Below are 121,896 nucleotides of genomic sequence, written 5' to 3' on the forward strand. Positions count from 1 at the left end.
TTTAGACAGAATAAAATATTTTTCCCCCTAAAGATTTTATTTGACAGAGATAGATCACAAGCAGGCAGAGAGGCAGGCAGAGAGACGGGGAAGCAGGCTCCCCGCTGAGGGGAGTCTGATGTGGGGCTCGATCCCAGGACCCTGAGATCATGACCTGAGCCAGAGGCAGAGGCTTTAACCCACTGAGCCCCCCAGGCGCCCCGACTGAGTAAAATCTTAATAGAAAGCCTGAGGTATACGGTGTTATTGCTAATTGAGGTTAATTGTGGTTAATTGAGGGCTAATGCAATTTTCCGTCTTCATTTTTGCTTGCTGACCTTTCTTCTTTTCTCCAGAAAAGAAATTCCCTGCTTTATTCCCCCTTGATAACCAGGGAACACAGGTGAACTACTCTGAGAGGCTTCGGGACGTCACTATCCCTCACGGCGATCAAATACATATTTTCAATGTAAAATAACACAGAGGAAAGCGGGATAAATCCGCGGTGGCCACTTTTAAAAGACTTTCGGTATCAATCGGACTTGCCGAGCAAAGCAGGTAACGGCCAGACCACACGACCGCACACTCCAGCCGCGGCGGGGTCGGGTAGTAGGACGCGCGCTCGCGTGTTCCTGCCCACGCGGCCGAGGGGCGAGGACGGCGGCGCCCGGCGCATCATTACGTCACGGGCAGCACCTGCTCGCTGTGTGGCGCGGGCCCCGGCCCGGGCTCCGCGGCGGGAGAGCTCCCCTCCGTCTCCTCGTGCTGCGGCCCTCGGCCGTGACTAGAACGGAGAACCGCTCATTCTCGCTGTAACCAGCGCTGTGCTCCCCGCTCCGCCCGAATCTCCCAGAAACGTCCCTGTTCCAGCGGGGAACCCAGGGCTAGCACACGCCGGTCCCTCCACACCCAGACCCCGCAGCGCGCGACGCCGCTCCGCCTGGTGACCTCGCAGGGGCCACCGCGGCCCCTCTCGTCCTTGTCAGGCTGCCGCGCACGGCCCGTGACACCTGCTCCGACGGGGCCTGTGGTTCCGAAAGCCACTGCCCGGCCCGACGCTCCCCCTTTCCTCGAAACACCCGGGAAGGCAAAGTGAAGAAACCCGCTTCGCTCCACGTCGGCCCGGGCCCCCGACCGGCACCCGGAGGGCTGTGTCCGCACGCGCCGCGCTCGGCCCGGCCGCGCGGAGCGGGAAACCGAGGCTCCTCCGTGCCTGCTCGCAAGCGGGCCCCGGGAGGCTGAGGGGCTCCCCGGCCGTCGTGCGGGCGGCAGAGGGCAGGCCGGCGTGAGGGGCCGCGCCCAGCCTCGGGCGCCCCGCATCTTCCCGAAGGCAGAACGCCGGAGCTCCGGGGCTCGGCTCTCGGCACCCACGTGCGCACCCCGCATGGGGGGGGCGGCCCTCTCCCGCCGCTCCTCGGGGTCCCGGGTCCCCTCAGGGCGCGACCGAGGCAACTGAGGGGGCCGCTCGAGTTCTCCCCTGCGCTCCCCACCGCAGACCTACGGCCGCCTCGGCTTACCGGCTCGGTCCCGGGGGTGGCGGGGACGCGACACAGCTAACCTGACCCCCGGCCGGAGGTTGCCTCACCTGCACCGTCCCGGGGCCTCCCAGAGGCCGCGCCCGGGGGAGGGGCCCGAGGACGCCCAGTCGCGCGAAGCGCTCCAGGTGAGCACGCCTGCGCAGTCGGGCCGTAAACAAGCCCGCCCCTGCCCCTCCGCCGGCCTCCGCGGGGCTGGCTCTCGAGTGGGAGGAGCCAGGAGGAAGAGGAGGGGGAGTGGGGGGGGGGGAGAGCGACAGCCTGCGACGGCGCCTGCGCGGTGGGCGTGATCCGGGCACTTAGGGCAGGATGAACGCTGCTTTCCAAGATGGCGACGGAGGGAGGAGGGAAGGAGATGAACGAGATTAAGACCCAATTCACCACTCGGGAAGGTCTGTACAAGCTGCTGCCGCACTCGGAGTACAGCCGGCCCAACCGGGTGCCCTTCAACTCGCAGGGATCCAACCCCGTCCGCGTCTCCTTCGTAAACCTCAACGACCAGTCTGGCAACGGCGACCGCCTCTGCTTCAATGTGGGCCGGGAGCTCTACTTCTATATCTACAAGGGGGTCCGCAAGGTACCGACCCGGGCGTCCCCGGGGCCCGCCAGCGGCGCGGGCAGAGGTCGGGAGCAGGGCGGTGACAGTGGGGGCCAGGGTGACCGATAGGGGTGGCGGTCGCTCTTACTTTTGAGTGGGCCGGTAACTCCACTGGGGTGCTCCTGAGGAAGGGGGATTCACGAGTAAGGAGGGTCGTGTTTCCAGGGGTGGGGGCGGTGGAGAGGGACCGCGGGGTGCGGGGTTCCGTCTGGGAGGCCCCAGAAGGGGCCGGCTGCCTTCGCTCTGGCAGGGTCCGTCAGGCTCTGACACCGCCAGGGAGCGGGCCTGCGAGTCCCCGGAAGAGGTGGGGTGGCCGTCTTGTCTGCTCAGACTGCCTCGCCTCCCGAGAGAGTTGGGAGTCTCGCTCCAGCTTAGAGAACAGGGGCGCGGGGCGGCTGGGGAAGGTCTGGAAGGCGGAATCCGGGCTGGTAGCGAAGGACTTGAGACTAGGTCAGAAAGGACCTGCCCGGAACCAAGGGCTGCTCCACCGCACTGACACTTCCTCGGAGCCACTCTCTCTGGTGTTAACACTTTCCCCAGAAACGTCAGGAGGACCGCTGGCGCTTTCCCCGCCGGGGAGCCTTCCCCCGAGAGATCGTAGAAGAGGCTCATCTTGGTCCTTACAGTAGGAGAAAGACTGAGGACTCCAGTTGGGAGGTCGGAAGGGTGTTTTCAGGGAACTAAGCTGCTCCTAGGGGTTCTGTGTGAGCGTGCCCAGATCATTCTTGTCCAACGAGTCAGACTGTGTCCCAAACAGGGAGGCATGAGCCTTAAAAGCTACTTTACAAGAATCATTTTTTTTTTTTTCTTGGCGGGCAACTTAATATTAATTCTGTGAAGCATGTAATCATCCTTTAAAAATATCTCTTCAAAAGAAGCAACTTATTAGAGCTTTTCCTTTATTGGCTATGTAGCTGTGTTCTCACTCAGAACCGCCTGGTTTTGAGGTATGTGGTCTTTGACTTGACTTTTGGAGGAGTGAGGAAATTGATGCCTCCCACAGCACCTGGGCCCGGAAAAAGGTGGTGACAGTTTATAAGTGTTTGGCTAGTGTGAAAGCTGATTGTACACACTCAGAGTGAAAGTTCTCTAGGAGGTCATATATCCAGAACCAGTAAGTTTTTGTTTGGTTTCAAGAGCTGGGGACAGGACAGTGGTATCCCCAAGTAGCAAGCTGTCTCATTTGTTCCAGGAGCATCTTTTTGGTTAGTGTTTGTGAGAAGCGCTTTACTGTGTTTGAGGTATGCTGTTATTACTGAAAGTAAATCACTTGATCTTGTTTTTTCTCTTGTGGAATTGGGAAGCTGTGAAGTAGTTAGTAGCCTAGGAGCTGAAGTTTTAGTCCTGCTCCCAACTTTTTCGCTGACTTGTTGGGTGACCTTGGATGAGTTCTTTAACTCCTATCTGCTTCTCTTTAAAGGGAGAACATTGCAGCACTCACATTGTAGTTTATAATATACTAACTGTAGTGAACTTTAAAGCTTGAAACCCTCGGTATGTGTAAAATATAGTTAAAATAAGCATTAAGAGTGTCAAACGGGAAGCTACTATCTTGCCATTGATCCTGAAAAGATCAAATTTTTCTCTGGAAATAAGTTTAGAATTTTAAGTTACTAAAATTTATATAAAATTTTAAACGTGCTCAACAGCTTAATTTACTAGCAATTACTGTTCTCAACATTACCTTTTTTAAAAAAAAACTTTTCTTTGACAGTGTATAACTTCTGAAGCATTCTCTAGTGTCAACCCCTATCTGGGTCTTGTGGCCTTGGTTTGTGTCATCAGACAGGTCTCTTGCTTGGAAGTATCAGAGTTGTGTTCTCTTAGCTGGGATGCTATTTGATGAAAGTGAAAAGTAGGAGAGCTTTTCAAGACCACACTCCAGAATTATTTTAAACAAGACAAATCTTAAACATGTAGATTTGGCTTTAGGTACATAAGTTATTGAGCTACATAATTTATTTTTTGTTAAATTTCATTTTCACACGGCAACATCTTACAGCATTGAGTTGTGGACATTTTAGTTCTCTTTTAGCCATTGTAATTAAAAAAAAATTGTTTTCCTTGAATGACTTTGCATGTATTTATTGTTATTCCTGAGTACAAGTGATAGTGTTTGAGACTGTCTTTTCTGATTTTGAAATTGAGCAGGTAATTTTCCTTACTCAAAAAACCAAAATTTACTTTTTGGGGTTAGGAGTTGTAACTGATCTTGACAGTTGGTCATTTTGACTTGTTTTTACTCATTTTTTTTATTGGGGCATACAAAGTTTTACGTCAATCATGTGGATCATTCAAAAGGTCTAATTTGAATGCATACATTCAAATTTGGATGCGTACATTCAGCTTACTAATTTGGATGCATACATTCAACTTAAATCTGCCTGGAAAATAGGTCTTTGAGAAACTTAAATCATGGACTGTGTGCTGCCATTCCTGAAAGGAAGCATGGAGTCATGGGGGAATGGAGTGGATGAGGAGGTGGCCTCAAATCGGAGGCAAGCAGTGTACTCCTGGCCCTTTAAAAAGACGTGCAGGTCAGTTTCTAGAGCTAGAGGGGACCTTTGAGTTTTGCAGTCTCACCCTCTTGGAGAAAACCGTGGTTAGAGGAGGAGTGCAAACCTGTGTTACAGTTTTTTTTTTTTTTTTTCTTTCTTCTTATGGTCAGGAAAATGAAGCACAGCTGAGTCTAAAGAACTGTCATAGCAAGCAGGGACCGATCAAGCTTTTTGATCGCGTGGATGCCATATCCTCCAACCATTTCAAGATCCGCCCCAGCATTTTGTCATATAGTGTCTCGTCGAATCTTGATAGCAATCCTGTGAAGTACAAGAAAGCATCTTCTTTTCACAGTTGAAGTTCGGAATGGAGTTTCTTGTGTAAGGAAATGTAGTTTTGTGAATTTATTTTGCTTAACTGAAGATAATATGAGCGTTGATTTAGCACTGATGCTAATCTTTTCAGCAAAGATTTTAGTGACTACAGTGATGAAAATGATACCAAGTGGGGTATCTACAGTAGAGTAAGACCCTATCCTTCTCTCCAAAGAAATATCAGTTCCTACCCTTTAAACCTTTTATTTATTTATTTATTTATTTATTTATTTATTTATTTGCAGAGAGAAATCACAAGTAGATGGAGAGGCAGGCAGAGAGAGAGAGAGAGAGGGAAGCAGGCTCCCTGCTGAGCAGAGAGCCCGATGCGGGACTCGATCCCAGGACCCTGAGATCATGACCCGAGCCGAAGGCAGCGGCTTAACCCACTGAGCCACCCAGGTGCCCCTAAACCTTTTTTTAAAAGAAAAGATTTTATTTATTTATTTGAGAAGGAACAAGAGAGCAGGGCAATGGCAGAGGGAGAGAGAGAAGCAGGCTTCCCACTGGGCAGGGAGCCGTATGTGAGGCTGGATCCCACGAGTCTGGGATCATGACCTGAGCCGAAGGCAGATGCTTAATGACTGAAGCACCCAGGCGCCCCTGGCCTTTAAACCTTTTTTCTTTTTTATTTATTTTATTTAATTTTTTAAAATATTTTTTTTATTTATTTGACAGAGACACTGTGAGAGAAGGAACACAAGCAGGGGGAGTGGGAGAGGGAGAAGCAGGCCTCCCGATGAGCAGGGAGCCTGATGTAGGGGTGGGTCCCAGGACCCTGAGATCATGACCTGAACTGAAGGCAGACGCTTAAAGACTGAGCCACCCAGACACCCCTAAACACTTTTTTTTTAAAGATTTTATTTACTTATTTGACAGAGAGACACAGTGAGAGAGGGAACACAGCAGAGGGAGTGGGAGAGGGAGATGCAGGCTTCCCACCAAGCAGGGAGCCTGATGCGGGACTTGATCCCAGGACTCTGGAATCATGGCCCAAGTCGAAGGCAGACACCCAACGACTGAGCCACCCAGGCCCCCCCCACAACCTTTTTATTTTTTATTTTTTTAAGATTTTATTTATTTATTTGACAGGCAGAGATCATGAGTAGGCAGAGAGGCAGGCAGAGAGAGAGGGGGAAGCAGGCTCCCTGCTGAGCAGAGAGCCCAATGAGGGGCTGGATCCCAGGACCCTAGGATCATGACCTGAGCCAAAGGCAGAGGCTTTAACCCACTGAGCCACCCAGGCGCCCCAACCCCAAACTTTTTTAAAGAGTACTTGGCTTTCCTTTTTTTTTTTTTTTTTTTTTTTAAAAAAGAGGTGGTTTTAGGATAAAGATACCAAAGGTAGCTGGGTTTATTGGACCAACCTTTCATTTTATGACATCTGTTTCTACATAAATGTGAATGGCCACCATTTAGATCGCAGCTTAAACATCACTTCCATAGCATATCGTGCTCTGAATTCCCAGGCTAGATCAGTTTTCCTTGTTACATGTTCTCATAGCATCCTGAACTTTGCCTTTCTAGCACTTTTCTGAATTTGTAATTCTCTGGGCGATAATCTCTCTTTTCTTTCTTTTTTTTTTTTTAAAGATTTTATTTATTTATTTGACAGAGATCACTAGCAGGCAGAGGCAGGCAGAGAGAGAGGAGAAAGTGGCTCCCCACAGAGCAGAGAGCCTGATATGGGGCTCAATCCCAGGACCCCGGGATCATGACGTGAGCTGGAGGCAGAGGCTTTATCCCACTGAGCCACCCAGGTGCCGCAATCTCTCTTTTCTATAAACAAAGCTCCTTTAGAAGAGAAACCATATGGTTTCTGCTTTCATGGTTTTCCTAGTGCCCAGCACAGTGTCTGGCATAAGGTAGGCCCTTAGTATTTATTTGTTGGGTGAATGACTGAGTACAGCACTGGTGTCCATCTATGCCATACTTAGAGTTAATTAATTAATTAACTAATTAATTAAAGTAGGTTCCATGCTGGCATGGAACCCAACAGAGGGCTTGAACTCATGACCTGGAGATCAAGACCTGAGCTGAGATTAAGACTGGATGTTTAAACAACTGAGCTATCCAGGCGTCCCATAAGTTGTACTTCTAAAAAGATCTTTACAAGCTAAAGAGCCTGTTCAATTTTGGGCTTCCAAATAATGGGTATTTTTAGTGACTCACGTCTTTGTAAAGACATTTAAAATTTTTTTTTTTTAAAGATTTTATTTATTTATTTGACAGCGAGAGATCACAAGTAGGCAGAGAGGCAGGCAGAGAGAGGAGGAAGCAGGCTCCCTGCTGAGCAGAGAGCCCGATGCGGGGCTCGATCCCAGGACCCTGAGATCATGACCTGAGCCGAAGGCAGCGGCTTAACCCACTGAGCCACCCAGGCGCCCTGTAAAGACATTTTAAAATTATTGTTAGGAGGTAGCAAATTTAGCTTTCTTTCTTTTTTTTTTTTTTTTTAAAGATTTTATTTATTTGAGGGAGAATGAGTGAGAGAGAGCATGAGAGAGAAGGTCAGAGGGAGAAGCAGACTCCCCAAGGAGCTGGGAGCCCAATGCGGGACTCGATCCTGGAAGTCCAGGATCATGGCCTGAGCCAAACGCAGTTGCTCAACCAACTGAGCCACCCAGGCGCCCCCAAATTTAGCTTTCTTACAACTGGGAAATTGTATAGCAAGAGACCACGAAGTAATGGAAAGTAACCAAATGATGCATATTACTTTTGAGCTGTTTCTGTCAAACCACGGTACCTCCCAAATCTATGTAGTAACAGACAACTTTTTTTTTTTTAAAAAGATTTTATTTATTTATTTGATAGAGACACAGCGAGAGAGAGAATACAAGCGGGGGAGGAGGGAGCGGGAGAAGCAGACTTCCCACAGGGAAGCCCGATGTGGGGCTCGATCCCAGGACCCTGAGACCATGACCTGAGCCAAAGGCAGAGGCTTAACCCACTGAGCCACCCAGGCGCCCCAGTAACAGACAACTTTTAGAAAAATTATACTAAGAACTACTTAACATTTAAATCAAACAGACTTTTATTCCGCTCCTATCTTAAGATTCTGGGACAAAAATGTGTTGCCCAGAGACGTTATTGAAGCAATTCCTACCTTAGAGGGGAGAGGAGTAGAATTAGATGGCTTCCAAGGCCTTTTCAATTCTTAAGGTTGTAGGAATCTGTGGTCAGTAGTTTTGTAATGAAAATAAACATCTTTCTATTGGGAAGATGTCTTCACATCTTGGATTCATTGCCTCCTCACTGAATGGGAATTGAGGAGTGGGGTGTGTTGTGAAAGCCAAGTGGAACATGTTGTGATACTAGGTCTTTATGCTAGAAAAGGCTTTGTATTCTTCGTGTTGCCATGAAACTGGGGCCAGAAGAGTCCTATAATGACAGCCCAAATATTTTCAGAGCTGGAGTTACCCAGGAGTGCAGTGGGTTGACTTGGGAGAGAATGAGCATTCTGTGTGGGACATAATCTGTCTCTCTCTCAGAGACTGCAGGACCACCTGTTGGTGACTGAGGAATTCATGTTTTGTGTGGGAGGGTGAGCTAGAAGCCCTCCAAAGGTTTTTCCCGTAGGCTGGTTTTAGATTCTGGCCTGCTCTGGAGAAGGTCATGTTCATACCCTTCACAACGTTTGTAATGATCACATCTCTCTGCTTTCCATTTCCGGTTTAGAAGGAGGCGTGGAAGATTAGAACTTTTTATATCAAATTTACTTTGAGAAATTTTGTACTTAATTTAGTAGGACACATGTGGAGTTGAATGGAAACCTGTAGTTTTTTTCTCATTAAGGGCTGCTTAGTGTTTTCTGAAATACTGATAATTATTTTATTATTAGACTGTCACATTTTTTTTTCAAGTTTTATTTTTTTTAAGGATTTTATTTCTTTATTTGACGGACAGGCAGGCAGAGAGAGAGAGAGGAGGAAGCAGGCTCCCCGCTGAGCACAGAGCCCAATCCGGGGCTTGATCCCAGGACCCTGGGATCATGACCCTAGCCGAAGGCAGAGGCTTAACCCACTGAGCCACCCAGGCGACCCGGACTATCACATTTTATATACTAAAGGGAAAGCATCTTCATTTATCACTTAGAGCAGGCTAGAGAAGCTTTCATATGATACTTTGGTTCTCTTGACCTTGAAGAGGATGATGATGATGAGATTTTGCAGGATAGAATGGGTGGATATGAGTAATGGTAAGAAGCTCTCAGAATATGTCTGTGAAATCCAGAAGATAGTCAGAAAATATCAGGGCATGCTTATCAGATGCAAGGTGCTTTTTCAGATGCTGGGTATAGACAAAGTCTCTGCCCTCAAGAAACTTGTCATTTGTGTTTGTTATCGTTGAGTTAATTTAGTGACTTCATTTATTTAAGTACTTATTGTGCTTTGGTAGAAGATTTGAGCAAGATTCAAAACAGTGTGGATTTTATCACTGACTAGTTTGGCTATATGCCTAAAGAACCTTGTTTTAAAAATAAATTTGAAGATTTTTGTAGTCTGGTGTTTCATGTCTTAGAGAACAATTTTATTTACTTTTCAATGAGGTTAGTTTGTGTGGAAATATGAAATGTCCTGTTTGGTTATTTAGGAGTAAACATCAAAAATAGAAATAACTAATTGGTGGACATCCTTAATCTTCATTTTCAGGACATTTTAAATTATCTGGGAATATCAGCGATAAGTTACCTTATTCTCCTAACGTTTGGCATATATTATTAATAATAGAGTACAAGGTATGTCTTGTTTTAAAAAAAAAAAATCCTCGGGGCGCCGGGGTGGCTCAGTTGGTTAAAGCCTCTGCCTTGGGCTCAGGTCATGATCCCAGGGTCCTGGGATCGAGCCCCACATCAGGCTCTCTGTTCGGCAGGAAGCCTGCTTCCCCTCCTCTCTCTCTGCCTGCCTCTCTGCCTACTTGTGATCTCTGTCTGTCAAATAAATAAATAAAATCTTAAAAAAAAAAAAATCCTCTGGGGCACCTGGGTGGCTCAGTCAGGTGAGCGTCTCTGCCTTCAGCTCAGGCCCTGATCTCAGGGACCTGGGATCCAGTCCCAAGTCAGGCTCCTTGCTTAGCAGGGAGTCTGCCTCTTCTTTTGCCCCTGCCCCAGCTCGTGCGTGCGTGCGTGCTCTCTCTCTCTTTCAAATAAATAAATAAAATTAAAAAAAAAAAATCCTCATTCACCAAATGTTTATTGCAGAGCTGTTGTTCATAAGGTCCTGCTGTCTACTGTGGGTGATGAGAAGGTGAAGTGAGGTACTGCCGCCTGGAAAGGGCTTGTATTTCTGTGCCGATGATTGGAATGCGAAGTAGAGAGCGTGTGCTGTGCGCGCGGTGTGCGCAGTGCCAGTAGCGAGTGGAGTTAAGGAGTAAGGTGAGGTGGAGAAGTAGTTCTCTGCCCGGAAGGAGAAGGCTGTCGGTTTGGATTTCACACAGATGATTTGTCCTGAAAGGTTGTGTACGATCACATTTTTTATAAATCTCAAAACTCAAATCTTTGCATTTCTAATTTCAGAAATGGTTTATCTTTGTTTCTGATTGAGGTTGAGGTGGTGATTGCTCTTATTTTGTAGCATTTTTCTCAACTTCACAACTTCTCTGCCAGTTGGTAATTTGTAAATTGAGCCATGTTTTGCATTCTCGATTCTACTTTGTAATATGGATTTTTTATTTTTTATTTTATTTTATTTTATTTTTAAAGATTTTATTTATTTATTTGACAGACAGAGATCACAAGGAGGCAGAGAGACAGGCAGAGAGAGAGGAGGAAGCAGGCTCCCAGCTGAGCAGAGAGTCCGATGCGGAGCTCGATCCCAGGACCCTGGGATCATGACCTGAGCTGAAGGCAGAGGCTTTAACCCACTGAGCCACCCAGGCGCCCCAATATGGATTTTTTAAAAAGTAGGGTATATTGTACTAAAAAAATTCCAAATCAATCTTTGCTACACTTTTTTCTTTTAATTTTTTTTTCTTTTAATTTTTTTTAAGATTTTATTTATTTATTTGACAGAGATCACAAGTAGGCAGAAAGATGGGCAGAGAGGGAGGGAGAAGCAGGCTCCCCACTGAACAGAGAGCCCGATGCGGGGCTCGATCCCAGGACCCTGGAATCATGACCTGAGCCAAAGGCAGAGGCTTAACCCACTGAGCCACCCGGACGCCCCTTTGCTATACTTTTAACTAATTTTGTAGCACTAGGAAAATGTAGACTTTATAAGAAAGAAGAATCACACATGAGGAACAAATTTATAAAGTTTTTACATTTTAAAAGCAAGAATAGGAATACTTTAGCATATCCTCAAGTAACCACATTACAGATGATTCCGTTGGTCGGTTCCCATCCAGCCTCACTCTGGACTGCACTTGTCCTGCTACAGCAGAACGGGTACATGGGCTCATTCTCTTTACTTACTTTGATCTTCATTTCAGAGGCTCTATCCTGTCTTAATGTCTTATTTAATAAATATTTGAGTAGTTTTATGTGAAAAGCAGTATACTAGACTATGGGAAATCAAAGATGTACGAGACATGATCCCTGACCTTGAGAGGATTATCATCCAACAAGGGAGAATAAGATACTCACTCATTCAATCTATCAAGATGTATTGAGTGGCTGGTTTGTACTGTTGAGACAGTCTCTGCCATCAAGGAGTTTGCAGTCCAGTGGTTAATAAATGACTTGTTCAGCTGACATTTATTGGACGTGTGGACCCAAAGACAACTAAGAGAGAGTCCCTGGTCTAAAGTACCTATAATCTGATGGCGAGAAGGACAAGTAAATAGTGGCAAACGTGCAGATGGTGTCTGTTATTTTAGACAGTATTTACTTATTAGTGCGTTTTAAAAAAAAGATTATTTATTTGACAGAAAGAGACAGCTAGAGAGGGGACACAGGCGGGGGAGTGGGAGAGGGAGAAGGAGGCTTTCTACGGAGCAGGGAGCCTGACATGGGGCTCTATCCCGGGACTCTGGGATCTTGACTTGAGCCAAGGACAGACGCCCAGTGAGTAAGCCACCTAGGCACCCGTTATTAGTGCTTCTCAATCTGAATAGAGTTTAGGGAATGTATCAGCCTAGATGGGAAAAAAACTCTTTTTTTTTTTTTTTTTAAAGATTTTATTTATTTATTTGACAGAGAGAAATCACAAGTAGATGGAGAGGCAGGCAGAGAGAGAGAGGGAAGCAGGCTCTCCGCCGAGCAGAGAGCCCGATGCGGGACTCGATCCCAGGACCCTGAGATCATGACCTGAGCCGAAGGCAGCGGCTTAAGCCACTGAGCCACCCAGGCGCCCGGGAAAAAAACTCTTAACTGAATTTCAGTGTGTCCTTCTAATTATGGATCTAGGCAACACATCACAGTACTAACAGACTTGTGACTTTACCACCAGTGTAAGTCACAGGTGTTTGCATATCATATTGTGGTTGTTGCGGATATGTCAGATGTCACTTACACACATCACTGCTTCCAAATTACATTAGTTAGTGGATTTGCACGAAGATCGTTACTCAGTGGGAAATAAACTTTAAATATCCTAAATTTGGGGGTGCCTGGGTGGCTCAGTTGTTAAGGGTCTGCCTTTGGCTCACATCATGATCCTGGGATCCTGGGATCGAGCCCCACATCCGGCTTTCTGCTTAGTGGGGAGTCTGCTTCTCCCTCTCCTGCTCCTCCCCCCGCTTGTGCTCTCTCTCTCTCAAATAAATAAATAAAATCTTAAAAAAAAAAATGTTGGGGGCACCTGGGTGGCTCAGTGGGTTAAAGCCTCTGCCTTCAGCTCAGGTCGTGATCTCAGGGTTCTGGAATAGAGCCCCACATCGGGCTCTGCTCAGCAGGGAACCTGGTTCTTCCTCTCTCTCTGCCTGCCTCTCTGCCTACTTATGATCTCTCTCTCTGTCAAATAAATAAATAAAATCTTCAAAAAAAAAAATGTTGACTATATCCTAACTTCCTTAGTGTGGTTTTTAAAATGTTTGTATTTTCTTTATGTATTTTCTTTCTTAATGTATTAAGATTGATGTATTTTCTTTCTTTTGGTACTACTTGTGAGGTAATGTGCTATGTTAGTATATTGTTGTCCTGCAGGACCCCTCCTAGCATGTTCTCCTCTTCCAGATTGGTTCAGCACCGTCTCTGTTGGACCCTCATTCTTTCCCTTCATTTCTCAGTGATTTTGGCTCCTGCGGTACTGCCCCTCTCTCTAGGATACTCCTGTCTTAAATGCTGTGCTTAGTCCTTAGAACCCCTTGTACTCACTCTCAGTTCTAACCCTGACTCAATCGAATCCTACAGCAAAAGGCAAGTCCTTCTGGGCCCTCACCCACTTGATACCTAGCCTTTGCCTCTGGCAGCTACTGCCCCAGTTTCTCAGCTGCTTAGAGCAAAGCTCCTCTAGGTGTCCAAGTTTTCCGGACCCTCAAAGTATGGCACACAGACTAGTGCCACCAGTGTCGCCCCCTGGGAATTTGTGGAAAGTACAGAATTAGGCCTCATTCCAGGTTTACTGACCCAAACTCTGTCCGGCTGCTCGCGGAAGTTGGAGAGGTGTGGTCCTTGCTGGCTTTCTTAGGTCCTTCACTGCCTCTTCGGACTTGGTCCAGCAAAATCATTGTACCTTCCTGCCATCTATTTTAGGCACATAATTCAATGATTTTTAGCAAACTTACAAAGTTGCACAACTGTTACCATAATCCAGTTTTAGAACATGAGGGATTGTTTTTAAATTTAATTTTGTGTAAGTTTCAGTTATGCTATGTGAATAAATTCTAGAGATCTGCTGTACGCCATTAACTTTAGTTAATAACATGGTCCTTTGTGCTTCAGGATGTTAAGACGGTAGACCTCATGTTGTGTTCTCTCAACAGAAACAAAAATGAAGGGACATAAGGAACTTTGGGAGGTGTTGGGTGTGTCTGTTACCTTGGTTATGGTGATGGTATCATGGGTGTTTGCTTTAGGTCCAAACTTATCAAATGTACACATTTAATATGTGCAATTCCTTGTAGATCTATTAGTCCTCAGTAAATCTGTTAGGAAATACATTTGATGTTGTGTTTTGATTATATAAAACATCTATGTGTTTCCAACATCAAGATGATAAAACAAGGTTCTGTTCAGAAAGGTTTAGCTTGTCCTCCCTGCAAAGTTCCCTTCCTCTCCTTATAATCATTTCATTTGTTTTTGACTCATCCTTCTGTTGCTGTAAGAGTGAGATGACATTTGAACAGAAAAGTTGAGTAAGCATACTGTGTATGATATTTTTCATCTTGTTTTTTTCTGCTTAATGATATATGTTGGAGATCTTACCATATTAGTAAATTGAGAGTTTCCTCACTTTTTTTCTTATAATGGCTTTCTACTTCATGCTGTGGATATGTATCACATTTATTTAACCAAATGATTCTTTTTTTTTTTTTTAAAGATTTTATTTATTTATGTGACAGAGAGAAGCAGTGAGAGAGGGACCACAAACAGGGGGAGTGGGAGAGGGAGAAGCAAGCTTCCCGCTGAGCAGGAAGCCGGATGTGGGGCTGGATCCCAGGATCTTGGGATCATCACTTGAGCTGAAGGGAGATGCTTAATCACTGAGCTACCCAGGTGCCCTTAACCAGATGATTTATTTTTTTAAGATTTTATTATTTATCTGACAGAGATCACAAGCAGGCAGAGAAGCAGGCAGAGAGAGAGGAGGAAGCAGGCTCCCTGCTGAGCAGAGATTCCCCATGCGGGGCTCGATCCCAGCACCCTGTGATCATGACTTGAGCTGAAGGCAGAGGCTTTAACCCACTGAGCCACCCAGGCGCCCCATATTTTTTAAGATTTTATTTATTTATTTGACAGAGATCACAAGTAGGGAGAGAGGCAGGCAGAGGCAGGGGCTGTAGGTGGGGGGAAGCAGGCTCCCCGCGGAGCAGAGAGCCTGATGAGGGACTCGATCCCAGGACCCCGAGATCATGACTGGAGCCAAATGCAGAGGCTTTAACCCACTGAGCCACCCAGGTGCCCATGTGTATATATATATATATATATATTTGTTGTTGTTGTTAAGATTTTCTTTGTTTATTTGAGCATGAGAGAGAGCGTGTGCCTGTGCAAGCCAGAGGACCTGTGGGCAGAGGGATAAGCAGGCTTCCCACCAAGTAGGGAGCGCAATACAGGACTCTGTTCCAGGACCCCGGATCATGACCTGAGTCAAAGGCAGACGCTTAACCTACTGAGCCACCCGGGCGTCCTTGGCATATATATTTTTGATAGATATCATCAAATTGTCCCCCAGAGGGAGGGGTTGTACTATTCTTACTTACACATGAGAGTACCTGTTTCAGCACAGCCTCACCAACAGGGCGTGTTGTCAAACTTGCGTTTGATCTGATAGGTGAGAAATTAGTGTTATTTTTGTTTGTTTTTCCCTTGTGAAGAGAACATCTTTGAGCATCTTTCTATATGTAGGAATAGAATGTATTTCTTTTTCTATGAACTGTTTCATATCCTTAGCCCATTTTTTGTGTTGGATTGTTGGATATCTTTGATTTTTTAAAAAAGGAGCTCTTTATGTTTTGGAGAGATTGGTTCTTTGCAATATGAATAAAAGATTTTTTTTTTCATTTGTCATCTGTCTTGTGACTTTGCTTAGGGGTGTGTGTATGTGTTTTTGCCTGGGATAATTTTCAGTATTTTTTGTAGTTAAATTTATAAATTTTTATGGATAAATTAGAGCCATGATTTTATTATTTAGGTGTTAACTAGTTGTCATTATCCAAGAGTTAAAGAAGAGGGAAAGATTTAGATTTTTAATATTTGAGAATTAGGCTTAACAAAGACTTTCTAGAAGCAAGAGGTGAACATTAAAATGTGCTATAAAAGGAGTTGGTGGATGGTGATTGGTGGTTTTACGATTTAGCGTACTTCAGATATATTATAATCTTAGGGATGTTTTGTTTTGCAAGTAACAGGAAACCCAACTCAAACTAGTTAAAACTTTAAAGGGGATGCATTGGCTTCTTGAATGTTCCAGAGGTAAAGTGGGCTTCAGGCATGGTTTGATTGTGGCATCCCCTCAGTTTTGCTGATATTTGTTTGGTTCTGCTTTCCACTGAATGTCAGCCTGGCCTAAGTGGCAAAATGGTGGAGGAGGTCTAGATTCACATTTCTGTAACACATGGTCCAGAATAAGAGCCTGTATCCAGGATGCAAATGAACAGCACTTCTAGACATTTTCTCAGAAGAATAAGAAAGATTGTTTGAAGAAAGATTGTTGAAGCCCTCAGCAAACCTTTCTTTGACCTGTTGCCCCAAATTGGATTAGCAGCCCATTCCTGTGGCTTTTAGCAAGGGGAAATATATACTGATTGACCTTTAGCAAGGACATTGGATTATCTAATACCCCGATTGCCCAGGAGCCCGCTCTGGACCTGCCGTGTGAGTAAATAGCAGACATAGCAGACGGGAGAATAGATCTATATCAAGAGATGCAAACTACACAGAAGGTCTTGCGCTGGCTGAGGTATGAGGAATCCAGATGTAACAGTTCCCCCCCCTTTTTTTTTCTTTAAAAAAAAAAAAAAAAAGATTTTATTTATTTACCTGACCAAGACAGCGAGAGAGGGAACCAAGAGCAGGGAGAGAAGGAGAGGGAAAAACAGGCTTCCTGATGAGCAGGGAGCCTGATGTGGGGCTCAGTCCCAGGACCCCAGGGTCGTGACCTTGAGCTGATGGTTAAGGACTGAGCTACCCAGGTGCCCTACAGTTTTTACCTTTAACTCACGGGAAGATCACACGGTGTAGCTGGAGGAGCACTTGGCTGCGTTGTGCTCCTGCATGGGTTACAGACCCTCTTTCCTTCGATGTTGCTGTTTGACTACTGTTCACTTTTTCACACAGTTTGGAATTTTTTGTTTGGATCTTTCTGTCTCCCCCACTAGACTGAAATCTTGAGGGCAGAAACCATCTTATTCGTCCGTATCCATCACAGTGCCTGTACATAATAAGCACATTGTGTCGATTTTAAATGAATGAATTGGTTGAGATTATAGTGCTCTGGATTTACTTGAGTAAATTAGATGATCTTTCAAAATCCCTGTCACAAGGCAGATATGGTCGTTCTTATTACCAAAGCTCACAGAGGCAGGGTTGCCAACCTCTTTTGCTTTCGTTGAGAGACTGTTAGAAATTAGTCACAGCCTTGAATCTTATGCTGTTCTTCTGGGCTAACCCAGGAGGAGGCAGTGGCTTGGTGTCTTCATCATCTTGGTTTGGAAGCTACATTTTCCTTGTCCTGTGTCCTGGACGAAATTGCTCACACTGTCCCTTCAAGTCCTTTTACTTCTTCCTGCTTAATTATGGGAACGACACAATTCCTGACATTGCACTTGCCTTTCGTCTGGATTTTGGAATAGGTGTGCATGTGGCTAGCAAGACTGAGGGCAGTGTTAACTAAGCTAATTAAAGCATGGTGGGAATTATGCTCAGGGATTTCTTCTACAGAGCCGCAGTGTGCGTTTCCCTGATTGCTCAGAAAGTGGGGTGCAGGTGGAGCTGGAAGGGCAGAGTCCCAACTGCTGTGCTCCAGGTGAGTGCGCTGACTAGATGTAGGTCCGTTGGCCCCTCCCCCTCGGGTTCCTTCGGAGCTTCTTCAGACTCATCTGCTTTTCTCTCTTAATTATGGCCTTATCCTGACTTATGACCCCCTCTGGTCATTGAAGCCTTCAGTACCTGCCGCACAGCCTTGCTTCCCACTCCGGTTCTGCTGTCACCGTGGGGGGTTTTATGTCTGCCGCAGGACCCTGGAGGGACCTGAGCTCCTTGGTGTCTTGGCTTCCATGTCCACCCCCAGTGACCTCCACCCCTGGCACTGAGTCCCAGAGTGACGCTCTGGGTCTTAGCAGCCGCTGAATCGGCTTCAGCTCCAAAATGGAGAATTCAGATAGAAAAGTTTGTCCTTCTGCTCCAATGTGACCTTGGCTCCGACCCTTCTAATTTCTCCGGGATACTGGGTACTCAGCTTCCTGCTGCCCAATCTACAGACACCTTGCAGTCTGTGGTTTCCTTGCCCGCTGTTCAGCAGCCCTGACACGGCTGATCATCGTCTCTTCGAGGTGACTCTTTCATCCGGACTTTCGGCCTTTCTGGGCCACCCCTCTCTGTTCAGCGTTTGCTCCTCTTTGCCAGTTCCTCCCACCCCACCTCATCTGGAACCCGGCTCTGTTCCCTTTTCCTTTCTCCTATTGTAAGTCACTCTGTTTTCTAAGACTGTTTATGCCTTTCCCCCTCCCCCCCCTCCCCCAAGGAAAAGTTCTTTACCGCAGTACATTAATCCAGCGGATAGTCCCTGAAAAGCGTGAGGCCAGTTGGGAGGGCAGTTGAAACATACAGTGCAGGTGCTCCATCTCTGTCACTGTCAGCCTCAGAACTTACTTCCTGATGGTGACTTTTGCCAGCGCCTTTTCCTGCTCCCGTTGCCTTTTGCTGTCCAGAGCATGTGTCTGTGATGGTGGACGTGGGCATCCTCAGGCTGGCGCTGGGCTCCCCCCGCTCTGCAGAGCTGCGGCCTGCTCGGGGCTTCTCGGCAGCTGCTGGGCTCCGTCACCCGCTGGGCTTCACCTTCTCATTCTTACTTTAAATGTTTCTTGAACAGACTTGCAAGAGTTCCTCAGTTAAAATGTTGTTTCAAAGAATCAGCTACTGTTGGTTTTCTGCTTAATGTCTGTTGTAATCTTTGTTTCCATTCTGGGTTTTTTTTTTTAGGTTTACTGTTTTTCTAGCTCTGTGAATTGACAACATAAGTTTTCAGGCCCCCCCATTTTTAAAGATTTTATTTATTTATTTGACAGAGACACAGCGAGAGAGGGAACACACGTAGGGGGAGAGGAAGAGGGAGAAGCAGTCTTCCCTCTGAGCAGGGACACCCCCCACCCCGCAATGTGGGGCTCGATCCCAGGACCCCGGGATCATGACCTAAGCCAGAGGCAGACACTTGATGGACTAAATCACCCAGGCGCCCCCCTTCTTTTTTTTTTTCTTTTTTTTTTTAAATGGTGTGTCCAAAGCTGTAGAATTTCTTCTAAGGATTACTTTAGCAATCTTCTGTATGTTAGATATGTGGTAATACCAAGATCTAAATATTTTGTTATTTCCACTTTTATTCCCTTTTTACACTTGAATTTCTAACTAGGTTTTTTTTCCATTTGTAGTATTTAATTTTGTTATTGATCAACTTATTTTCATTGTATGTTCAGAGAATATGTTTTTTGATATTAGCTATTTGAAATGCGATAAGACCTTTCTTTGTGATCCAGTTAACATCTTCCGTGTGTTTTAATTTTTAATTTTTTCTTCCGTGTGTTTTTAGAAGAATATATTCTCAGAGTGCCTGGCGGCTTGGTCAGTTAAACGTCTGACTCTTAGTTTTGTCTCAGGGTCATGGGGCTGAGCTGCATCAGGCTCCCTGCTCAGTGGGCAGTCTTCTTGAAGATTCTCTCCTTCTGCCCCTCCCTCGAATCCTGCACATGTGTGCGCATGTGCTCTCCTTCTTTCTCTTAAAAAAAAAAAAAAAAAGTTTTTTGGGGCACCTGGGTGGCTCAGTGGGTTAAAGCCTCTGCCTTCAGCTCAGGTCATGGTCTCAGGGTCCTGGGATTGGGTCCCACATCGGGCGCTCTACTCAGTGGGGAGCCTGCTTCCCTTCCTCTCTCTCTGCCTGCCTCTCTGCCTACCTGTGATCTGTGTCTGTCAAATAAATAAATAAAATTAAAAAAGGTTTTTAATAAAAAAGTGTGTGTGGGTTTTTCTTTTTTTTAAGATTTTATTTATTTATTTGACAGAGAGAGAGAAAGATCACAAGTAGGTAGAGAGAGAGGGGGAAACAGGCTCCTTGCTAAGCAGAGAGCCCGATGCGGAGCTCCATCCCAGGACCCTGGGATCATGACCTGAGCTAAAGGCAGAGGCTTAACCCATTGAGCCACCCAGGAGCCCCCAAGAGTGTGTTTTGTTTTGTTTTTTAAAGACTGTATATTTTCTGTGAGGCTCGCGATGACATATCTGTGTGTGTGTGTGTGTTCGGGGTTTTAATGCTGTTCACGTTGTCCATCTGCGTTATTTATCAGTTTCTGATAGGTGTGACAAGTATCTTGCTGTCATTCGGAACCTGGCAAGTGTCTGTCACTTATTGCTCTGTGTTAAATTCAGAATTGTGAATCTTTGTAGATTGTTTTTTGTGTTGGCATATAAACTCTTGATCATGTCTAATTTCCTCAAAATTCTGTTTTGAGGATGGGAAATCAGTTTATTTTTGCTAGTATTTGCATGGAATGTCTTTCTATTCCTTCTTTTCTTTTCTTTTTTTTTTTTTTTTAAAGATTTTATTTATTTATTTGGCAGACAGAGGTTACAAGTAGGCAGAGAGGCAGGCAGAGAGAGAGGAGGAAGCAGGCTCCTTGCTGAGCAGAGAGCCCCATATGGGCTCGATCCCAGGACCTTGAGATCATGACCCAAGCCAAAGGCAGAGGCTTTAACCGACTGAGCCACCCAGGTGCCTGTCTATTCTTTTTTTTTTTTTTTTTTTTTTAAAGATTTTATTCATTTATTTGACAGAGATCACAAGCAGCAGAGAGGCAGGCAGAGAGAGAGGAGGAAGCAGGCTCCCCACCGAGCAGAGAGCCTGATGCGGGGCTCAATCCCAGGACCCTGAGACCATGACCTGAGCTGAAGGCAGAGGCTTAACCCACTGAGCCACCCAGGCGCCCCGCTATTCCTTATTTTCAACTTACATGTGTAGTTTTTGTTTTCAGGGTGTCTTTTTGGTTCTTTTAAGTGATTTCTTTTTATTTATTCTATTTATTTTATTGTGACTCTTCCTTTCACTCCGTCTCTCCCCTACCTACTTTCCCTCTGTCAGGGATCTCGGTTGATTTTTTTTTTTTAAGTTTATTTTTTTTAGTAATCTCTACAATCCAACTTGGGGCTCGAACTCATGACCCCAGAGATCAAGAGTCCCATTCTCTTCTGGCTGAGCCAGTGGGGTCCCCCAGGAATCCCAGTTGATTTTATCTCTGAAGTAGATCTTCACTGCCCTCACGGGATCCCCTGGTAGCTGGCAGGTCTCTGACTGGCCCTCTGCTGTGCCCTGTAACTTGTGGTCTTTAAAAAGTGAATCTGATGGTCCCCCGGCCTCCACTCTTTCAGCGGTCTGAGTTGCTTTCAACGTGGAGAGCGAAGCGGCTGCCGCGGCCTGGCCGGGCTTACTTTCCCTCGCTGTGTCTGTCTGCCCTGCCGCCTTCATCGCACGCCTCTGACCAGACTCCGCACCCTTCCTGCCGCCGCGTCTCCAGTGCTGCTTCCCTTGTCTGGAAGGTTCCGCCACTGCCCGCCCTTCACCCGTCGAGTCCCTACTCCCGCACATCTTCGCTTCTCTGTCAGCTTTTGTCCGAGCCTCTTACCCCGACCCCCGGACTAGGTCAGGTCTTCTCTTCCCCTCTGCCACCTCCTCTCTCCAGCACATATCCCAGTAAAAATAACGGAATTGGAATTTGAAATTTAATGTCCCTCCTCACCCCCGCACCTAAACTAGATTGCCCGCTCAGGAGGGCCGATTTTACCCGGTTCATTGCCGAGCTCCCGTGTCTGGCTGCTGGTTTGGGTGCCCTTACGGTCACTGTGAATACGCGAATGAATGGATAATACGGAAATGGCTTGTCGTTTATCGATAGTGGGAAGATTAGTATGGTGAGCATGTCATCTTGTGGTGGTTGGTATTTGGTTAAATATTTTTAAATGAATCAGTTGCTGAGTGAGAGAACGCATCTGCAGTAACAAGCTCCTGTGCGTGCCCTGTCCCTCCCCGACTCTTTCCTCCGTCCCTCTTCTCCCACGCGTGCCTTACCGTATGCCGGCAGCCCGTGGAGGCGTGGGAGACCATCGACGTCTCTTCAGTCTTAAAAGTGTTCTTAGGGACATCTGGGTGGCACAGTCGGTTAAGTGGCTGGCTCTTGATTTCAGCTCAGGTTGGGGTCTCAGGGTTGTGAGGGCAAGCCCCGCATCGAGCCCCAGGTCGGTGCTGTCTGTGGTCACCACCACCTGCTGGGCTCCTTACTCAGTGGGGGTCTGCTCCAGCACTCTCTGCCTCCCCTGGCTCACGTGTGCGCGCACGCCCGCGTGCTCTCTCGGAAATGGATACATCTTAAAAAAAAAAAAAAAAGTTTTCACAGAGGGGCACCTGGGCTGGCTTGGTCAGTAGAGCATGTGACTCTTGATCTTGGGGTTTGTGAGTTCAAACCTCATGTTGGCTAAGGAGATTACTTAAATAAATTTTATTTTATTTTATTTTATTTTTTTATTTGATAGAGAGGGATCACAAGTAGGCAGAGAGACAGAGAGAGAGAGAGGAAGAAGCGGGCTCCCTGCCAAGCAGAGAGCCTGATGCGGGACTCGATCCCAGGATCCTGAGATCGTGACCTGAGCCGAAGGCAGAGGCTTAACGCACTGAACCACCCAGGTGCCCTACTTAAATAAAATTTTAAAAATACATTAAAAAATAATACAACTTTTCTTTTATTACTAATAAGTTTGCCATGTAGGAATTTGTCTCATTGGTGGCATTGAAAAGGAAAGTTTTTTCCCTCTACAGTTCAAAGTAGGGTATGTTTATGGTAGAATATTTAGAAAATTTAGAGAAGGAAAAAATCTCCTATCTGGCAGCTGTTAATATTTTGTTATTTTTTCTGCCAGCAATTTTTTGGTGCTCTGTTACATATTTTAAGCTTAATTTAGGTCTCTGCAGGGTAGATGCTCATTAAGTATTTAGAGAATGAACCCAGGTATGGATTCTTTTTCAACTTTAAAATCTCCTGTAGCTTCCTGATTTGGAATGCAGATAAGCGTTGCTTTTTGTTCATGGTGTTTATAACCTATTTTACAGTATTTGAACTGTGTATGGAGGTGTGACTTTTTTTTTTAAATGAACCTGTGAGGTCACTGTAGAAAGTTGCTTGGGCTAAATTGGAGTCACCAGTGACTTTTTTTTCCCCCAGTGTACTTCCACACCTTCAGTAAAGGCTTTTGGCTCTGTCTTAAAATATATCCGGAATCATCACTTCCCACTTCCACTAGTACCTCCCCAGTGTAAGGAAGCATCGCTCACTTGGGTTATTGCTAGAGTGGTTTCCAAGCGGACTCCCTGCTTCTGTCTTTTCCTCTTATAGTCTCTTCTGGTGGCAGCCAGCATGCTGTTTAAAACAAGATAGGTCAGATCATGTTTTTCCGTGCTTTCTCATGTCACTTAGAACAAGATCTAAATTTATGATTCGGCTATGGTGCCTGCCTTCTCCCAGCCCCCCGGTGTGATTTGCTGCCACACTCTGCCTTACTCCCTCCATTCTGTTTGGTGAAGAGGAGCCCAGTGACCCTCACGACCCTCACTGGTACTTTCCTTTGACTGGAATCCTTTCCCTGGCCGGCCGCAGAGCCGACTCCTCACTTCTTCACACTCTGCCCAAATCGACCCTGTCAAAGAAGCTTTCTGTTAGTGTACTCAGAAATGCACAAAGTCACCCTTCTGCCCTCAGTCTCCGACTCCCTTTCCTGACTGGATCATTCTTCCCAGTCTTTACCACTCTCTGATACTCGTTTAATTACTTGTTTACTCACCATCTGCCGTCTGAAACCAAAAGAGGAGGGATTTACTATCTTCATTGCTGAAACCCAGTACCTGAAACAGTGCTTGGCACATTTGGTAGAACTCAGTACATTTTGACTGAGTTGATAGTGAAAGAAATTTGTTATTTCAAGTCACTCAGTTTGAAAAATCTTTATTTAGGATGTAGGTGTTATGACTTCTCATAGGCGTATTTATTATTATTATTTTTTATTATTTTATTTTTAGAGTAGGCTCCATGCCCATTTTGGGGCTTGAACTCACAACCCTGAAATCAAGAATCACATGTTCTACCTACCGAACCAGCCAGGTGCCCCCCAGGCATATTTTATTTTATTTTGGGGGGGGAGAGGTTTCCTTTTTTATTTTAAATTTGATTAATTAACATATAGTATATTATTAGTTTCAGAGGCATGTTTTATTTTTAGAATAAGTAATATATTTGCATGGTTCAAAATTCAAAGGGCCTGCAGTGAAGTCTCTTTTAGCCTGTTCCCTTAGCCACCCTCTTCCCCTCCTTAGAAGTAGCCAGTGTGAAGTTCTTGTGTACATTTCCAGAGCTGGCCTATGGTTCTGTATAAAAAACCAGAGATATATTCCTCTCTCCTTTAAAAAAAAATGCAGATTTTAGCACCTGCATGGTTTCTGCACCTTGTTTTGGTTTGAAGATTATTTTTTGTCAGTGTGTAAAGAGCATCTTTATTTTGTTAATAACTGCACAATGTCCCATTGTAAGAACGTACAATACTTCCCCCTTGGACGGACATTGAAGTTGTTTTCAGTCTTTAGCTATTACAACTTGTACTGCAGCAAATGACCTTGTACATACATCGTTTTGCTGTGTTGCTGGTACATCTGGGGAGTAAATTTCTGAGTGGAATTGCTGGGTCAAAGGACATGTGCATTTGTAATTTTGATAGACATAATCACATTGCTTCCACATGTTGCACGGATTAATACTTCTGGCACAACATATTATTATTTGATCTTTACCAATCTGACGGATGAGAAAGTATAACACTGAGTTTTATGTTTCTTGTACTGGGAATTAACCATCATCTCATATACTTGAGACATTTGTATTTTTTTTCTGCTTGCCTAACTTATACCTTTTTTATTTATTTAGGGGCGCCTGGGTGGCTCAGTGGGTTAAAGCCTCTGCCTTCGGCTCAGGTCGTGATCCCAGGGTCCTGGGATCGAGCCCCGCGTTGGGCTCTCTGCTTAGTGGGGAGCCTGCTTCCTCCTCTCTCTCTCTCTGTCTGCCTCTCTGCCTACTTGTGATCTCTGTCAAATAAATAAAATCTTAAAAAAAAAAGATTTTATTTGACAGAGTGGGGAGGAAAGAGAGAGAGAGAGAGACTGCACACATGAGCAGGGTCAGAGGAAGGGTGAGAAGCAGGCTTCCTGCTGAGCAAGGAGCCCAATGTGGGACTCTATCCCAGGACCCTGGGATCCCGACCCGAGCCAAAGGCAACCGCGTAACGGACTGAGCCACCCAAGCACCCCTAACTTGTATCTTTTTTAATTGAAGTATAGTTTACATATGATGCTACAATAGTTTCAGGTGTATGCATTTTCTTTTCTGTGAGTTGTCCATGACCTGTATCCATTTTTCAACTAGGATTTTGGTCCTTTTATGTAAATTAGCCCATAGTTAGTGATTGGAGTGGAAGCCTTTGGTTCCATTTGTCAGTTGTGTTCTGATTTTGCTCATGGAGGTTTTTCTTAGGTAGAATTATTTTTGTTTTCATAGACAAATGTATTAGTCTGTTCTCTTACGGCTATGGGTTTGGGTCACGGTTAACCCCCCTAATTTTATTTTTAGAGATCCTCATTGTTTCCTCTTACACTTCTGAGGTTTCATTGTTGACATTTGATGTCTCTTTGATATTGCTGAAATTTATTCTGGTGTAAGATATGGAATGGGGTTTCAACCACCTTTTTTTGTTTGTTTGTTTCTTTCCTGGAACAATCTTAGGATTTCCTGATCTCTTCTGTTCTTTATGGAAAATAATCTGTTGGCAGTTTTCTGCTGAACTTTGAGTGATATAGACCACTGGGCCATGATGCCCTGTATTTCTTTTGTGTGTTTTTCCATTAGAAGTCATGGCTATCTGTACCTTAACACTGTTGGCCTAAAAGTAGTGACTGGGATATAGGCTATTCAGCGAGCATTGTTTTTGTAGACTTTTCAGCTGGTAAATAGAAATTGATCAGGTAGTAATAATATATGCAGTGATAATTAACGTGCACCGTGCTTAGGGAGCTCATTTAATAACTTTGCAGTATAAGATTTTCTCTCTCATTGAGTGAATCATGTTTGAGATCTCTTTGCTCCCTTGCTGAATGCCTGGTGACACCAGAGTAATAAATAGTGGGCTCCGGTGGGCTTGATTCTTGTATCTGTTTCTTACACCTAGTAGACCCCTTCTGTGGGCCACCACCTTGTGAAGTGAGAGAGTTCTGAAGGGCTCAGTTCCCGTGAGAAAGCGCGCTCTGGGGTCACCGGCTCTGCAGTCGGTGATGGGCCTGCCGTTCTGTTTTCTTCCTCCCAGTTCCACGTCATCCAGCCTGGCCCCACCTGCTGTCCCGTGTCCCCGCTTGCAGGTGCCGTTTTCACGTGGTTACCTTTGCCAAGAGTTGTGACGGCTCACTTGACCCAAACCACTGACTCCAAGCAGAGCCTAGTAAGAAAGTTAGCCCACGAATGCCTTCTTCAGAATCTGGTCGGTCAGGGCGCCTGGGTGGCTCAGTGGGTTAAAGCCTCTGCCTTTGGCTTGGGTCATGATCCCAGGGTCCTGGGGTGGAGCCCCGCATCCGGCTCTCTGCTCAGCGGGGAGCCTGCTTCCCTGCTTCCTCCTCTCTCTCTGCCTGCCTCTCTGCCTACTTGTGATCTCTCTGTCTGTCAAATAAATAAATAAAATCTTTAAAAAAAAAAAAAGAAAAAAGAATCTGGCTGGTCTTGGAGTGCCTGGGTGGTACCGTCGGTTAAGTGTCCGGCTCTTGGTTTGGCTCCGGTCATGACCTCAGGGTCCTGAGAGGAGCCGTGTGTCGCACTACGCACTCAATGTAGAGGCTGCCTGTGATTCTCTCTCTCCCTCTCCCTCTTGTGCTCTCGGTGTCTCTCAAATAAATAAATCTTAAAAAAAAAATCTGTCAGCTCTTGTGTTCAGTTTCTCCCACATAGATACTCACTGGCCAAGCTGACACCTTGTCCCTGCACACTTCTTGTGTCTCTTTCTCTGGCTTGATTTTCTTTCAAGGACCATTTCCTACCTTTTTGTTTGACTATACCATGGCCTAGGCGTGTCTCACAGGCACCAAAACCGCCAGGCTCCTCTGCCTTCTGTCTGCATGGTGAGCAGTGGTTCTCTTACCCGAGGCCTGCCGCCGGGTCCTGCCACTGCAGCTCCTCTTCTCTGCTTGGGGGGATGCAGACTGGGTGGGGGGGCGCCGACTCGGGAGTGCTGGGGCTGGCCCCGAGTCGGAGTCGCTCCGCCGTGCTGCAGTTTGAGAGCCACTGCTTTATGGGATCTGATTCAAGGCTCTCCTTGCAGCGAACACCCCGAGCGCGCGCTGCCTGCTGTGTAGGGTACAGTCACAGTCACTGAGTACTGTGTCGTCACGGCTGCCGTTTATTGAGCACCTACTCTGTGGGGCACGTAACCAGGTGCTTTCGCACATGTCTCACCCTCACTTGCTTTGTCAAATAGGTGGTGGTGTTTCCCACTGAGAAGAGAGGGGAGGCTCTGAGGAGGGAGGGCCCTGCCAAGACTCCGCAGCTGGGGAGCGCGCAGGGGAGCTGTCAGGAAATCCTCTCAGAGTGCCGGGACTGTGTCGCAGAACGAATGATTGTAATACCCACATTTCTGGATTTCCCTCATTGTGTTCTTTTTTTTTTTAAGATTTTTTTTTTTTTTTAAAGATTTTATTTGACAGAGAGAGATCACAGGGAGGCAGGGAGGCAGGCAGGGAGAGAGAGGGTTAAAGCCTCTGCCTTCAGCTCAGGTCATGATCTCAGGGTCCTGGGATCAAGCCCGTGTGACATCTCATCGGGCTCCTGCTTCCTTCTCTCTCTCTGCCTGCCTCTGCCTACTTGTGACCTCTGTCTGTCAAATAAATAAATAAATAAAATCTTTAAAATAAGATAAAATAAAATGCCTCTGAGGAATCCCACGCTTTTTTCCATGTTAACTCGGTGTACCCTGGTTTGAATGCGTTTAGCAAGTGTAAATTGATGTTATTTAACTAAAGGATGATAATAGCTGACAATAGTGTGTGCTTACCTAAGTAGCTTGTGGCGGGCCCCTCTAACCTAATCCTGTCACTCCTAGTGCTCGGACACTGCACCGGGGAGAACTACTGCATTGTCCTTTCTTTCCTATTTTGTGGAAGCAGGAGCGTGGAAAGGCAAGTTACTCGTCTAAGCTCACCCGGCTGGGAATGTCTAAGACCCAGGGCTCCGTAGTCTGTGCTCTGCACGCCCCTCGAAGTGTAAAGTAGGTTTTCAACCAGACTTTCTCTGCAGTGTTTTACTTTACACTTCTGATATGCTCGCCTACTCAACGTTTTTGCCAAAAACCAGCAACCTAACCTTGGGTTAGGACCTGTGTGGAGGATGGGCTGGGCGTGTGAGTTCACGCAGAGAAATAATTCGGGTCCTTTTAAAATGTTAAATAACTGAGCTCCTTGCCGGGGACTCAGGGAGAAGTGTGTCCCGCAGTGTGGCCGGGGCCTGGCCGCTGCTGGGCTTGAATACCAGGTCCCCGGGGCCGGGCGCGGCTCCTCTCTGTGCTTTGCGGTGCTCCTCCTCCTCTGCGTCCTTGAGTGTTCGGTGGATTCTCGCTGCCCGACCTTCCGGTAGGTGCCTTGAGGTCGGAGGACTTCTGAGAACGGTGTAGTACTGGGACCTGCTGTAGACAGTCCGACATTGGGAAGTGTTACGCCGTCGTGTGTGTCTTCAGATTTAAACACAGATTTAGGCAGTGTAGTCAGCGTGGAGCAGAGGCAGATCTTTCCGTTCCCACCCTGGAGACTGGACCGGCTGGTGTTTGGAGGCTCAGCCTTTGTCAGGATCTCACGCATCATCAAGTTGAGCCGCTGGCGTGCATTTCTTAGCTTCCAGCATCTGGGCAGCCTCGCTTCAAACTGCTGCCCCTTCCTGCCATCCTTTTTGTATTGGCATGCATCTCTGCTAGCCCGCACTTTGTGAGTGGGCATTTGGCTCTGCCGCAGAGGGCAGACTTTCCGGAAAGCAGTCAGGAGGTTTGGAACGAGCTGTGGGAGTGGGTTTTGGCCTGGGCTTTCAGGACACAGCCAGCCTGAAAACTCTGAATTAATCAAGGAGCGAGCTACTCCCTTCTCAGCCAAGAAAAGGCTGGCAGCCGTTCGAACTTACCTGTGAACTTTGTGCCAGCTAAATCAGCGTCGCTGGGTTTATGCTAAGCTGAATGAGTTTTGCAGAGTCTTTGCATTTCTAATAAATACTAGATTTTCGGGTTCTGACAGCTACTTACAGGCATGAATGCCACAGGTAGAAGCATAGGAGACAGAGTGAGGGCTTTGGGCTAGGTTAGGTTACTCTGTGCTTTCCCGAGTTTCCTGGGGAATAGGACCAGAGCTCCAAGTTTAGCTCCTGTGTGAATTGGTTGTATGATTTTAGGCACCTTGCATCTTTGGTCTTAAGTTGCAGCATCTTGAGAGCAAATGTGGCTTTTTAAAAAGCTCCACTTTTAGCTCTGTTTGTCTTCCAATTCCAAGGGAATGAGACTTGGGTTATCTACCTTGTATGAGACGGTTGTACATAGGGATGTTAGAAAATTATTCACACTAGGAAATACTGATTCTTCAATCCATTTCTTCGTGGATAGCTTTATATTTAACTTTTTAAGCTGCTAGTTGTACATTTTTAATTATGTACTTGATTACGTGAGGTAATGAATGATAAGTGGAGTGAAGCAGAAGTGCAGTCCTTGCCAAGTGTTAACTTTTGGGTTAGGGTCGATTTCAGCCCTGGGTGTGGAGCTTCTTAATCAGTTCCAAGCTGGTTGGCCTGCTAACCTACATTTAAAATACAGCACTGTCCTCATTGACACTATGAATACAATACTGTCCCTATTGAGCCTAACAGTTTTAATTCAGGCCTCAGAGATTTTAACTTTTAAATGCTAAAATATTTTACAATGTTAAATATTTTCCTTTTAAATGCTAAAAACATTTTTAAATGCTAAATATTCTGAATTCAGAAAAACACATTTCACCGTGTTACTTTTTTAGCTCTTTCTTCGGGATTGAGGATAATTTAGGATTGAGTTTTCCTGGAATCTCTAGAAGAGCATGGGATTGATGGTGAATTGTGAATTCTCAAGTTCAGTTCTTGTGAGAAAAAGATGGGGATTCAATTTGGAAATCTACATTAGAAGAAAAATTAGGTGATAAACTTGGAAGAGATTGGATTTTGCAAAGAGGACTGGGACAAATTATCTTTATTTGCCACTGTAGCAAATTAGGGACACACAGTGAGCCCTTGTAATGCTGTAGTGCTGTTTGAAGAGTGGAACAGCAGAACCAGCCGTGGCCTGCTTATTTGTCCTCTGAATGGTTGGCTCCTTTAAAGAATTTCCCTGTCCTTTCTCATCCATTGAGTGACATCACTGGTGCCACAGAAACATTCATAACAGACTCCAGCGGTCCTAATTGGCGTGAAACTCATGATTTGGCTAGTTCAAATATATCCTGGTGATATATCATCCTGTTCATGCATTTACTTGATGTAACAGTAAGATTTCTTTTATGGTGAATTTTACTGTTTATAAGGCACAGATTTTTCTGTGACCTTATGCTAGGCCATGACATGCTTTTTAAGGTACTTAGAATAATTTCAAAACAGTTTTAGTGGTTTTTTGGCCTGTGTTTTTTTTTTCTTTTGAAGAAATTACACAAATAGGGGCGCCTGGGTGGCTCAGTGGGTTAAGCCGCTGCCTTCAGCTCGGGTCATGATCTCGGGGTCCTGGGATCGAGTCCCGCATCAAGCCCCCACTCTCTACTCAGTGGGGAGTCTGCTTCACCCCCTCTCTGACTGCCTCTCTGCCTACTTGTGATCTCTGTCAAATAAATAAGTAAATCTTTTTAAAAAAAGAGATTACACGAATAATATATAATTACTGGTGAAGAGTTAGAAATTAAGGTAGGCTGGGGCGCCTGGGTGGCTCAGTGGGTTAAAGCCTCTGCCTTCGGCTCAGGTTATGATACCAGCATCCTCTCTCTGCTCTCTGCTCTGAGGGGAGCCTGATTCCTCCTCTCTCTCTGCCTGCCTCTCTGCCTACTTGTGATCTCTGTCTGTCAAATAAATAAAATCTTAAAAAAAAAAAAAAGAAATTAAGGTAGGCCAAAAAATGATCGCCTAAATACTGCCCCCAACTCTTTAATAACCACATTTAGTAGTTTGATAAATGTATTTTCAAATTATTTTCTTTGCAAATATATACACCTAATTAAATGTATACTCTAAAAGGAGTCATACTTTTTAATTATGGAAAATTTCCAGCTTACAGAAGAGTTGAGAGGATGGCGTCATCGAATTCTGCACACCTGTCTCCCAGCCTTGCTGCTTACCAGCATGTGGCCAGTCTCCTGCAGTCGATTCTGTCACCCTGACTGCATTATTTTTAAGGCAGATGCCAAACAGTGTATCGTGTCTATTTTTTCTATAATACATGGACTCTTCTGAGAAATAAAAACCACATTTTCACACGTAAAATACTTACATTTGAACATTGTTCTTTGACAGATTCATAACTATTCTTTATAGTTTCTTGATTCATAGGATATTTTTATTACTTATTTTTAACATTTTAATTTGAAATCATTATAGATTTATGGGAAGTTTCAAAATGCACATGGAGGTCTCATGTACCCTTTACCCGGTTTCCGGGTGGTACTGTTGTGCGTGACCATAGTACAGTGTCAAAGCTGGTATGTTGACCTTGGCTGTCCACAGAGCTCGTTCGAATTTTAGCAGTTTCAGATGTACTGTGTGTTCTGTACCGTTTGTCTGTACAGTCTGCAGTATGTAGATTCAGGTAATCACGACCACAAATAAATGTTGTGTAGTTGGCTCACTCACATATATTTCCAAACAAGGACCACACACTGCTTTTAGTGTACATGCCTCTTAAGTCTCTCTTTTGTAAAAATTACTTTGCTGTAATTTCACACTTACAGAAAAGTGACAAGCGTAGTACAAAGAACTCCTTTTATACCTGTCATCCAGACTAATTATTGCTCATTTGCCCATTTGTTTTACTATTTGTATGCTCCCTTCCCCACCCCGTGTGTGTGCGTGTGTGCGCGTGCGCATGTATAATATGTATCATTTGAGACTAGTTTGTAGATAGCATGCCCATTTATGCATATAAAATTCAATTCCTGTTTCCTGAGAAGAATTTTCACTTACACAGCCACAGTACATTTATCAAAATCAGAAATACAGCATGGATGCATCCCACTCACCTAATCAACAGTCACCAGTCACCCTAGTGCTGTCCTTTATAAGCCATTTTCCCTGGTTTGGGTCCTGTCCAAGTTCACGCATGGCAAGCTCTTCAGTCTTGTTCCGTGTAGAACTGTTCCTTGGCCTTTTCTTTGTTTCCATTATCTAGACATATTTCAGACTTCAGACCAGTTATTTTGTAGAATACCTTTCAAGTTGAGTTTGTCTGATTTTTTTTCCATGATGGATTCATGGTCTGCCTTTTGGCGGAATACACGGAATTGAAGTGTCCATCCCAGGGCAGCACGTCAAGAGGCGCTCAATGCTGATTTGCCCCATTATTAGTGGGCAAATTCATGTTAACCTTGATTAAAGTTGTATTTACTAAATTACTCTGTTGTAAGGTTCCATTTTTCTCTTCGTAATTGAGATGTAATATGTGGGGGAGCACTTTGAGACTTTGTAAGTAGCCTGTTGCTTAAGAAATCTTCAGTTTTAGCATTCATTGATGACTTTGGCTGAATCAGTTATTACTGTGTTATTGTGATGGTTGTAAATGGTGATTTTAAAACTCCATTACTCTTTCTTCCTACACTTACTAGGTGTTACTGTACTGTAAAGAAGAGCTTCCTTTTCTCCATTTCTTGATATCAGTATGAGCTCAGATTCTTTATTCCGAGAAAATTCTGTAATATTATTTGATGTTTATTCTTTATTCCCCCAAGTAGTCTCGCAGCATGGGGCTTGAACTTACAGCCCCGAGGTCAAGAGTTGCGTGCCCTACTGACTCAGCCAGCCAGGCACTCCTCATTTTAGTATTATACGTCCCATCTTTGCTTTATGGTAGCCCCTCTGCTTTGCCCCTTGAGTCTTTGATAGCTTTCTTGCTCAGAGGTACAAAAAGATGTTCCAAATGTGTCTTGTTCACTTTTTGCTCCACACATGGTATCAAGTTCCAGGAGCCTTGGTGACTTTCAAGTGGCAAATATCATTTGAGGCATAGTCTAGATGTTAGGAGTTCCTATTGCTGTTTGGTCATTGCTTCTATACCTTCTTACTGGACACTTAAATAAAACACAGGAGTTCATATTGGTCTTTTCTAATCAAATTGAAGATGAACAATTTTACATTTATTCCTTTTTTTGTTGGGTTTTTTTTTTCATTTATTCCTCATGTGCAGAATCTCAGCTTCTAATGACTTTCATACTTTGCTTTTTTGCTTTCTTCTACAATATTCAACAGTATTCAAAACAATACACTAATATTACTAACAATATGATTACAGCGTGAATATGATTTTAAGGTTTCTTTGCAATTCTTTGTCTTCAGAATCCTGTTTCTTATTGTTTCATTTTTCCACTTAATATGGCATGTAACATCCTTCTTTGCTAGTTAGTATCTTCATTTTAGATAGCTACATGATGTATTTACCTGTTTCCTTTTTGGAGCACACAAGATGTTAATAATGTTTCATTATAAACCAAGTTCAGTTGGCTGCCTTTGTACATGTGCTTGCTCATTAAAATTTCTTTTTAAGAATAGCATACAGACAGAAATGTGTTTAAGTGTAAAGCTCTATTAATTGTTGACAAAGTAGAATCAACCCCAGATTAAGGAAAGCATTCCTGGCTCCCAGAATTTCCCCATGGCCCTTTCCCCACACTCTTCAAGGGTATCCACAGTCCTCACTTCTGACATCACAGATAGTTTTCCTTATTTTTGAGCTCGATAAAAATAGAATTATTTAGCATATGCTTCTTTTATATTTGTCTTCTTTCAAGATTATTTTTCAAGGTTTGTCCATATTTGTCTCAGTGCAAATATGTCAGGAGTGGCGTTGCATGGAGAGGCCGCTGAGTTCCGTAGCTCGCTTCCTGTTCCTGATCATTTGTGTTGGGCCACTTTGGGGCTGTTAGAGATTACAACTTGAAAAGTAAGTTCTAAAGAGGCGTTCCTGGGAGCTGAATTGGTGGTTAAAGGAAGGAAGGCTTACTGTGCGTTGCGGGATTGCCTTGCGCAAGGCGGAACGGGCTTGTCCTCCTGCGCTTGAGAGGTGGGGCTTGCTCCTCCACATTCCCGTGTGGCCAGTTTTACTGGTCCCCATTTTTAAACTGGCCACTGTTGCGTTCCTAGGCTTATAGCAGCTCCTGGTACATTTCAGGTGCCCAGAAAAGCTTTTTTTCTTTTTTCTTTTTAAACATCTGGTTGGGGGGAAAAAAACCCATCCTGGGTGGATGGCTCAGTGGATTAAGCCTCTGCCTTCCGCTCAGGTCATGATTTCGGGGGTCTTGGGATCGAGTCCCGTATTGGGCTCTCTGCTCGGCAGGGAGCCTGCTTCCCCCTCTCTCTCTGCCTGCCTCTGTCTACTTGTGATCTCTGTCTGTCAAATAAATAAATAAATCTTTTTTTTTAAAGATTTTATTTATTTCTTTGACAGAGATCACAAGTAGACAGAGGCAGCCAGAGAGAGGGGGGCGGGGAGGAAGCAGGCTCCCTGCCGAGCAGAGAACCCTATGTGGGGCTCCATCCCAGGACCCTGGGACCACGACCTGAGCCGAAGGCAGAGGCTTTAACCCACTGAGCCACCCAGACGCCCCAATAAATAAAATCTTTAAAAAAAAAATCCAGGGCGCCTGGGTGGCTCAGTGGGTTAAGCTGCTGCCTTCGGCTCAGGTCATGATCTCGGGGTCCTGGGATCGAGGCCCGCGTCGGGCTCTCTGCTCAGCAGGGAGCCTGCTTCCCTCTCTCTCTCTCTGCCTGCCTCTTCGTCTGCTTGTGATTTCTGTCTGTCAAATAAATAAATAAAATCTTTAAAAAAAAAAATCCAAAATGTTTGAGTGGCTGTTACTGAGGCGGCCTATAAAAGTTATTCCCTTAAAATTTGGGAGTAGTTGGGGAGATGAGGTGCACAGGACAAGTGACCAACGGCTCCAGGGCCAAGTGAGTGGCTCCAGCGATGCTGGAACGGTGCGGAGGAAGAGGGCAGAGCGTCTCCTGGGGTCGTATTCCGAACAGGTCAGCTCTCTGTTGCTCTAGTCCTGCTGAGGCTGCTTTCTGCAGCTGAGCTCTGGTTGGATAAGAGATGAACTCTCTGAATTACAGAGGCTAGCCAAATAGAATATTTTGGCCATGGGGTACATCTCCCTTCTTTGCATAAGCTAACTTTCCTGTTCTCTCATTCTTTCTTGCTTTCTGTGTGAAAACACAGCGATGTACTTGCTCCAGAGTGCTGTCATTTGGTAAAGAATTAACTGCTACACATCAGTGCCGTTTAAGAAAATTCCTTATGTTACAAGGATGCCCAGGTGGCTCGGTCATTGAGCATCCAGCTCTTGCTTTCGGCTCCTGATCTCACAGTCGTGAGATCGACCCTGCATTGGGCTCCCCGCTCAGTGTGGTGTCTGCTCCCGATTCTTTTTCCCTCTGCCTCTCCCTCCTTCCGAGCACATGCGTGTGCTCTCTCGCAAATAAAATAAAGAGAATTTTTTAGAAAAGAAATTACTAAAAGGTTTCATGTGTTACGGATTCAGTAGTTCACTGTGCAGCCTGGGTTGAGTGCTTGGGAAGACAGCAGCTCGATGTGGTTTAAAGCACAGTTCTAAGCTCAGTGAGACCATGGGCAGGTCGCCAGCACTCCCTGGGCCTCAGGGACACGATTGCTGGGAAGTCACAGGGACTCTACCCATGAGGGACTTAGGGTATTTCCTGTTGAGAATGGGAGCTGTTCTGCAGCCTGAATCGGAACATCTAAAACCGGCTCTGTGCTGTGCCGGCAGCAGAAGCTCACGGATCCGTCCCCGCGTCAGGAGACAGTGGTCTGCGGTTCTGTAGCGTGGAGGACTTGCTGCCTCGGCACCGTCCTAGTTCACCAGTGTCAAAACACTCGTAGGTCCTAGAATTCTTCCTCAAGCCCCTTTAAGGGCGAACTTAAAAAAATTATTTTCTAAGAGTTCACAGTAAGCATTTTTTGCAGAAATAGAAACATCTTGCCTTTTCTTCCATGTGAGATGTTAGTATGCCGTTAGGAATAGGAATGCATATTTAGTCGTAGTTAACAGAGGGTTTAATAAAAAATAGGTCATTTGAATATGTCAGCATTTTGATGTGATGAGATCTGGTCTTAGAATGTGTGCAAACTGAATTTATCTAATGTTTATTCATGGCTTCTCCTTAATGAGGAAATCAGTGCTCCGTTCGCCTGCAGGATGCATCGCCACAGCCCTCCGTAGTATTTCATGGGGCGGGGAGCGGCCTCGCCTGAACTTGGGGTTCCACTTAACAACGTGAAGAGTTGGTGAGGAGGTGGCAGCAGCTTATTAAGTTTGGCTTTTAAAAACGATCGGAGGGAAGAGGAATCCGTTTCCATAGTGAACAGTTTCTAAGTGACAGACTGTCGGGGGAGAAATGACTCGTGATCGCGGTAGAAGCCTGTTGGAGCAGGTCCGTACTGACCGTGCTGGGCTGGGCCGGTCAGCTCAGCCCCCTTCCCCCACCTCGGCACCCCGTCCCCTAGCACGCCCCCCCACCCCCACCCCAGCAAGGTTCCAGAGAGCTCAGCTGCCCCGGCTCCCGCGGAGAACAGTAAGCAGTTCCACAGGGTGTTGCTGGGAAAGTTCCCGAACATATCTTATGCCTTCTGTCACTGGGCACCTCTTCCCATTCTGGAATGACCTGCAGGGGAAGCCCCTCGCCTTCTATACCTCGTTTGCCCGTGTTCTGTGTTCTGATGAGGTCTGGCTCCGTGTCCTTCGCTGCTGCCTCCCTGCATGGAGTCCCGGCTGCTGCCGAGCACACACACACGGGAGGAGCTCAGAGGTGGCGTGGTGGGTGCTCGCTCCGGGGCCAGAGCCCCGCAGAAGCATGCTGGCGAGTGACATTCCGTGATTTGTGTTCAGTGCCCAGACGGGGTCTGGCAGGCCAGTGCTAGGGCAGGCGTGTGCGAGGTGTCTGAGGAGGTGGAGTGGAAGCTACGGAAGGGAAGGCGCGATCTGGTTCTGGAAAATTATATTGAAAGGAAACCATGCCCTACACTTGGCTTCTGCTATTGTCCTTCTCCAGGACATTCAGGGAAGAAAGAATTCTCTCTCTTTTCCTTATTTATGTTTCTTCGAAGGTGTTCATGAGTGATGAGAATTGTCGAAGCCTGTCTGTGATAAGCAGCAAATCCTTACGTATGCACAGGGAGAAATCCCAGTTTCAAAGGGGAGAACTAACTTTCCTGAAGTGCCTTTGAAGTGCCAGGCATTAATCTTGGGACTCTAACCTGTTACTCCATTTTATTTTTATTTTTTTAAAGATTTTATTTATTTGACAAAGAGAGGTCACAAGTAGGCATTGAGGCAGGCGGAGAGAGAGGAGGAAGCAGGCTCCCCGCTGAGCAGGGAGCCTGATGCGGGGCTTGATCCCAGGACCCTGAGATCATGACCTGAGCCGAAGGCAGCGGCTTACCCCACTGAGCCCCCCAGGCGCCCTAGCCTGTTACTCCCTTTTAATAAAGCAGGCCGAGGTAAATGCATGGAGAAGATAGGACTGGAGTCGGGGGCACACAGGGCAGGGCTGGGGTACTTGTTCCCTCAGCAAGCGTAGGCAGCTGGAGTCACACAGTGATGGGATTTCAGCTCTGGGTGCTACCGCGGACGTCACCTGGTCAGCTTCCTGTCGCGGCAGCGTGGCGCACTGGGAGGAGCGCAGGGTCTCGGGACCGCTGGCTCCAGCACTTGCTTCCTTGTGGCCGCTGAGTCCGTCTTCGTATTTATAAAATGCGAGCGGCAGACGTCCTCCGGCCTCGAGTTCGCAGTGAGGCCCGAAGAACCAAGGCGCGAAGGTGCTTCGTGAGCTGTAGGGTGACTTCGGGGACTGGCCGCAGGTGGTTTCCTTTCACAGGTGGCACCCAGGAAGGCATTGGTGGTTCGTCAGGATTTTGGTCGGTGGAAGGATCGCATGTTTGCTTTCCTGTGTGCGGGCTGTGGGACGTCCCCGCCACTTCCAGAGCTGTTTCATGTCTGCGCCAGTATCACTGAGGGCATTTCTGCGCCAGGCCCTCTGTTAGGTGGGATCGAGCGGTGGAGAAGGCAGAAGGGTTTCTGCCCTGTTTGAAACACTGAAACTCTACAATTGATTGATGTTTTTTTTCCTACTGGGATAAGAGATTCCAAACTTGACCGATTCCTTACTACATATATACATGTACATATATATATGTATACACATATATATATTTATTTTTAAAGATTTTATTTATTTATTTTTTTGACAGAGATCACAAGCGGGCAGAGAGGCAGGCAGAGAGAGGGGGAAGCAGGCTCCTTGCAGAGCAGAGAGCCCGGTGCGGGGCTCAATCCCAGGACCCTGAGATCATGACCTGAGCCGAAGGCAGAGGCTTTAACCCACTGATTCGCCCAGGCGCCCCCCTGACATATATTTTTAAATCAGTGTTAGACTGTTTAAATGCCATTCGTGCCAATTACGCAGATACTTTGGGTGTCGCTGAAGAAGCCACGAGAGAGACGGCTTGTGCGGGTGCGCTGCGCAGTCAGCCCGTTTCCTTGCTGCTTGAGGGCAGGTGGCTTGGCCCGTAGAGTCGGCGTCTGTGTCGGGCCTTCCCGCGGATGGGCCTGAGCGCTGAGCCGCCCGCCTGCGTGTGTGGTGCGGGCGTGCGATGTTTGGCAGTCGCTGTGCGGTATTTCCGTCCCCCGAGCCGGGTTCTTTTCCCCGTGGTGGTGAGCGCTGTGGTTGAATAGCACATTGGCCTTCGTGTCCGAAGGGAACGTGTCTCAGCTCTGAGCGGCCCGTCTCGTTCTCGGTCGTGCCCGGGGCTCGGAAGGCTTCGGCTTTCCCCCCGGACGGCCCGCGAGTTGTGGTCCAGACCCGGACTGTGGACTCGGCCCCTGCACGCACCGGAGACCCAAGCCCTGACTAGGTGGAAAGTCTCCGCCCGGTAAACCGGGACGGTCTCTGTACCGGGGCTTGTCTCGCGTCCCCGGTCTCCAGGTCGGACTCCAGATGTCCCCCTTCTTGCCCAGGGCGTGGTCCTTCGCGCCCTGGAAGTACTCGCCTGCGCGGTTTTGGCTCCTGGTTTGGTCGTCTGAGATGTGGGCAAGAGGAATGCTAACGGAAGGCGTGCTGCCCGCTCTCTAGTGGCCCGCGGGTCCTGTCGCCGGGACCCTTGATGTCGCTGCCACCGCTCCAGCTGCTTTTGACGGATTCATTCAGGCAGTGACTCAGCGGCCTCCTGATTTCTCGGTTGTTTTTAAAAGGAGCTGGACTGTCACGACATGTGGAATCCAGTTGGCGCTGCAGCTAGTAAGTGTGGCACTCGGTGACCGTCAGGTGAGAGCAGGAAGGCGTGACCTCTGCTGCTGTGAGCCGAGCTGCTGTGGAGACGGCGCCCGGGGAAGGTTTTCCAAGTGGAGGAAGGCGTGTGAGGAAAGGGAAGAGGGTGTGAGGCGCCCAGGCTGTGTGTGGACAAGCGCCTCTGGAGGAAACGTGTGAAGGGGAGGGGATGAGGAGGTCCACGCTGGGGAGCCCTGTGGGTGCGAGCTGAGGGGTTCAGCCAGTATTAGGGCCGAGCCCTGGAGGTTTTACGTGGGACGGTGACCTAAGGCTTCGTGAAGATGAGTGTGGCATCGTGTTTGGGATGAGTTGAACGTGCGTAGAAATGGAACGCATTTTTCTGGCAAGTTCTGTGGAACTGGTTTTTGAAGTGATTTTTGGACGGGGAGGGAGAATATGAAATGTAGGGAAGATAAAGCGCAGCTTTATTCCTGACACTGCCCCCCCCCCCCCCGTACATCATCATCCCACATGCTTTTTTTCAAAAGAGGTCTTTCTGAGAGAGTTTCCATGTCACACCACGTGCTTCTGGGCGCTCGGGAGTCTCGGGTAGCAGGTTCCGTGGAGGGCGCCCGGCACGGGCCCACAGGTCTCCTCTGAGGTCCGCTAAAGGCTGTGCCAGTGCGGAGGCCCCGGCCGAGTGAGGAGGCCCGCCGAGCCTGTGGGGGCTTCCCTTTCGCTGGGCTTCCCCAGCGCGCCAGGCGGGGGCTGGGGGAAGATGAGGCTGGAATCAGGGGCTGCTTTCACTGACCTTTGAGTGCAAGAAAGGGAAACGTGAAATTGTTTGTACTTGTTGATCAAGGATTTTGATAACCAGCTTGTGTCTGTGGTAGGAATTTTTTTTTAAAGATTTTTATTTATTTATTTGACAGACAGATCACAAGTAGGCAGAGAGGCAGGCGGAGAGAGAGGAGGAAGCAGGCTCCCCGCTGAGCAGAGAGCCCGATGCGGGGCTCGATCCCAGGACCCTGAGATCATGACCCGAGCTGAAGGCAGAGGCTTAATCCACTGAGCCACCCAGGCGCCCCAAGTATGGTAGGAATTTTTAAACCATAATTTAAAATTTTTCTCCTGAGGACGAGACACTGATAGATTATTTGTAATCAGTAACTCCTTATGCAGAAGCGAATGAGCATAATATACAACTTAATCTCACCCGAAAAAATTGGAATACTTGCAGTTTAATTTGTTCAACAGACAATACTTGTGACGGACGGGGCACTCTACTGGGGCCGAATAACCGGATGTGATCTAATTCTTAACATTGGTAAGATTTTTAAAAAATACGTTCTGCTGTAAATTCCTGCTTAAGAATTCAGTTAACTGGCAATAATTAGGGTGCAGATGCATTAAAAAAATCCCAAGTGTCTGTAACCCAACTATGCAGAATTCACCAGAAAGCTGAAACATAAACGCTGATTTGGTGGGGTAATACAGGGGTAACTATTTAATAAAGAAGTTCTTCTCATTAAAGGAGTTTTTATTGTAATTTTTTATTGTCATTGTAATTTTCTTATAATTGATGATAACAGACATAAAACAGTACTGTAATCATGTAAGTGATTAAATACTAAATTTTGTGGAACGAATTAAGGACTCGAGAACTGAGATAAAGGAGCCAACCCAAAGAACGGTGGTTGGGAAAAGGCTTGTTGGAGGTGGGGCCTGAGCCACTGGGTAAAATTGCCCCAGCCCAGCCAAGAGAGGGAGCCCGAGAGGGGGGCTGTGTGCCTGCAGCCCACTCAGGACTGCTGCGTGGAGGGCAAGCAGACACCGCGTGGCAGGAGCTGTAGCGTGCTGTTGCCAGGCCCTGGAGGCCGGAATCCTTTCCCGGTTCTGGCTTCTCCTCGGAGGATGGCTGGCAGGTGGATCCGTGCCCCCTGCGGGGGGCTGTGAGGTGAGAGTTGGGAATGTGAAGTTGCTTGGGCGCAGCAAGAGTTCCACAGGCCGACGTCAGGCCCCGGTGTGACACAGTCAGGAGGCTCCTGAAACATTTGACCAGAGAGATGGGATGTGACAGGGGCAGTCACAAAGGTTGTCGCCCTTCGAGTGCGTCTGCACACCCTGTGCTTTGTGGGTCCGTTCTCAGTGGGCCTCCCCACCGCCTGGCAGGCGCGCTGGGCGCGTTGTTCTCTGAGAGGAGAGGCGCATCGTGCCCGGGCCACCCGGCCACCCGGAGGAAAGGCAGGGTTGGGACCGAGGCCTGCCGGGCTCCGGAGGCTGGGTTCTTTCTCCTCCTCGCTGGGGAGCCCACGCAGAAGAGGCATGGCTGGCTCAGGCGGTCCTTACTGCTACTAAAAGGTGTGTGAGCTCAGTGTCCGTGCTGGCACCGCTCCACCCCAAAAGAAGGGAGGAAGAGGAGGAAGAACTAGGGCAGCAGCACATCCATGGGAAAAGGGACTGAACTTGGTGATTGGCTGCAGAAGACAGAGGACAGGATGGGGCGGAGATGACTCCCCTGCGGGGAAGGAAGGCGGGCGCTGGCAACCTGGCTTTCTCGCCCTGTCTCGGGCTCCAGAGAGCTCGGGCACCAGCGGCGGAGTCCCCGGGTTTCTCAGTTGTGGGCACGCCTCTAGCGGTCACCTTGGGCTTCACAGTAATTCCTGCTTGCTGTTGGTGGGGGCTGTGTGGCTTGGCAGCACTTGGGCCGCTATAGCGGGATTGGTGCCCCTGGGGGCTGGGGCTGGGGAATGACCTTAGATAAGAGATACTCTGAGTGTTTCCTGGGCCTTGGTTTACTCTGGTGCCTCCCGGGACACTGCTTCTCACCAGTGTTGAATGACCGGTTAAAATTTCCAGTCTGGGGGTGCCTGGATGGCTCAGTCAGTTAGGCGTCTGCCTTTGGCTCATGTCATGGTGCCTGGGTCCTGGGATCGAGTGCATCAGGGATGGAACATTCTTTGCTCAGCGGGGAGCCTGCTTCTCCCACAGCTGCTCCTGCTCTTGCGCACTTGCTCCCGTGCTCTCTGACAAATAAATAAATAAAATCTTAAAAAAAAAATGTCCAGTCTGTCTGGGCTGATACTTTTCTAAAATTGAAAAAAATATATTAATGGGAAATGAAACTGAAAAAGACATGTAGAATACAAATTCAAGTTTCTATTATTAGAGTCAATGCAAAGTTGTCCGTCTGATTGCCCTCAGTTTCCGAGTGCCGCTCCTCCGTCTCTGTATGGACTCTTGCTGCCGACCGGCAGGCTGGCGTGGCTTGGTACAGTTTGAGAGCCCTGGTCTGGGAAGGAAGTTGTTAAGCAGATTAGTAAACAGGGTGTTTGGAGAATATTTACACGATTTAAGAGTAAAAGTAGTCTTTCAGTTGGCATTAAAATACATGTGGTCTATTTACAGATGACATCTTTTCCTATTAGGAGGCCAGGAGGTACAATAACCACCCCGAGAGCCGAGCTAGTGTAGTTGCTGTAAGGGCTCTGTGAGTTAGCTCTGCCCTAGAAGCAGTACCGGTAAAGCAGGCGCTTTTACTTCCTCCCGTGTTTCTGAGAACAACTGGATGCCCTTTGCTCATTTAATTTGTATTAGCATGTTTTCTCTGTAATTTTTGGCTTGCCTTTGAATAGATTTTTTATAGTTTTATGCATAATTTTAGATATGTTTCTCAAGGGGGAAGTTCCCTAAGCAAACTTAAAAAAAAAATTCTCAAAGAGTTTTATATGCTATACAGAGATCATGTAATAATGTAATTGTTCGTATTTTAGATTGGTGTTTTGTCTCTAGTTGCCAGCGTCTTTTACTGTCTATTTTGAGCTCTTCCGACATTTGCTGATAACCTTCTTAGCTCTGAAATAATTTGCTGAGGTCCCTTAGCCTGGCTTCTTTTTCCCTGCCTCTAGGGCCCAGCCCGGAGCAGCTTCTGTCAGTGGGCCTGTCCCTGGGGGCGGGTCGCAGTGAGGGGCGGAGGTGGCTTGCTTCGGCTCCGCAGCTCCCTGACGCCTCTGCTGGCCACAGCCTTCAGCCTGCCTCAGCACTTAACTCCCTTCCCCGCTGGTCCCTTTTCGCCTTGCTGCAGAGTCAGGACTTCCCTGTGTTTTGTATCGTATTTATATTATACTTTTCAAGCCTCTTTCACGCACATGCTCTCTTATTTCATCCTCCAGACCATCCCATGAGGTTGGTGGGACAGAGATACTCATCTCCGTTTTAACTGAGGTGAGGCTGGGGGTGTCCGCGTGGCACGCATCCCCATTCCTCTGCCCCGGGCTCCGAGTGCGAGTCCCACTCGGGTCCAGACTTCCAAATGTTCGGGTTTGGAGTTTGCTTAAAGATTCCTAGAATTTTGATGTCCCCTTTTCCACTCAGTATTTATGTTTGTCATGTGGAAAGTGAAACAATCCTCAGCACAATATCACGGACCTCTTTGAAAGAAAGAACTCTTCAGAACCTGCCTCGGGTTGGTCAGCAGAGAACAGTAGCCGCGGCTCCAATGGTTGTGTCGCGGGACGCGCACAGCAGCCTGGTTGTCTGCACCTGTGACTTTCCGCTAGGGCTGGAGGGCGGCGTCCTTAATTTCCGCGTCAGCCTGGCACATTAGATTGCATGGAACATTCCTCATGAAGAAGAAGAAAGTCCCGCTCTAGGGATTTATGGGGAGGCATACTGAAACATCACTTTTTGGCTCAAGTTGGAAGTCATTTGCTTCTGACTTTGGGGAGTGTGCGTGTGTGTCCTTCCCTTCCCCTTTATGGTCAGACAGACCTGGGCTATCCATCCAGTCGCTTACTTAGGTAGGTATGGTGACCTTGGCTGAGTTATTTCACCTCCCTAAACTTGTTCTCTACTTTGAAGGGTCGTTGTAGGGTTTAAAGGTGATGCGCGCCGTGCACTGAGTGTGGGCTCAGTAAGTGAAAGGTACCTCAACACGGGTGCAGAAGAGGGACTGGGCCCCAGTAAGAAGGCACCTGCTTATAATTGGCCGCAGCAGTGGTTCTCAAATCTGAGTGGGCATCGGAATCACCTGGAAGGCTTGCTAGGCCCACCCCTATAGTTTCGGATTCTTTTGATCTGGGGTGGGGCTTGAGAATTTGCATTTCTGAGTTTCCAGGCGATGCTGCTGCCACCACCGCTGGTGTGGGGACCACACTTTGAGAACCCCTGAGCTGCAGGTAACTCCCCAATGAGCATTTAGATGCTGTGGATCAATATGCAAGCCGAGTTTTTATGTGGTTAGAGGTACTCTGTTAGAAATTGCTTGGAATTGAATGTATTTTGCAAATACTGAATTTAGTATCTCAAGGATTTTTCCTCCTAAAGTCCAGGAGCTTTTGTTTAAGATAAGAACAAGTCATGGAGGTAACAGTTATGAGCATATTACAGAGAGTCTAACAATATCAAATTGGCTGATGTATATGCAAGTGCTTTTACAAGATGCTGAAAACTGGAAAAATTTTTTAAAAATACCTTTGTTTTTAAGATTGAACATCATAATGGAGTATAAAATAGAGTAACTATTAGATTTCTCATCTCAATGTGCTGTTTACCGTATGTATTTTTCTCTTTCTCCTCCAGGCTGCTGACTTGAGTAAACCAATAGATAAAAGGATTTACAAAGGAACACAGCCTACTTGTCATGACTTCAACCACCTAACAGCCACAGCAGAAAGTGTCTCTCTCCTAGTGGGCTTTTCCGCAGGCCAAGTCCAGCTTATAGATCCAATCAAAAAAGAAACTAGCAAACTATTTAATGAGGAAGTAAGTAGCACCCTGTCTTAGCTGTTAAGAATCCCTTTAAGAATTTATACGTTCTTGCCAAGGGCAGTGGGCCTTATTTTACACGTCAAGCTAAGCCCATTTTTCATTCTCTAACTGTCCTACCTAGTATTACCCGGTTAAATGTGGTGAACTAACTTGACTTACACCTGTTCTTCCTTGGGGTACCTGTTCTGGGCATTTTTTATGGAGCATGCTTAGGTGTCTGTAGCAGCTGCTTTAAAACTCTTTTATAATGGAGATGGGTGAAATTGTCACTTGATATTTATAATTTAAATAAGATACAGAATTCTGGACCTTGTTCACAACACCAGAAAATTTCATGCAGATCAGAGAACTTGGTAATAATTCCGTAGGCCATCTAAGTGGTAGTTCGGGCTTTTGTGTCTGTATTTGACAGGCGTTTGGCTAAGGGATAGCTTTCTTTCTCTTGGAAATATTTGCTGTTAAAATCACCTTTGACATATTTGAAATCCTGGCATTTAAAATTGGATCACATGATACAGTTTTTGCTAGTGACCTAGCATGTGCTGGTTTCCTTGCACCTCCAGTTCTGTTCTGGAAGGCGCCTGAGCTACGTGAGCCATGTGTGTTCAGGAACACATCAGAACTGTTCAGTGTAGCTGTTGAAGTCGCCACATAGATCACGTGGTAAAGCTGTCATGAGGGCTTGTCGGCCCCCAGAGTTGCCGCAGCGTATGCGACATCCTCCCTCCTCTGTTTCAGTGCGACTTTCCCAGCAAACGGAAACGATGTGGTGGGGTTGCTGACTTAGAAGCCCTGGGTCCTGGTGTCCTCTGGTGACCACGGCCCTGATGTGACAAGGGTCAGGTCATGTGGGATCCCTCTCTCAGGAAGGGCAAGTGTTTTTGTGCTCTTGCCTGGTTTTGATGTCATGGACTTGGAACAGAAGAGCATTATATGTTCTGGTTCATCAGAAGCAGTTTTGTTTAGGTGAGAATATTCAAGTGGACAGATTGTAGTTAAAATTGGGATTCTTCAACAGCGTTGCGGCCCGCGCCATCTCCACCGCTGGTCCCCGTCCATGGTGCTTCTGTCTGGCATTGCCGGTGGGATTTGGTGAGATCTCTTGAGCCGTGCCATCTCCTCTTCTGCTTGTAGCAGGTTTGACCAGAAACAGAACTTGCCATGTGGGTTGACAAAACTCAAGAAGAAAAGAATTGATCCCAGTTTCTTTTAAAAATAAGTCTGAAGCAGAAAACTTGTTTTATTTACCTAAGTCTTTTACTAATAACGTGTGGGGAAGTGATTTCCCAGTAGCCGAATGACTTCTTTTCCTCCTGGTGGGAGCTATGGGGGAGCAACCAGGCATCTCTGCACTGTCACCGGAAGCTGAATTTGGAGTCATTATGGGTTTTGTTTGTATCGGTAGGGGGCATGTCATCGAGGGGGAAGGGCTGTCTGTACAACATCGGGAGGCTGCTCCGGCTGACGATGGCACAGGATGCCACTTGGAGAACAAGAGGGGCTTGTTCTCCCCTGTGATGTCACAGGGGAGTCTCAGGGCCCTGAGAGCACTCAGACATGTCAGCCAGATCCGCGCCTTACTCTGGACAGCAGCGGGCATCGCGGGCCAGGAAGCAGCCTGTCACTGATTTCAGTGCCAGTTGTCTCAGCTCATCTTCCGCTTTATTTGAAAATAAAACTGTGTAGGGTGAATGCCAGTTCGGCACTCACCGCTGAAGTCCTTTGCCTTTCACAGTGAGGAGAGCTCTTGGCTCTGCGGATGGCATTTACATCAGGTTTTGGTCAGGGTGTCAGAGCAGGCGTCACGGAGGTCTGGATCTGAGAGTGCCGGGAGCGGCGCTCGGAGCCGGTATCACTCACGCGGGCTTCGCCGTGGCACGAGAGTTAGGGGCTTCGGCCGGTTCTAGATCTGCCCCAGTGTGACTGGGCAGGCAGCTGTTGCTGTCTTACAAATGAGGACATAGAGAAGGTGAGTGAATTGTCCAGGCAGGTAGTAAGTTGACGACAGAGATGGGCCCCTGGTCACAGCCTGTGAGGCCCACCGTGAGTCGTTGCCCGGTGGCTGGGCCCTGTGTTCCCAGGAGCTCCCAGCTCAGTGCTGTGGATGGAGGGGGTTCCGGGCCACATTATCAGAGTGCTGGGACAAAGTGCCCGGGGATATGTGTTCACCGTATTCTTCAGCGTGTATCCAATATCGTAAATCTGAGATTTCCAGAAGGTGACACTTGATCTGCATCTTGAAAGGTGCACAGGAGTTGGGGAAATGGGAGAGAGGCTCTCAGAGCTGGAGATGTGGCATGTGGAGGGGTGTTGGGTAGCCAGGCACGACCAAGTCAGTGTGCAGGCCTCAAAGACACCGGGGTCAGAGCCGACGGGGTGTCGGAACCAGACTGTGAACGCCCTGACGTACTGAGAAATTTGGATCTGATGCTGGAGGCTGTAAGGGTAGTTCTGGGCTTTTAATCAAGGGAACGAGTGTGTCAGGCGTGTCCTTTAGAACGCTCGTTGGCACTTGTGGAACGTGGATTGGAATGAAGAGAGAGTGGCAGAGGTAGCAAGGCCAGCGAGGAGGCGCGTACCTGTTCGGGAGAGCAGGTGGACGAGAGCAGTGGCCCTGTTCATCCTGGGGACAGACCTCGGTCCACCTACCTTGTGCCCACTCGGGCTGCTTCTGTCGCTACCCCTCGAGAGAGGGGCAGATGTGTCAGCGGTAGCTCCCCTCACACGTGCTTAGGGCAAATGCTGACGCGTGATGCATGAGGAGGCCGAGGCCTGGGGAGGCAGGGAGAGGGACGGGGGTGGCGGAGGACCTCTCTTGACAGAGGTGCTGTGCTCTAGGCGGGGCTTCCCACGAGTAAGAGGCCGGCCAGCTCCAGCCTGAGAAGGAGTGTTTCCCAGCAGGGAGAGCAGGTGAAGGCCGGGACTAGGAAGGAAGGGGCGATGGGGGGTCAGGAGAGCGCAGGGAGGGCCGAGTCCGCGGGGACGGTGGTGCAAGGGGCGGCCGTGAGACCGAGCACTGTGCCCCTGAGCGGGGAGGGGGCAGGAGCACGAGGCGGTCAAGGTTGGTGTTTTTGCAAATTCCTGTGGCTGCTGCTTGGAGATGGGTAGGTTTCCGGCTGTCACGCACCCGTTGGGGAAGACTGGGAGAGGGGCAGGTGTAGAGTGGACGGGAAGCTCGGAGTTCCAGTCTGCACTCGACAAGCTTCAGAGGCCGACGAAGGTTAGATATGGGGACCCTGGAGCCCAGGGGTAAAAATTCGGGACTTTGCTGTGTAACTAGTCCTCCCATCCCGGAGATGAGACGTAAGGTCTGTTGCACTGACTGTGCTCCAGGCCTCTGCACGGCCCATCACGGGGCCTTCAGAGAGCCACTTTCAACTTTGTATTTATTTCCTGCCACTTAGAGACTCAGCCCCGTGGCTCAGAACGCCCAGCCTTGAGCCTGAGCACCTCCCTGCTCTTTCCCCCCACCCCTCCTCACCTGGAAAGCGGGGGGGGGGGGGGGGGGGGTCACCCACCAGGAAGAGAGGTGAGGAGACGTGTTGAGCCTTGGGCTGGGACAGTGAGCCCTTGGGGGCTGCTCAGCAGAGTTTGCGGGCTACGGGGGAAGCAGCCGGCCCCGGGGGCGGGGCGGGGGGCAGCGGCGGGGAAGGGCTTCTTGGAGGGCGGAGGCCGTAAGTTTCCAGGACAACCCAGGGAGAGAATGAGCATGTGCGGAGCAGAGGCCGGGGAACACCTTATCACGTGGGTCACACGTGTGTCTTCTTCCGAGTGCTTCTCTCACGGTGTCCGTTGCACACAGGTGTACACGCCCCGGTACCGATTCCTCACCGTTGCCGCCCCTCTCCGGGCTCCTGGCCCTCCAAGAGATAACCGATGTTTGCATGGGGAGGTGGATGGATGGAATTAGTCTAGAAATCCACGTGATGTTAAAGATAGATGAAAATTTCTATCTGGGTGTCAAGTATATCTTTAAAAGTGATTTTTTCCCCTCTCCATTAACTAAAAAATTAAAAAAATAATTTTAAATGATTGTTTATAGATGTACACAGAAGATGGGAAAGGTCCCAGTGTTCACTCCTAATTTTACCGTCTTTGTAGTTTTTATGTTTTTAATGAGGTGAGCCTGGTAGATTCACACACTCCGTCAGAGATCCCTCCTCCCCAGTGGACTTCGAGGGGAGCCATGCTCCCTTCAGGCCCTGCTGCCGGGTGTCCCTGTCACGCCCCAGGGCTTGGCTGTTGAACCGGCTCAGTCCAGAAGGACCTTTCCAGCCTCCCCAGGGGAGTGATGCCCGTGGGTCCCCTGGTCTCTTCTCCCTCCAGTCTGTCTCAGTGGGTCCTCGGTGTGTCTGTAGCATCCTGTGTGTGCCCGTGGAGTGGCCCTTCATTTGGCAAGCTCCCCGGAAAGGAGCCTCCCCAGCCGGTCAGCATTCAGCCTTACGTGAAGGACCCCAAAGGCTGTGGAGCTCGCTCGTTGCTGCTGGTGGTTATGATGCACTGAGGGGGGGAGTTATAAAGGGATAGTTTCTAGATGATGAGGAACTCAGTCTTGTTTTTGTAGAAATTCTCATTATTTCAGGGTTGTATCCAGAGAATATTAACTTTGGAGGATCTTCAAGTGTGTTTTGATTGTTGGGAAAGATAGATCTAAGACGCACTCATGGTCGGGGCTTCCTCCGCTACTGACACCTCTGCCTTGACTTTGTTTCCCGTCCCGGGCTGGGAGGCCGGGGCTGTCACCTGGGTGTGTCCGCATCTCCTGCTCTCCGAGGGGCCCACGGGAGCCAAGGCCGCCCTCCGCCAGCCCGAGGCTGCATCTTCTTGCTCCTTCCCGGCACCCAGTGCCCCCAGGAGTGGGGAGAGCCAGGCCCAGCTCTGCAGTCTTCTGTCCAGTTCTGGGACAAAAGAGTGGTTATGGGCATTTTGTTAGTTTTGTTTTATTGTTGCTTTTTTTAATCAAAGGAAGGAAAGGAGCTCATAATGCTCTCTACTCCTTAGAGTTTTATTTTAGCCTTGATAAGACGGCATTTGATCCTCCTTTCTATGGCTTTGAAATAGTCTTTCCTCACACTTCCTGAGGGAAGCCGCTCTCTTTAAATGTGTTTACAGAAGCAGAGCCCTTAGTCCTGCGTTTTGCTTGTGGCTACATTATGGCTCCCCACCTTCCAGCGGTTGTGGTTTTTGATTTGTTTGCTTCAGTATTTTTGTTATAGATTAATATCTGCATTATAAAATGTATACCCACTGCCCCGGAAATAAATTTTTTCTGCTTGTCGCGATGTTAGTAGTGGAAAAGAATAAAAAGACAACTAAAGGGCACCTGGGTGGCTCAGTCGGTTAAGGGTCCCACTCTTGGTTTCAGCTCAGCTCATGATCTCAGGGTTGTGAGATCGAGCCCCGCGTTGGGCTCTGTGCTCAGTGTGGAGTCTGCCTGAGATTCTCTCTCCCTGTCACTCTGCCCTTCTCCCCCCAAAAATAAAAAATAAAAAGACAACTTAGTGCTTTAGAAAATTTTGTCCTAGCAGTGACACTTTAACACGATTATAGATTTATTTTTGTTCTTGCTTTCTTTTTATTAGTTGATTATAGCTAAATCTTGTCTCTTAATGCCGTTGGTGACGGTCGTTTCAGTGTTTGATTTGTCCTGGAGCTGTATCAGCAAAGGGAAGGTTTCTTCGGAGTCAGGGTGGGCATCGTGCGGGGCCGCAGGTGAGGACTGGCGGGGGGCTGGTGAGGAGTGTGGGTGTGGGAGCCGCTACGTGATGTGCAGAGACGGCGAACCCCCCTCCAGGTTTGGGGTCTGGTTTTCACAAAGATGATTATAGAAATTGGCTCCAGGCATTTTGGAATTTGACTCTAATGGAAGCCCAGTGGCCAAGCCAGGGGAGCTCCTAGAGCCCGTCTTAACTGCTGAACCACCTGGCTACCTCCCTACCGTCTTTGCCCTCCCTGAGCTCCTGCCCCGCTCCGTCCCCCCTGCTGGTTTTCTGGAAGTGGGTTCACACTCTCCTCTGCTCCTTGCCCTCCTCCACCTGTCAGTGTCCCCCGGCGTCTCTGCATCCAGGGAGCCGGGGAGGCTCCTCCCGGAACCCCCTCCCCGGAACCCCACCGCCCCCCTCATTGGTCCCTCAGACTCACGCCCTGTGCTCTTCTAAGGAGGCCTCCCTGCTCCTGCTCTGCCTTCCTCAGCCCTGCTGGGGTCACTGCCCCCTCTGACTTTCACTTCGGTGGTTAGACCGAGTCAGCCTCCAAGAGTCCATCACAGGACACGGAGGGTCGTTGCCCTGCTGCAGAGCTCCTGGTCTGTGGTGGTCACTCAGCCTCAGCTCTTCCTCGCCTCGTGGGACTTTGGGGTCATGTCCTTGGATGTTCCTTCTGCCCCCCTGATTTTTGTCCTGCTCCCTCTGAGTGGAGCGTCCCCCGTCCTCTTCGTCCACACTGCGCCTTCCTCGGGGATCTTAGGAGGTCACAGATCTGGCTCCCCCTGTTCTCAGCCCACTCCATGAGGACACTTGGGCATCTCCCCAGCATAATCCCACCCCCAGCCTTCCTGTGTGTGGCGGGCGCCTGAGCTCCAGGCCCAGGAGACTGGACAGGCCCCGTCCCCACCCCTCCCCCACTCACCGCAGCCTAAGCCATTGGGAACAGCCCGTCTTGCCATGCACCCAGGGTCACTTGTTGTCCACAGCAACGTCACAGCCTCCTAACTGGTTCCTCCCCACCTGCGCCCGCCTCCCATCTTCCATTCTGTACCTTCTGTACATTCCTCTTTCTTCGGCCGCTTCCCCTTTCAGAACTTCGCGCCCCGACCGCGGCCACGCCGCCCGTGGAAAGACAGTGTGAGCCACATGTGCAGCCTTACATTTCCTAATAGTACATTAAATAAGCAAAAAGTGGGTGAAGTTAAGATTTTGTTTTCTCTGTGTACCAAGGTGTTCTCTCAACATATATGTAATATGAAGCAATGAAGGGGATTGTTGCTGTAGTTTCTCACACCTTCAGAGTCCAGTGTGTATCTTACACACGGCACATCTCACTTCAGGCACAAATCAAGCGCTCAGAGCTGTGGGAATGGTGGCCCAGGGCTTCAGGGTCATGGCCCAGAGCTGCTTAGCCTGACACTTGGCTGTCCTGAGCCCCAGCTCACCATCCCGGACCTCATTCCCTGCCGCCGCTTGGGTGCTCCAGCCAAACAGGTGCTGTGTGTCCCCGCATCCGCCCGGACAGCTCTGTCCTGGGCCACTGCCCGCACCCCGCACAGTCATTTCCCTGCACCCCTTTCCCTCAGAGGCCACGCTTCCACCGAGGCGGTTTTGTCCCGGTGCGTCCGGCTCACAGACCCACCCATACTGGAGAAGTCCAGCTTAACAGGGGCGTCCCATTACTTAACATGGGGCCTTGAGATTCTCCACCTTTTTTACGAGATGTTTTCAGCAACAGAAATACACTGGGCTTATGTTTACTGGAAACAGTGTCCAGGTGTTTGTTTCTTAATTAGAAAGAAGGGAGTGAAATGCTTTCTTTCCTCTTCTTTTTTTTGTTAAATCCAAACCAGATCATAACCAGAGCTGTTTAAATTCGGTGACTGTCAGCTAGCTGGCCCTAGAGTGGTGCCTCCTGCTCTGGCCTGGGGTCTGAGGCGGGCTCCTCCCGTTCCTGGGAACCAGTGTGAGTGGCCCCGGCCTTGGCTGACGTCTGTCAGGCCGTGCGTGGCACAGGGTGGCAGCCCCGCCTCACCCTGTCGGCCCCGCCTGCTCTGGCTCCCTTCTTTCTCTGGGTTTGCTCCTGCCTCAGCGCCTCGTGGCTGTGGTTCCCTCCATGAGGTGCTCTTCCGCACGTGCCCTTGGCCTACCCGCTGCGGCTGTCCGCCCGCCCCGCTGGCCTGTGCCGCCCAGCGAGGAGTCTGGCTAGGCTCTCCCGTCTGAGACCGAAGGCGCTCAGGCCTCCTCCCCGTCAGCACGGGGCCTTCTCCCCCTGGTCTGGTTTTCTCCGCAGCTCTTGTCACCCTCGGATCTTACAGATTTCACCGTCTTCTCCTCCCGATTGGCCGCGAATGCCTGTCTGCCCTAATCAGTGCTGCAGCAGCGCCCGGCTCGATGCCTCTGAGAAGGGACGCGGGGAGGACGCTCGAGCGAGCGGGAGGGCGAGCCGGGAGCGCGTGGGGCTGCAGGCGGGCGTCCTGGCCTTTCCGAGCCTCCGTTTCCTGGTGGCGACACACTCATCAGATCTGCCTTCCTGGGGGAAGCGGGTGCTCTTACCCTGATGCGAGTATCGTGTTCTCCCCCCGTGGGAGGCAGACTGGCTCTGTCTGTCCGATGAAAGTGGAGCTGCCTTTTGCCCCAGCTGTGTGACTGGGAATCCGTCCCGCGGCGTACTCGGACCCACGAGAACTGCCGTGTGTGCCCCGGAAATGGCACATTTCAAGACAAATGACCGTGCTTGCCTCCGTGCGAGTGAATGCTGTGCGGCGTTAGAGAGGAACAGGGACGCGGTCTTGAGACGCGTGCGGAAGCCGTTCCGATGCGGGACGGACAGAGCGAGCAGCCGGGCGCCGGCGCGTCGTCTGTAGTGTGAAGCACGGAGGGCGGACGGATTCGTCCCCATGTTTGCCTTGTCCGGGGGCGAAACGTTCTGGTGGGCGAAACCGGAAGCTTCATGCTGGTGACTCTGGGGACAGGTGAACTGAAATGGAGAAAAGGGATGCGAGTGAGCTCTGCACGCTTCCCTGTGAGTGAGAACAGCTTGCCTGCTCGGGACAGCAGCTGGCCTTGTGGGGTCCTCTCCAGGTTGAAGAACCCATGGGCAGGGCCGCTTGCCCGGGGCCCGGGATGCAGAGTCAGGCCTCCCATGGGAGGTCAGCCCTGCTGTCCCCGTGTGTGTGCTGCGTGCCCCAGCCCCGTGGGAGCCCCGGGGAGCGCCCCTCGAGGCAGATGCTTTGGGCACGCCCGAGCGCCTGACCTGCCGGGGGCGGGGGCCTCCGCGGCTGAGCCGGCCCCGGCGCCTGGCCTGCTGGCGTCTGTGGCTGCCTGCCCTGCTGCCCCGGATTCCCAGGTGCTCGGCTCCGGGCTCAGGAGGGGGAGGCTTGGGCGTTTGGCCATAAGTTACATGCATGTATCTACTTAGGGTCGTCTCCATGCACCTGTTTAGTAGGGAAGGAAGTGTCTGCGTCTGTTGTCCCAGTGACGTTTGTTGTAACGACAGTGTTGTCATTCTTAGTCTTCCCGCCTCCCAGTTTTGGAACAATACCCTGTTTACTTGACGGGATTACAGTTTGGGAATCTAATGGAAGTATTTTTGTTGCATCTCTTTCAGCCAAAAATAAAATTTTCTCTTAAGCATTGCGCTGGAAGTTTTGATGTCTGTCCTTAAAAATTTCCACACAGGATAGCGTGGCTGTGGTGTTCTATTGGCAAGACCGCAGTCAGTGTGGCTGCGGACACGTGTGAGGGGCAGGAACCGAGAGCCATGGTGTTGGCTGCCAGCGCGAGGTAGCTCTGGGGCCGCCTGACCAGGCCACCCCCGACACGGGACAGCCACGGTGGCCTGGGTCCGGCGGGGACAGCACGGTCTGACGTGGGGGCAGCCCCCACAGGAGGAGAGCCCTGTTCTGACCTCTTAAGGAAGAAGCAGTGAAGGCCTCGGAAACCCTGCCGGAGTGGGTGCTGGGTTTTAGGTTGTTGGCATTGGCGTAGGTAGGAGGGCAAGGAGGCAGGGGATGAGGACATGGGCGGTGCCCCCGTGGGGCAGTTGGCTGTGTCACCTGCAGCCCTGGTGTACCATAGGGGGCCGGCGTCTCTTCTCGTCCGTGCCAGGGGCCCTGCGTGCCGCACGGGGTGTCCCCTCTTCTCCCTGCCTTGGCCTGCTATTCTGCACCTTGCGCAGTCCATCTTTGAAAAAAAAAATGAGTGATTTCACGTTCTTTGCTTTTCTGTGAAGACGCAGCATGCTCAGCACAGTTGTGCAAAGCCAAGGGCGTTGGGGGTGGTGCAGGCGGGGAGGTTTACCTCGGTGCCCCAAGACTCAGGCCCAGGGTCCCAGCCAGGAGGGGCAGTGGTCGTGTTTAACTGACCCTGAGGCACCCGGTTCCCAGGCAGCTGGTGGCAGAGAGGGTTTGGCAGGAGGCGTTTCCAGAAACTTGGGAGTGTTGGGAACTTCTGGTCGGCTTCTGGGGATGTGCTTTGGGACCCGGCAGCCTGGAGCGGGCACCCCGGGGGGAGCCGCTGTGCAAAGGGAGCCCCACAGCAAGGTCTGCGAGTGGGGACGCACGCGTTTTGTGCCTTTGGGTGCTTTTTACTTTGGCCTTTTGCTGTTTTGGTTTTAAAGACAAGACTCCGGTGCCTGTGAGAGGAACAGAAATGAGCGTGGCGTGGCAGTGATTAGGCCCATCCTCCCGAGTTCACCGTCTTTTTATTTTGTTGAACACCACGAAGCAGCTTCGGAGGAACTGCTTTTCAGGATGCATGCAGGACAGCGAGTCTGAGCCGGGAAGTTTGAGGGAAGCTGGTGGGTGCGCTCCTGCCAGGGGCTGCGCGCTGGCACCTGCCCCCACCCCCGGAGCAGCCAGAGCAGCCGGAGCAGGGGGCAGGCGTAGGTGGCACGGGACTTCGGTGCTGATGAAACGCAGAGAGGCCTCGGAGGGAGGCGCTGGGGTAGGTGCCAGGAAGCACAGACTCCGATGCTCCAGGCGTGAGAGAGGGAGGTGGCCCGGGGCCGGCCTCGCATCGGTGTGGCCCAGCGCCTGGTGCGGTGCCGGGCACGGGGTCGGCTCTCAGCTGTGTGTGTTGAATGACTGACTCCCTCAGCGAAAGCCAGTGGCCTCGCGCCCAAGTGCAGTTAGTTCTACAGGGGGCCCCAGTGCTCTTCGCTGGCTTAGCTGACCGCGGGATAGTGTGCAGTGCCTGGATGGACCCTTCCCTCCTCACTGAGAAGCAGACGAGTTTCTTGCTGGAAACGTAGACCTTTAAAGCTTCTCCATTGTGATAACTTGTTCTCCTTTGTCTTCACAGAGACTAATAGACAAGTCACGCGTAACCTGTGTCAAATGGGTTCCCGGTTCGGAAAGCCTTTTCCTAGTAGCCCACGCGAGTGGGAGCATGTACTTGTATAACGTGGAGCACACTTGTGGCACCACAGCCCCCCACTACCAGCTCCTGAAGCAGGGCGAGAGCTTCGCCGTGCACACTTGCAAGAGCAAATCCACGAGGAACCCTCTCCTTAAGTGGACCGTGGGCGAGGGGGCCCTCAACGAGTTTGCTTTCTCCCCAGATGGCAAGTTCTTGGCCTGCGTGAGCCAGGACGGGTTTCTGCGGGTGTTCAACTTTGACTCGGTGGAGTTGCACGGCACAATGCGGAGCTACTTCGGAGGCCTGCTGTGCGTGTGCTGGAGCCCGGACGGCAAGTACATCGTGACGGGCGGCGAGGACGACCTGGTGACCGTCTGGGCCTTCGGAGACTGCCGGGTGATCGCCCGAGGCCACGGGCACAAATCCTGGGTCAGCGTTGTGGCGTTCGACCCCTACACCACGAGTGTGGAAGAGAGCGACCCCATGGAGTTCAGCGGCAGTGACGAGGACTTCCAGGACCTCCTCCATTTCGGCCGCGACCGGGCCAACAGTACACAGTCGCGGCTGTCCAAACGGAACTCTGCCGAGAGCCGCCCCGTCAGCGTGACGTACCGGTTCGGCTCGGTGGGCCAGGACACGCAGCTCTGCCTCTGGGACCTCACGGAAGACATCCTTTTCCCTCACCAGCCCCTCTCGAGAGCAAGGACACACACCAATGTCATGAACGCCACGAGCCCTCCTGCCGGCAGCACGGGGAACAGCATCACGACGCCCGGCAGCTCCGCGCCCCCGCCCCTGCCCCGCTCCAACAGCCTCCCCCACTCCACCGTCTCCAGCGCCGGCAGCAAGAGCAGCGTGGCTGACGGCGCCGTCGCTTCTGGGGTCAGCAAATTCGCGACGCTCTCCCTGCACGACCGGAAGGACAGGCACCACGAGAAAGACCACAAGCGAAACCACAGCATGGGACACATTTCTAGCAAGAGCAGCGACAAACTGAACCTGGTTACTAAAACCAAAACGGACCCAGCTAAAACCCTGGGGACGCCCCTGTGTCCTCGGATGGAAGACGTCCCCTTGTTAGAGCCGCTCATCTGTAAAAAGATAGCGCATGAAAGACTGACTGTGTTAATTTTTCTTGAAGACTGTCTAGTCACTGCTTGTCAGGAGGGATTTATTTGCACATGGGGAAGGCCTGGTAAAGTGGTAAGTTTTAATCCTTAATGCTGCACCAGATCTAGAACTCGAATAGGTAGAGATTTTTTCCTTGCGGGCGGGGTGGGGTGTACAATGAATGTGAATGGCACTTCTTACTCTTAATGTAAATCTCAATGCATCAGAGCCATAATTTTGGATACTGCATGCCATGTAATTCTGAATCATTTGATAATTCAACTTAGAACGTTTAAAAAAAAATATAATCAAACTAATTGCCAGCCAAGTCAGTCACCCTCCTGGGAGTATATAGAGTCCCAAGGTTAGCGCTCCTGTATTAGACTATTTCGACTTTAGGAAAATCATGACAGTGTGGGGAAACAATGACTTTAAAATGCTAAAATTAAAACTTCTGCTTTAACTGGAATATTTTTGCTTAACTACTCAATTAGAATGTTGTACACCTGATCAGAGTGTGTGTTCAGTATGGACGGCCATTAATTGTCATTTCTAGTCCAGTTTTTATCTTAATCATAAAATGTTTAGGAATCTATGAAATTTAACTTTAGGAACAAAGCATTCAGCAGGGTTGATTGATATTATTTTTACATTGTTCTGGCAATCCACAGAAAGAGAAGAGCCTTAATTTTTAAAACCCATTTTAGTCATTTTATGACAATTAAAATTGTTTAATAAACATCTTTTTTCAAAGAAGCAGTTTGTAGCACTTTGATTGAGGTTCGGTGCACTGATGAAAATCCCCTCGGCCCCGGAGCCTGGCCAGCTCCCGGGAGCCACGGGCTGAGGACGGGCGCCAGCAGCAGGTGTGGAGGGGGTGCCTCTTGCCACATGAGCCAAGACCTTGGCCATTGGACGCGCTTTGCTTATGTTTTTTTCCAACAAGGGAAAGGAGGTTTTGGTTCCTTCTACAATTTTCTGTGGGTTTTTTGTTGTTGCTGATGTTGTTTTTGGTCAAAAAGGCCCAACTGTAGGCCCGGCACAGACTCTCTGGTCTTATTTTGTAAAGACTGACAGACACTGCCCCCCACCCCAGGTTCCAAGTGCTTCCCGAGGGGACCCCGGCCAGGGTTGGAGGCACAGGGGGCCAGTTGCCCCCTTGCATTACTGGGTGGCTGTCATGATCCCGCCCGCTCGGGCTCCGTCCTCACCGGCTTCCGGCTGGGCTGCCTCCCCCCGGCACTGGTGCGTGGCCGCCTGAGCCCCCTCTGGCTGGACGCCGAGCCACGTCCACGGGGGCCAGCGGCTGCGCGGGGAGTTTCAGAGTCCAGTTTCACAGGAAGGAGCTGGTTCTTTGGCCTACGTATTATATGTCAAGATGGTGATTATCTTATTTGTTAACTTACTTTGCTTATTCTGGTTTGTTTTCTGTTCTGCACACCTTTGTTGTTAAACATAGAGACGCTGATCATTCACACCCGTTTGAGTAGTGGATGCGATTCAGCAAAGAGGACACGTGCTCTGGGCTTGGAGCCGGAGCTCTGTGTGCTGGAACACGGCCCGCAGCCCCCTGGGAGGCTGGACCCTACTTCCCTGGGCCTGCTTAGCGCCCTGCAACCCTCAGCTCACTTTCCACCCGCCCCTTCCACGGGAGGGCCTTCTGTTCTGATCGTGGGGTTCCGAGATCGCGGTGTTCCGAAGCGCGCCGGCCTTCCAGGTGCACCCCGCCCCCCGTTTATGCATGACGTCATGGGTGTATGTTCATGTTCTGTTTGCTCTTAAGTTGTTGTGGTCCTTTGTTCCTAAATGTTAACCGGCAGCAAAGACAGCCGTGCTTGTGGACTGTTCAACTTTGGAGGCTAAACTGGGACGTCGGTTGGAGAGAATCAGAGCCAGGCACCCCAGGTGCAATTTTATGTACCGACTTAGGTTTAGAAATTTCAGTTCAAATGCTTCTGAGGCCTTGAGTATGCAGTTTCAGAGTTCAGGACTGAGTGGCCCAGGCAGAGTGGCCCGTCCCAGGTAAGTAGCGTTTACGGGGAAGCTTCTTGGGACCGTTGGACTCTGAGCACAGCTCCCTGCGTTGCCGGCGGGGCAGCCGCAGTGCGCCCTGGGGCCGCGGGCTTTCTGGCTGCTTTCACCCTCTGGCGCCCTCCGCTGCCCACTGCGACATGGGCGCTTGGGGCGGGGGGGGGGGGGGCAAGAGGAGATTATTGTTCTCTCCCAGGCAAGCTCTGAAATGTGCTGACGGAAGCCCGTGGGGTCACCACCCCCCCGCTCCCACCCCGGTTTTTGAAACTGTGGTCATGTCACAGTTTGGGGTTTGGGGCTTGGTCAGTGTTGTTCTAGTTCCCGCTGGTGATCGTATCCTGAACGTCTGTCTGTCCTGCTCTGGGGCCCGTTGCTGGGGGTGAGGTGCTGCCGAGGGCCGCGTGGCCCTTCTGGCACCTCTGACAGCCGCCCCCTTTCTTCGCCAGCCACTGAGCCGCTGAGCCACTGTCCCACTGTCAGGAGGACAGAACGCAGGGTGTCCTCCGAGACCAAGCCGAGAGCAGCCTGGAGCTGCCCACAGCTTGAGGAGCAGGGGGCACTGGAGAGGCAGGCAGGGCCACCCCGGGACTGGCTTCTGACGGGAGCGTGTGCTGCCCCCCGGGGGATGGGGGTTCCTGGTCTCAGGTACAGAAGGCCCAGGGCCGGGTGGCTTCCATGGTGACCTTGAGCACCCCTGGGGAGCTCTTTTCTAGTTTTCTAGTTTCCTCACCGAACCTTGAGCTTCATGGAAACTGTTCAGTGTTCTCGCTTCAACATTATCTGGGCAAGAACAGCTTCACTCGCCTCACCCCGGGATGAGCTCGCTGCTGACGAGAGAGGCTGCTCTTCGGCCGCCACAGCCGTCCGCCTGCGCCCACGGAAGGCACAGCCCAGGGGGCTCTCGACCCCTGCTCCCCCCGGCCTGCGTGCAGGGACCTCAGCACTGCTCTGAGATTCTTCTCTTCCTCGGAGGCCAGGGGACTGAAGTCCCTGAGAGGGCCGGACAAGGAAGCCTTTGGAAAACTCTGCCTCCTCCTTCTTCTTTTTTTTTTTGTAAGATTTTATTTATTTATTAGGCGGCGATCACAAGCAGACAGAGAGGAGGGGAAGCAGGCTCCCTGCTGAGCAGAGAGCCCAACGCAGGGCTCGATCCCAGAACCCTGGGACCATGACCTGAGCTGAAGGCAGAGGCTTTAACCCACTGAGCCACCCAGGCGCCCCAACCCTGCCTTCTTTTAAGAGCAAATGTATAAGAGGGAGTAGACAGACTCTTGAAAAATAATCGATACCTTTGGGTTCTAAGTTCACTTAAATAGTGGTAAAGAATCTTAATTTTGTCTTTTGTGCTGATTGAACCTTCTAGAGCATTTTGGAAGTGTTCTGTGAGCCATTGCCTTGGGACTGAGGATAGATACCCAGGACAGGACAGGGGAGGGGAGGAAACAGGAGTAAGCTATCACCAGCGTTACTGCCCGAGCCGCTCCGAAGCCACTAGCAAGAGAACGTCAGGAAACCGGACCGTCTTACGGACACGCGCATACGTCCCCGTGGGACTCAGGTGTTCTGCTCCACTGTTGCCTAACACCCAAGTCCTGGCTGGCGAGTTGCCCCAGTTCCCCCACTTGCCCCGCTTCCTGTGGTGCATCTTGAATTTCAAAGGCCCCCTCACGTGTTGAGTTGGCGCGGAAATGGGGGAAGCTGCTTTGTCAGAGTCTGAACCTGCATCCGGGGCTTCCTCACCTCCGGCCTTGGCGGGGAGGTGCTTGGTTTTTTGTTGGGGAAGGTCCAAGTTGAGGGGCAAGGCCGCAGGGCCAGGGAGGGCTGGAGAAGGAATCCTTTGGGAAACCCCGATGCGTTTGTGGTGTGAGAAAGACCTAGAAGCAGAGTCCCCCTGTCTTGTCCGGGAGAGAGACACGGAGCACAGCGTCCAGCCGATGGCCCCGATGGACTTCATGGTGCTGCTGGGTGTGTCCACTGTGGGGCTTTCCTTCCTCAGCGGGGCCCCTGCACGGGGGCTGTGGGCCTGATGAGTGACCGGGCGTGTCAGCCACCCCAGGAACACCGCAGGGACCGGGCGCCGAAGGCCGTCCTCGTCCGCATGCCTGTCATGGTGGGCTGCCGGGGACTGTCGTCTGTTGGGGTCGTCAAGGGGCTCAGCTCCATGACCCCAGGCATGGCCCCTGAGTGCGGACAGCAGTCCGGAAAGCGGAGTCCGGGGCTCGTATTGAAAAGCACTTGTGTTCAGAGCCCAAGTTCAAAGCTGTGTGAGAATGCCCCCCGCCCCCCACAGTGGAGGGCAGAGTCCGCCCCCCGCCACCCCCGCCCCCGCCCCCGGTATTAACTCTGAGTGTTGCTGCTCCTGTTATGTGACTTGGTGTCCTCACACTGCTGCCACCCAGTTTGAGTGTAAAAGGAAGAATTTCCTGCATTTTTTACTTCTGTACGCCTGAGTTTATTAAAGACTGCTATGTTAGGTGACCTTGTATAAAATTGTACGATTATTTACCTTTAATGAAAGTCAAAGGTAAAATAATGTATTTCCTTTTTTACGTTTTCATCTAATTTCTTGATGAATAAATTCGATAAAGAGCCTTCCTAACATGAAATGTTGATAAATTAAGTTACGATATTCGTTAAAATGTTACAGTAGTTACTGAAGCTTTAATATCAGTACCGCTAATTTATCATTTTAAGAAAATCCTGTTTCTGTCTCCCTGTCTTGGTCTTTGGCTCTTCTCGTCGCTGTCACGGCTCGAGACGCGCGCGTCTGGGCGGGAGGGCTGCAGCCCTGTGTGCGGGGCGGGCACCGCATGAGCGCGGGAAGGGAGCAAGCGCACGGTTTGCGGCCGGCCATTTCCCAGCTGGGCTTCACACAGTCTCCATGAGCCAAAAAAGAAAACTTCTAAAAGCTGTGAAATTACAGGCTTTGTTAGTGTTTATAGAGCGCGTAGCCATGAATTTCTGCCTCCCGTTGCCAGCTCGGAGTTCCTTATAATGAGACGCGCGGTTTGTGGGATCAGAGGCACTGACCGTTGCGTGTGGCCCTCATCTCCCTGACTCCTGGCCGGGCGGGGGCAGCTGGTAGCCCCGTGGCTGCGCCTGGCGGAGGCCCTGTGAACCGCAAGGCTGACCCTCGGAAGGCGCCCTGGCTGCCAGCTGGCCCCGGGACCCTGCACACCCAGCGGCCACCCAGCCGGCAGGCTTCCGTGGGAGCTCTTTCCCTGGGCAGGCGGGCTGGGGCGAGAGGGTCCTTGCCCTCCTCCTGGTCTTGAATGGCGTGCGGGGCGAGCTGGCGGCTTGGTCAGTGCGGCGAGGGCCAGCGGTCTGGTCCCCTGCAGAAAGGGCCGGTGAGGGAAGGCCCATGGAGGGTGCCAAGAGTTGGCCACTCACACTGTCCTGCTCTGAAGGGTCCCTTCCCTCTCCGCAGCGCCCTGACGTCCGCGACCCTGAATGCCTCAAGGCCAGGAGCCCGGCCTAGATCTGCAAGTCCCCTGGGGGCCGTGAGAGGCAGACGTGGGGCCGAGCCCCTGGGCCGTGCTCCCACCTGACGCGAGACAGCGGAGCCTGGGGCTCGGGGCTGCCAGGACCTCAGGAAGCTCCTCCAGGGGGTCGACCCCAGCATATTCCTGACGGGGCCGGCCTCCCGAGCCTCTGCCGCCAGGCTGCCGATCGGAGGAGACGGCCTCGGCCTCCGCCCTCACACGGGCCGCCTCGGATCTCCTGGAGCGGGAGCCCTAGGGTTTTCCCGAGTGCAGAGTGGATTTTAAGCCCGTACCTGTTAGGTCAACAGCAAGTTTAAAAAGATACACACTTCATCTTTTCAAAATAGTTAGTTTGTGCCTTGCGAAAAGACTCTAGGCCCGTCTTCCGCGGGCGCCTGCCTGTCGAAACTCCCAAATCTGGACCAGGGGGTCCCAAGAGGGTCGGAGCCCCCGGAGGCGCTCAGCCCGTCCCCCCCTCTAGTGTCGGTGGCTTCCAGACCAGCCTCTCGTGTTGGGTGGGCCCCTCTGGAGAGGCTTTAGGGACACCCAAGAGGATTCCCTCCCCCAGCCACCGGACGTAGGGCCCAAGGGTAAGAGTGCGGGCCTGGTCTGCAGGCTCCTTCTCAGAGTGGCCCTCACACGCTTGTGCCCGAGAGCACCTTTTTCCCGTACGTCCGACAAGAGCGTCACTTTCCCCCGGCCTTGGAGGCCAGGTTGAGGGGCCTCTGGGGAAATGTGTCACCTTTGGTGTAACCTGTCACTGGGCAGCTGGAGGCTGCCACAGGAACACAGTCCGCTGCCAGAGCGTGCAGGGGCTCTGGGGCGGGGTGGGGGCCGAGGCCCTGCTTGGCCCACTTCCCATGCCTGGCTCGGGGGCTCTGGGGCCTCGGCCCCGCCGGGCACGTGGTCTGGGTCCCGTGAGCGGCGAGGCCCTGGCGGCGGGGGGAGTGCATCCACGGCTGGAAGCTCCTGGAGGAAGGCAGCCTGGTGACATCCCGCCGACTCCGGGCCATCTCTAAGGGGACATCGCTTTACAAATGATATTTGCCTCTTAGTCTCTGTGTGAACAAGAGCTGGAGTATCTCATCCCTTACTTTTCAGTGAGGTCTCTAGCGGGGATAAAACGGCCACTCTAGTGAGAGCAGCAGATCAAATACCAGGTTCAGGAGTCATCCCTCGACCTCTCTCAGCTGCCCGGGGGCCCGAGAGGATGGGCGCTCACGCAGCGAGTCGCCGCCGCCCGCTGTCCACTGTCCGGTGGGTCAGCGCCACGCAGGCCGGCCGGGCCCGAGTCTCCTTCCTCCCACCGAAGTCACCAGGGAAGGCGCCAACAGCAAGCCCCCTCCGGAGCAGGCGGCCCGGGCCGCAGCCGGGCCCCGCACGTCCACAGGGCTTCCTCGCGATGGCCGCCTCAGGTCTTTGATGGGGGCCTGTGTTGCCCGTCTTTCTGTCCCCGGGTAACCTTTAAACGAAAGCACAGCTGATAGAAGCAAGATGACCTGGACACTGGATTTTTGGTTGAACGGCAGGATTTCTCCGGGCCTCCACGGTCCATCCCAGTGAAGCTGGTTCCATCTCCAGGAAGGGAGCAGGTGGGGTTGACATCCCGCTGGCCATGCCAGGCCCGATGGGGACCGTGTCTGCTGGCTCCGGACAGCCTCTGGATGGCCCCCCTCCCCTAACGCTGACCTGCAAAGGCCTCAGGCTGCTTGTGTCCAACGATCCCTCGTGCCCTCCTCCTAGGAATGCTCCAGACCCTCACCTGCACCCTGGGGTTGTGTCCCCTCAGCAGGGCATGTCGCCAGGCTGCTGGAGGCCCACCATTCTGTCCCTTGTCCCTTTGTTCTGGCAGAGGCTCACCCCACAGAGCTCTCGGGGCCGTGTCCCAGTGCGGTGACCGAGGGGCAGCACCAGGGTGTGGATCCCAGGTCCATACTGGTGTACAGTGTCCATAAGAAATTGTCCCCCACAGGTGACATCGGAAGGGCTAACCCCATGATCAAGACCCTTCAGTTCCCTGGGCAGGGGAGCATCTGGCAATTGATGTTTGTGGGCAGGAATCCCGGGGAAGGCGGGTTTGAGATGGCTGCTTGTTCAGGTGAACTTGGTGATCCCTTTTGAACCTGGGCCTCATGCGGACAGTAGGACAGCAGGGGTGGTGGTTGTGGGGGGCGGAGAGGCTTCAGCCAACGGAAACTGGAGAGTGAGTGAGTCTGTGTAGGAGAGTGGAACTCCCCCCAGATCCCTGAGGATGGGGTGGCATCTTGGGGTGCCCCTGCTGATGCTGTGGCTGTTGCACTCCAGATCGGAGAGGGTTGAAGGCAGGGCTGGGCGGCGCGGGCCACCTGCAGCCTTGCGGCACAGGACTGGGGCGCCCCAAACCCAGATGTGCTCCACAGCGTTCCCAAGGCTTCATATGAGAAAATGACATAAAATACTCCCTTAATAATTTGTACATTCATTACCTGTTGAAACGATAATATGGGCTATATTGGGTTAAATGTCTTAGAACTAATTTCACCTTTTCTCTTGTTAACTGTGCTCCTAGAATTTTAAAAAATTTCACATGTGGCTTTCCTTGTCCTCGAGTTGGACAAGGCTGGTCTGGGGGGTGGAACTGGGGGGCTGCTTTTCTCTGTGTGTCCCGAGTCTTTAAATAGCCGTGGGCGTCTCAGGCCATTGTCCTCTGGAGCACTGCGCAGGGCTGGGGGTCTGTCCCCAGGCTGGGTCACCACTCCCCCTTTAGCGGGAGGAGCAGAGTCCTCCTCTCGTTTGGGGAGAAAAGGGTCCTCTTCATGTTGTAGACTTGGCACTGTTCCTGGACGTCCCACAGCTCCTGGGAGCCGCTGGCTGGCATCCGAGCCCCCGACACCTCTCGGAGGCAGAGCGTTCTTGGGATAAAGGCTTCTTCCCTCTGGACCGTCCCCCGGAGATAGAGTCCGACCTTGCCGGCCTCCCTGCGGCTCCCTAGCGGCCGTGAGGAGGGACGGGTTCGCGGCTCCTCTCCCTTGGCGGCTACTGCTCCCCCTACCCCGGGGAGGCGGGGGGCCAGGGTGAGGTGAGGTCCGCAGCCCCTCCAGCGGTGTAGCTGCCTGGAGGTCGTGCGGGGGAATCACAGGGGGCGCCTCACCGTTAAGTCAGCCCAGGTAATGCTCCTACTCGGGGGCAGCTCCTGGACCCGAGGGAAAGATCTGTGGATTCGGAGCAGGGGCCCCGGGGGGGACCCTCCCTTGGCTTCCTGTCCGTGTCTAGATGAGCAGCGGTCGGTTGTGACAAACGAGATGGAAGGCGTCCCGGTGGGACAGTTTCCGGGCCCCTGCCCCCCTCCCCGCCCCCAGGGATGGGCAGAGCCGAAGGGCAGAGTCGCAGCCCCCCTCGCCTTCCGTGTCCACACAGGTCCAGGGTGTGCCAACGCAGCTGCCTTTCGTCCAAGTTCAAGGCTTGTTCCGTGTCAACAGCGAACAGCGGAAGCACTTCTTAGGACAGCTTATTTGTGTTCAGAGAACTGAAAACCCGGCTTCGGGGTCACGCGCTCGTAACCTTCAATTTCTTACTGAACGAACATGAGCTGCGCGGAGGCTCTGTCCCAGGGAGCGTGGACACACGGAGATGCTCCTTGCTGTGTCGAGAGTTGGGGGGATCTCAGCTCAGGCCCCCACCTCTCAGTGGGGGTGACCTCCTGCACCCTGTCCCCAAACCCAACAGCCCAGGGCGAGACCCTCCTTTATCCTCGTGCTGAGCCCCATAAGCCGGTGCTGAAGGCCGGGGACACCACCGTCACCCCAACCAGAGAAAGTGAGACCTCCCCCGCCCCCGGCAGGAAGACACCTTTAGAAAGCTCTATGCCCCACCTGTGGTGGCCTGCCTGCTGTGGGGACAAGTCGTGAGGTCAAAGGGCATCGCTGAGGTCCCCAGGAGCCCAAGCCCCGAGAGGTCGCCCGCTGCTCCCCAGGCCATCCCTGCCCAGCGTTGGACGCCCAGCCTGGGGCCAGCTTCAGTGACTGGGAAGGTCACACGGTGACACGGATAGGAAGAAGTAGATGAGAAACGGAGGGTTTGTTCACACGCAGGGTAACAGTCCGACACATCTGTGGTCGTGGGAGCCTCTGGCGAAGGATGAGTGTGGCTTCCTTGGCTGCCCGTGTTTTGCTGGATTAATGTAAACTGCTTTGTTTGCAGGGCTTACTGTCATCCCAAAACCAGGCCAGCTCTCCGGGTGGAACCGTAGTGTAGCGGCACCCCCGCTCGAGAACCCTCGCCCCGACGGGGCCTCATGGGAGCGACGGACGGACGGAGACGGGAGCACGGACACTCACGGAGGCGGCTGTCACCCGGAGTCACGTGCGGGGACCCGCGGGGCCCGCTCGGAAGGGCGCTCTCTGCCATTCACCCAAAGAAGCTGTTCCCGTTTTAAAAAGGTCCTATCGGGGCTGCAGTAAAAAAATAAAGGGGACTTTCTTACGTTTTACTCAACTGTAAAATCTCATATAGAGATCTATATAAAACTCTACATATATATAGTGTGTAAGATACAATAATTCTTGGACGAGAAGTCCCCTTAAATTCAACGGTTATAAATAGTATTTCACTCTGTTTTTGCACTGATGTTTCCATACGTAGGTGATCAGAGACAAGCTGGAAAGCATTCCCGGAGAAGGCTGTTGCTTTCTGACTTAAATCTGTCATTGAGGAAGATGGATGCTGCAATTGTAGATTTTTATGAATTTTTGCACTTAAAATAGTTTAATGCTTTTAGGGAATTACTTTAAATACGGGTCTCACGGACTCACAGCCCTGCAGGGTGTGAAGATGCTCTTTTTAATCTTAACAGTGACTTAACACCGGGGTCCCTCGCAGTCAGCTCCGTATTCTGTGTGTAAATGCTGCGACTCTGCTGCTGGGGACATGGTTGCTTCACCAGTCATTTCCGTCATTTCTGAGTGATCTTTCTAATTCACACAAAAAATTAATATTAAAAGTTTCTTGAACATACTGTTTATCTTCTGTTAAGTTGGCTCAATTTTTCATGTAATTTTCTGTTCAATTAAAGTTTGGTATGAAATGGTTTGTCCTCTTCCACCGCGCTCCTGGAAGCCCCAACGAGGAGGACGAGGACTGGCTACAGGAGCGCGGCTCATCTGGAGAGTTCTGTGGCTCTTCCGCCGCCGTGAGGAGTGGGGGGCGACCGCTGTGCAGGTGAGCCAGCGAACCCCTTTCTCCTCCCAGTCCTTGGGCGCGGTCTGTCGTCGCCGGAAGCCCATGGGCACACGACGTCATCGCGGCCTCTGGCGAGTCCAGGGTGTGCGGACCGGACCGTCGGGGACGGGTGTCGGGTTGAGACTGGCTCCGGAGCAGCTCTGGGCGCGGGTCCTGCCTACACCCACCCACCAGCGGACGCCCCGGCCGCGGGAATCGCCAAGCAGAAGGCTGTCACTTGGACCGTCTGCAGCTGCACCCGTGGAAGGCATTTTTATCGGTGGGACTGAGCCACGGAGTGTCTGAAACAGCTCTCAAAGCGAGCACGTTAGATCTGGGACCTATGTGCACGGCGGAGCCGGAAAACCGAGCACCCGCCTCCGAGAGCTGCCGCGTGTCCAAGGCACTGGGAGAGGAGAGGCTGGGCCACCAACGCTTCTGCAGCTCACGGAGCCCCTGGGTCCCCGGGACAGGCACTCTGGGGGAAGGAACGCCGGGAAACAGACCCCCCATTGTCTCAAGCGAGAGAGTCCGAAATCAATAACATACATTCAAAGTGACCTGCACATTCTGGATGGCCTGTCACGGTGACCAAAGTGCTGGCTTCTAGGCGTGGCCAAGAACACAGAAGACCCCACCTGCTGGGTCCAGGGACACCTGCGGGGGTCCACATACTGCTGCAGGTCAGCCAAGGCCAAGGCCAGAGAATGGAGTCCAGCATTCATCCTGGGATCCTCTGGGCTGGGCTTCTTTTTCTAGAAGTGACAGGTGGAAATCTGGGCATGAGGACAATGGTCACGTGTGTTAAATTTCAGGCTCTGTTGGGTTGGACGCCCGAGCCGTGCCCCCCGCCCCCATCCCTCCTTTCCCATCTCTGGAGGTGGGCGGTCCTGGCTCGGCCCCCTGGGCTCAGGCTGCGGGGCGAAGCTGTCAGATGGGCCCCGGTTTGCTGTCGATGCGCCTGTAGTGGGAACGGATTTATGGCTCTTGGACCAGGTAGTCCAAGGTGGCTTCCAAATGCCTTGTAGCTGTCCTCCCCCACCCCTGCACCCCCCCCAACTCCACTCCCGCCGCGGACACTGGCAGGTCCCGGGCAGGCGGTCCCAGGCCAACCCCAAGTTCCGTCACCCTTGGAAGCCAGGGAAGGCTCAGCACGACTTGGGTTCGCTTTTACTTGCTGCCTTGAGCTTTCGTACACGTCTGGGGCCGGTGAAGGAGTGCTGCCTGCGAGGGGACGGGTCCAAGGGAATCTAAGAGGGGGCCAAGGCTGTGGGCCCCGGAGTCAGTGAGCCTGCCAGCGGCCAGAGGAAACGCAGCAGGCCCACGAGTGTCCCTGGTGCCGGAGGCTGGGGGGAGCAGGGAGTAGCTGCGCCCAGGTCCCTTGGGTGGCGTTGCCTTCGCTCTTTCTACCCCACAAGCAGGTTCACACGTGAAGGCGCTGTCAACGGGAGCTCTGGGACCAGCACCCCAGGCCGCACCTGCACGCTGGGGCACCCGGGCCACGTGTGCTCATGCCCTCGGGGGCTCAGGGCAGGAGGACCCTGTCGGGGAGGAACAGAGGCCGGTGCACTGGGCTTTGTCGCTTGGGAAGAGTATTGCCCGCAAAGGCTCACCTGACCTTCAGGTCCCCTTTACCACCTTCCGAGCCTGGAGCTAGCGGAGACCCACCAGGGCCTCGAAAGTGGGTGGAGGCGGCCCCCGCACGGGCCCAGCACAGGGCCTGGAGGCCAGGCACAGCCAGAGCCATTCCGGCTGCCCAGGGACTGGCTCCCATGCTGAGGGTGGCTGGGTGGGTGCCGGAAGGGAGAGCGTGGGCCGCTCCTCCGTGGGTGCCAGTGCACAGCGGGCTGGACTGCTCGCTTTGGGGCCTGGTGTGGCTGCGCTCCGGGCTCCTGGCTCCGGGCTGCCTGCCTCCCAGCCTTGTCTTCCAGAGACCAACATGAAGCCAAAAGAGCTTCAGTGGGTGGACAGGTCGCACCCCCAAGGGCCTGGCCTGCCCCAGAGAGGCCCTCTGTGGAGACAAGTCTGCTTTCTCAGAAACGCATGCGGGAGAACTTGAAAGATTTTCCTCTTGAGTTTTATACACTTACAGGGTAACAGCTTTCCTACATACACAAATTCTTGTCAGTCCTTAAATGGTCCTTAGCCAGTCCTCGAGGACAGGAGCATGCCCCGTGAACCACTGCCCGTCGGGGGCCCGGTTCTCCGGCAGCCCCCTCGGCCTGGGTTCAGAGTGTGGGCGCGCAGGCCCTGCAGGGCCCTCTGCGATCCCAGGACTCCGCTCCTGTCTCCCTGGCCCTCCTGCTGCTCAGCCCCAGCGCCACCTGCTCTGGCCTCCTCCTCGCCTCAGCTCCCAGGGGCCCCGGAACTCCCAGGTCTTCTGCAGAGGCAGAGCAGTGCCCCTCTTGACCCCCAGAGCTCCCCGCCACAACAGGGAATCTGGAAGCCTCTGCCAGGGTGTTAAACGGGCTCAAAGGAAGCTCTTTCCAGCCCCTCCTCATGTGCCCCCAACACATGAGGTGTCGTTTCTGGTGCTGAATCTGCCCTTCGGCCGGGCCGGCCTGGGACCCCCGGCCTGCCCCCGACCTAGCAGGCAGGTCAGAGGCGGTGGCCACTGGAGAGCGTGCGGAAGAGCATCACGGATTTGTCTTAAAAGAGGGAATAAGAAGACTAAAACTAACCTGGGAAATTTGCTTTTTCTTAATGGTGTACATTTGTGAAGATAAAACGAAGGCGTCACTACACTACATCCCAAGACAAAAAGGGGCTCAGGAGGGGCCTGGCGTCTGCCCAGCAGGCGGGCCCACAGCAAAGCTAAGCAGCATCTCTACTGCGGAGCCAACACCAGAGGCCGCGGGGAAGCCGGTGCTCTGACGTGCCCCACGCGTGGCGGCCTCGTCTGGCCGCAGCTCCCCAGGGCACCAAGGCCACATGCACCCAGGCAGAGCCTCTGGCTTCTCAAGTGCCACAAAACTAAGCTGTACCAAAGCCTTCCCAACAAAATAGATTCCCACGTATGTTCCCAAGATCTAAAATAGAGAAATGCATGTTAGGACACATGTTTAACTCAGGAAATATTAAAATATCGCACTGATAGCTTATTCTTTAATAAAACTCCGACAGCATGATGTAACTGTGACATGCCCGTGCGACTGGTGACATCTAAAGAAGGCACGACGCGCAGAGCCCGTGCTGAAACCAAGCCTAAATAACACAGTGTATAAACTCCGACTTCTGTTTTGATTCAGATTTAAAAAAATTACAAAATATTCTCTGCCCCAAATCTCTTGGTTAGAAACATGAGAAGAAAGCCCGGGCTGAGGTGGTTTTACGGATGTGTTGGCTGGAGCACAGGACAGCCGCTTTCAGGACACCCGGAGCCGCAGGCTGGGGGTCCAGGCCGAGGGGGCACCAGCTGGCCGGCGGGGCAGTGCCTCCGGGGACGCCAGGCTCTGCGAGGGGGACACGCCAGGCCTCACCCCGCAGCCCTCCCCTGGGGGCTCGGTGGCGATCCGCGGGCCAGCCTGGCCACACCCAGTCTCCGCTCCCAGGGGCGAGCCAGCGGGGGCGTCTCAGCGCCCCCCGCCCTTCCTCTGGATCGAGGGCAGGCCGTACTGCTTTAGGTCGGGCTTCGTGTCCTTGTGCGCATCCGTCTGTCGAAGGAAACAGACACTCGGCGGGGCCGGCCTGAGAGCCGTGGGCCACGGGGAGCGAGCGCGATGGGCTACCTTCTGGCGGGCGCCAACACACTCGAGGGGCCTCAGCCCCAGCACTTTCCTGCCGGGCCCCGGGCCGAACACGGGGTGCAGCGCGGGGCTAGGATACGAGGATGGTTTGGTCACTCCCGAAAGCTTCAGTCTGGGCAGTTCCGTGACGTAGGCTGGGCCTGGTCTCTTGGGATGGTCCTCCTCTGGCTTTAGGGACTGTTTCTTGAAACAAAACACAGGGCAGATGAACGTACAATGGTGTCCCCTTCATGGAAATTAGGAAAAACAAGAGAGGCTCTTTTGCACGACTTTGGCCTAATGGAACTTGACCAAGAGGTGTGGCCATACGGCAACTGGACGGTATCCCTGCCACCCAGGCCCCCGGGCCGCTGTTGGAGCATCCCACGGTAGTTTCACATGGAGTCTGCCCCGCGGGGCAGCTGACTGTGGCCTGGCCTGGCCTGACGCGAGGGAGGACACTGAGATGGTCACAGCTGCGCTCCACGGGCCGCGGCTGTGCTGGTGGCCCTGCTCTAACTCCGGGTCGGCCAGATCTGCCCGCCGTCTTGCTCTAGTGTGGCTGATGAGCTAAGAATTTTTTTACTTAAAAAAAAAAAAAAAAGATTCTATTTATTCATTTATTTGAGGGGAGGGAGAAAATCTGTAGCAGATTCCCTGCCGAGCCCAGAGCCCGACGTGGGGCTCGATCCCAAGACCCCGAGATCACAATCTGAGCCAAAACCAAGAGTTGGACACTCACTCAACTGGGCCACCCAGGCACCGCTACATTTTCTAATAGTTGCAAATAATTTCATGGCATATAATGGATGGAATGCACATCGCAGTGCCCTAAGTCTTACTGGGAAAGAGCCCCACGGTTCGCTGATGGACCACCCACGGCACCAGAGAAAAGAGGGCAGCTGTGATGGGACCTTATGGCCCACAAAGTGGGGAAGGCCTCCCAGGTGGCCCCTGTCGACACAGGGGGACTGTGGTGGGTGCTGGCTGGAGTGACACAGACAAACGTCTCCCTGGCGGGAAGGGCTGAGCAGGGACAGCAGTTGGGAGGCAAAATAAGGGGGGCTCAGGTGGGCGGGGGTGTGTGTCACCATTTGGGGCCTGAACCGCCGAAAGGGAGCCACCTCCACCCTTAAAGGGAAGGCCTGGGTAGAAAAGCAGGTTTGGGAGAAGAGAGTGGGGGACTGGGTCTGAACCACTCGGCCTATTAGCCGAAGGGAACCTTCAGCAGGCGGCTGGATACAGCAGTCTGGAATTCCAGAAAGCAGCCTGGCAGCAGACACGTCAGTGACCTCAGCTCCTAGCACGAAGTGACACGCAGAGATGCTGGGACGAGTGACCAAAGGGCTGGTGGGGCCCAGTGGTGGGGGCCACTTGGGGCGCTCATGGATGGAAAGACTGCGGAAGGAACTTGTTGTTTCTAAAGCAAATGATCTGCCGGCGTGGGGACCGGTCACCGGCTTGCCAGGTCACCCGGGGCCAATTTACCTTCTCTGTGTCCCCTGCCAGGGTCAGTCAGAGGGCACAGGAAGGCATGGGGTCAGGCCTCGAGGACGGGCACCCTTCCAGGCGGGGGCGGGGGGCACGTCCTCCACAGAGACACGGGCCACCTGAGGGCATCCTGGCCCAGCCACAGCGGCCGTTCGCAGCTCACCACCTTCACTCAGTACCTGCTGTCTGTCCTCCTCGGCAACGTGCCAGCGGTTACTGAGTAGTTCTGAAGCCACGGGGCGCTCTGGAAAGAAAGCTTTTCTGTGGCCAACCAGAGCCTGCTTCTCCGCCGCCCTGCAGGGAAGGGAGAGGGAGGGCACGCGCCCCTGAGAAGGTGCCCGGCACAACGGCGCATCCCTCTCCCTGTTCCCAAGCTGGTCACCTCCGCCCTCGCCACTATGCTTGCCCTGCACAGGGCCCCGAGGTGTGGGGTTAGACGCCCTCAGGCAGCTCCTCCTGTGCCAGGTACCAGCGTGCCCCCGACCCCACAGCCAGGTCCCCTGCTGTCACTGCTGTGCGCCAGGCCCCTCCCGGAGGTTTGATCACCGGAGCCTCGGCATCAACCTCAAAGCAGCCGCCGAGCCCTCCTCGAGCCCTGCCGCGGGCCACTGGCCACCTCCTCCTGGAGGGCCACACCAGCGAGGAGCGAGGGGGCCGCCTCAGGGGTACCCGGTCCAGGATAGAGCTGTTCCCAGACCCACCCGCCCCTGCTCCAACGGCCCAGCTCCCGCCACGACCCGGAGCTGCGCAGGCGCCCACCTCTGCTCCTGGAAGTAGGGGTGTCGCAGGGCCTGGTGGGCAGTGATTCTCTCGTCGGGATCATAGGCCACCATTGCGTGCAGGAGGGAGAGGCATTGTGGGGACAGACTGGCTGTCAGTAGAGGTATTCCTGATCCCTTTTTAAAAGGAAAATCAAAACTCATAGCTCTCGACCTGTATTAAAAGCCCAATGATAATAAACGATCATGCCATTATCTAAAGCACGTGGCCAGCCGCCGTCATGATTCCACAGGGCCCTGTGCTGAGGACAGTTTATGCACTAAGCAGGGGTGCAGCCACACTGTTGTCCAAACCCAGAGACGTGCAGCGGCAGAGGGACGCCCTCTCATGTGAGCCTCAGACTCGGGGTGACGATGTGCCAGCATAGGCTTGTGAGTGGGAACCGACACGCCACCCTGGCGCAGACGGTCACGGTGGGGGAGACTGTGTGGGCCCCAGCTGGGATTCCCCTACAGGGGATCTCTGTACCTTCCACTAAGTTTTGCTCTGAACTTGAAACTGCTCTAAAAAATAAAGTCTAGTTTTAGAAAGGGGCTGGGGAGGAGGTTTGAGAAATCTGTTGTGCCGTCAATGCAAGAACACAACTTTCCTCCGAGCAGACTAACAGCACGTTCCTAGCTGAGAAGAAAGAGGGGAAACTCGGAGAAGGAGGAGCCCAGACCGGTCGCGTCTCCCTGCCTCCCCAGGGCCCAGGAGCCGCTGCACCCCCGACCAAACCAAACCCTGACCCGTCATGGCCCGGTTGTCAGGGCTGCTGGCAGCGCTAGGTGACGGTCACACGGACGCCTCACCACGCACAGCCAGAGTGTGGGCACCTTCTCCACCCAAAGGTCTCTCAGTCCCGGGTAAATATTCGGAGGACGAGCCCTGCCCGCCAGGCCTTCAGCGAGGCCGACTGAACTCCTCCGTGCTGCTGGAGGACGAGCAGTCCTGCGGGATGACAGCCCGGAGCAGGCCCTTCGGCGGCTGCAGGGACCCAAGCAGAGGGAGGGCCTACAAGGGCAGGAGAGGCACGGCCTGGTCCCCTCGGCTGGCGGCCACCACCAGCCCTGGCAGGGAGCAAGTTCCACGGGACTCTGGGGCGCACGCCACACTTACTGTGTGAACTTGGCGAGGGTCTTCCCGGGAGGCGTGCCGATGACATCATGGATTTTTGAGATCTGGTCCAGCTCATCAGCTCCGGGGAAGAGGGGCTGCAGACTGGAGAGCGGGAGGGGGCTGTGGTGAGGACAGGCCTCCTCTGCCCGCGTCCCCCTCTGCCGGGCGGCTCGCTCACACGGAAACCCGAGGACACGGTCCCGCCCGTGTGCTCCTGCCTGCAGCCGTGGGGTTTCCGGTCCCCCTTCGGCTCGGGTCTGCTTCTCCTTTCCCGACAGGGGGGTGTCCTTCTGAGAGGTAGCCACGTTCCTCTGCACACCCTGGGGTCTCCGCGGTGAGACGCATCAGCCCCACAAGTCTCCTGTCACGGGAGGTTTCCTACAAAACTCCATGGTGGGCCGGGTCTGGTTCTGGGGACAAATGAAGTCCAAGAAACATTTTGGTTTCTGGAGTGTTTATGGATTTTGGAATCGTGGATGAAAGCTTTTCGGCTTATATAAATAAATTCAATTTGCAGGACGTGCCACAGAGTTTGGGACGGGAGCCCTGCGTGGGAAAGCCACCATGTCCGCGGCTCCAGGAGAGAGGAGGAGCGCGCCGGCAGGCGGGGAGCAGCTCTGAGACGGGGCGGGCGGCAGGGCTGTGTGTGGCGAGCCCCTCCCCGCACCAGCCGTCATGTTCCCAGCGCCGCAGTCCTCTCCCCGGACGGAACTCAGCGCAGCAGGAAGGCCTGTCTCTGCCAGTACTTAAGCGTCCATGAAAAGCGCCACTCAGCTTTCCAAAAATAACAAGTCGATTCTCAGCCGGTGTGTCCTGAAGGACACGCATGTCTGTATTGATGGAGTGGGCAGCTGAGCTGGCGAGAGCAGATGACCCGCGTCCTCGCCTAGGCACGTCACCCAGATGTTGAATTCACCTGCTCGTCCGTAACAGTCCACTCTGAGCAAGCGAACACCGGCCCACCTGCTCCGTGAGGCTCTAGGGGTGAGCCCTACTCACCCCTGCGTGGGATCAGCCCACCTCCCTTCTTCATGGGCCACAGTTCCACCTGCCGGCTAAGCACGAAGGCTGAGGGGCATGGAGGCCGGGGAGGACTGTGCTTTCTAGAATCCAGCTGTGCCACAAGGTGACCCACCCTCACACCTGTGACCAGCACATCCTACACACTGTCTCAGGGTAGGTCCCAGGAGCAGGGACACTGCTCTCGCGCCCCCAAGGTGGACCCCACAGGGTGGCAATAAGCACGTTTCTACTCTGGTCCTGAACTCACGAGTCAACCGTCTCACTGGCGAAGCCGAGCAGGGAGCCCCGCCGGCCGCCGGCCAAGGGAGGGAGGAAGAAACCGATGCTGTTCTGCACTTAGTCATGTGCGAACAAGGACAAGTATTTGACGAAAAGGAAAATGAAAGCCGAGTGTGTTTTCTGTCACGTGAAATAGTCCCGTCAGCAGGACGACGGTGCAGTCTGTCTGGTAAAGGAAGGGCCTGGCCCGAAGCCACCCAGTGGGTAGGCCGAGCCTTGCCAGGCGGCCCGCTTCGGGACATCGGCCTGGAGGCCCGCGGGCACGAGGCGGGCCTCAGCTCTACCTGGCAATCTCGTAGAACACGCAGCCAGCGCTCCACAGGTCCATTTTGTAGGTGTAGAAGCCGTCGGTGAGGAGACACTCCGGGGCTCGGTACCAGCGGGTGGAGATGTACTCCGTGTAGGGCTGCTTGGAGTAGACGCTCCGGCAGGATCCGAAGTCCCCCAACTTCAGGACATCCTGCTGCAGGGACAAATGACATCTCACCAAGCAGCTGTTACAGTAGAGACCACTTCAAATATTTATGTGCCGATGGGAAAATTACGAGCACCGAAAGCAGCTTATAAAATACAAATGACTTCATGAGCACGCACGAGGGCCTCTAACACGTACCAGAGTGGGGTTTCTATCCAGTAGGATGCGTTTATAAATATCCTGGCTCTGTTTTACAAATATTTCCAAATGTCTATAGGTCTTGGGAAATTTTAAGTCACAGCATGAGTCTACAAATGAATTAAAAACACCATAGTGGTTCGTTGGCCCTATTGTGTCTCTAACTTCCATCTGTCCAGCTCTGCTGGCCCATTTGTTCTGCCCCTGGGGATGGGGGAAGTAGGGGCCAGCTCTCTGGAGCCACGGGTTCTTTGGGTCAAGTCAGAAAGACCAGGGAGACATGTTTCAAGATATCGCTCCCATTTTGTTCACCCCTCACATTCGGGTAATAACATACACGATGTCAACAAATTTGGAGTCTCTGTGCCTACACCTATAGCAAACATTAAACGCAGCACATTTCCTAGCCAGGTTATCAAGGAACTTCATTCCAGGCTTTCACCTGATCCCATCACCCAGCGCGTCATGTCGGACCTCCAACAAGATTGTAAGTCTTGTTAAAGGGCAAGAAAAACAGTCTGGGGGACAAAGCAAGCATCAGAACCAGCTTCAGACACGGCAGAGTTAAGAATTTTGGAATGACTCGTCAGGGAATTTAAAATCTCTACAAGTGAATAGTTAAGGGCTCTAGTGGAAAAAGTAGATGATGGCCAAGTTCAGGGAAAATTCACATGGGAAATGCAAGCAGAGAGATGGAACCTCTAAGAATCAAAAGGAAGCACTAGAAATAAAACCACTGTGCCAGAAATAAAAAACGACTTTGATAAGCTCATCCACAGGCTAAACAGAGGAGGAAAGAATCAGCAAGCTGGAAGACACGCCAACAGAAACTTCCAAACTGAAATGCAGAGACAACAAATGGCGAAGACAGAGAACAGCCAACAACTGTGGGACAACTTCAAAAGGTGTGGCACTCCACACTACGATGTGGACAAATGTCAGAATGATGACGCTGAGGGACAAATTCAGACCAAGAAAGAACACATACTACAAATGCCATTTAGAGAACATTCTAGAAAGTGCAAACTAATGCCTGGGGACAAGGGGACAGCGGACAGGAGGGATGACCAAGAGTATGAATAACCTTCCAGAGACAAAAGGTCTGTCTGCCTGGCTGTGATGATGGCTTCATGTGTGTATACATATCGCCAAACTTACCAGCCTTCACACTTGGAAATATGTACAGTGGATGTGGCTAGAGTATGGGACAGACCTGAGTGCAAATCCTGCCTCTTCTGCTTTCACATGCACAGAGTTTGGAGTGATAATATGAATGAAGTTTATTTATCTATTATTTTTTAAGTAGTGTTTATACTCAACATGGAGCTTGAATTCATGACCCCGAAATCAAGAGTCACACACTCCACCGACTGAGCCAGAACCACACCCTAGCGGTTGATTTTTGTCTAGAGTAAGAAGAGAGTGCCTAAGATTATCTCCTTCCAGATGTAAAGTTGTGTTGATGGCACTTATTAAATAAACCACTTCTTCCAACGGGGAGACAACAACAGTGGAACAGACGTGGTGTCCAGCGGACTGAAAAGCCTCCCGAGCACAAAGGCTTCCCATTCTTCCTTTCTTCTGATATAATTTTTTTATGTAGAAGTTCTTACCTTTATTAATATGTTTTCTGGCTTTACATCTCTGTGAAATATTCCATTTCTGCATTCAATATAAAAGGATAGAATTAATTTGTGCCTCATTCAAATTTTTACATTGAATTTTTAATGAATGTTAATACATTTTATCAATTTGGAGCTGCTAATTCTCCAACAGCATACCTGTGCATATGATCAAGGGATTTACATAACTGGTACATATAGTGCATAATCTTTTTTTCTGATAATGGGTGTCTTCTCCCTGTGCAATCAAGGAAATTGCCGATATGGTTACCAATGATACATAACCCATTTTCTGAAAACAAAAATAGAATCCAACAATTTTATTTAATGATGTGTGAAAATCTAAAAAACAACTTTTAGTAATTTCAGGAAATACAGAGTGCACACACTAAATCCACCATTTGAAGTTCTACATACTGAGGCGCCTGGGTGGCTCAATGGGTTAAGCCTCTGCCTTCGGCTCAGGTCATGATCTCAGGGTCCTGGGATCGAGCCCTGCGTCAGGGTCTCTGCTCAGCAGGGAGCGTGTTCCCCCCCACCCCGCCTGCCTCTCTGCCCACTTGTGATCTCTGTCTGTCAAATAAATAAATAAAATCCTACATACTGGCATGATCTCATGTAAAATCCCCCCTGCATGCCTTCGGATCACAACAGCAGTACTGAGTAAAAAACACCTGCGCAGTTTGGTCTGATAAACCCCACTCACTGCCCCCAGCCCCCACCGCTGGGGCAGGTCTTCCGGGACACGCCCTTCCAAACTGCTGAGATGAGATGTCAAGAATAACTTGAAAATCCAGGGTGTTCCTTGGCTTCCGGTCCGGAATTTTTAAGATTTTATTTATTTGAAAGAGAGCTTACTTGAGTGCAAGTGGGGAGGAGTGACAGGCGGACTCCATCTCACGACCCTGAGATCAGGATCTGAACTGAAACCAAGAGCCACCATTTAACCAACAGAGTCACCCAGGTACCCCTGGGGATTTCCATCTTAAAGGGGGATGGATCACAGTTCCACAGAAGTGGGTTTTAAATGGAAGAAGACCCAGGACTGCTTTGAATTTCACAGGCCACTCTCCTCGTCAGGCACACCTGCTCCCCGGGCCCGCCCGCCTGTGTGTTTTTGTGTCCTATGACTCTTAGCAACACACTCCCGCACGGCGCTTATCCTTGTTCCAGAAGATGGTACATTCTACTCGACTTTAATTTCAAAGGGGTGCGTTTTTATTTTTGAATCAGAAAAACCACCATTCCCGCTGACAACCCAGGAAGCCACTCTCCCTCTGTAAGTGCACATCCCCTTTGACATTTTTGCTCCTTTGTTTGCCATTTCTGTTGACAAATTTATTCTTTTTCTCTCCCTAGACAAGAATATTTTCTGTTAATAGAAAGAAATTTAAATTGCAAAATGTCTAAGTATAATTAACTTTTGTTCATAATACTGTAATTTTGTTGTTTCAAATAATTTATCACCCACTTTCTAGAATTTAAAAGAACTAAATGAAGACTTAGTCCTCTCTCCCTAGCTTGAGTCATTCTGTAACTTTATATTAAATTCCTATCTGTTTAAGAACCGAAAGGAAGCAAAATTTCTCTTCACCATCACATGTGCCATTAGATGAAAAGCTTCCTGAAATCTGGTTCTTGTCCTGAACTAGCCCGGCACTCAGAACCCCTTCCTCCCGACGGGGGGCTCTCAGGCTACAGGGGCAACTGAGTCTCCCGGGGGCTCACGAACACCTGTGATGTTCCTCCCACCTCTAGGCATTTTGGTTCAGGAGGTTCTGCTCGGGGCTCCAAAAGCTGCCTTAGGAACAACTTCCCAGGTGCAGCTGCCTGGCCTGGACCCTCACTTGGAGGGTCCACACCCTACCACATCCCTCTTGTCCATCAAACATTCCAGCCACATTCCCCTGTAGATGCTTCCACACATGCCTCCAAAGCTCTCCTGCTTCACCCCTGTGCTCAGGCTACTCTGTTCTAGAAGCACCTTCCGGCCACGCCCACACGCCCAGATCTCCCAGCACACACTTGTCAGGACCGTCATCCGAACTTGCACTCAGGAAGGTGGAGTCCTCCACGGAAAGTCTAACCCACCCAGTCTCCACCATCAACGAGGGATGCTTTAAAATGCCGACTCCCGTGGGGGCCTCTCGGTGGCTCAGTTGGTTAAGCCTCTGACTCCGGTTCAGGTCATGAGCTCAGGGTCGTCTACTTGTCCCCTCCCTCTGCTCGTGCATGTGTGCTCTCACTGTCTCAAATAAATAAAATGTTTTTAAAAATACAATACAATAAAATGGTGATTCCCAGCTCAAACCCAGACCTAATGAATCACAAAACAAAACATATGGGCCAGGAATCTGCATTTCTCAGCGGCCCTCAGTTCCCCGTGGAAGCGCCCTCTTCGGCACTGACGCTTCCTTTCCTCTTTGTTCCCCCACCCGCCCACAGTCCTGCAAGTAAGGACGTGGCTCCCTCCACCCCTGTGCCCCTTTGTGAGAATCCCTGCCTACGTGAAGGGGCTCCTGAGGGAGTGAGGGGTAGTGTGAACTGTCTGGAACCTTGGTCTGAACAATCTCGGAATCCACACCCTTGACCAAGAGGGGGCTGACGATCCATTCCCTACAACGGTTTTTCAAAAACAAGATCTTAACTTTCCAGACCTGAGACTCTACCTGATTCCCAATAGATTCTTGTTCTCAAACATCTTGCAACAAGTATGAGAATTAATCAACCACTCGTAAGCGCCTGTGTATCCTCCTGAACGCCAGCAGACCGCGAATAGTGCTTCCCTGTCTGCTGTGCCTATCCCGACCAAGTTAATTTCGGCTAGCTGATTTTTTTAACCAAATATCCTCACTAAGAAGATTCTAAAGAATGTCATGTACAATATCTGTCATGTAAAAAGTATTTCCGGGAACACAATGATAAGCTGTGGCATTGGCTGCAGGGACTAACTAACTGAAGGAACGCGGCCACCAGTGTAGTCCACCCTGTAACACAGTATCTCACACACACCCCCTCCCACGAGAGACCCCATCCGCAGGCCTGTGCCAGGCTCTCCTGCTCAGGCTCAGAGGGGCGTGCTGGGGTCCAACATGGCACTGGCATATAAATGGTCTACCAGCTACACCTTGGCCCAGAGGCTGCACCCAGGGCACCAGGCATGCACACCAGTCTGCATTATGGCACAAGGATCTGGGGTTAGAGACGCGGACCTTCCGGGGGTAGCAGGCGGGACATCAGCCTCAGCTGGCGCCGGAGCCAACCCCCACACCCCTCCCTTATCAACCACGGAAAGACTCAAGGACGGCTCCTCTGGTTCCACTCTAGGATGCCAGCTCACCTTCAGCGAGCGCTGGACCTTCTCTGAAATCCCACTTCCTCCCTCTGCCCTGGGGCGAGCACACAGGATGGGGAAGACCCGAGGCGGGCCCGTAGCGCAGGCGCACTAACCAGCGTGAACGTGGTGGGGACGGACGAGGAGGACAGCAGTCGCTTCACTGAAGACCGGCCAGGCGGCCACTGCTCTAACGGCGGCAGCGCTGCTGTACGGGACTCCCCACAGCCCCCGAGGAGTTAGACGCTGGCATCATGCCCACTTCACAGACAAGGCCCAAGGCTCACAGGCCTGACCCAGACCCGCCATCCTCAGACACGCAGGGCAGGGGAGCTCTGTGCCGCAGCCACACAGCCCACCTGGGGCCGCACTTCCAGAAACCACAGCATCAACACTAACAGGCTGGTGGCATGGGCTTGGAAGAAGACTCCAGCAACAAGAAGGCCGCATCGCTCTGAATGGCAGAGCCCTACTGCGTAAGGAAAATGAAGACAACGGTCACTGGGTCAAAATGTTCCAAGGAAGTGTTAGGAACGACGAAAGATTCATTTCACTGCCACTTTCCTTTTTATATAGCCATGAACATGATCTGGGCGGAAACTGCCTAAACAGACCCAAAGAGCTCTTTTCGCAAGGACAAAAGTAAAATTACCGGGTCGGTAGAGAGCTATGCACCGGAGACGAAGGCCCGTGTTGCCGCTTCCGCTCGTATGTAACAATGCTGCGTCTTACAGTCGGTCAGTCAGATTGACGTGACATAAAAATACCACCAATCTGATCCGACAGGGTGACATCTGTCACAGGTGATAAGACACACTGCCTAAGCTCTTCACGGAAATGAACCGTGCTGTGTTCACCACACTTCAAGTCAAACCACACTTCATTCCCCAATATCACGGATTTACTTCAGGGTGCCTGCCTGACCCGCAGCCTCTGAAAGGTACAACCCTAAGGGGACAAGGCCCGGCCCACTGGACCTGCGACAGCCAGCACCCCAGCAGGGGGCCAATGGCCAGGACTTCTGGGCCTGGCCCATCTGCTGCCAGTGAAGGCTCCCAGGGTCTGAGTGGCCACGTCTGCCAAAGGAAGAGGGGAGGGACAAGCAGTCGAGGAGGGGCAGGGGACCACGTGGCTCCATGGGGGCCAGTGGTGGCCTTGACAGCCAGACCTTTCCGGTTCCACCTCCCAAGAGGCCTGACTGAGCTTCCGGCAGCAGATGCGAGGTTTGACCGTAAACTCCCTCTTTTGTATGGGAACCAGCTGAATGGCATGTGCTCCCTGCGGTGAAACCAACCTACAGCCCGTGATGTCTATAGCCACCAACTGGTAGATGACACCGTGTCACACAGGCAACAGTGCTGGGCACTAGGAGGGCACCCGTGCTGGAGCCAGCAAGGCCTCACTGTCCGAGAGCGAATGGCTCAGTGGCCGGAGGGGGACACACAATAAAGCAGCAGATACACGGCAACGACAGCGAGATGCCACGGAGCGGGGCAGGGCAGCTGAGGAAGCCGGCGCCCGAGGCTCCGAACCAGGCACCGCAGGGTGGGGAACAGTGACCTAGCCACTAAAAGCAGAGGAATTTAACTTGAAACAGTTAAAAAAAAAAAAAAATCAGATACAAGTTAAAATAAGAGATGCCTCTGGGGGTGCCTGGCTGGCTCCGTGGGAAGAGCGTGTGATCTTGATCTTGGAGTCGTGAGTCTGACCCCAGCTTGGGGGTAGAGATCACATAAACAAGGAAACAACAGGCGCCGCTATAACCAGGTTACCGTCTTCACCAGCTTCTCCTAGCAAACTCCCAGACAGGCTTCCCAGCTGCAGGGGGCAGATGCTGGGCGCCGCAAGCACAAGCCCCTGAGTCCACCCACCAGGACGGCTCATGGCACCCTAGCACGCCAGCTACTCGCCCCCGCCAGGGGTGCTGCCCAGTGCACGGCGGGCAGAGGCTCCCCGTCTCCGGGCCGCTCTCCCCTCGCGGTTCACGGTGCAGACCCATCCCGAGCCCGACCTCGCAGGCCGGGCGTGAAAGCCCAGAGCAACGTTCCTCAGGTTGTTTGCGGCTGGGAGCTCCAGATGGGGCTGGGTCCCGCCTCAATCCGACCCCTCGAGAACGAGGCTTCAGGCCCACCTTGCAGGGCCAGGCGGGAGCAAGGGGGCATCCCGTGTGAGCGCAGACGGTGGTGGGGCGGCTTCCTGGCTCCGGCAGAGGCGACCCAGTTCTGGAGCTGGTGGCGGCAACAGCAGCCTGTCTGTGCAGAGGCAGCAGCCCCTGCGACAGCCCAACCCTGCAGGATCGATTTCGGAAGCTGCTTCCCGGATGCCACATCCGGAGCGTCTCCGCAGCCTGCCCGGTAACTCCGTGAAGCCGTCCAGATCACACACGTCCCTTGGGGTTAAACGGGTGAGAACAAATGCTGCTCATTGTCCGTGGTGGGAAGGGTCGACCGATAACGTCCACCTATGGCCTGTTCGCTCTTTAAACAGTCTTTAAACAGAAATGTTCTCTGAAAAGCATAGTCTGTGAACTGATGCCGGTCCAGGAGCTGCTTGTTACTGGGTTAAGATATGACATGACCAAGAGCAACCGAGAACCTCTACGGTGATTCAGCGCTGCCGCGACATCGAAGCCCATCGCCACTTTTCCAGTACTTAATTTTTATGTATTTTATAAAAGTTCTGGTCCACAACAGATTAGGGGGAAAAATGAACACACTAAAAACTGATGTTCCACTATAGACAGTTTTAGAAACACTGGTCTGTACACCAATCAAAAGATGCTTCTCCCTGCTTTAAAACCCACTAATGCGGGGCGCCTGGGTGGCTCAGTGGGTTAAGCCGCTGCCTTCGGCTCAGGTCATGATCTCAGAGTCCTGGGATCGAGTCCCGCATCGGGCTCTCTGCTCAGCAGGGAGCCTGCTTCCTCCTCTCTCTCTGCCTGCCTCTCTGCCTACTTGTGATCTCTCTCTGTCAAATAAATAAATAAAACCTTAAAAAGAAAAAAAAACCCCACTAATGCTTCCCACTGAACATAGAATAACCTGAATTCTTACTCTGGCCCTACCCACCCCACTGGCCCCTACCTACCTCGCTGCTCTAACTCTCTCGCTTGTGCTCCAGCCACACTAGCCTCTTAACATCACAGTGGCCTCAGGATCTGCACTAGCTGTCTCTGTCTAAAATACTCCATCCCCATCACTCTGTGATGGGACATGTTTTGTTCACTCAGAACACTTATCCCTGTCTTGAATTCTTTCTTGATCATTTCTGTACTCGGCGTCTCTCTCTTCCTCAGAGGGTGGGCCCACATGGGTGAGACCATGTCCATCCCCAATATGCCCACTTCCAGAGCAGCGCCTGGCACGTGGCATGAAGGAGGCGTCCTCTCCTGCCCCTCTTGCCTGCCCCAGCCGCTCTTCCGGGAGCAGCCCGGTCATCTCCGCCGCATCTGACACCTACTGGACGAAGAGAAAATCACCCCAAGCAATTCATTTTCTCTAATGACCGTGACTGTCATCCGGTTCCTTCTCTTCAACAGACTCTACACCCTCTATGAAAAAATGCATCTTCTCCTCTTCTCCTCTGCCTCCATCAGCCCTCGGCCATCACGCGCATCAAGCAGACATCCCAGTAACCACTGTGGCCATCCTCGAGCCATCAGCCGGCTCCTTGAAATCTGACAGGGCTGCCGTGAGAGCAGTCACTTAAGAGAAATGAACTGTCATTCTCGTAGGAAACGCTTTAGTGATGGATTCAGGTCTCAGTAAGTTGGTGCCGTTCTCAACAAGGACAGATAACTAGCAGGTGCACGTTCACTGGAGGGCGCTGAGCGGGGGGGCCAGCAGCCTGGACCCAGGATAGTGCTGGAGCGCGATGGTTAGCGTTTCGGCCAAACCGGAGTATCAGTTCTGACTCTACTACTTATTAATAACTTAACCTTGGGTTCTCACTCAATCCCTGAAGGCTCGATTTCCTGATCCACAAAACAGAGGTGACGATGAGGGTAATGATGAAGATGGGGGTGATGCCGGGCACCTCGGGCTGTCGAGAGGCTGCGCGCGTGATGGTTAAGAAACCCCCGCTGGAAGAGGCTGTCCAAGTCTAAACCCCATGTCCACCACTCACTAAGTACATAACCTTCGACAAATTACTTCTCTCTCTGCTTCCGTTTCTCCATCTTTTAAAATGGGGATAGTAACAGCGTCTGCCCGAACGGCTGTCGTGAAGGTAGAATGAGTTAATTCCTACAAAGGGCTAAGAAGAGCGCCTGCCCGGTGGTCAGCCTTGAGGAACTGTTGGCTGTTACAGTGATCACTGTATTGCATCGACGCTCAGGCAGGTTTTCCCCCTCACATTTTAACATCTCTGAAATCCCGAGGCAATACTGCCATATTTAGTATCTTACAGTGACTGCACGCCGGTTTCCCCATCTTTCCATATCTCTAAAACTAGGATACCCCTGAGCATCTTAGACCTTGTGCACTGAGCACAGCACTGGTCTATGGAAGACACTCAACATTTACATGATGAGTCAATGTCTATTGATCTAAAATATAACATTCTCTCTCTCTCTCTCTCTTTTTTTTTTTTTTAAGTAGGTTGCATGCCCAGCATGGAGCCCAACAAGGGGCTCAAACTCACGACCCTGAGCTGAGATCAAGATCAAATACTCAACCGACTGGGCCACCCGGGAACCCTGGAACATTCCACTTCCTACAATCTCTCTCTGTAGACAAATACTGTAAGAAATGGATTCGATTTCTTCCATGGTATAATTCTTCTACTACTGGCAACAGAAGATATTTATTTCTAAACCAAGGTTTCTCAAATGTCTAACTACATAGAAACTTGCTGGGAATGATCCCCGCCCCTTGAATTTTGAAATTTCACACTCTCAGAAGCAACAATCAGAATTCTAACATAAGGCACATCTCACACCAAGAGGCCTGCTACTAAATTACAGGAAGTGATTATGTAGGTTCATTAAGAAGCAAAATGTTGGTTCATTGGTAAGAAAAAAAATTATCAATGAAATATTAAGGTTTGGTGGTTGTTTCTCTTGATTGTATTGGGGGCTCTGTCCTGATGGACAGACGTACAGACAGGATCAAAGAGCACAATCTGTGTCAGACAGAATATATGAGAAAATGTAATCACAGAACACCTCAGTTATCCAGACTGTTTGAAACAGATGCTTAAAATGTGAAAATTTCAGGGGTGCCTGGGTGGCTCAGTGGGTTAAGCCACTGCCTTCAGCTCAGGTCATGATCTCAGGGTCCTGGGATCGAGCCCCGCATCGGGCTCTCTGCTCAGCAGGGAGCCTGCTTCCTCCTCTCTTTGCCTGCCTCTCTGCCTACTTGTGATCTGTCTGTCGAATAAACAAATAAAATCTTTAAAATAAAATGTGAAAATTTCAGATCAATAAGGTCTACTCCTTGAACTTCACGTGAAACTCTTCTCTATAGCCATCTCTTTAAGTGCGGATCTTTTCAAAACATATTCTTTTTTGGGGTGCCTGGGTGGCTCAGTCATTAAGCATCTGCCTCTGGCTCAGGTCGTGATCCCAGGGTCCTGGGATCAAGCCCCACATTGGCTCTCTACTCGGCGGGAGGCCTGTTTCCCCCCTCCCACTTCCTCTGCTTGTGTTACCTCTCTCTCTCTTTCTCTGTCAAATAAATAAAGTCTTAAAAAAAAAAAACCATTTTCTTTCTTCACTTTCCTACTTCCTGTGTCATGCTACTGGCGTGGCTTGCTGACCACCGCCCGCCACGAGCTTGGGCGCTCTGTGGCGCACCCCGGGGCCGCCTGCCCGGACGGCTCTTGCTCGTGCTGCTGCTGTTGCGGACGTTGTCACGCTTCATATTGTCGGTTTCCTCGCCCACCGGGGGACTGTCACCAGTCACATTCTGTTACTGCTGATGGGCCACGTTCTAGAAGCTCCTTCTAACCAATGGCTCTATTCTTAATAGGTTTTAAACCAAGCAACCTGATAACTAACTTTGTTAGAATTGGACTTAAAACATAGTTAAACAGATCCCTGAATGATGAGCTTACCTGTGAATAAAATGCACAAGGTCTGTCACATAAACAGCATTTAGTCCCAGATACACGGCCAACTCCTATTTTTTTCAAAAAGATCCTAAAGTTTTTAGATCCAAAAGTTTTTCATCAACGTCTACAGATGTATAAAACTTGCCTGTCTATGCTATTTATTAGTAATTTACTAAAGCACACATTTCCAATCACATATAAAATATACTAGTTTGATAATAACGCTTTTTTCCACTTTCCCACGTGGTAACCATTTTATTTGAGCTCTTCGTGTGCAACTAAAACTCTGTTCCAAGCCTTAACTAGTCCCTCACGGAACACGGAGCAGCTGATTTGCTTCCATGTGTCCAAGAAGCACGAGGCGATGTGTACAAGACCACGCGTCCGGGGCGCTTCCCAGGGGCGTCTCTGCGGCTCATGTGTCCCAACACCTGACACACCTGTGCAGCCGCCCCCCCCGGGATACTTGCTGCACGGGCCGACCGTCTTCTTCTTCTGTCCAGTTTCCTGCAGTGACCTCTCGAAGCCTCCAGGACCAGCCCCAACTGAGGCCGGCTCAGGCGCACGCGCTCCCCTCCACGGTGCTTTAGTTCAGAAGAAGGTGAGGCGCGAGCACCCTGGGGCGCAGGAGGGCCTGTGCGAGGATGCAAAGAGAAGGGCCGCGCCTCTCGTCGGGGGTCACGCTTGGGGGTAAGCCCTGCCTTGTTCTGAGCCGTAGAACAGGCCGCTGACCGTGGCAGAGCCAGCAGAGCAGCCCCGGAGGGACCTGAGGCGAGGAAGGCCTGAGCGGTCTCTGCTGCCCCGGGAGCCACCCTCAGCCAGCTCCTGGCCAGCCTGAAGGCACAGGGCTGCACCCGTCCCACCGGCAGCCCTGTGCCAGGTAGACAAGAAGGCCCGAAAAATACCTCCCAAACGCAAAGGAGCTCAGTACGGTGTATTTATAGGAACGCCCGTACTCTGGCGACTAGCGATTCTGAGGAGGAAAACAAAGCATATGGGAACTACAAGCTTTAAAAGGAGATCTTAGATTAGCTCACAAATTATTCTACGTACCTCGTATTAGCTCATAAATATTCATGTCCATAAGTTCACATATGAGTGCAAGAGAGCCAGATTTTCTGTCACTGAGGAAGAAAGCAGGTTTGTAAGAATGTTTTGTCTTAATCAGAAAACAATCAAGTACTTAACTCATTGGCAAACATCTCCGGTAGACATAAAGCTCTCCCGGAGCAAAGGCTGAAAGGTCCTGACTGAAGCAGGCGCTGTGATTTTCAGTCAGTACTTCAGGTGAAATTAACTTAAAATAAGAGTAAAACCTTCACTTGGAGCAAAAATTCTAAACACTTGCCCCCTTTGTAATGAGCTGTGTCATAAAAATATAAAATTAACTCCAGCAGACTGGAGAAAGGAGGCTAAAGAGTTGGCTGAGCAAAACAGGAAAAAGAATTTAATTCATCTCCGTGACTGCAAATTTAGCTTTAATTTACCTAAACTCCTTCCATGTAATTGGGATAAATTATAATGGGGGAACAAAATCCACAAAGCGGTCAGGGGAAAAGGGAGAAAGATGGGTCACAGCAGACCTGTGGGGTGTCTAGGCCTTGCCCGGGCTGGGGACAGAGGCCTCGGGCCCAGTGGGTGAGCCCCGGGTGGAGAACATGTCATCCCAGCCCCCACTGAGGGCACATCCAGTGGGGCGGTGTGTCAGGAGGCCCACACGAGGTCTCAGGCACAAGTGTCCGTGAAGCACGGGACACATGGGCAGCGTGGTGACAGCCACCCTGGCTGCTCCAAGCACTGCAGGCCCGGAGGCCACACAGCTGTGACAAGATATTTCACGCGGAGTCCTCTGATTAAAACCTGCTGCATTTGAACTGTCAGAGACCTGGCTGGTTTTAAAGCAGCGGAGAGAGCCACCGAGGGGCTTCACCCAGCGTGCACCCCCTCAGGACCTACGAAAGGCCGGTCCCAGTACCCAGGGTCTGAGCTCCTGCAGAAGTGCTGGCATCTGGGGAAGAGCTGTGCTCTGCCTTCTCGATGGGCAGCTTAGCCTTAGGGAAGCTGTTCTAGAATTAGAACAGAAAAGTCCTCTGGATTACGTCAGCTGCAGGAAGGCAGCAGCTCCCACTGCCTGAGACGGTGCACACGTGGCAGCGGGCAGGGAGAAAGCGAGTGCAGCCCCAGGCACGCGACACCGGGGCTCTCCCACGAGGCCACCATCCACCCTTGAGGTCTCGCCCGCCCAGGCCGCTGTCTACGGAGAGGCCTCCCCGAGCTGCGGGAGAGGAGCTGTCTGAATGCTGCATGCTCTGGTGACATGGAGTCACCCAGATGAAGGCACAGCAGCAAGAGGGATCAGTCACGCGTTTGTCCCAGGGAATAAATACGGGACTTAAAGTGAAATGAAAATGGTTACTCCCTGAGCCACAGAGCAAATATTTTAAACATCTACGCGGTTTTTCTTAAAAAGTGATGTAATCGTTGTTATCAAATTGAGATAATTGGTAAAGTCCCCAATATACTTACAAAACCACTTCGTGCAACGTAAGAATGTTTGGGTGCGGATTCAGGCGCCTCAGAGCTTGTATCTCCCGCAGGTTGTTCACGTGCTCGATACTATTGTGCAGGGAAAAGAAGTAACTCGCTTTTAATTTAGGTCAGCTTTCATTAGGGTTATTCAGTCATTATCTGTTACCTGCGATCACAACCGAAAACCTCACAAACATTTCAAGCAAGTTAATCGGCTTCCATTTCTCCCGTCAGCAGCTGAAGTTCAGCACGTCTCGTTCTGGTTATTATCTGATTAAAAACCAAGCGTCTTATAGCTTTGGACATACATTCAGATCTTCCCCACCTAAGCTCCTGAAAGAATACCTTGGTAGTTTCTTTTATGATTAATAAACATACATTGGGCGCCTGGGTGGCTCAGTCAGTGAAGCGTTTGCCTTCGGCTCAGGTCCTGATCCCAGGGTCTCGGGATCGAGCCCCACATCGGGCTCTCTGCTCAGCAGGGAGCCTGCTTCCCCCCTCTCCCTGCCTGCCTCTCTGCCTACTTGTGATCTCTCTCTGTCAAATAAATAAATAAAATCTTAAAAAAAAGAAAAAGAAAACCAGCTATCATACCCCAAAACATACTCTGCTTATTGTGACACATAATTCTTTCCTGCCTCTATAGACACTTCACTCAGAAATAATGAACTAATAGATTTAGAAAGGAAATTTCCTCTGAGCATCACTAGCCTTTGTTCAAATAAAAAGATTTTTATCTTCAGAAAATATAAATCAACTCTGTTCTTGTTTAAAAATCATGAAAAAAAAATCTAAAAGACTGGAGCTAACTATGTTTTTTAAAGATTTCATTTATTTATTTAACAGAGATAGAAAGCACACGAGCGGGGCAGGGGGCAGGAAGAGAGAGGGAGAGGGAGAAGCAGACCTCCCACCGAGCAGGGAGCCCGATGCGGGGCTCGATCCCAGGACCCTGGGACCGTGACCCAAGCTGAAGGCAGATGCCAAACGACTGAGCCACCCAGGGGCCCCTGGAGTTAACTATTTTTCTCTGCCTTGGAGTTGCTTTGAATCTTGTGGTCAGGTGACATTCAGGGGCTTTTTGTTTGTTTGTTTTCACTGTCCTACTGGACATAGAAACAATCATGGGATTGAACACAGAGAAGTACAGGCAGCCTCTGATCCAAAAAGAACCAATGATATCTGCCACAAATGGATTTTTTTTTTCTGCAACTGGAAAAAATTCTAATTACCAGATCAAAGTCTAAAAAATAAAAAATTATTAATTATGCAATTTCAACATTTCATTTTATGGGAATTTTTTTTTTAGATTTATTTTAGAGAGAAAGAGAGAGAGTATACATGAGGGGTGGACACCTGAGGGAGAGGGGAGCAGAATCCCCCCTGAGCAGAGGGTCTGATACCATGGGGCTCGATCTCTGGACCCAGAGCATGACCTGAGCCAAAACCAAGAGTGGGACGCTTAACAGACTGAGCCATCCAGGCGCCCCGGTTTATCTAACCAATCCAATGTGTAAGAAGAAAGTCCTGGGGCGCCTGGGTGGCTCAGCAGGTTAAAGCCTCTGCCTTCGGCCCAGGTCATAATCCCAGGGTCCTGGGATCAAGCCCCGCATCGGGCTCTCTGCTCAGTGCAGAGCCTGCTTCTCTCTCTCTCTCTCTGCCTACCTCTCTGCCTACTTGTGATCTCTGTCAAATAAATAAATAAAATCTTAAAAAAAAAAAAAAAAGAAAGCCCTTAAGCTGAAGGGAAAGAAGAAGCAGTTATATTAATATTAGACCAGACAGACTTCAAAATAAAGGTTATTCCTAGCTATAACAACTTCATGATGATGGGGCAGTACACCGAAAAGATAGGACGATGTGCTGAATAGGACGGCTTCAGTACACAAGCAGTAAAGACTGACGGTGGAAAGCAGAAGGAGCTGGAAGCTTTGGGACCCCTCTACATCACTGAGAAGGTCGGCAAAGATGCACAAGATCCTAACGGCACTGCTGGCCACCTTGACCTAACCAACCTTACACTGAACTCACATTTAACACCTAAGCACAACGTGCTCTTTACTCCGACGAATACGCTAGACCCAAAGATAAGTCTCAGTAAACTTCCAAACACAAAGACTTACAGAACACGTTTTCTGACCACAATAGCTTATGACAGTAAGCAAGCTAGAAGAGCCCCAAACATCTGCAAATTAAACAACACTCTTGTAAATAAACACGGGGAAAGAAGAACTCACAAGGAGAATTAAACACATTTTATTTCATTTATTTTAAAATTTTTTAAATTTATTTATTTGACAGACACAGATCACAAGTAGGTAGAGAGGCAGGCAGCAGGCAGAGAGAGGAGGAGGAGGCAAGCTCCCTGCTGAGCCAAGAGCCCAATGTAGGGCTCCATCCCAGGATCCTGGGATCACAACCTGAGCTGGAGGCAGAGGCTTTAACCCACCGAGCCACCGAGGCGCTCCTAGAAAACATTTTAAACCAAGCAATAAGAAAACACAACATATTAAGATGCACAGAATGCAGGAAAACAGGGCTTAGACGTGTACTTGTGGCTTTAAATGCTTATGTTAGGAAGAAATGGTTAAAAATAAATTATCTGTTTTCACCTTAAGATAGACTAAGAAGAGCAAATTAAACCAATGTAGAAGAAAAGCAACACTAAAGAAGAGAAATTGATGGCACAGAAAACAGACAAAGAAGGACGCCTGGTGGCTCAGCCGGTTGCCGACTGACCCCTGCTTTTCGCTCAGGTCGTGATCTCAGGGTCATGAGAGCAAGCCTTGCGCTGGACTCTGCACTTAGCAGGAAGACCACTTTGGACTCTCTCTCCCCCGCTTCTACCCCACCCCCACCCCGCTCTTTCTCTCTAAAAATAAATAAATAAATCTTAAAAAGAAGAAGAAGACGACGACGACAAAGAAGAAAATAGACAAATAATAGAGAAAATGAACAAACCCGAAGCTGGTTCTTTGAAAAGATTAATAAAACTGATAAACCTCTACCAAGATCAACGGAGGAAAAAAAATTATTTGAAACACTACCACCACCAAACGATATCAGGAATGACAGGGACCATCACTAGAGTTAGATATTAAACAGATAAGAGGGGGGCACTGGAGTGGCTCAGTTCGTTAAGCATCTGCCTTCAGTTTGGGTCATTATCCCAGAGTTCCGAGATTGCGCCCTGCATTGGGCTCCCTGCTCAGCAGGGAATCGGCTTCTCCCTCTTCCTCTCTCTCAAATAAATACATAGAACCTTTTTTTAAAAAAGATTTTATGTATTTATTTGACAGACAGAGATCATAAGTAGGCAGAGAAGCAGACAGAGAGAGAGGAGGAAGCAGGCTCCCTGCTCTCTCAGCAGAGAGCCTGATGTGGGGCACGATCCCAGGACCCTGGGATCATGACCTGAGCCGAAGGCAGAGGTTTTAACCCACTGAGCCACCCAGGCGCCCCAAACCTTTTTTTAAAAAAGGACAAAAGGGAGTATTATGAACTGTATGCCAATACATTTGACAATTTAAAAAGACAAACCCCTTGAAAGACATAATTACAAAATCCGACACAAACCTGAAAATCAAAGTAGCCCTATGTTTACCAAAGAAACAGAATTTGTTATCAAAAGCCTCCTCACCTGATGGAAGTGTTCCAAAATGGTATTACGGTAATAGTTGTACACCTGTATAGCTTTCCTTACAGCGGTGGACTTTCAGGGTATGTAAATTATATCTCAATGAAGCTTTGAAAACCTTATAAAAATCCAAAATCATTTGGTTCTACTTGACTCTTCAACATTCCATGGCCCTGATACACCGCAGAGCCATGGCCCACTATACTGCGTGGTGGGGGTGAACCTTCCCCACAAAGGAAACTTCTAGGCCCAGGTAATTTCACAGGGGAATTACTTCAAACATTTAAGAAATACTCACACATGTTTCACAAAAGAAGGTTTGTGAGTGGCTGGTAAGCACACGAGTGAGTATCCATCATCACCAGTCACCAGGGCAGTGGAAACTAAACTAAATAAGGTACCACTCGCCAGGGTGGCTAACACCTAAGACTAACACCGCCAAATGCTGGGGCCGTGCAGATCGGTTATGACTCTCTTTCATTGTTGGTGGGGATGAAAACAGGAAAAGTGCATTGGAAAAGGGCTCCGTCATTTCTTCCACAAAACTCCTACTCTTGGCTCGGCGGTTCTATTCTAGGGAGCTGCATGAGAAAAATGAAAACCTAGATCCCAACGAGGCTTGAGCACGAGTTTTAACAGCAGCTTTATTCACAGCAGCCTCCAACCCAAACCAGTAAAAGTCCATTGCCAGGAGAACAGATAAACAGCTGGTGTGTTACTAGGTAGTAAACTGGTATAAACTACCGGCGCAACAGGGCAGAGGAATCTCCAAGACCTCCCGCTGCGGCAGGAGAGCGGGTCACCGGAGCATGGTGGGTGCTTTTGCTTTCGGTGGTTCCATTTAGTACAAACTTCTAGGAGAGGATGAAGGGAAAAACCCAGAGAAGTGACTGCCTGGGATGGGGGTGGAAAACTGCCATGAAGGAGTCTTTTAGGTGACAGAAATGTTCTAGCTCTTAATTACATGAAAGCAGCCGTTTGCCAAAATTATAAAAAAATGTGCATTTTAACGTATGCAAATTCCGCCTTAAAAAAAAATGGTGCACAGACAAGCAAGTGGGAAAGGAGCCCGTTGGAGATGCACAAGAAATGAACATGACAGCCGTGTTGATTCCGGTGGCCGGATACCTGGGGTCCGTTATACTGCTCTGTTTACTTTGTATACGTTTGAAATTTTCCATAATCATATTCTTTTTAAGTAAAAGAGCTTTTAAAGTGACTCATTAACTTCTTATCTTTGTTTTAACTTATAACCTTCCAAAGCAGAATTTATTTCTGCAAAAGTGATTTGAGGACCACGCAGTGATGGGACGTGAGGAAAACCGTGTGCCAAGTCAAGACCAGACCAGACCGTCTGCAGCAGTTAAGAGCGCCGCGAAGAGTACTGGTCCTTCCCTGGGTCCCAGGCTGGGCTCCACTGCTTGCCGGCTCGCGAGGAAACTCAGCTCTCTGACCAGGCTTCCCCAAGGCAATGACACCATCCATCTTTCCTCTTGGGCTTCAGTGAGGACTCAGGGCTCTACACACATAACTCGCCAGCACTGGGCCCGGCGCCAGACACGTGGCCAACAACCATTGTCCTCTTTGTCATGATTCCTGCTATCGCCCGCTTCACTTTTCTAAAGTCTTGAAACCCCACTCACCTGCACTGCCCCACGGCAGGTTGATCTATGACTGTGGATCTCAGGGCAAGCGCTGCGCTGAGTGCCCACGGGCCTGACCCCTCACCAGGGTCCTGCGAGAGACATCCTCTGGGTCTTCGCATGGCACACACAGAGCAGCTGACACAGAGACTGAGGAGCTGTCCAAGGTCCCATAACTTCAGAGCCCGAGCTTGTCCTTGTGCCGACCAGGAGTAGCCCGTATGTGTGTCTTACTGCTTCAGGACACCAGACAGATCTTACAACTATCAGGACTACGGATTTTTTTTTTTTTTTAAAGAAACCCATTCTGCTTCTTTACAGTATTTCTATAGGAAGAATACAAAATACAATCATAGCAAAAAAGAAAAAGGGGGAGACCTGTAATAAACTGTTGCCCTTGTGGTAATGACAGGTGGAAACCAGGGTATCCAAAGGACTGGGTGACACCACAGGCCTCCAGCAAGTAAATCATTATCCCCAAACTGAGCCTCTGCGCCACTCTGCAGGAGAACAAGCCTCAGAAGCTCAAAGTGCCTTCCTGACCCAGTACTAATGAACGGGCTTCTCTGACCTCACCCGGACGTCACATTAGCAACTATTACTGCAAACGCAGTCAATTTCTATTTTTGTAAAAGTGAAAGGAAGGGACTGGAAGTAAGACTTGGAGGAGGTGGGAGTCAGAAGCTCCAAATACCAACCTCATTCTGCCCGTGTGACTCAGCGTGATCTTCCTGTTACTGCTCCTCGTTTCTCATGCCACCCACACAACTGTGCAAGGTGACTTTGAGCATTTACTTAGGCGAGGATAAATCAGCAGAAATGCATTTTTAAAGAACCCAAAATTATTCTTCAAGTGAATAAGATTACACTGTTTAATAATGATAGACACTCCAGGAATCCAGAAGCTAGAAATATTATTTTCATGGTTTAAAAAAATGTTTAAAAACCCCCATTAAACCTCTGGATCAAGTATCAGTGACACTAGAGCTTCCAACAAATTACTGGCAATCTCTTTCTTGAAATGACCACCAAGGCAGTTGTCTTTCTGTTAGAACTTTCTTCTAGAAACTATAAGGTCATTTCTTCCTATAAGTCAGAAATAACAGTAATACCTTTACTAGTGAAGGGAGCTTAGGAGCAATAGGGGTCAGTCCAGATCACCAATGGTTAATTTTATTTATTTTGCTTTTTTTTTTTTTTTTACTATGAAATCATTTTAGACTAACAGAAGAGTTAATAAGATGGTACAGAAAATCCCCATAACCCAGCTGCTCCTAATGTTAACACCTTATGCAACATTTATCAAAACTAAAAAATTAATATTGGTACAGTACTATTAACTAGACACTTTATTTGGATTTCCCTAGTTTTCCTATGAAGGTCTTTTTCTCTTCTAGGACCCAGGACACCTCATTATAATTATGACCTCCGGTCTATGACACTTCCTGTCTTTGTTTTTTTACTACATCGACAGTTGTAAGGGGTGCCAGGCAAGTATTCTATAGAACTCCCCTTAGTTTGGTCTGGTCTGATGTATTCTCATAATTAAATATTAAATATTAAATAACTAACGGTTATGGATCTTTAGGAAAGAGCACCATGGAGGTAATATGCTTGCTCTTTCAAACCCATTAAATCAGAAAGTACATGGTATCAATATGTCTTACGACTGACAATGTTAATCATTTAGTTAAGGTGGTATCTTCCAGGTTTTTCACTGTAAAGTTACTATCCTTCCCTCCCTACTTTCTATCCCTTAGAAGCAAGTGCAGCCCATATTCAAGGGCCAGGAAATTAAGCCCCATCTCCTGAAAGAAGGAATACCAAACCATGTGTGGACATATGTTAAAACCACCATAGTAATTAATAAATAGTTAGGGGGGAACTCATTTGAGGCTCTGCAGAAATCCTGTTCTTGTTAAGTTTCATCTACTTATTTTATTTAAGATTTTATTTATTTATTTGTCAGAGAGAGAGAGCACAAGCAGGCAGAGCAGGAGGCAGAGGGAGAAGCAGACTCCCCACTATGCAGGGAGCCTGATGCAGGACTTGATCCCAGGACCCTGGGATCATGACCTGAGCCGAAGGCAGACGCTTAACCCACTGAGCCACCCTGGCATCCTATCACCTACTAATTTTAGTATCCATCAGCTTATCCTCTCTGAAGAAATTATTACTGTTATTCTAATGATGATTTTCTATTTCCATCATTCTTTCTATATTTATTAATTGGAATTTTTCTGAAAGGAAGAATTGTCCCCTCCTCCCAATTTATTTATTCACTCATTTATTTGTCAGTATGGACTCATGGTTATTTGAAAAGATAGATGGGAGGGTAGACAGAGAAAGAGAGAAAGAGATGTGTGTACATACAGACTAGTGTACAGATTAGTTCTGTCTGCTGAGTCCAGGGGGATCGACATTCCAAGAGCAATGAGCACATCTGGTGCCAAGATCTTGTTTTCTAAATACCTTTCTCCAGTAAAAGGAACCAGGGCTCGTTAGAGAAATGGATGATTCTAGGGGCAGGAAAAATACAAGATGAGCCTAGAGAATTTTGTGGTGCCAAAAATTAAAGTGTTAAAGAAGGAAATGAAAAGAAAAAGGATGGAGCATATCAAGAGAACACAGGAGCCAACCTGAAAGAGCCTCCAAAGCCACAGCTGGGATAATCTAAGCGGAACAATGATTAAATAATGACAGTACTGGGTCGTAATCTCCGCTAGTTGTGAACATATGTATCAAAAGCAAATTAGGACTCACAAGAATAAACCCAAAACCCAGTTACTCTCAGGTTTGGATTACGTGGCTGGCAGATACCTGTCAAAACCAGCTCAAGACTCTATCGCTGACTCTGTACATCAAACAGCGACAAAATTCCACCAGCCCAGAGTAAGTGTACTTCCTTTCAAGTAAAGCCAATACCTGAAATTATGATTTATACAACAGAAGCTAAAGCCTTGATAATCCCCTAAACGTACACAAAGTTTTAAAAAAAGCAACACTGGGATGCCTGGCTGGCTCTGTCCATGGAGCATCAGACTCTTGATCTTGGGGACCTGAGTTCAAGCCCCACGTTGGGTGTAGCGATCACTAACTAAACAAACGAACAAAACAAAACAAAATAAAAAGTAACTCTGATTCAGCAGTATTTTATTAAAAACCTTTACTTATTCTGAGTTTTTAAAAGAAAAACAGGTGTTCTAATCAACCACATTTTTAGATTTTATTTTTTTAACTTTCTTTTTTAAGATTTTATTTATTTGACAGAAAGAGAGAGATGACAAGTAGGCAGAGAGGCAGGCAGAGAGAGATGGAGAAGCAGGCTCCCCGCTGAGCAGAGAGCCCGTTGCGGGACTCGATCCCACGGTCCTGGGATCATGACCTGAGCCAAAAGCAGAGGCTTTAACCCACTGAGCCACCCAGGCGCCCCTAAATTTTGTTTATTTATTTATTTATTTATTTGTCAGAGATAGAGAGACAGAGAGCACAAGCAGGCAGAGCCGCAGACAGAGGCGCAGACAGAGGCAGAGGGGAAGCAGGCTCCCCACTGAGCAGAGAGCCCGATGTGGGGCTCGATCCCAGGACCCTGAGATCATGACCCGAGCCGAAGGCAGCGGCCTAAGCGACGGAGCCACCCAGGCGCCCCTGATAACCACCTGTCAGTCAGGACGAAGAGCACTAACTGTTTCTGAACTCGCTCCGCCTGCCCGCGCCCGCCTGGCCCCGCCTCTCCGCTCGTTCCCCGCTGGACCCTCGCACCTCGCGGTAAGGAGACCCGCGCGCCTGTCGGGCCGGCAGAGGCGACCCCGCTGCGCACGGTGGAAAGCACGTCGCGGAGACCAGCCTCTCCCGCGGAGCCGCGGTCACAAGACGGTAGTTCTCCGGCTAAAACTGAGCGTCCCGGCCCTCAGAGGGCTGCTTCTTTGAGGCAAACCTTTCTGCGTCCGGACGCCTCCACCTCCCTGAGGGGCGCCGCGGGCCAGCACGACCGCAACAAGCCCCTCGGACGGCCGGTCCAGCCCGGAGGCGCGTCGCGTCTGCCGGCGTCTGTCCCGGCCACTCTCCACGTCACGACGGCCGGCCCTGCCGTCTGTCGGCGCGTCCGCCCCCGGCCCCGACGGTGGAAGCTGACGGGGGTGCCCGCCCCGTCCCGCCGCTCCAAGTCCCTTCCCGGCCAGCCTGGGCCGGCGGCGCGCGACCGAGCGGCGGTCCCGGCAGCTGCGCTCTTCCGCTCGCGGCGTCGGGAGGCCCCCGGCGAACGCCCGCCGCAGGCCCGTAGAGCTGCCGCCGCCGCCGCCCAGCGAGCGCGGACGGAGAAGCGAGGCACAGAGGCGAGGCCGAAGACGCCGCGGCGGTGGGCGGTCCCGGCCCTGTGAGATCCGGATCCAAATTCGGCGGTGCCGGCCTCGGGAGCTGCGGCGACGACTGTCGGGCCTCTCCTCGTGTGCACCAGCAGGGGGGCCGCAGACACCCCGTGGGGGGTCAGGAAGGGACACGTCTGTCGTCCGCGCTCTCTGACGGGAGGGACGGCCCCGCGCCCCCTTCCGATCTGAGAAACGCTGTGTGCCCCGAAGAGGCTGACGTCAAGGGGCAGACGAGCGCGCCGCAGGCTGTGGGCCACGTGGCGGGCGCCTGTGGCGTCTTACAAGCAGCGGCCTCCGCTGAGAGACTCGGATTCCTGGGCCGTCCCAGGCGGAGCGTCTCGCCCGCCTGCTGAGAGTTTCCCGCTGCCGCGAGGCCAGCCTCCGCCTCCTCATCCTGACAGAGCTTCCTAGTCACGCCCGCCCAACTCATGCCGCCGGGGAAGCAGCTGCGAGGCCGAGGGGATGAGGAGACGCTCTGAGGGCCAGAGCCTCCACACTGCTCCGGGGGAGCGCCCTGTCCACAGCGGCTCCTGCCCCCTCCCCGCCCCCCGGGGGATGAACGTCCCGGAAGCGCTTCCCGCATATTAACAGCCGCACAGTTAGTGAGATCTAATGCGCCTCCGCCACGCCGAGACTGAGGGTGCGGCTCTAAGGGCCCCACATGCACGTTCCAGGAGCACAGCGGCTGCGTGAAGGGAGGCCCGCGGGGACAATGACATGTGCTGTGGCCGCTGACCGCGGACACTGCAGTAAGCCCGGACCTAACCGTCATCACGACCGTCACCGTCATCATGGCTATCACCGTTTCCGGAAGCAAGTAAAATCCCACACACGAGCGGTTCCAGAACCAGGTCAGCCCCACTCCTCTGCCCGCAGGTCGCCGACTGCGTGTCACGCGTTGTCACGAGTACGTGTTTCCCGCGACGACGAGGGGCCCTTCCTGCTCTAACCCTGCAGCCACCAGGCGGCACACGCGGCCCGCCCGCCTACCTTTCGAAGCGCTGCTTCATCTGTTTGCACGCGTAGTAGCCGCCGTCCCTCAGGCTCTGCATCTTCGTCACCTCGGAAAACGTCCCCTCTCCGATTTTGCCAACTGCTTTATAGCCTAGAACAAAACAGCCACAGGGATAACCGCTGTGTGTGCGGGGACTGTGCTCAGTTCCAGACGGCGGCTCTTTCACCCAGACGGTAACCCCACGCCGCCCCCGAGGACTGTTACTCCATTTTTCTTTTTTAACTTTATTTATTCAAGAGCGAGTGTGTAAGAGAGAGCATGAGACGGGAGAAGGTCAGAGGAAGACGCAGACTCCCCGTAGAGCTGGGAGCCCAAGGCCAGACTCGATCCGGGGCCTCTGGGATCATGACCTGAGCTGAAGGCAGTCGCTCAACCACCTGAGCCGCCCAGGCGCCCTACTCCTACTTTCTAAGGTCCGGGGCTCCCCTCGGCTCAAGGGAAGCTGCCAGCAGGAGGAACTGCAGAAGAGGGTCAATGGGGCCAAACTTCCAGTTCCAAGAGAAGGAAGTACCGGGGATGGAACACCCCACAAGGTGACCGACCACAGCTAACACCCGCCGCATGACATATAGGACAGTTGTTCAGAGAAGAGTCCCAAGAGTGCCCATCATGAGAAAATTTTGTTTCCTTTTTCCTTTTGATTGTATCTGCCAGAGGGGATGGGCGGTAGCTGAACGCATCGTGGTCATCATTTCTCCATCTGTGTGAACCAAACCGTCATGCTGCCCGTCTTACACTCACACAGCGACGCGTGCCCACTGTCTCTCAATACAACTGGGAAAAAAGTGAACAGGACTTTCACACATTGGGGAAAAAAATAGGCAGCTAGGTTGTGTATCGGCAATGAGCAGCGTCTCCTCCCGGGCTGTGCTCCCCCTCGTACAGCGGGGAAGCTCCCTGCCCGGACCCCGCCTGCGGGGAGAGGCTCAGTGCCCCGTCGGAGTGGAAAGCAGATGACCTGAGTGGCGAGGCGGGCTGGAACTCTCTAGCAGGAGCACTCAAGCTCGGGCTCTGTGGAGGCATGGTCTTGCACCAGCAGCCTCCGAACCTTCCCCAACCTTCCCCTGAATGTCAGCCTCGGGGTCCTGCGGAAGGCCCAGCTGATCTGCGGCCGGCTCCTGCGTTTAGCATTTCCTGACTTTGGGAAAGCAGCCAGCAGCTTCGCTGGCTTTGCTGCCACCGCCACCATTGCCACTCTGGCTCAGATGACAGCTTCATAGTCGCCGATTCACTACATTAAATGCCATGCTGTCTGAAGTCCCTAGGGCAGTGGCTATGTCTCAGACCAAACCCTGACAGGCACAGGAACGAGGATCTTGAGCTAAGATGCCGGGAACAAAAAATGTAAGAAATACAGTCAGGTGGCAGACAGCAGGCTGGGGTGCTGGGGAGTCTGGCGTGCCACGCCGAGGACCCAAGTCCCTCCTGCGGTGACTGCTGCCTGGCATGGAGCAGTGTCTCCCCAGCCTGCAGGCCTCTGGAAAGCAGTGCGAAGGGCCAGGGAGGTGGGGCAATGTTGACTACTGACTGCCTCGGCAAAAGGGTTCCAGACAACAACGAGCTCAGCGCACAAATGCTACTTTTCAAGCAGAGATGGAAGGAACGAGAAAAACCCAAAAGGAAAAAGTCTTACTGGGTTGAAAAATTTTCTTCAGTCCAAGTAAGAGAAAAGTAAGATAGTAAAATATGTTGACAGAAGCAGTCTGTGAGACTTCCCAGTTGCACAAAGGGTTCAGCATGGCACCAAGATCACAGAAAGGCAGCTACTCCCCACCCTGGCCAGGCACTGATTTGGGGGAGCTTGAAGGGAGGGCCTGGAGATCGGGACGAGACAAAGAATGCAAGGCCCAAAAGAAATAGGGCAGCCTTTCGAACTGTGTCTAGGAAAGAACCAGGAGTATGGAGCTGACCAGAAGCAAACAGATCAGAACCTGTTAAACAGACCTGGACCACAAAAAGCCCCACCACCTCTGGGTCCCAGACCTACACGAGCACAGAGCAGACTTGTACAACAGCACAGCCTCAAAGGAGGCCGCCCCCTCCAACACCTTTCTTGGATAGGACACATCTGTAATGCCCACATGAGTTCTGATTTGAACAAACCAGTGATAAAAGATAGTATTTTTTTTTAGAAGTAATAATGTTTCTTAGAAATATGTATAAAAATGAAAAAAATTCTCTATTAGCAAGAAATACTGAAGTACTGCCAGGTGAAATGATAAGGTGTGTGAGATTTGCTTTAAAATGCTCCTGTTGGGGCACCTGGGTGGCTCAGTGGGTTAAAGCCTCTGTCTTCGGCTCAGGTCATGATCCCAGGGTCCTGGGATCGAGCCTGGCAGCGGGCTCTCTGCGAGGCGGGGAGCCCGATTCCTCCTCTCTTTCTGCCTGCCTCTCTGCCTACTTGTGATCTCTGTCTGTCAAATAAATAAACTTTTAAAATGAATAAATAAATAAAATGAATAAAAAAATAAAATGCTCCTGTACGTTCCCACTGGCCACTGCTGAACATGTACATGGGGACAGTCACTTGGAGGGCAGTCTGACATACCCGTTCCATCTGTAAGACATTCATACCCTCTGACACAGCAATTCCAAGTGGAGAAAAACACTTGCTCAAGTAGGTATGTTAGTTCAACATTATATTAATAGGGAAAAACTGTTGCCCCCCCATGTGGAACTAGATAAATTACATACAGTTTATCCATATAATGGAATATATTGAATATATTTAAAAGAATGACCCAGATTAGGGGTCCCTTGGCGGCTCAGTCCATCAAATGTCAAACTCTTGGTTTTGGCTTGGGTCGTGATCTCAGGGTGGTGGAATGGAGCCCCATGTCAAGCTACTTGAGAATTTCTTTCCCTCTGCCCTCCCCTGCCCTCTCCCTATCTTTCTCTTCCTCTCAAAAAAAAAAAAAATTGACACAGAATATTATTCCCTTTAAGATAATACATTTAGTGCTCTCTCTGAGGGGCAAGGTTACCAGTCTCTCCTCACCTAAGTTAGATATTTTCCATAATGACAGCACCATTTTATTAAAAAGCAACAATAAAAACTATAGACTCCAGGCAGGGATAAGAATGGCAAAATGTCATCACTGCAGAAACTAGGTAATAGTACACAGGAGGGCTCACTGTATTATTTTCTCTACCTCTAGCATGCTTGCAGCTGTCCATAATAAAAAGTCAGAATAACAAAATAAAAGCAGAGGAAATGGCATCGCTGCGGCAGCCACAGCACGCACCAAGACAGCAGGCAGAAAAAAGGAAAAACCAAACCACCCCCATGCGACCCCCCGCCCCACACAAGCTCACACCCCTCTGACCAGCCAGGAGAGAAATGAGCCCCCGGGAAACCTTAGCAGATAGAGATGATGGAAAGGCTACCAGGAAAGACTCCCGATGGGGAGCACCCACATAGGACTTGACGTGAGCGTGAAAAACACCTCTCTTGTGAAAGCACTGGAAACTCAGGGTTTTATGTATCCGTTATAGCACCTCAGGAGCATTACCCTAATATACCTGATATATAAATATCATGTCATAAAACAGAAGCAATGAGAGACTTTTGAGAATTTGTATTTATAAGATTTCACAGAAAAGTCATCTTTTGGGGGTGCCTGACCGGCTCGGTCAGTGGAGCCTACAACCCTTGATCCCAGCTCAGGTCTTGATATCAGGGTCGTGAGTTCAAGCCCCACACTGGACTCCATGCTGGGCATGGAGTTCACTTAAAAAAAAAATCATCTTGTCATTCAATATTCAGTGACTTTAGTTACAAAAATTCAGCCTGTGCCTAATTTTTCAGAACAAACTTCTCCCTGTCTGAGATTTTACTTACTTATAAGTTACCAAATTAGCCAGCTCCTGTTTCATGAGAACTGGCAGAAGACACAGTGTCTTGCATCAGAGACGAAGGACCTTATCACTCACAGTAGAGCCGAAGTCTCATGGTGGTGACACGATGGGCCCAGATGACATGTGTACATGCAACCGACTGCTTTACCGGAGAGGAACCCAGGGCCAGTGGCCTAGCCCTTCTTGGGCAAGCAGCTCAGAGACGGATAAGCTCTGCCTTCTGGCATACTCAGTGAGAACTTGCAGGGAAGCTCAGGGCATAGAGCAAAGTGCTTCCCCCAACAGCTCATTACAGGGTTAATACTCACGGCAGCCACTTTTACTGAGACCGTACATGGTATGGTATTGTTCGTGCCTGTAAGTATTCCTATATATGTCATATTGACTTCACTGCTACCTTTCACTCTTACTCAAAATAACAATTTCAGTGCACATTTTCAAATATCTTAGCTTCAGGCCACATGAGATGAGAAAATCCTATTTGTAATTATGTATTTGTAGAAATTAGAAAAAAATGCTTCTCCCCAAGAACAGCATCTCCCCATGTTATTACCATTCAAAATGCCACACGCCGCCACCATGCCATAATGGCTACCAAGGGAGGAAATAAGGACCTGTGACTGCTGTGCATCTGGGAGACGTCAGCAACTCATGCAGGGGAAGACTGAAGAAACAATTGCTTAAGCTGCTCACAAAAATTTATTTTCAAAAGAGGACTTCTAAGGAGGGAGCTAGAAAGCACTGAGAGTACCCTAAATAGATAGGCCTTCTTCCTAACCCCTGGCACCTGTGACTGTTACCTTATTTGGAAGGTCTCTGCAGGTATAATTAAGTGAAGGATGTTGAAATGAGAACATTCTGGATTACCCAAGTGATCCAATGGCAAGTCCTTATAAGAGACACAGAGAGAGAGCAGAATAGTGGTTGCCAGGGCCTGGGGAACTGTGATTCAGCAGGTATGGAGTTTTAGTCATGCTGGGTAAAAAAGGTTCCAGAGGTTTGTTGTACAATAACATGTTCATTTACAATACTATACACTTAAAGGTTTATTAAGAGGGTAGAACTCATGTCACTGTTTTTCACAACAATAAAAAAAGGGAGAGAGACACACACATAGAAGAGGAGGCCATGTGAAGACAGACGCAGAGCGCCAGAAGCCTCTGGAAGCTGGAACGGGGGAGGAAGGATCTGAGAGAGCACAGTCCTGCTGACACCTTGATTTCAGACTTCTGGCCTCCAGAACTGGCAGAGAATACATTTCTGTTGTATTAAGTCCCCAAACTTGTGGCAATTTGTTGCAGCAGCCCCAAGATACAAACAGAACATAACCAGTATTTTTTTAATCTAAGGAAAACTTTTTTTTCCATTAAAAGTAAATATTTTCTAAGTTTAACAACAGTAGCACTCGCTCTGAAAAGACTGATCTGCTTGACTACATAAACACATAAAACTCCAGCACCTGAAAAAACACTATAAAAAATGGCTAAGTCAACTATGAAAATGCCGTACAAAGGACTGTTTATAGCAGATACAAGGAATATGGTAGCTCTGTAGCTTCTGACAGGGAAGAACCTTTTCAGATATATTATTAAACAAAAAAGACAAATTAAGGAACAGCATGTCAACTATGTTAACTTTTGTTAAAAAAAAAAAAAGGAAAGAAAGAAAAGTATACCCACAGTATCCAGCAGAACGGCCCCCCAACAGTGTCCATGTCCCTGGAAATTGTGAATGTTAGGCTGCATGACAAGAGGGAATTAAGACAGCAGAAGGAAATGTTAAGGTTGCCAATGAGCTGACCTTAAAATAAGAAAATGATCCTAAACTTAGCAGGTAGGCCTTGTAGTGACAAGGTCCTTACAAGCAGCAGGAGGCGGCAGAGAGGACCGAGTCAGAGACTAGAAGATGTGGAAGGGCTATAAGTCTAGGAACGCATGTGGCCTCTAGAAGCTGGAAAAGGCCCAGAAACAGACTCTCCTCCAGAGTCTCCAGAAGGCACACAGCCCTGCCAACAACTTGATTTTAGCCCAGTGAGACCCTTTTCACACTTCTGACCTCTAGAACTCTAATATAATAAATTTGTGTTTTTTTAAGCCATTGACTTTGAGACAATTTATTACAGCTCTGGAAGGAACTGGAAGGAACATAAGAAAGCGCCAACAGTGGTCACCTCAGGGGGGGAAATCTAGATGGCTGGGGACAGGAGCTGAAAGGAGCCCCACTTTTCCCCATAAGACCATCCGTGCTCTTTTAAAGTTATACTTTGTACTGGTATTGCTTTTTCAAAGAAATAATCAATTAAAAAAATTTTAAGGGAAAATGTGAAGTTTTTCTCATGGTTCCTTTAAGGAAAATGGATTATGAAATTAAAAACTAAGCATTTTGTTTAATACCATCTTAAAGCAAATGGCAATCCGTGAAATAAAAATAATTTATGAGAAAATTTAAAATAACAAAACGTAAGATACCCCTTCACACCCACTGGAACAGCTAGAATGAAAACGTAAGCTAACAAGTGTTGGCGAGGGTGTGAAGAAGGGGGGCCCAGGGCTGGTGGGAGTGGAAAATGGTGTGGCCACTGTGCAAAACTGTTCAGCAATTCTTCACGATGTTAAACAGTTACTCTGTGACCCACCAATTCTACTTCTAAGTATATACTCAAGAGAAATGGTCATTTACATCCAAACAATAACCCGTTCACAAATGCTCACAGAAGCATTATTCCTAGCAGCCGAAGGAGAAGCAACCCAAATGTCCACCAGCTAATGAACTGATCAACAAAGCATGGTCTACCCACAAAGGGAAGTATTATGCAGCCATAGGAGGAATGACATCCTGACACAAGCTACATCAGGCATGAACCTTAAAAACATTATGAGAGAAGCCAGACACAAAAAGCTATTTATATGGAATGGTCTGAAGAGGCAAATCCATATGCACAAGGAGTAGATTAGGGGTTCTTGGGTTGAAGGGTGGTGAGGAATGGGGAGTGACTGCTAAAGGGGACGGATGCCTCCGGGGGACAATGAAAACGCTATCATAGAATTGCACGATGGTTGTTGCACAACTCAGTAAAAATACCTAAAATCACTGAATTGTACATTTCAAATGGGTGAACTTTATAGTATGTAAATTATATCTCAATAAAGATATTCAAACAAACAAACAAAAAAGATATTCAAACAGACAAATTTCTGGCATGGAAAGTCAGAACACTGGTTACCCTTGGGAGGTGGTGTCACTGGAACGGACCCAAGGGGACTCCCAGGATCCTGGTAGTGCGGTAGTTACTGGTAGTAACATGGGCGTGTTCACTTTATATATAAGTGGACCCACAGTTAAACCTGTGTTGTTCAAAGGTCACCTTAGTCCTGCCATTATATTACACCAAGACAGAAACAAACAACCAGAAAAACAAGGCAAGTTTCAGGCAACAGGGTATTATTATTTTAAGACTATTCCCTTAGGAGTCGTGATCCCAGGGTCCTGGGGTTGAGCCCCAAGGCGGGCTCCCCTAACTCAGTGAGGAGTCTGCTTCTCCCCTCCCTCTGCTCCTCCTTCTGCTTCTCCCCCGCCTCCCGGCTCATGTTCTCTGTCTCTATCTCTGTCCTCTAGACTTTGCTACATGAACCTTTTTCCTTCTTCATCTTGCTGTATGTCCTCTCACCGTAGTAAATCATAGCTCTGAGTAAAACCAGATCCTGAGTCCTGTGAGTCATCCTAGCAAATCACAGAAACTAGGGGTGGTCTTGGGAACCCTCTTCCCCAACGCTATTTATTGACACTTCAGCCTAAATAAGTCAAACATCCTGGAGGTACGACCACCTCCTGTGGATGTCAAGCAAGATTTATTCGGCATCTGCTACGCACCAGGCACGGTGCCACGCGCTGCGGACACAGAGATCAGTAAGACATAACCCTCATCTGGAAGACTTACAGTATGTTCCTCATGTCCCTCATGTTGGGTCCTTTTCTTCAATAAAAGAGAGGGAGGGCCACACACTTGTGTGTAGATAATATTAAGGTCAGATTAGGGACGTGTGGTGGTGCAGTCAAGCATCCGACTCTTGGTTTTGGCTCAGCTTGTGATCTCAGGTTTGTGGATGGAGCCCCACGTCGGGCTCTGCACTTCGCATGGAGCTTGCTTCAGATTCTCTCTCCCTGTCCCCCTCCTGCTTGTGTGCTATCTAAAATAAATAAAATCTTTAAACAATAAAAAATAAAGGTCAACCTAGTAAGCGCCCATGTATATTATTGAGCATGTGGTGCTTTAGATTCTAATCTGCTGGGACCCACCTCGTCGGCCTTAAAACAGATGTTTTTCCCTCATTCTGAAGGCACCGGCTCCTCTGTTACAGAAAGGCTCGCGTTCCACTTCGCAATTCTCCCAGGAAGGCCCGAAACCCCTTAAAGCGGAAGGTCTACAATCTGTTCTCTTTGTGCCCTGTGCACTCAACAAATGAATCCAAGAAAATGCCTGGTCATGTGCCTTACTCTAATATTCCTATAGTCCCCCGGACACATAGGGTGGGAGGAACACCACTGACAAGGGGATCACAAAATTATGACTGTTGACCAGCGGGCAACCAATCCTTTTCTATTCATACCCATCTTTACGCTGAGTATCCCCAGGGCGCGCAGGTGACGCACTTGCTTAAGCATCAGATTCGTGGTTTCGGCTCAGGTCCTGATTTCAGGGTTGTGGGATCCAGCCTCAGGCAAGGCTCTGCACTCAGCAGAGTCCGCTAAAGTTTCTCTCTTCCTCTCCCTCTGCCTCTCACATCTCCCCACCCCACCCACGCATGTGTGCGTCCTCACATTCAAAACAAATGAATCTTTAAATATTGGGTATCTCCAATCCCATTGAGAGGGACCTCTTGTCTCTTAGATACTTCCTTTCCCAAGTCAGACCATCCATGTAAATGCAACAGTGAGATGAAGAGGATGAGGAGGATAAAGTGGCCAGAAGACTCCTTAAATTATCTTCTAGAAGTTTTATAGTCCTTCAGTAAGCTGTATTTTAGGATATGTTTTTCCCAATCACATGCCAAGAAAGGATGCATAAGGTAAATTCAGCCTTACCCACAGGCAGATCCCCGGAAACATAAAAAACAAACAAAACCAAGTTAGGTGATCATAGCGACCATTGCTGTGCTGTTACCATATGTCAAGCACCATTCTTTTTTCATTCTCACAATCCCTGTTTTTTTTTTTTTTTAATTTCTTTTCAGTGTTCCAGAATTCACTGTTTATGCACCACACTCAGTGCTCCATGCAATACGTGCCCTCCACAATACCCATCACCAGGCTCACCCAACCCCTAATCCCCCTGCCCTCCAAAACCCTTAGTTTGTTTCTCAGAGTCCGCAGTCTCTCATGGTTCATCTCCCCCTCCGATTTCCCCTAATTCCCTTCTCCTCTCCATCTCCCCGATGTCCTCCATGTTATTCCTTATGCTCCACAAGTAAGTGAAACCATATGATAACTGACTCTCTCTGCTTGACTCATTTCACTCAGCATAATCTCCTCCAGTCCCGTCCATGTTGCTACAAAAGTTGGGTATTCACCCTTTCTGATGGAGGCATCATACTCCATTGTATATATGGACCACATCTTCCTTATCCATTTGTCCGTTGAAGGGCATCTCGGTTCTTTCCAGAGTTTGGCTATTGTGGCCATTGCTGCTATGAACATTCAGGTACAGATGGACCTTGTTTTCACTACATCTATATCTTTGGGGTAAATACCCAGTAGTGTAATTACAGGGTCACAGGGAAGCTCTATTGAGTCTCCACACTGTTCTCCAAAGTGGCTGCACCAAATTGCATTCCCACCAACAGTATAAGAGGGTTCCCCTTTCTCCACATAGTCTCCAACACAAGCACCATTTTTAAAAATAAACTTTCAACCTTAGAATAGTCTTAGATTTACAGAAAAATCCACAGATAATATAGAAATCCCCATATACCTCATATCCAGTTTCACCTACTGTTTTTTAAAGATTTTATTTATTTATTTGACAGAGAGAGAGAGAGATCACAAGTGGACAGAGAGGCAGGCGGGGGGGGGGGGGAGCAGACTCCCTGCCGAGCACAGAGCCCGATGCAGGGCTTGATCCCAGGACCCTGAGATCCTGACCTGAGCCGAAGGCAGAGGCTTAACCCACTGAGCCCCCCAGGTGCCCCTCACCTACTATTAACAGCTTACATTCGTCATAATTAATGAGCCCATACTGATACATTATTTCTTTTAAAGGTTTTATTTTTTAAGCAATCTCTACACCCAACGTGGAACTCAAACTTCCAACCCCGAGATCAAGAGTCGCACCCTTTATCGACTGAGACAGCTAGGGGTCCTCGACACATTCTTATTAACTAAAGTTCATGCTTTATTCAGATTACTCAGTTTTTACCCAATATCCTCTTCTGTCCCAGGATCCCATCTAGGCCACTGCTTTACAGCTAGTCATCCTACATCCTTAGTCCCCTCATGGCTGCAACAGTTCCTCAGACCTTCCTTGGGTTTGTGACACGGACAGTTTTGAAGTCAATGGCCGGGTATTTTCGAAGATGTCCTTGTACTGGAATCCGTCGTCATCTTCCTCATTAGACTCAGGCTGTGGGTTTGGGGAAGAAGACCAGAGTACTGTGGCGCCATATTGGCACATCATATCGAGGCCCATGTCATCAGCGTGGCTTGTCACCATTGACATTGACCTCAATCAACAGGCTGAGGTCTTGTCAGGTTTCTCCCCTGTAAAGTGACTTTTTCCCTTCCCCTTCTATACTGTACTCTTTGGGAAAATTTACCACACATATTCTGCACTTTGAGTGGGAAATAATATTCCTGTGAGGACAGAGCATCCATTTAAATTATTTGGAATTCCTTTTTTTTTTTTAACATTTTATTTATTCATTTGACACAGAGAGAGAGAGAGATCACAAGTAGGCAGAGAGGCAGACAGAGAGAGAGGGGAAAGCAGGCTCCCCGCTGAGCAGAGAGCCCGATCAGGGGCTCGATCCCAGGACCGAGACCATGACCTGAGCCGAAGGCAGAGGCTTAACCCACGAGCCACCCAGGCGCCCCTTTGGAATTCTTCTATATAAATAAACTTCTCTATATGAGAAGTTTGTCTATTCTAATTAATCATTTATATTATATGAACCCATAGATATTTATTTTATACTTTGGGATTATCCAATACTATTTTATTTTGCTGCTTAAATTGTTCCAGGTTTGGCCACTGGGAGCTCATTCACAATTGTTCCTGTGTCCCTCTGACATGCCCCATCAATAAAGCGTTTGTTTTTGAGTATTTTCTTACTTCCCGGTACTACAGAATCCTGTGTATTTCCTGTCTCAGTCTGAGGATCAGCCATTTCTCCAAGATGCCTTTTACAAGAGAATGATGTTTATTAAACACCAAGCTCTGAGTACTAGAAGTCAGGCACCATTTTACACTTAATCATTTCAACAATCCCACGCAACAGGGTACCCCATCAGCCCTATCTTACAAATGAGGTTAAGCAGCCTGCTCAAGGTCACATCAATAAACAGCAGGGCAGGGCTTTAAAAGCAGGCAGTCTGACTCCAGAAGCCATTTCCTGACTACACTACCACTGCTGTCCCCCAGGAGCAGAACACTGCCAAGAGGATGCAGATGAAGTCACACTGATGCACTTACCGGAGCACTGACCTTGGCAACAGATCCTTTTCAAAAGCTAACAAGGTCCCGAAAGGCAGAATTTGGGAACCCTGCTGCCAACGATATAGGGACACATCCTCTGGGGTGAGGAACAGTGAAAACACAAACTCCAGTTGCTGGTGGCTGACCCCTCATCATCAATGACCCGAGTACTGCTTGGTCTCTCCTGATCTGATAACTTTCAGACTTCTGGTACCGCCAGTCCATCCGGCGAGCTGGTCACTCAGTATTCCCTGATGTCGCCTACGCTGAGCTGTAACTTCGTGCCTTTTACAACATGAGAGGGTGGTTTAACCAAGTGGGAACAACCAACTCTTAAAACTTGTTAAAGCACCTCCACTAGAATGGCTAAAATTAGAACACTGAAAATGCCAAGAGCTAGTGAAGATGCAGACTCAGCAGATCTCTCATACATGGATAATGGGGACAGAAAATGGTAGAGGGGCTTTAGAAACCAGCCTGGAGGTTTCTTAGAAAGCAAAGTATCCACTTACTGTACAAACCAGCTTAAATACCTAACATCAAGGAATGATCTAATAATAGTTTCAACTACAAGCTGAAATATTATGTAGCCATTAAAATTATTCTTTCAGGGCACCTGGCTCAGTGGGTTAAGCCTTTGCCTTCAGCTCGTGTCATGATCCCGAGGGTCCTGGGATCAAGCCCCGCATTGGGCTCTCTGCTCAGCGGGGAGCCTGCTTCCTCCTCTCTCTCTGCCTGCCTCTCTGCCTGCTTGTGATCTCTGTCTGTCAAATAAATAAATAAAATCTTTTAAAAAAATCATTCTTTCAAATAATATGTAATGATATAGGAAAATGTTCACCTATAATTTAAGTGAGAAAAAGATGGTAACAATCACACAAATACACATACACGCAAGAAAGGGAATGGGTATAAATACGTAAAATACTTTCTTTTTTTAAAGATTTATTGACTTATTTTAAATCAAGAGCACAAGTGGGAGGGGCAGAGGGAGAGGGAGAGAGAAACAAGCGGACCCCACGCTAAGTGCAGAGCCTGACATAGGGCTCAGTCCCAGGACCCTGAGATCATGACCTGAGCTGAAACCAAGAGTCGGACACTTAACTGACTGAGCTACCCAGGTGCCCCCATAAAATATTTTTTAAAGATTTATTTATTTATTTGTCGGGGTGTGGTGCAAAAATAATGAATACTGTTATGCTGGAAAAAAAAAAAAAGATTTATTTATTTATTTGAGAGGGAGAGAGAATGAGCACACGGGGGTAAGGGAGGGGCAGAGGGAGAGAGAGAATCTCAAGCAGGCTCCTCACTAAGCACGGTGCCTGATGCGGGGCTCGATCTCATGATCCTGAGATCATGACAAGCAGAAATCAAGAGTTAGACGCTTAATGAACTGAGTCACTCGGGAGCTCAAAATATGTAAAATACCTTAAAGTATCTATTCTGGGTGGGATTAGCAATGACTTTAGTCCTCCTCATTATTCTTTTCTATATTTTTCAATGTTCACAATGAATAAACATTACCTTAAATGTGTGTGGGTATGGACGTTATCAGGAGCTTTATGAAATCAGTTAACACATGGGCTAATCACCAACAGAAACATGAGCTCAAAATGAACTGTCTAGATACTATAACAGCAGTTTAAAGGGAGACAGACATAGTTCATGGGCGGGATGAAAGGCAGTTACTGAAAGCTGGGCTATGGACTGAGGAATTCAGTTTGAGAAGAGAAGAGAAATTTTTTTTTTTAAAGAATTTTTATTTATTTATTTGACAGAGAGAGAGAGAGAGCACAGGTAGATAGAGTAGCAGGCAGAGGGAGAGGGAGAAGCAGGCTCCCCGCTGAGCCAGGAGCCAAATGTGGGACTCAATCCCAGGACCCCAGGAACATGACCTAAGCCAAAGGCAGATGCTTAATCAACTGAGCCACCTAGGCGCCTGGAGAAGAGAAATTTTACACAATACATCCTAATTTGTGTTTCACCACAGACAGCAGACTTACTTAAAAAACAACCAAAACCACACCAGTCAACCATACACTTCAAAGTGGTTTAAGTAGAAACTCCCCATGTGTGCCAGCATCCCTGGCCGGCTCCAGACCATCATAACCAGCAAGCGATTAACCCAGCTGGGGCTCTGGAAATGGCCATGGTGGATAAAGGAGCACTTATTTCCCTAACGACTCTTTCAATAGGCAGAAGGGCTGGGTATAAAACAAGAATGAAAGTTAGGGGAGAGAAAAAGAGAAACACCCTTATGAAAAAACACCAAGGAAAATAACTTCCTATTCTCTCCAACAGGATCTGGCATATTTTCACACGCCTTTAAAGTCAAATGAGGAACGTTAAGAATTACACTAAGCACAACACACGGCTAAGAAGGGTACAGAACTGTGCTAGTGAAAAACAAACCAAAACAAAAATCCTGCCCCACATTACGGGGAATAGACAAAATAAAGAGTCACCCCCCCCCAAAAAAAACCCAAACCCACCCAGACTCAAGGACAAACAGGAGTTAAATAATATAGCTGTATGAAAGGGTAGAAAGAGGAAGGTAAACAAGACTCTTTGCATTACTTGATAGTCTATTCATTTTTAATAAACCAAGTCTTCTTCAAGTGGAATTTAAGCCCTATCTAATGCATGAAAATGGAGGCCAAATTCACTTTTTGTGAAAAGGAACACTTGTAATGCCCAAATCCAAACATTTGTATTTGAGGACTGCTTCTAAAGGTCTTAATCAAAGGTGTCGTGCCTCTGCTCAGGTCATGGATGGAGCCCCAGCTCAGCAGGGAGCCTGCCTCTCCCTCTGCCCCTCCCCCTGCTTGTGCTTTCTCTCTCTTTCTCTCTCTCTCCCTCTCTCCCTGGCCCCCCCAAATAAATAAAATTTTTTAGAAAGATCTTAATCTAGGCAGGTGATAGGCATAAACTATGGGACTTCACCAGTGGAGGGATGAAAAGAATTGGGGGAGGTTAATTACGGAGGACACTCTCAACCAGAGTTAGGAGGAAGAGGATTCAGGCTCTAATCTCAATTCTCTTTGAGAAACTAAATAATTCAAACCAAATTGCTAAAACAAGGTCGGGGCACCTGGGTGGCTCAGTTGGTTAAGTGTCTGCCTTGGGTTCAGGTCATGTTCCCTGGGGTCCTGGGGTCGAGTCTCACACCTGGCTCCTTGCTCAGTGGGGAGCCTGCTTCTCTCTCTCCCTCTGCCTGGCACTGCGCCTGCTTGTGCTCTCTCTCTCTCATTATCTCCTTCTCTGTCAAACAAATAAAATCTTAAATAAATAAAATAAATAAAACAAGGTCAAGAACCTTCGATGAAGATGGCTCTACCCAATTACTTACTTGGTGTAGGGAGGAAAATTGTGACCCAAATTACCAGACATCATGAAACACAAAAGGACATAGAGTTATTCATAACTGACAAAAATTTTTCATTTAAATTACATGCTTTGGGATGCCTGGGTGGCTCAGTTGGTTAAGCCGCTGGCTTCGGCTCAGGTCATGATCCTAGGGTCCTGGGATCGAGTCCCACATTGGGCTCCTTACTCAGCGGGGAGCCTGCTTCTCTCTCTGCCTCTGCCTGCCGCTCTGCCTGCTTGTGTTTTCTTTCTCTCTCTCTGACAAATAAATAAATAAATAAAATCTTTAAAAAAATTACATGCTTTAATGAAGTAAATCCACTGCTAGGAATGTTAACCCCTGATAAACGTGAAGAATAACTGAAAAAAAAAAAAATCTATGTTCGAACACCTTTATTGAAGAATCCAGCAAGTTACAGTGCAACATATTTAATAGAATCCCATACCGTTTGGGGAATCTGTTTACGGGACAAATACATATTCATGCATAGACACACACACACACACACACACACCACACCTATGTGTGTGTGTATATATATATATGTGTGTGTGTGTGTGTGTGTGTGTACACACACAGAATGTGCTCAGAAAATTTATGGGAGTACACGTAAGAAAATGTATCTATTTAAAAAGATTTTATTTATTTGAGAGAGAGAGAGAGCCAGAGCACACAATGGGGATCAGGGGGAGAAGCAGAGGGAAAGGGAGAGAGAGAACCTCAAGCCTTCCCCACGGACTGCAGAGTCTGATCTGGGCCTCAGTCCCACAACCCAGCGATGGTGACCCTAGCCAAAACTGAGAGTCAGACGCTTAACTGACTGTGCCACCCAGGCACCCCACATCTGGGAAAATGTTAACCAGGATTGGCCCTGTCAAGTAGGGGAGGGTCCTGAGACCCACTTAAAACCTGTCACTGTTTCAATTTATCACAAAGTCAGTATTACTTTTACTTAATTTTGTTTTAATATAAAGAGAAAAAGTTGCTAGGTGATGCATCTATTTATAAAAACCAAAGGTGAGATGCACACTAGGGAGAAAGAATAAAACAAGATTATTTGCAGTACCTTGCGACTCTGAGTCTATAAAAAATGCATTTATGAGACACACAAAGTTTAAACCTCTGCAGTGACAACACATAATTTAAAAAATTCTCTGTGATATAATTGGAAACTGTGATGCCTTCAGAATGTGTAGGACTTTTTCTCTTTTTATAGGTATGTTTTGAGTAATCCATTAAAAAGTTCAGACAGTAAAAAAGTTGGCACTCCCACTGGGTTAGATAAGGGTAGATTTTTTTCCAAAGCAGGGATCTGTCTTTCTTTCCCCTTTTATTCCCCCACCTTCCATCCACTGGGATAGCAAATAATAACTCACTTATAATTTACCACTTAACCAGACGCTAGGTAGGCTATGAGCTTTACACAGTTGCTCATTTAATCTTTGACACACTCCTATAAAATAGGTATTATTATGCCTGTTCCTTTTTTTTTTTTTTTTTTTTTGGAGAGGGAGAGGGAGAGAGGGAGAGAGAGAATCTTAAGCGGGCTCCATTACGCACGGTGCGGAGTCTGAGACGGGGCTCCATCCCACGACTCTGAGACCGTGACCTGAGCCAAAATCAAGAGTTGGACACTTAACTGACTGAGCCACCCAAGTGCCCTGGAAGATTTTACTTTCGCAAGAGGGCAGCTGCTAGATATCCCAGCCCACACACTCATCTTAGAATGGCCTTTGCCACTCCCCCATCAAGAGGTGGGACCCATGTTCTCTACCCTCCAACCCGGGGGGATGCGGGAAAGACACTGACACTTCTGACACGAGATCAGAGAAGGTAACACTGCTTCCATCTCCCACCTTGGAATGCTGATCCTCAGATCCCAACTGCCACCCTGGGAGGAAGGCTGAGCCATGAGGAAACAGTAGTGTTCTGGCTGACAGGACAGGCCACGGTCCCAGTGGGCAGCTAGCATCAATCGCCAGGCATGTGAGTGAGAAAGGTTTTGGGTTTTTTTTATTGACAGGGAGACAGTGAGAGAGGGAACACAGGAAGGGGGAGTGGGAGAGGGAGAAGCAGGCTTCCCGCTGAGCAGGGAGCCCGATGCGGGGCTCGATCCCAGGACCCTGAGATCATGACCTGAGCTAAAGGCAGACACTTAACCAACGGAGCGACCCAGGTGCCCAAGAAACTTTTGGGAGGACTCCAGCCCAGCCAGAATCTGACTGCGAGTGTATGAGAGACTCTAGGTGAAGCCTGCCTAGTTGAATCCAGGCTACCCACAGAACCTTGAGAGAGATTAAGATGTTATGTTAAGCCACTACGTTGGGGGTGATTTGTTGGGAAACAATAAATAACCAGAAAACCAGTTTAAGAAAGGTCAGTATCCTGCAGGAGGTTGCCATGTCTGCCTGGCTTTAAAGCCCATGCTCTCAACAGCTTCACTGAGTTTCTCCCTCCTCCTGACAACTGCCTATGATGCAAAACAAAAGGGAGAAGGGATCAATGATTAATACGTCCCTAAACACGTGGGCAATGTCTAGAAAATAAAGTAGAAGATACACCTAGAAAACCATAAGATAAAGACCAGCATGATAAGCTGATATTTCTGCCCTGACTCTTTGACCCCAAGCTAGGAGTCCATTTTCCCCATTACTCGCTTTTTCTATTCATTCGATTTCCATGGCTCTGTCTCTGTGACCTCCTGTTCCGGAATATTTTCTCCACTGTTAAATATTTGCTAAACATTTAACTGATCAGGACTCACACCTGGGTGACAATAGTCCCCCCCCCCCCAATTCTCGGACTATATTTTAGGGTAGAAGTCAGAATAAAGATGTAACACTAAACCAACTAATTGAAAACTACCAAAAGGGCCATCTAAAAGAACATATTGAATAATACCTACTAGATATATATATATACATATAAAACAATACCCAAAGGTTTAAAGGATACAAATAAAATGCAAGTACCTACATAAATATTTGTTTATAATATGTATTGTATTTTGTTACAATATACAACATGCAGGGCTAACATTAGTGTTTAAAAGGGGGGAGGGGGCCCCTGGCTGGCTCAGTCAGCCGAGCACAGGACTCTTGATCTCGGGATTGTGAGTTTGAGCCCCTCGTTGGGTGTGGAGGTTACTTAAAAAGAAAAATCTTTAAAAAATAAACACACAGGGGCACCTGGGTGGCTCAGTCATTAAGCATTTGCCTTCGGCTCAGGTCATGGTCCCAGGGTCCTGGGACTGAATCAAGTCCCACATGGGGTTCCCTACTCAGGGAAGAGTTTGCTTCTCCCTCTCCACTCCCCCTGCTTGTATTCCCTCTCTCGCTGTCTCTCTGCCAAGTAAATAAATAAATTCTTTAAAAAAATAAAAATAAAAGGGGGGGGGTAAATACACATTTACATATGCTTCTATGTAAATATATAGATACACATTTATATATACAAACATACAAATGTAAAAGAAATCGTAAGAGTGGTTGCCTCTAGGAAAGGAGCAGGAAAGGTTTTGAGGCAAAGGTGAATAAATGGAATGATCAAATGATCAAACCTAACTTAAACAAAACTGAGACATGCTGACATCAGGCTGACATCAGACTCTAGATGGGACACACTGATAGGCACCCAACACCCCCTCTGACATAGTCCTGACCAAAATATTTAAGCTAATCATAAGGAAACAATCAGACAAATCCAAATCGAAAGATACATGGCCTGAATTCTTTAAAAAAGTCAAGAAAGACACATAAGGCAGGATGCTGTGCCAGATTAAAGGAGACCAAAGAGATATGACAACCAAATGCAATTTGTGATTTCTGATTGGATTCTGGAAAAATAAAAACACCTATAATGATATTACTGGGATAACTGGGAAAATTTGAAACATAGGCTGCATTTTGGACAACAATGCTATCCCAACACATTATTTGTACTGTGATTATGTAGGAGAACGTCCTTGTTCTTAGCAGATACTCGCTGAAAGCGGTGAAAGGCACTGGTGTCCACTACTAACTCTCAAAAATTAGGCGGAAGTAAATACTGTACGTGATTTAGAGAGCGCAAGTGAGCAAGCACACAAACAAAAGCCAAAACGTGCATCTAAGTGAAAGGTTTATAAATATTCAGTGGATCCTTCTTGCAACTTTAGATTCAAAAATTTTCAAAATAAAGAGCTGGGAAGGAAAAAAGGAACAGCGTAAAAAAAATATGTGTATACAAGTCCACACTACAAGTAAAAGTGTAAAGCCTTTTGTAGGCCTGTATTCTAAGTACAGCGTTGGGTGCATTAGTGAAAAAGATAAACATGTAAACAGTATCTACCAAAAGAAAATAAGAATGTCTTGTAAAGGGCGAATGAGATGAATTAATTATTTTAAATATCTTTGTTCCACAATTTGTGCCACAACCAATCACTAACTGATACTGCGCATTCAAGGCAAATTTTACATGGTAACTGTATCTAATAAAATTTAATCTTTCCACAGGGGAGGAAAAAAAAAATACTAGCCCATTCTAGTTGGATGCCTTTGAACTGCCCAATAGTCCACAGATCCAAGTAGAGGTAAATTTTGTACCCGTCACATATTTTCTAGGACGACCCTCTCCTTTCCCAACTTCCCAGCAACACTCACTTCACCAAAAGGTTGTCTCAAAGTCCCTATAAAAATAGTTCCCATAAAAACACAGTGTTTTACTGGTTCCCATATGAACGGCTCGATCCCAAAAACTAACAGCCCAGCTTTCCTCCCAGCTGTTCCCCGAACCGATGTCAGGAAAAAGCAGGAAGCCGCACAGTAACCGCTCACTACCTCACTGCCGAATGCGCAAGAATCTGGGTTTCAACCCAGCATTTTAAAACAACAACAACAACAACAACAACAACAACAACACCCTCACTTGTAACATAACCTAGTACTGAACTATGCGGGGGTGGGGGCGAGAGAGGGACTCGGGAGGGCGCTGGAACCCCCAGCGCCCCCACATCCACCCCGAACCCCGTGCGCACCCTCTTCGACCGCCCCGGGACGCTGGGGGTCCCCACCCGCGGCGGCCCCCGACCCCGGCCCTCCGAGGGGCCGCACAGGCGTGACGGGGCCCCCCAGCCCCTCCTGACCCCGCTCACTCTTCATCCTGGATACGGAAGCCGACGACAAGCCGTTGCCGACACCGGACGCAGAAGAAAGGGCCGGAAAGGACGGCCGCCTGCTGCCACTCCTCTGAAGCAGGGTCCGGAGCTAGGACCTCCGCGCCGGCCCGCGACAGAAAGCGTTAGGATACGGCCGCCATGTTGTGTCCCTGTCGCCCTAGCAACCGTCGGGCCCCGGACGCCTCGAGGCTGCCGCCCGCGCGTGCGCGAGACGCCACGGCCGCGTCCCTCGGCCCTAGGCGTACGCGTGCGCACTGCGACCCGCCTCCTCGGTCTGGTGCCTGAGCAACCGCCCCAGTCGCTTTTCCGGACGGCTCCCGGCCTTCGAGGAGTGCAGGGCGCCCTCCGGCATCGCTATCCCCGTCCGCCGTGCGAATTCAGCCATTTGAGACCTAATGCCAGAGCGACCGTGGAGCTTTAACTAGGCTGGGGACGCACTAGGTAACTGTCAGGCCATACCCGCTCGTCTGCCTGCCTTTGAGCCCCCGCGTGGCTGTTTCTGTTGGGACCGATGGAGTGTAAGACACCCGCAGTCTAACTGTGGGCTTACGTGGACTCTTTCTCCAGAAACTCTGTGCC

The 121,896-nt window shown here is 49.8% G+C and overlaps 2 protein-coding genes across 18 annotated transcripts; one reads left to right on the forward strand and one right to left on the reverse strand.

The window, feature by feature from the left end:
• The first annotated feature begins 1,459 nt into the window (after positions 1-1,459).
• Positions 1,460-67,853, forward strand: WDR20 (WD repeat domain 20). Of its 13 annotated transcripts, XM_032345331.1 has the most exons (5): positions 1,460-1,642; positions 1,972-2,091; positions 44,970-45,152; positions 56,168-57,427; positions 67,027-67,845. In XM_032345331.1, the coding sequence occupies exons 4-5, from the start codon at positions 56,255-56,257 to the stop codon at positions 67,078-67,080; spliced, it is 1,227 nt and encodes a 408-aa protein (XP_032201222.1). In that variant the 5' UTR covers positions 1,460-1,642; positions 1,972-2,091; positions 44,970-45,152; positions 56,168-56,254; the 3' UTR covers positions 67,081-67,845. The 13 variants fall into 13 exon arrangements, 11 of the variants coding, with proteins under 11 accessions (XP_032201222.1, XP_032201223.1, XP_032201226.1 ...); XM_032345332.1 differs by lacking the exon at positions 1,972-2,091; XM_032345325.1 differs by lacking the exon at positions 1,460-1,642 and having other exon boundaries at positions 1,737-2,091; positions 67,027-67,842.
• Positions 67,854-71,126: 3,273 nt separating this feature from the next.
• MOK (MOK protein kinase) lies at positions 71,127-121,528 on the reverse strand. Of its 5 annotated transcripts, none has more exons than XM_032345339.1 (11): positions 121,294-121,528; positions 101,226-101,340; positions 90,586-90,675; positions 89,113-89,183; positions 78,834-78,912; positions 78,666-78,714; positions 76,724-76,899; positions 75,138-75,239; positions 74,019-74,192; positions 73,439-73,553; positions 71,127-71,972 (listed from the first exon to the last, which is right to left on the reverse strand). In XM_032345339.1, the coding sequence occupies exons 1-11, from the start codon at positions 121,298-121,300 to the stop codon at positions 71,616-71,618; spliced, it is 1,335 nt and encodes a 444-aa protein (XP_032201230.1). In that variant the 5' UTR covers positions 121,301-121,528; the 3' UTR covers positions 71,127-71,615. The 5 variants fall into 5 exon arrangements, with proteins under 5 accessions (XP_032201230.1, XP_032201228.1, XP_032201229.1 ...); XM_032345337.1 differs by having other exon boundaries at positions 76,724-76,902; positions 121,294-121,527; XM_032345338.1 differs by lacking the exons at positions 101,226-101,340; positions 121,294-121,528 and adding an exon at positions 95,869-97,857 and having other exon boundaries at positions 76,724-76,902.
• Between the last annotated feature and the right edge of the window lie 368 nt (positions 121,529-121,896).

Source organism: Mustela erminea, chromosome 5, assembly GCF_009829155.1.
Source record: "Mustela erminea isolate mMusErm1 chromosome 5, mMusErm1.Pri, whole genome shotgun sequence".
NCBI lineage: Eukaryota > Metazoa > Chordata > Mammalia > Carnivora > Mustelidae > Mustela > Mustela erminea.

What these genes read in the sequence shown, in the direction of transcription:
- WDR20 (XM_032345325.1), top strand. Translation starts at nt 1,843, where the DNA reads ATGGCGACGGAGGGAGGAGGGAAGGAGATGAACGAGATTAAGACCCAA. An exon ending in GCAAACTATTTAATGAGGAA is followed by an intron (nt 45,153 to 56,167) that starts GTAAGTAGCACC and finishes TTGTCTTCACAG; the next exon opens with AGACTAATAGACAAGTCACG. An exon ending in GGGGAAGGCCTGGTAAAGTG is followed by an intron (nt 57,428 to 67,026) that starts GTAAGTTTTAAT and finishes CTTTGTTTGCAG; the next exon opens with GGCTTACTGTCATCCCAAAA.
- MOK (XM_032345337.1), bottom strand. An exon ending in TCCCTTGATCATATGCACAG is followed by an intron (nt 78,715 to 78,833) that starts GTATGCTGTTGG and finishes TATTGAATGCAG; the next exon opens with AAATGGAATATTTCACAGAG. An exon ending in ACCCTCGCCAAGTTCACACA is followed by an intron (nt 74,193 to 75,137) that starts GTAAGTGTGGCG and finishes CTTTTAATACAG; the next exon opens with GTCGAGAGCTATGAGTTTTG.